Source organism: Bubalus kerabau, chromosome 11 (assembly GCF_029407905.1).
Source record: "Bubalus kerabau isolate K-KA32 ecotype Philippines breed swamp buffalo chromosome 11, PCC_UOA_SB_1v2, whole genome shotgun sequence".
NCBI lineage: Eukaryota > Metazoa > Chordata > Mammalia > Artiodactyla > Bovidae > Bubalus > Bubalus kerabau.
The window spans coordinates 6,003,661-6,146,758 of record NC_073634.1 but is presented as its reverse complement, the minus strand read 5'-3'; the positions used below and the strand labels follow the sequence as shown (position 1 = coordinate 6,146,758).

Here is a 143,098-nt window from a genome sequence, read left to right as displayed (position 1 = left end):
ATCATTCAAAAAGAGGCATGCACTTCAACACGCACTCCAGTAACATCCACAGGAGCCAGGATACAGAAACAGCAAAACCCTCACCAACACATTAATGCTTCAACAAGATGTGCTACATATACAGGATGGACTATTACTCAGCCACAGAAAACTGCCACTGAAAGATGGATATTACGCCCCTGGTGGCCACAGGGATGGAAGCAGAAGGATGCTATACCAAAAGGACTCAGCTAGACAGCGGAGACCATAAGACCACATGATGTCCCTTCTGGGCAAAAGAAAAATCAGAAACACAGGATCGAATTTACCCCCAAAGAGAGACCCTGAGAATTCTAACTCATAGCGAGGGTTCAGAAAAAAAATAACATAAGTGAAAGATGGGGAAGAATTAGGGGGTCGAGGCTAGCATAAACAGAGAAATCTGTATCTGGCATAGATGACCCACCAGGATGATCAGCTTTCTTATTTTCCTGTTTCATTTGCTTTTCTTTGTACACACAGAAACCTCTGTCTCTGACCCATCCACAGAAATGTTGATCTCTAAAGATAATCCACAGAGATTCTCTTTCCTTGCTCATATACACTGAAAACTGGGTCTGAGATAGATAATCACCAAGGACCTTGTGCTCAGCAGGTTGCCTGACCCTCTGCAATAAGCCCTATAACAACAACAACAAAAAAAAAAACTGAATAAACAAAAATATAGATACACCCCATGGTTACGTCATACCTGAATCAGACATCTGTACACTGACAAGAAGCACAGAGCGGCCAATTGACTCTACTGCGACATAACAAGAGCATGATGTTAAAGGAAAAGAAAGAAGAGCAATGCCTATTTTATTCCCTCGAACCTGCCTTATTTAGCATTCATCCTATACCTGGAATCTGCACAGGCTTGTGTCCTGCCTTTGGATGGAATACGATTGAGACAGCCTGGCAGGTTGCCCTTCACTGAGACCCTTTTGAAACCTCTAGTGTCTGCTTGGCTCTGGCTGGGACCAGAGTCCGGAACGGGATCAGGCCTGGAGGATCTTGGAGGCAATAGTCAACTAATCTCTGCCTCTCCTGGTGCTAAGGTTCCCAGCACAAGCCTCCTTCCTGAGAGTGCAGCCTCCTAGGCACCTTAGCATCTAGAGCTGGGTGCTTGGCCCTATTGGGATTTATTAAAATTCGGGGATGTAAAAGTTTGCTGCTGCTGCTGCTAAGTCACTTCAGTCGTGTCCGACTCTGTGCGACCCCATAGACGGCAGCCCACCAGGCTCCCCCGTCCCTGGGATTCTCCAGGCAAGAACACTGGAGTGGGTTGCCATTTCCTTCTCCAATGCGTGAAAGTGAAAAGTGAAAGTGAAGTCTCTCAGTTGTGTCCGACTCTGTGCGACCCCATAGTCGGCAGCCCACCAGGCTCCCCCGTCCCTGGGTTTCTTCAGGCACGAACACTGGAGTGGGTTGCCATTTCCTTCTCCAATGCGTGAAAGTGAAAAGTGAAAGTGAAGTTGCTCAGTCGTGCCCGACTCTTCGCGACCCATGGACTGCAGCCTACCAGGCTCCTCCGTCCATGGGATTTTCTAGGCAAAAGTACTGGAGTTGAGTGTGTAAAAGTTTAGGGAGAGTAAATAGTGGGACACAAGACATTTGGTGTTTGCTCACACACATTCCACTCCAGTGCACAACCGAGGAACCTGCAACCAGGTTGCAGGAGAAACCAAAGGAGGGTATGGAAAAGTGCTGCCGCCTTGTGGACATATCCTATAACTACGACTGGATAGCCAGGGCTTATGGCCCCTTGGAGTTCACAAGGCATAGGGGGCTGTCAATGATAAGAGCTGCGCTTAGGATATGTACTGGGGTGGTTATTGCAGGAATACATTTTAACCAGAATGGAATTTCAGGAAGCCAAGTGCCACGGTAAATTATCCTCTTACCTTTGAAGAAAAAAAAAAAAACTAACTAAATCTAACCCTCAACTACAAACCAAGATGCTCCTCATTCCTAATGAATGCAGGCATATCCATCAGAAGGACAAAGAGAAACAGATCCCACTAGTCAAGCTGTCATCCTCACGGAGCTACAAACAATAAGTGCACTACGCTGTTCGAGGCAATAGACACTCTTGACACTCAATATAAAGGATAGCTTCCAAAAAAACTCTGCAAAATAAACTACCAAGAGAGACTAAGCCAAGGATCTGACATTCCTACACCTGGCTCTAGATTCCAAGAGACCCATCGTTCATTGTGTCCTATATCCTTCTACTTCCCTGTATATTTATTCTATTAATTTTTGACAGTTTGATAGCCAACTAAAAATCCATTTATCTTCTTTAAAATAATTGTAATATATAGTGGAACTTTGTTCTGTATTTTCCAAGTCTCCTGTAAATGTATTAACATATGTTCGTAATTTAAAAGAGAAAAAAATTGTCTACCCAGAGAACACCACAGTGCTACAATAACAAAGCAGTGTGGTACTGCACACACACGGTCATGCGGATCAACAGGCAGAACAGTGTGCCAAGGAACAAACCCACACGCCCACAGCCAAGTACTCTTTTTCTCTAGTTTTTCTTTTCATTTTTAGTCAATTAATCTTTGACAAAGGAGGCAAGAATATACAACAGAGAAGACAGTCCACAAATAACAAATGCTGGAGAGAGTGTTAAAAAAGAAGACACGCGGTACGCTGTTGGTGGGAGCGTAGATCGACACGGCCACTGTGGGGAACATGTGAAAGTTCCCTGAAAACTAAAAGCAGAGTTACTGTTCAATCTAGCAACCCCATTATTGTGCACATATCCTGAAGAGACAAAAACTCGAATTAGAAAATATACATGCACCCCAGTGTCCATAGCAGCACCATTTACAACAGCCAGGGCATGGAATACACTATCATATATAAAATAGACAAGCAATATCTTATAATAACCTATAGTGGAAAACAATTTTTAAAAAGAGACTATATACATACCAAGGGAACATTTCATGCAAAGGTAGGCATAATAAAGGGTGGAAACGGTAAGGACTAACAGAAACAGAAAAGATTAAGAAGAGGTGGCAAGAATACACAGAACAACTGTACAAAAAAGGTCTTAATGACCCAGATAATAATGAAGGTGTGGTTGCAAACCTAGACCAGACATCCTGGAGTGAAGTCAACTGGGCCTTAGGAAGCATCACTATGAACAAAGCTAGTGGGGGTGTCAGAATTCCAGCTGAGCTATTCCAAATCCTGAAAGAGGATGTTGTTAAATTGCTGCACTTAATATGCCACCAAATCTGGAAAACTCAGCAGTGGTCACAGGAATGGGAAAAGTCAGTTTTCATTCCAATCCCAGACAAGCACAATGCCAAAGAACATTCAAACTGCCACACAATTGCACTCATCTCACATGCTAGCAAAGTAATGCTCAAAATCCTTCAAGCTAGGCTTCAATGGTATATGAACCAAGAACTTTCAGATGTCCAAGCTGGATTTAGAAAAGGCAGAGGAACCAGAGATCAAATCACCAACATCCGTTGGATCATAGAAAAAGCAAGGGAATTCCAGAAAAACGTCTACTTCTGCTTCATTGACTTCACTAAAGCCTTTGACTCTGTGGATCACAACAAATTGTGAAAAATTCTTAAAGAGATGGGAATACCTTACCTGCCTACTCAGAAATCTGTGCACAGGTCAAGAAGCAGCAGTTAGAACTGGACATGGAACAATAGACTGGTTCCAAATTGGGAAAGGAGTATGTCAAGGCTGTATATTGTCATCCTGCTTATTTAACTTCTACGAAGAGTACATCATGCGAAATGCTGATCTGGATGAAGCACAGGCTGGAATCAAGATTGCTGCGAGAAATATCAATAACCTCAGATATGCAGATGACACCAACCTTATGGCAGAAAGTGAAGAGGAACTGAAGAGCCTTTTGCTGAAAGTGAAAGAGGAGAGTGAAAAAGTTGGCTTAACACTCAACATTCAAAAAACTAAGATGAGGGCACCCGGTTCCATAACTTCATGGCAAATAGATGGGGAAACAATGGAAACCCTGACTGACTTTATTTTCTTATGTTCCAAAACCACTATGGATGGTGACTGCAGCCATGAAATTAAAAGATGCTTGCTCCTGAAAAGCAAGCTATAACAAACCTAGACAGCAAAGACATCACTTTGCCAACAAAGGTCTGTACAGTCAAAGCTATGGTTTTTCCAGTAGTCATATACAGATGTGAGAGGTAGACCAGGAAGAAGGCTGAGCGCTGAAGAATTGATGCTTTCAAATTGTGTTGTTGGAGAAGACTCTTGAGAGTCCCTTAGACAGCCAGAAGATAAAACCAGACAATCCTAAAGGAAATCAACCCTGAATATTGACTGGAAAGACTGATGCTGAAAGCTCCCATACTTTGGCCTCCTGATGTGAAGAGCCGACTCACTGTAAAAGACCCTCCTGGGAAAGATTGAAGGCAGGAGGAGAAGGTGACGACAGAGAACGATATGGTTGGATGGCATCAACCATATGGGTTGGGGCATAAGTATGAGCAAACTCGGGGAGATAGTGAAGGACAGGAAGCCTGGCAGGCTGCAGTCCATGGGGTTGCAAAGAGATGGACATGACTGAACAACAACAAATGCACATACACACACCTCTAAGTGAATCACTTTGCTATATGTCTGAAACTAACACAATATTATGAATCACCATCAGTTCAGTTCAGTTCAGTTGCTCAGTCATGTCCGACTCTTTGCGACCCCATGAATCGCAGCATGCCAGGCCTCCCTGTCCCTCACCAACTCCCGGAGTTCACTCAGACTCACGTCCATGGAGTCAGTGATGCCATCCAGCCATCTCATCCTCTGTCGTCCCCTTCTCCTCCTGCCCCCAATCCCTCCCAGCATCAGAGTCTTTTCCAATGAGTCAACTCTTCGCATGAGGTGGCCAAAGTACTGGAGTTTCAGCTTTAGCATCATTCCTTCCAAAGAAATCCCAGGGCTGATCTCCTTTAGAATGGACTGGTTGGGTCTCCTTGCAGTCCAAGGGACTCTCAAGAGTCTTCTCCAACACCACAGTTCAAAAGCATCAATTCTTCGGTGCTCAGCTTTCTTCACAGTCCAACTCTCACATCCATATATGACCACAGGAAAAACCATAGCCTTGACTGGACGAACCTTTGTTGGCAAAGTAATGTCTCTGCTTTTGAATATACTATCTAGGTTGGTCATAACTTTCCTTCCAAGGAGTAAGCGTCTTTTAATTTCATGGCTGCAATCACTATCTGCAGTGATTTTGGAGCCCCCCCAAAAATAAAGTCTGACACTGTTTCCACTGTTTCCCCATCTATTTGCCATGAAGTGATGGGACTGGATGCCATGATCTTCGTTTTCTGAATGTTGAGCTTTAAGCCAACTTTTTCACTCTCCTCTTTCACTTTCATCAAGAGGCTTTTTAGTTCCTCTTCACTTTCTGCCATAAGGGTGGTGTCATCTGCATATCTGAGGTTATTGATATTTCTCCCGGCAATCTTGATTCCAGCTTGTGTTTCTTCCAGCCCAGCATTTCTCATGATGTACTCTGCATAGAAGTTACATGCTCACAGTCCTCTCGGTCCCCAGGGGAGAGTCCCTGCAGCTGCCCAAAGTCTGTGGCTGAGATCCCTGACCCCATACACCCAAGGCCAGTCCAAGCACCCCCTGCACTCAGCCTTAAGGTTCAAAGGAAGGAGCTTGATCAAGGGTTTTCTGGCACACAGCATCCAGCTCTTTCACCCCATATAAACCTATGACTTCAGTCCAAGGACCAGGCTTCCCAGCAGGAGTCCCACCTCTTCCCCTATGAGCAGGGGCCAGAGCCCTGCTACAGCTGATCCACATATACAGTAAGTGCTCAACACGTGTGAGTGGAAAGGAGAAGTGCAGGTGGGGAGATGGAAACGGAAATGTGGGCACAACAGAGAGAGAAAAACATGGAGAAGGAAAGACGGAGGGATCTGATCTCCACTAACTACACCCCCAAGACAACACACGCACAACACCCAGACTGCAGCAGATAACAGCCAGAGGCCTATAAGTGTGACTGCCCACAACACACACTCAGCATCAGGGAGCTGTGAGCATCAGGGGAGAACCTAGCCATGTGATATCTGGGTGGGTAGGGTGGGAGAAGAGTGTTTCAGGGGGAAGGAAGAGCTCGTGCAAAGGCCCTGGGGCATGACAAGGAGGCCAGTGTGGCTAAGCAGAGTGGGTCAGGTGGAAGAGGGGGGCAGAGTGTGCGGAATTTTGCCTTCACTCCAAGTGAGGCGTGAAGCTCTGGGGTTGGGCACACACAAGGCTCCGAGCACAGACTGGCTCAGTCTGCAAACGTGGCTCCTGTGTGATGCCCGCTGTCGTGGCGGGCACTCAGCAGCTGGAACTCCCCAGGGCCCCCCTAGACCCACCACCAGCTATGGGGGGGAAAGGCCCAACAGCAGCCAGACTCCACAAACCAAAGACAAGGAATGAACACCCAACAGCCAAGGACAACCACTGGCCTCAAAAACCCAAGGACAGCTGACCTCCCAAAGCCAAGGACAGCCTTTGACCTCCCAAAGCAGAGCAAATGCTGACCTCCCCAAACCAAGGACAGACACTGACCTCCCAGAGCCAAGAACAAACACGGACCTACCAAAGCTGATGACAACCACTGACTCAACAGCCATGGAACCACCCCACACAACAACCAGAGCTTTGTACCAGCACAATTACCCTGGATCTTTACAACTGCTTCCCCAGGACAGTCAGACCTCCACAGCAATGCCAGGCTCCCCATTAAGAAGCCCCATATCCTCTACAGCCAAGCCCAAGAACAACTACCCCTAGAGCCATTCAACGGCCACACCCTCCCTGGCCGCCAAACCGCTGTCTTCTGAGTCCTCAAGCACAGCCCCAGCCAAGCCACACTGCACAGCCCACCCCCAGCCAGTGGTCGTGTAAGGACCTAAGATAACAGCGTTAGCAGAGGTGCACGTAGCCTAGGATTGGCCTTTGGTGAGTGTCAGGGCCATGGTCCTGAATGACAGGAAAGCGCAGAAGCTGCGGCCCACAGACAGCTGAGCCGTGGGTGGGGGTCGGGGGGTGGGGGTGACACCCACAGAAGAAGCAAAGAAACAGGACAGAGGTCAGAGCCTGGTGATGAGGAAGGGCAAGAAGAGGGGAGAGGCGGCCCGCGCTGATCAGGGGGTCACAGCTGAGGCCTTCCAAAGAGGAGCTCAGCATCAGGGCGTGCGACTCCACACAGCAGCTGTGCTCACCACCTGGCCCTGGCCCCCTGCCCCTTCCCTGGGCAGCCCCTTCCTTCTCCTCCCAGGGCACTGAGGTCAGAGGAAGGAGAACCCAAGAGGAGAGAGGAGGGACCCTGAGGGTTGAGAAGCCCAAAGATGGGAATCAACAGAGACAACAGTGGACAGAGAGATGGGGCAGAAAGAGTAAGGGGAAGGCTGCAAGGGATTTAAGACAGAGAAGCTGAGACAGAGCAGAGGGGATGGAGTACGGAGGACAGAGAGACAGACATAGGCAGACAATGCTGGATGCCACCCCAAGAGCATCCCACAGCCCCAGAATGCCGGCGGGCTCAGCCAGGCCTGTGCCTACACACGGGACTTCGCTCCCGGCTGTGTCCCACTGAATCCTGTGAGCCTCTTGTGGCCTCCGAGCGCCTCTGTATTGGAGGGCGTCACCAGCACTTCCAGAAAGGTGACACCCAGGTCCCACCTGCAGCTGGCAGCTTCCCCTCTGGGACCGACCCCCCACACACACCTGGTGTCTTCCCAGGGACCAGAGGCCAGCTCAGGCCCAGAGGAGGTCACCAGAGGGCAAACAGCCCCACCAGGGAAAGCAAAGAGTGAGGAAGGTCCTCTGGGCCAGACACTTGGGTGGACCCATAGAAGAGGCCTGGGTTAGCCAAAGCCAGAGCCCCCTATATCTGAAGGGCTGGAGGAAGGGGAGGCCTTTCTCTCTTTTTACTTCCCAGGACTCTCCCCTGCTCAAACACCCTCTGTGTCTCCCCACTCCCTTTCAGGGTTTCTAATTCTTCAACCTGGATTTACCTTCTCTTTCTGGCCAAACCAGAGAATTAAATTACTCATATTTTAAATACAGTACAAGTTTTGTGGACATTAGTAAAACACTGAAAACCATTCAGGCAGAAGGAACAGGAATTGCAAAGGCCCAGAGGTACGCATTAACATGAATATGTTTGGGGAACCCTCAAGAGGTCAGAGCTGCTCATAGGAAAGATTCTTCAAGTGGTTGTGGAGGGAATGGATTGCAGGGCACAGGACTAGGGCCTGTGAGACCAGGGGGGAGTCGTGGGTTCTGCTCCAGGCAAAAGATAACTCAAATAGCAGCAGTTGAGAGCCAGGTTTCACAAGCTGAGCCACCGTGGCTTGGGGAACACCGCCATCTCGTGGTATCTTTGTGAAACTGCACCCTCTGTCATTGGTTCCAACGGTCATTTAGAGCGAGCACAACGGCATTCTCCAGCATCACCCACTCAATGCGCATGAGTTTGAGCAATCTCTGGAAAATAGTGAAGGACAGGGGAGCCTGGCCTGCTGCAGTCCATGCGGCCACAAAGAGTCAGACACGACTCAGCAACTGAACGACAACAGCATTCTCCAGTGCATTTGACACCCAGAGCCATCACTTTCAACACCTCCTCCCCATAAAGTATTTTCAGCAACAATTACAACATGAAACAAGAATAATGACCATAAAAGAAATGCAGACAGCGAAAATGTTTTCCCTTGTGATATAATACTTTATGTAACAATGTAAATAATTATCCAGGAATAACAAGTAAACAAATAATAAAACTAAAATACCGGCAAACAGTGTACCTTGGGAAGCCACAAAACAGCGCTATTGATGTAACTTTTTTCATTTGCTCATTCATTTGAAAAATTAAACAATTTTTGTATTTTAATGATGTTAGTAATAGTTTATGAACTAATATATACATTTACCAAATAAAAGACTGTATCGCATGGTTTGCAAGCCTTCACAGCTTTAAAGACAAATAAAAATCTCCAAGTGGCTGCACAAAATGACAAAATGGAGGTAATTCAAGTTTGTGTCTTTATCTTTACAATTGCTGCGCTCTCCTTGTCTGCTGTCAATCCTTGCAGGAAGATACAGTCTGGCAGGGCTTGGGAGCCCTCAAACAATTCCAAACGATGACAGATTTACTCTCCAAACAAACACAGAGCTGAGAGTTTGTGTGTCTGGGGTTGACTGTAAAACTGGGAGTTCTCTCAACTACTTTGCAGGTAGAATGCAAAGCTCATGAAAGAGTATGCTAACATGAAGCTCACACGTAAATCATTACAACTCCATAAGCGGTAAAAATCACAGTGAGGTCTATACCTAAGTTAATAATCCCAACATCAATTTCCTGGTTTCGACAATGCACCCACATCACCAAGGTTCTGGGGCCGCCTCCTGGGTGCCCCCTGCCCACCTCCCCACCCAGGTCTTGTGCTCAGCCTCCACACAATCCTGAAGACCCCCACCCGCACCCTGTAGTTCTACAAAAAAACCTCTGACTTTCTAGAGCTCCACAAACAAAAAGAAAGAAAATCTATCTTCCCCGAAGCCGCAGAAAATCTCCTGGCCTCTCCCTGGTTTTGAGGGGGATACATGGCCGCCCTGGAGCCCTCCGCACTTTGAGGCCAGGGAACTGAGCCAGGGGCCAACTTCAGCTAAAGATGAGGGGGAGTGAGTCCAGAAAAGACAGACAGGGACCTGGCTCTGTTTCACGCACCCGGGCGGATTCTGAGCTCCAGCACCCCAAATCTCCGCGCGGGGAAGCTGAGGCAGCGAGGGCCTGGAGATGGGTCTTCTCTGGAGCGGGATTGAGCTGGGACTGAGTCCGCACACGGGGCATCAGGTTGATAAAGAGTCCCAGCTGCTACTGCCTGGACCCAGGGAAGAGGAGAGGCAGCTGAGTAGGCCGAACGGAATGCTGGAATCACCTGCTGCTGCTGCTGCTGCTGCCGCCGCCGCTAAGTCGCTTCAGTCTTGGGGCGTGGCCGGGGGAGGTGCCAGCAGGGTGTTTCAGTCTCTGCAGGTGATGGCTCACACGCAGCGAACACGGGCAGCGCCTGTTTCACGCCGAAGGTCGGGAAGCTGGGGTCAGCAATGCCCCTGGCCCCTCAGCCCCTAGGCTCACATGAACATGTTCCCAGGGCAGAGGGGTGGGAAAGCCAGCTCCCCAGACCCACACAAAAACAGCTGCTTCAGGCACTTCTCAAGGACCCCTTTCCTGGTCCTCCCAGCCCCACCCCAGAAAGATGAGGGATCACAAACAAGGGAGAAGCTGGAGTTTATTCCAATGATTCCAGGTCTCGCAGCCTGAGGACTCCCAGAGTCTGCCTTTCTGGACCCAGAGGAAGGAGGGTCCCGGCTGTAAGCAACCCCCCTCAGCTCAGGGCTCCCCCGTAGATTCCAGTCCAGGACCATCTTCCCCAGGTCTTGCTTCCTCCCCCAGCCAGAGGGGCCGGGTGACCGGGCTGGGAATACTAGACCAGCGTGGGCGAGAGAGAAACTGAGGCGGGCCCAGCCTGGAGGTCCCGGGAGAGAGCTGAGGGCACAGGAGGACAAGCTGGGGGCGTGGGGTCTCAGGCCCTGGGCCGGGTGGAGCTCAGGGACACGCAGCCTCAACCCCGTTTCCACAAGCGGCGGGCTCCTCTGCCTTGCTCGCCAAGCTGTAGTAGTAGGTGCGCATGCGCTGTTCAACCGTGGCGAAGTCCGGGCGGTCCTCCCACCTGTGAGGGTAGTGGAGATCCAGGCGGCTGGCTACACCCCCAGGACCCAACTTCAGCTTGTGCGTGGGCATGTAGGAGGCTCAGAAAGCAGTGGGGCAGGGGTTATTGGGTGATGGCGGGGGACGGGGGGGGTGAATCTCCTGCGTGTAGACAACTGCGATTCAGGGGTTGCCCTCTGGCATAAGAGAAGGACTGACATCTGACATACAGGGTGGACAGGAAGCGTATTCGTGTCCTGACTGCTGGAGACTTAGCAATGAGGACTCACTGAGTGTTGGGGTGACAACTTGACTCCAGGAAGCTGGGACACTGAGTGCTGAAATACTGAGCATGTGTATTTGGGCAGGTACTTGGGTGCTAGGTGCGGGCTCACAGGGATGCAAGTATGCTGCCCGGGATGGAAAGGAACACTGGAGTGTGGAGGGGGGTGGGTTCATCTAGTGGAGATTCCAGGTATTAATGTTACCATGTGTGAAATATCCATGAATTGTGTTGGAGTGTTAGACACTAGTCTCTTTGTATATTGAGGCGTTGGTGTAATGTAACGAGAGTTTCCTGATAGAGGCTGGCTTAATATATATTGGAATAGGAATGATCTGATCATTTCTTATTAATTTATCATAAATTTGTTGTTCAGTCGCACAGTCCTGTCCGACTCTTTGCAACCCTGTGGACTGCAGCACTCCAGGTTTCCCTGTCCTTTAGATCACCCAACATAAATAGGGCGTCTATTTATTAGATTGGCCGAGAGAAGCTACCCCCTGCCCAAGGCCAAGGGCGGCGGCCAAGAGGAGCTACCCCACGTCCAAGGAGTGGTGGCTGCACGGGTGCAGGAGGGCCGAGAGGAGCTACTCCACATTCAAGGTCAGGAGGGGCGGCTGTGAGGAGCTACCCCTCATCCAAGGTAAGGAGCAGCGGCTGCGTTTTGCTGGAGCAGCCGTGAAGAGATACCCCACGTCCAAGGTAAGAGAAACCCAAGTAAGATGGTGGGTGTTGTGAGAGGGCATCAGAGGGCAGACACACTGAAACCATAATCGCAGAAAATTAGCCAATCTGATCACACGGACCACAGCCTTGTCTAACTCAATGAAACTAAGCCATGCCGTGTGGGGCCACCCAAGACGGGCAGGTCATGGTGGAGAGGTCTGACAGAATGTGGTCCACTGGAGAAGGGAATGGCAAACCACTTCAGTACTCTTACCTTGACAACCCCATGAATAGTATGACAAGGTAAAATGATAAGATACTGAAAGAGGAACTCCCCAGGTCAGGAGGTGCCCAATATGCTACTGGAGATCAGTGGAGAAATAACTCCAGAAAGAAGGAAGGGATGGAGCCAAAGCAAAAACAACACCCAGCTGTGGATGTGACTGGTGATAGAAGCAAGGTCCGATGCTGTAAAGAGCAATATTGCACAGGAACCTGGAATGTTAGGTCCATGAATCAAGGCAAATTAGAAGTGGTCAAACAGGGGATGGCAAGAGTGAACGTCGACATTCTAGGAATCAGCAAACTAAGATGGACTGGAATGGGTGAATTTAACTCAGATTACCATTATATCTACTACTGCGGGCAGGAATCCCTTAGGAGAAATGGAGTAGCCATCATGGTCAACAAAAGAGTTCGAAATGCAGTATTTGGATGCAATCTCAAAAACGACAGAATGATCTCTGTTCGTTTCCAAGGTAAACCATTCAATATCACAGTAACCCAAGTCTATGCCCCAACCAGTAACGCTGAAGAAGCTGAAGTTGAACGGTTCTATGAAGACCTACAAGACCTTTTAGAACTAACACCCAAAAAAGATGTCCTTTTCATTATAGGGGACTGGAATGCAAAAGTAGGAAGTCAAGAAACACCTGGAGTAACAGGCAAATTTGGCCTTGGAATACGGAATGAAGCAGGGCAAAGGCTAAGAGTTTTGCCAAGAGAAAGCACTGGTCATAGCAAACACCCGCTTCCAACAACACAAGAGAGGACTCTACACATGGACATCACCAGATGGTCAACACCGAAATCAGACTGATTATATTCTTTGCAGCCAAAGATGGAGAAGCTCTATACAGTCAGCAAAAATAAGACCGGAAGCTGACTGTGGCTCAGATCATGAACTCCTTATTGCCAAATTCAGACTTAAATTGAAGAAAGTAGGGAAAACCACGAGACCATTCATGTATGACCTAAGTCAAATCCCTTATTATACAGTGGAAGTGAGAAATAGATTTAAGGGACTAGATCTGATAGACAGAGTAAAGAAATAGAGGAAAACAACAGAATGGGAAAGACTAGAGATCTCTTCAAGAAAATTAGAGATACCAAGGGAACATTTCATGCAAAGATGGGCTCGATAAAGGACAGAAATGGTATGGACCTAACAGAAGCAGAAGATATTAAGAAGAAGTGGCAAGAATACACAGAAGAACTGTACAAAAAAGATCTTCATGACCAAAATAATCCCGATGGTATGATCACTCACCTAGAGCCAGACATCCTAGAATGTGAAGTCAAGTGGGCCTTAGAAAGCATCACTACGAACAAAGCTAGTGGAGGTGATGGAATTCCAGTTGAGCTATTTCAAATCCTGAAAGATGATGCTGTGAAAGTGCTGCACTCAATATGCCAGCAAATTTGGAAAACTCAGCAGTGGCCACAGGCCTGGAAAAGGTCAGTTTTCATTCCAATCCCAAAGAAAGGCAATGCCAAAGAATGCTCAAACTACCGCACAATTGCACTCATCTCACACACTAGTAAAGTAATGCTCAAAATTCTCCAAGCCAGGCTTCAGCAATACGTGAACTGTGAACCTCTAGATGTTCAAGCTGGTTTTAGAAAAGGCAGAGGAACCAGAGATCAAATTGCCAACATCCGCTGGATCATCAAAAAAGCAAGAGAGTTCCAGAAAAACATCTGTTTTATTGACTATGCCAAAGCCTTTGACTGTGTGGATCACTATAAACTGTGGAAAATTCTTCAAGAGATGGGAATACCAGACCACCTGACCTGCCTCTTGAGAAACCTGTATGCAGGTCAGGAAGTGACAGTTAGAACTGGACATGGAACAACAGACTTGTTCCAAATAGGAAAAGGAGTACGTCAAGGCTGTATATTGTCACCCTGCTTATTTAACTTATATGCAGAGTACATCATGAGAAATGCTGGACTGGAAGAAACACAAGCTGGAATCAAGATTGCTGGGAGAATTATCAATAACCTCAGACATGCAGATGACACCACCCTTATGGCAGAAAGTGAAGAGGAACTAAAAAGCCTCTTAATGAAAGTGAAAGCGGAGAGTGAAAAAGTTGGCTTAGAGCTCAACATTCAGAAAACAAAGATCATGGCATCCGGTCCCATCACTTCATGGGAAATAGATGGGGAAACAGTGGAAACAGTGTCAGACTTTATTTTTTGGACTCCAAAATCACTGAAGATGGTGATTGCAGCCATGAAATTAAAAGACACTTACTCCTTGGAAGGAAAGTTATGACCAACTTACATAGCATATTCAAAAGCAGAGACATTACTTTGCCAACAAAGGTCCATCTAGTCAAGGCTATGGTTTTTCCAGTAGTCATGTATGGATGTGAGAGTTGGACTGTGAAGAAAGCTGACTGCCGAAGAATTGATGCTTTTGAACTGTGGTGTTGGAGAAGACTTGAGAGTCCCTTGGACTGCAAGGAGATCAGCCCTGGGATTTCTTTGGAAGGAATGATGCTAAAGCTGAAACTCCAGTACTTTGGCCACCTCATGTGAAGAGTTGACTCATTGGAAAAGACCCTGATGCTGGGAGGGATTGGGGGCAGGAGGAGAAGGGGACGACAGAGGACGAGATGGCTGGATGGCATCACTGACTCGATGGATGTGAGTCTGAGTGAACTCCGGGAGTTGGTGATGGACAGGGAGGCCTGGCATGCTGCGATTCATGGGGTCGCAAAGAGTCAGACACGACTGAGCGACTGAACTGAACTGATTTACTGGATTGCTTGGATGTCTGGGTGTCAGTGTGACAGGTGCTGTCCTGTGGGATAACTGACGTTGGGACAGTAAGGGGGTCAAATATTGGAATGCCTAAGCACTGCATGATTAGTGAAGGGTGACAGCTTGTTTGGGTGCACATTCCTTGTGCTTGGAAGTGGAGATACTGCTGATGTTGGGGGTTAGGGTGTTCAAGCACTGGACTTCAAGCAGATGGAGGTGGGGGATATTGAATATTTGGGGGCTTCAGTGTTGACCTGAATGGGCAAGTATGTGTTGGCTGATGGGGAAAAGGAATTATATCATACAATGGAATATTACCCCATGCCCTGAGTATTGGTGTCATATTTTGGGTAACAGTACTGACTTGTTTGAATCTTGCAGGATTGCATGAGTGCTGGATGAGACTGAGGTTTTAGATGCTGGAGCCCTGGTGTCCACAGGTAGGGTGATGGGGTGCTAGAGCATTGTAGGGTCAATGTGTTGAAGAGCTGAACACAGAGGCAGGGGAGTAAAGGTACTGTGGGTTGGAAAGGCCATGAACTGCGTGGGTCTTGGGGTGGGAAGAGTGATGCTTGACTGTCGGACACCACAACCTCCTGCCCCAGGCCCAGGTGTCAATTCAACCAGGTACCCTCCCACCCGCTGGCACTCACTTGTAGGTCCAGCAATCACTCATGAGCTTGTACATCTCAGGGGGACACTCTGGTGGGCACTCCATCCGCTTGCCCTGCTCAATGAAGGCCATGACCTCCGGGCCCTTCATCTTCTGCTCAAGCCAAAGTCAAGTGCACATGTGAGTAATCAGGGCTCCCTCCCCCAGTCCCCCTTCCCACCCAGCCAACCAGCCGCCTCTGCCCACGCCTGCCTTGTAGGGCTTCTGCCCGTAGGAGAAGGCCTCCCACATGGTGACTCCGTAGCTCCAGACGTCGCTGCGGCTGGAGAACTTGCGGAAGTTGATGCACTCGGGCGCATACCACTTGAGTGGCCACTTCCCGGCTGAGCGGGCCTGGGAGCCAGGAGATAATGCTGAGAGGGCTCGGGCACCCGCCACCCCCAAGCCCCCCACCTGGGCACCCGGGCGGGCTCACGGTGTAGTAGCTGTCGTCGGCGCCCAGGGCCTTGGAGAGCCCGAAGTCGCTGATCTTGGCGTAGTGCCGGTTAACCAGCAGGACATTGCGGGCTGCCAGGTCACGATGCACAAAGTTTTTCTCTTCCAGGTACTTCATCCCCATAGACACCTGGTGCAGCAGCTCCGCCACATTGCTGACGGGGATCTCCTCCCTAGGGTGAGGGGGAAGAAGGGAGCAGCTGGGAGAGGATGCCAAAGGCCCCAAGGGGGCAAAGTGCAAGTCTGATGCAGCTGAGCTTCTGTTGAACAGGAGCGAATTGTGCACCCGCTGTGTCCTAGGCATGGGGCGGGGACACACCCAGTGTGTGAACAAAACAGGCACAAACGTTTGCCCTCATTCAGGCTTTAAATTCTACCCACCGTGATCCCCAAACTTAACACATTTGCCTGTATCCCCTGTGTGCCCTCAGGGAGTCTCCTGGGCATCTCTAAAATAATAAAGTCAAGCTCCTGATTGTTCACAGGTATGTGTGCACACACACACACACACACACACACAACTTCCCTTTCATCTTTTCACGTACTCAAGCCTTGCCCTCAGCTCCTCTTCTTCACACACAGTAGTCAATCTATCAGCAAACCCTGGCAGCTCTGCCTTCAGAATTCCTCCAGTATTCCCCAACTTCTCTCCACGTCTGCTTCTGCCACCTGGACCAGCCCCCATCATCACCAGCCTAGACCTGAACAGCCCCCTCTGTCCTCACCCGCCACGGCCTGTCCTTCACACACCGGACGCAGGTCTCTCCTCCTCTGCTCACAGCCCCCACAGCTCCCGCCTCACTCAGGGTAAATGTCTGAGTCCTCCCCATAGCCAGCAAGGTCATGCGTCACCCACCTTGTCACACCCCTGCCCATATCACCTCCCCCGCCTCCTGCACTCCTCTGCGTCACCCTCATGGCCCGAACTCACGGCCCCTCCACCACTCCGGCACCTCAGGGCCTTTGCACCAGCCGCCCACTCTTCCCCCACAGCTGCACCTGGCTGCCTCCCTCGGTTTGCAGAAACCTCACATTCTCACTTCTCACCTCCCAACCTGACACTATACACTTTATTATAATTATTATTAAAACCTCTCTTCCTCAACCAGAGTAAGGGCAAAGAACTTTTGTCTCTCTCTTCAGTGATAATCTCAAGTGTTGGTAATAGTCCCCGACACAGAGAAATTGCCCAGAAACACCTGTGGAATAACTGAGTACCTGAGCTGGGACCCGTGAAGGCACGCGCTCCAGCGAGAGCTCGGGTTAAAGGTCACGTGCCTCCATGAATGTAAAAGATTCTGTCATAAGGGTAAGAGTTTGAGGCATGAGGAAACCAAATGGAACTGCAATTTCTTTGTATTAGAGGTCGGCCAAATTTTTTCTCTAAAGGGCCAGCGAGTAAGTATTTCAGCCTTTGCAGGACACATATGGTCTCTGTCACATGGTCCTTTTTTTTTTTTTTTTTTTTTTTGGAGACCTTTGAAAATGGAAAACCAGGCTATACAAAACAAACCTGGCTGCAGTTTTCTGACCCTGCTTTAGGTCAAAGACAATCAACTATCACAGTGGATCTTGATTTGGCGGAGAGAGCTGGGGTGGCAGAAGCAACAGAGCTAATACTTACAAAGCTCTACAAGGAGTGCTAGGCCCTGTTCTGAGCACTTTATAAACATCAACTCATTTGACTTCAAGGGCCCCTGGAGGGGGCATCGCAGTTTTTCAAATGAAGAAACAGACACAGAAGAATTAAGAGACCTGCCTGGAGTCACAAGAGTGAGTGACAGCGCTGAAACTCAAACCTGAGATCAGATCTGTCAGGGGTGTAAGTGTGGGAGGCAGGTGTAAATGTGTCTAACCTGGGGAAATGAGTGTGGAGCACACCTCTGGGTGGACAGGCTCAGCCCCCAGTCCCAAACGCCCCCCAGCCCAGGGGCTCACTTCTTCCCGACCAGGAACTTGTGCAGGGGCCCGCCGCCGGCCATCTCCATGACCAGCATAAGGGCCTCAGCCTGGCAGACTCCAATGAGCCGCACGATGTAAGGGTTGTCCAGCTGGTGCATGATCTGTGCCTCCCGCATCATGTCGTCCTTGTCCGCCTTCTCCGTGCTCTGTTTCAGCACCTTGATGGCCACGTCGATCTGCTTCCTGCCGTGACACAGGGAGGGGCACCGCCTGAGCCCGCACTGGCCTGGACCACTCACTCCCTCATCCCCACCGGACCCGCCTCTCTTCCCCCGACTTGTGTAGTGGCTGCTGTGGTCTGCCGCCTAGACCTCCCCGTCACTCAGAGCTCACAGCCAAGCCCCTCACCAAAAAGAACTGGTTCAGTTTCACCCTCCCCAGGGCCAGCCTGTATCCAATGACCTGCGTGTATCCAATGGCTAATCAATGGAGGAGACGAGGGTTGGCCCCTCTGCAGCTCCCCTGCGATCAGCCAAGGACTCCATTGCAACTGCAGCTAGCCCAAACTCTCCCTGCCCCTGGCCAGCTCCTCTCACTCCCTCTCGGGACTGTCCTGAACTCTCCCAGGTAAGCCCCCCTCACAGTCAATCTGAAGTCTTATCCTGGCTCCACCCCACAAGGCCTGGAGAGGCCACGCCCCCTCTGCCCCACCCACAGTAGTTCCCCAGCCAAGGCGGGAGCTTACTTGCGCATACGGTAGACGCCCTGGCGAACTGAACCGAAGTTGCCGCAGCCAAGTTCGATGTCAGCCATGAGGAGGTTCTCACGCTTCAGGAAGAGCTTCTTGTTTTTGAGCTCCTCGGGGTCGCTGTAGGGGCTCTCATAGACGCTGGTGTCCATGGGCATCGTTCGCGGCTTCTCTGAGGACACTAACCGCGCTGGGCACACACACAGGTGTGCACTCCCAGGTCAGGAGCAGGGAAAGGGACAGGGGTGGGAGGAGCACAGGAGAGCCTTGGCACCCACCAGGCACACGCGCCAAGGGCACAAGCCGCACCGTGCAGAGCATGTGTGGGCGTGCACGTGTGCACTTGTGGGTGCTCCTGGTCACACCAACTGTGAAGCCACATCTAATGTGCACATGTAACACGTGTGCAGTGGCTAATGTGTGCACGGACATGCACCCCTGCGTGTTCACACATGTGCACCCACAAACTCTCTCACCTATGTCTTGGTGTGTGATAGGGGTCCTAAAGTGTGTCTACACAAGCAACCATTAGTGTGCCAGCTGCAGTGTGCACATCTGTGTGTGTGTGTGTGCACTGACATGTGTGGACACGTGTCGTGCCCACCTTTGTCTACGTATGAACCACAGAGCCATGTGTACAAGGACTCCAGGTGAATCTCTGTGTGCACAGGCTTGCATCCATACATGAAACACTCGAGCATCTGTGGCAGGCATGTTAGGTATGTGGGCTGTGGAGTCTGTCTTCCTCGGTTCAAATCCCAGCTCCACCCCTGGCCCGCTGTGGGACTTGACAGTTCCTGCCCTCCTCTCCCTTCTGTAAAATGAGAATAATGACCATGACCGCCTCTTGTGGTTTGTTAGAGGATTCTGCAAAGCTCATACACTCAGTGTGCTAGAGCATGAATGGCACGCAGTAGGTGCTTAATGGATGTGTTTCTACACCCGAGGCTGCCTGGGCACGGCCAGGTGTACCCCCCTGTGTGTCAGCATGCCCCCAGGCACATGCGCACAGGCGGGCGTGATGCGTATGCCCACATGGACACCTGCAGGCACGCTCTGTGCCCAGGGCAACCCAGTCCACTGCCCGAGGTCAGGCCTGGCCTAGGCTCCTCCCCTGACACAGCCCAGGGCCTAGCCAGGATCCTGATCTCAGCCTGACACGAACCCCCACACACCCTCACCTCTGCCAGCTCACCTGGTTCAGGGGTGTATCCATCTGAGTTGAGAGTGTCGATCCGTCTCTGAGGCTAAAGGTCATGGGATCAGCAGGGCCTGAGCCGGGGGCACCCAGCTCCTCTCATAGGCCCTCATCCTCTCAGGACTCCCAGGGACAGTGCTGAGGGGGCCCTCTTCTGTTCCATGGCAGCCCCACTCTTCCCTGCCAAGCTCTACCCTGGGAACCGGACCCATCGCCCACTGTGCTCCATCCCCAAGACCCCAACTCTGGGAGGCCCCTGACTCACCTGGGTGAATGTGGACGGGTGGGCGGGGAGTGTAGGAGCAGCGGCCTCTGGGGGAGCCGAAGGGACAGTGAGGAGGTGGAGCCGTGGTCTCCCGGCCCCCCACCCCCGCCACTGCCGCCCCACTCACCTGAGCTGGCGCTGCTGTTGGGACAGGCCTCCTTCAGGCAGTAGATGAGTCCATCAGCCTTCAGCTTCAGGTACTCCACCAGCTATGGGGGGTGGGGTCAGGGCTGGGACTCCCCTCTTCCCCAGGAACCTAAGCACCCCCCAAACAGCCTCTCCCCTACAACAGGGCGGGTGGGCGGCTTACCTGCCAAAGTGTGTCAAATTTGGTCCCCTCGGGAATGCAGTATTTGCCCGCCTTGTCCTGGCTGATGAGGTAGTGGTACACAGTTTTCCCGTAGATCAGAGACAGCGCGTACGTGCCCGGCTCTTTCCGGGGTCTCAGCCTGGCAGGAGGAGGAGGGGGTGTCACCCTGACTACCACCCAGGCCCCTGGTGGTTCCCTCCTAATGGAACTCAGTTCCCACATATATACCCTACAGGCTCTGCACCCCAGAGCCTCATGGAGAAGTGGCAGGGGTTGTGGGAACCAAGGTCAGGCCCCACTTGACCTCCAGACCTACTGGTAACAGACTCTGGGTGGGGTTGGGGGAGGGGGCACCGGGGCGACCAGAGAAGAGGAGAACCATGTTCATAGTCATCCAAGCACAGGCAGGGGCCATCCACAGGGGAATACTGGACCGCCTGTGGTGGATTTTCAGCCCTACATAGCCTAATACTCAGCCACCCCCAGCTGGATACTTGGGCATTCAGGGGGCAACACTTGGCTATACACTGGGAACGCCTGGTTCTCCGTGGCTCAACATCTTGCCACCCGTGGCCACAAGTGGGTGGGGGGAGACAGCTGGCCACTCATGGTGGGATATTTTTCCATCTGTGGTGGACACAGAGCCTTAAGACCATTCTCCTGGGGAGGCAAAGCTATTTCTATACATTGAGCGATAAAGGTAAGCACAGGTCCATGGCTAGGTCATAGGGCTGCTGCTGCTGCTGCTAAGTCGCTTCAGTTGTGTCCGACTCTGTGCGACCCCATAGACGGCAGCCCACTAGGCTCCTCTGTCCCTGGGCTTCTCCAGGCAAGAATACTGGAGTGGGTTGCCATTTCCTTCTCCAATGCATGAAAGTGAAAAGTGAAAGTGAAGTCGCTCAGTCGCGCCCGACTCTCAGCGACCCCATGGACTGCAGCCTACCAGGCTCCTCCGCCCATGGGATTTTCCAGGCAAGAGTACTGGAGTGGGGTGCCATCACCTTCTCCAGATCATAGGGCACCTTCATACAAATCAGAACAAGTCACCTCATCATCACAATAGACTCATCAATTATCATAAGAGATGACCTTTAACAGAATGAGACCCTTGATTGTACTCTTCTGGAAATTTGCCAAAATAAATGTTAAACTCTTCCATGTCTCTGAATGGAAATGGAGCCCCTCAAAGACGGTGTCTTCATGCAGTAAGAACCTGTCCAACCACGCACATGTGCATGGATGCACACAGACACACAGGCCAGTTTAGGGCACCCTGCACCCTCCCATCCCGTCAGCATGGCACAAGTCAGCATCCTGGCACAAGGTTCTATTCCAAGGTTAAGTGTAGGTTTCCAGCAGAGGGGGGAGGGCAGCTGTTCCTGGGGCCTCTGGCACCGTGGAAGTTGCAGACAACTGACCAATAATCTAGAGGATTGAGCTGAGCTACACGAGAGTCGGCCAGCAGCACGCAGCAGGAAACAGTCACAGGATAACCCATGTGGGTGCCCTCAGACCACACACTCCCAGGGCTTGGGTCCTGCCCATGGATAGCCATTCAGTGGACAAGTATTTACTAAGTGTTGAGCACATGCCAGGCACCATTCTAAGGGCAGGAGTCCAGTGGTGAACAAGACAGATGCGAGTTCACCTTGCAACCCTTTCTTAGGCCAAAGGGACAGAGAAATATCCCTTAAATCTCCATGGCAAAACCTGAGTGAAGAATGGAGGGGTGACTGTGAATATCCCATCCATTCCCAGACAGCAAGTTCCCAAAAGAACAATTCAGTGAAGACACATGGTTCCCAGGCCAGCTCACAACATTCGGGGACACCTGGAGAGACAGGAAACAGGGTATGTTGGGGGGTAACAGGGGGGCACCAAAGTCAAGGAAGAGAATCCTACAACAAACTGAGAAATGCAAATGTCCCACAGAAAGAAAGGCACTTCCATAAGTAGACTGGTAGGCTGGGCTGGAGGTAATGGCCTCTAATTTCTAGTTCTCTCCTTTTGAGAAGTGAAAATACCTCATAAGTTCAAACTCTTAAGATTTTTGAACCAACAACAAACTCAATGCCCAGCCACTCACCCGCAAACATGTGCGGAATATTGGAAAAAAAAAAATACAGCCACAATATTAGGCATTTCTTCCCATCAACCGATGGACTCTGGTTCTGTATGTTTTGAATCAGGGCTTGACCACATGACTTGCTGCGGCCAATAAAGTATTAGCGAACAGGACACAGAAGAGGTTGAAAAGTGGCTGAGCACTGGGGCTTGCCTGACCCTTCTTGCTTTTCCTGGCAACCCTGCAACCACCACAGGAATGAGTCCGTGCTGGCCTGTTGGGGGGGCCACACAAAGGAGAGCCAAGGCACCCCAGCCTGCCAACTGCCAGACTGGTGAGTGAGGCCATCCCACGCCTTCCAGCCCCAGTCAACCCTCAAGCTGTGACCACACAAACAGGTGCAAAAGAAACCCGCTGGAGAACCACCCAGCTGAACCAAGCCCAAAGAGCCAACCCACTGAACCAAGAGTGAATAAACAACTCGTGTTTTAAGCTACAGCACGTTAGGTTGGCTTATTACACAGCAAAGGCTGACTGATACACTGTCTTTGGGACGAGACATGAGCGTTCACAAAAGAGCAGCCATCAGTCCCATTTAGGCAAAGACACTGGTGTGTTCACCAAATACATTTCAATACCACAAATTCTACTTTGTTTACTAAAAATCCAGCAGTTGGTGGCAGTTCTCTGTCCTTGAAGTTCAAACTTGAACTTAAAAACTAGAGGTACAGGCTAACACATCAACTTCTATCTCCACTTTTAAAATAAAATATAGAGGGCTGCCTGGGTGACTCAGTGGTAAAGAATCTGCCTGCCAATACAGGAGACACGGGTTTGATCCCTGAGTTGGGAAGATCCCACACGCCACAGAGCAACTAAGCCCGTGTGCCACAACTACTGAGCCTGTGCAAATACCGAGCCCACACACCGCAACGACTACAGCCCAGGCTCCCTAGAGCTTGTGCTCTGCAACAAGAGAAGCCACCACAATGAGAAGGCCGCGCACCACAGCGGAGAGTAGCCCCCACTCTTTGCAACTACAGAAAAGCCCGTGCAGCAACAAAGACCCAGCACAACCAAAAATAGATAAATATTTACAAAATAATACACGGAACCTGATGATGGTGATAAAAATAAGCTGCCATTTATGAATATACTTGCTCAATTCGTCAATATTTGACCTTTCATCTTCACCACGTTCTCCACAAGATACCCACCCTGTGCTATAATTACCCACATTTTGCACATGAGGAAGCTGAGCTTCAAGGAGATTACATCTCTTGCCTCAGCTCCACAGTGGATTTGGGATGGAGCCAGGATGTAAACCCATTTCTGACCCTACAATTGATTGCTACTCGGGACTGACAGCCAGCCCTGTGACAGATTCTCCGTGCACCTTCAGCAAGGTGCTTCTTCTCTGTGAACCTCAGTTTCCTCACATGTAAAATGAAAGAACAGAGCTAACTCAGACGTTCTTATCCTGTAAAGGGCTCCAAAAATGAGGCTCAGGATTAACCATGATCTCGTGTAAGTGTGAGCCACTCAGTTGTGTCTGACTCTTTGTGACCCCCATGGACTGTAGCCCACCAGGCTCCTCTGTCCACAGGATTCTTCAGGCTAGAATACTGGAGTGGGCTGCTATGCCCTTCTCCAGGGGATCTTCCCAACCCAGGGATCGAACCTGCGTCTCCTGCATTGCAGAGAGATTCTTCACTGTTTGAGCCACAAGGGAAGCCCATGATCTTATATAACTGTCTGCAAAATCTTTGGGGGTAAACATGTATTGGGGATTATGAGTAGTATTCAGCTTCAGTACAATTCCCAAAGGGGCCTGTGGTCCATTAAGAAACACTTAATGATATAGTCTTGAAGGCCCTTTCCAGGGTTCAGGTGTCTTTTTCAGTTGAATCAATCAGGACAACAAATGCTGCAAATAGGCAGAAAGGAAGTGAGCTTTGGCAGCAAAGAGCATTCGGTATAATTCCATCCATTTGCCAGCAGCTCTGAACAGTGGTTGGTGATAAGTATGGCCCTGGTCTTGATTCCTGGCCACAGGGGCCTGTGACTTTCCATCACACCTGCACCCTCATTGCAGAACTAGACCAGTCCTGGGCTTATCCCCAGCATCATAATGAACCGTGGGTGTTCCTTCTTGAGATTTTTGTGCCTACAGCTTTGACCTTCAGTCCCTAACTATCCACATATTGAGAAAGCAGTTATTGATGACAGGAACCACAAGAAGAGCCTATGACAGCTTCTGTCCAGAGCATGCCTTGCCTAATTGTCCAGGAGTCTGGCTCACTGTAGTGGCTCTTGGTCTCAGCATTTCCCTCCTGAGTCATGTCCCTCATAATGTCACTGTCCCAGCTGTTTCTGAACCCCAGCATCAGCCTCAGTCTATACTGTATCAGATCATAGCTCCCCCAGCCTCAGTCTTAGAAAATAGCCTTAAGTTGTTCAGAAGCCATCTTTGCAGCTGAGTATTATCTATAACATGCATTCAAGAATTCCCTCAGAAGTTTTAAAAACTCTACTTCAATTTACAGCCTAGCTTTGTTAGATCAGATCAGATCAGTCGCTCAGTCGTGTCCGACTCTTTGGGACCCCATGAATCGCAGCACGCCAGGCCTCCCTGTCCATCACCAACTCCCGGAGTTCACTCAGACTCATGTCCATCGAGTCAGTGATGCCATCCAGCCATCTCATCCTCTGTCACCCCTTAAGCAGGGTGAAAAAAAAATTGTATTATTTGACAATAATATTTTATTATTATTACAATCTTGTAGAGGGATTCCTGCAGATAATCTGGTGCACATGCTCAGGCCTCACAGGGGAGGGGAAATCAAGGGGAAAAGGTCAGTTCCTCCAAGTGGGATGGCCCTGGGAGAGGAACAGCCCTAGGGGAGGTAGGTGAGAGCAAGGATTCAGCCAGGCAGGATCTCAGGCCAAGAAGAGACCATGAAAAGGGAGGCCCTCAAGAATTCACATCTTAGGGGAGGATGCTGTGCTTCCTGAGGCCCCAGGAAAGAGACAGGCACCAACTTTCTCTATGTCTCGGGACCAGAGTGACCTCAGCTGACATCTGGATAACACCTGCTTGAGAGAGGAGCCCAGGTCCTGACCGGAAAGCAGCAGCCCCAGCACAGGGCTGTAAACAGCTTTAGACCGACTCTTTCATAATAACTAACTCACAGACAGCCACATGGTTCAGCCATGGCTCAGGCTCAGGCAGAGACACTGCATTTACCCACATATACTAACATTCAGTGCGCTTTTAGTATATGCCAGATACTTGACTTTTGCTTGTTGTTGTTCAGTCACCAAGTCACATCTGACTCTTCACAGCCCCATGGACTACGGCACACCAGGCTTCCCTGTTTCACCATCTCCCAGAGTTTGCCCAAGTTCATGTCCATTGCATCGGTTATGCCATCCTGCCATGTCGTCTTCTGTCACCCTCTTCTGTTTAAGACTGCTTAACACATATTAATTGGTGCATTCCCCTAACAGATCCTTGGGTTAGTACTATCGTCATCCACAGAGCAGTTTCAATGCTCCCTCAGGGCGCTGACCTCACTCAGGATCAAAGCCAAAGTCACCTCCCTGGCCTCACCCTCTCCCACTCCATGCATGCGTGGGTGCTAAGTCGCTTCAGTTGTGTCCAACTCTGTGTGACCCCATGGACTGTAGCCTGCCAGTCTCCTCTGTCCATGGGATTCTCCAGGCAAGAATACCAGAGTGGATTGCTATTTCCTTCTCCAGGGGATCTTCCCAACCGAGGGATCTCATGTCTCCTGCACTGGCAGGCAGGTTCTTCACCACTACTGCCACCGGGGAAGCCCTCCCACTCCACGTGTCACTAACTCAGCTCCAAGCATGCTGGCCTCACTGCTTCTGGAACATGCCAAGAACCTCCTCCCGGTCTGAGTACTTGCCAGAAACACCTCCCAGAGAGCTGACAGCCCACTTATCACCTCCTTCAGTTCTTTACGCAAAAGTCACCTTCTCTGGCCACCTAAGCTCAGCTTGCAACCCCCTGTCCAGCTCCCCCTGCCCAGCTCCACACACGGCACTTGCCACCATCTGACATACTCATGTTTTAGTGATCCCTCGCTTTTTGTCCGCCTGCTCCGTAAGGACACTGGATTTGGGTCTGTCTTGTGGTGACTGCAGCCATGAAATTAAAAGACGCTTACTCCTTGGAAGGAAAGTTATGACCAACCTAGATAGCATATTAAAAAGCAGACATTACTTTGCCAACAAAGGTCCATCTAGTCAAGGCTATGGTTTTTCCAGTGGTCATGTATGAATGTGAGAGTTGGACTGTGAAGAAGGCTGAGAGCAGAAGAATTGATGCTTTTGAACTGTGGTGTTGGAGAAGACTCTTGAGAGTCCCTTGGACTGCAAGGAGATCCAACCAGTCCTTTCTGAAGGAGATCAGCCCTGGGATTTCTTTGGAAGGAATGATGCTAAAGCTGAAACTCCAGTACTTTGGCCACCTCATGCGAAGAGTTGATTCATTGAAAAAGACCCTGATGCTGGGAGGGATTGGGGGCAGGAGGAGAAGGGGACGACAGAGGATGAGATGGCTGGATGGCATCACCGACTCGATGGACGTGAGTCTGAGTGAACTCGGGAGTTGGTGATGGACAGGGAGGCCTGGCGTGCTGCGATTCATGGGGTCGCAAAGAGTCAGACACGACTGAGCGACTGATCTAATCTAAACTGTGCACTGCCATGCCCTCAATGCCTGGAACAGTGCCTGGCACATAGTAGGTGCTCAGTAAATATTTGGTGAATGCAGAAGAGTTAATGCAAGCAAGCAGTTCTGATACTTGCCCAGCGAGCCCAGCTGCAAGTAGCAGACGCTGGCTTTCAACCCAGGCCGCCTAACTCTGGAGTCACTCGCACGTGTGACCACAGGCACACCCCCTCATTACCCACCTGCACACTGAGGTCCACCCCAGCCTCACCCCCCCAAAACCCCAGCCCCAAGCCCCACATACAGGAACTTGCCGTCGGTCTGGGAGCCCGAGTAGAGTTTGCGCTCAGCCTCCTCGCGCGTCAGGCTGCTGTGGTACCAGGGCATCCGTTCGTGAGCTGTCGTGGCAATGAGCTTCTCCACCTGGGGTGCCTGGCTGATGATGGCTTGCTCCAAGGCCTCGCCCTGGGGAAGAGAGGGTGAAGAAGACATGTAAGTGTCGTTAAGTGCGCGCCACGGGACCCCTCTTCCATCTCCTGGACACTCCCAACTCAGGCACGCCTAGGACGTAAGTCTTTTAGGCTGATGAGGACAGCCACCCCTCCTCTCATCTGTATGGTCCCGCTCCCATCCATCCAGGCCCCGCGCACGGGCCACGGCCCAGGCCCCGCCTTCTAATAGGCCCCACTCTCATCTCCCACTTGAAGACCTGACACGGGTAATCGGGCAGTGCAGGCTGTCGAAGACCACAAGCCACTTCCCCTGCCGGCCAACTTACCTCAGGGCACTGCTCCCACCATCCGTTCTTGGACCCCGCTCCCAGCCCAAGCCCAGCTCCCGACCTCGTCCGTTCCGGACTCAGAGCGGCCTCAACTTTCCCAGACTTACGCTTTGCCTCGGATAAGCACCATAGCGTCGCTCAGGCCCCTGCCTCCGAGGTCTCCTCCCAGGTCCTGCCCCCAACCAGGCCCCACCCCTCTAGCGTCTAAAATGGGCGCAGCAAAGCCCAGCGCAGGCTGGCGAAGACGGCCGCTCTCACCAACTCCCATTGCTCCCTCGACCCCAGGGCCCGCCCTCCTCGGTCCCACCTTCTCAAGGCCCGCCCATCTGGCTGCGCCCCAAGCCCCTCCCCAGCCCCGTCCACCAAAGACCTGCCCCCTCCTGAAACAGCTGCACTCTGGCCAAGCTCCCCCAGGGCTCGCTTCTCGCACCCCGCGCTCTCACCTCCAGCTTCCAAGTCTGGCGCACGTAGTCGCGCACCATGGCATCGCGAAGGTTGTCGAAGACCCCGGGCTGCGGCTCGAGCCCCGACGGCCGGTTGCACGGCTTGCGCAGGTTGCAGGGCAGCCCGTCGGGGTCGCGTGAGTAGAACTCGCAGAGCTCAGCCGGGCCGCAGTGCGCCTTTCCTCCCGCGATAGCGTAGGTGCCGTTGAGCTGGCGCTCGATGGGGAAGTGGTGGAAGCGCACTTCGTGCACAAGCGACAGCACGTAGCCGCCCAGCGAGCGCAGGCACTGCCGCAGCAGGAAGAGCCCGTCGGCCATGCCCGCCAGCTTCAGGTGCTCCTCGGCCTCGGCGCGCGAGATGCTGCCGTAGAAGAAGGGCAGGTGCGCCGCGGGGTCCGGCATCGCCGCCGCCGCCCTGTGCAGGGTGCGTGGCCTTGCGCCTCTCCAGACCCTGTGGGTTCAAAACGGGATTGAGGGCAAGTCAGGGCCTTGGTTTCCCTTCCTGAACCCATCCATTGGACCCAGAGATAGGAGGAGAGACCCCTCGTTAAAGGGCATCTGTGCAGCACAGCTGTGTGTACCAGTTATGCAGAGCCTGATTTGTGCTGAAGTCAAATTGGAAAGGCGCCTTACCCTGCTGGACTCAGACTGGGGAGTCCCAAACCAGCCTTTGACTTTTCAGACCTAGTCCGGAGCACCCAGGCACCCCTCACTGGCCTGTACACACACACGCACCGGGCACATCTATCTCCCAAACACGTGTTGGATTCTTACTGTGTTTCAGGCTGGAGATATGGGTGACTAAGACAGACATGGTCTCTGCCCTCCCCGAGATGACAGTCTGAGGGAGGGAGGATGCAATAAACAAAGAAGAGACAAAAATAATAATTACAGATTGAAGTCAGTGTTTTAAAGGAAATAGAGTGAGACCAAGAAAGAAGCCGCTGTAGTCGGGATGGTCACAATCTCTGAGGAGGTAGCATGTGAGCTGAGATCTGAAGGATAAAGAGGATCCCACTTCTCAAAAAGCATCAGGCAGAGGGAACAGTAAGTACAAAGGCCCTGCAGCTGGAACAACCTTTGCTCACCAAAGGAGCCTGACCATTTGCCGAGAGCCAGGGTGAGAAGCTCCACCCGTGGCAAAGGTCATGAGGAAGGAGGCCCGGCATACGCAAAGGCGGGATCGAGCCTCAGGAGTCCCCCTGGAAATTCTCGAGCATCTACCCCCAAAACCAGAGTCTGCCTACTTTCTGCTTTGTGCTTTCACCTACACCTCTGACTTGACGGGGGGCTGTCCCCCACTACCTCTCTCTGAAAAAAGCATTAACTTACAGTTCCAGTTAATAATTCCTGGGTGTGACAGTGTTTCAACATACAAACTCCTTTGGAAGTCCTCTAGCCAGCCTGAATAGGTTTTTCCGGCCACATGTGATTGTTCAGAGCCTCCCAACTGTGAGAGGCATAAGATGTTCTAAACTGTCTAAATACAGATTCCTTTGAGCAGTTAAAAGATTGATTAGAAATTGTATTGGTGAAGGGTTTTTCACTTGTTGGGCCAATGTTTGCTGCTAAGTCTTCATATCCCTTACCTGCTGTGTCCCTGGCAGTGTATTGATTAATGTAATTCGTGTAAGTAGTAGCTTTAATGTTTGTAACCTTGGACCCTTGAATTAATTCTTTTTCTTGTTATAGCCCACCACACCTTTGCCCTATAGGAATGCAACTTTATCTAATGCTTTTGGAGGGTGGCGCCTGACTAATCACCTTTAGAGAAAAATAAGTTTTCTGAAGAAAGGGTCTTAAAATGTTAACAGGCCTCCGGGCCAGAAGATGATGCAAATCATCTAAACTTTTGCATATGATAAGTTTGCAGGAAGAAAGCCTGGCTTACTGCATGACTCTACCCCTTCCCCCATTATCCTCTGTGCATAACTTAAGTTATAAAAACTACTTTGGAAAATAAAGCGCGGGCCTTGTTCACCGAAATTTGGTCTTCCCATGTCGTTCTTTCTCTTACCTTCTGGCTGAATTATTCAGCCTCTTTTCTCCACTGAATTTCCTCACTGAGCTATCCTTATTTCAGCCTCTTTTCTCCACTGAATTTCCTCACTGAGCTATCCTTATTTAACCACTCTTTATATCCTTAATTAACGTTTAATTAAGCAATTGTTTCCTGATCCTCGCCGACGCCGTCCCCACTTCGAATTCCCTGGATTCATCGGGGCTGGACCCCGGCAAGTGGAGCCCAGAACAGGCTAATTCGAAGGTAGCTACCTCAGAAAAAGTGTTGAGAAACTGTTGAATTTACGGGACTGATAGGCCCCCATCCAGGGTGCTGCGGACCCCACTGTAGAACAGACAGGGCGAGTAGTGGTGGGAAGTGTTAAAGGGGTTTGAGAGAAAACCCGGTTTTTATTGAAAGTGTCAAAGGGGTTTGAGAGAAAACATGGTTTCTAGAGTTAAAAGGTTGAAAGAAACCTGATCTTTGAAAACTAAACCTAAATCTTCTACTATACTTAATTTTCTGACATGGGTAACACTGAATCAAATGAAAGACAGCTCTTTATAGGAGTAATTTTGCAGTTATTAAGTAAGAGAGGAATCAAAGTTAAAAAATCTACCATTCAATCATTTTTTTCATTTGTACAAGAATAGTGTCCTTGGTTTCCAGAAGAGGGTACTGTTAATTTAGATACTTGGGTGAAGGTAAAAAAACAACTAAACACTTATCCTATAAATATGATTTAAAATGTTCTGGACCCCCGTCATGAGGCTGTTGGATAGCCTATGGGAGAGGCTATAGCGGTGGATGGTAGTGGGTCTCCACCTTCTGCACAGATCATATTTTCTGCCATTGACGAAGGAAAGGGAGACTGTGCTCTGCCTCCCGAGGAAGGAGAGGGCTTACAGGATGCTGCAGCCGGGCATCCTGGCGAGCCCCCTCCCCCTCTACACAAACCTTTAAAAATTTATCCAACAATTTCTGATTTAAGGCAACTACCCCACCTCCGCTTGCACCTCCCAGGGCCTAGGAATTCCCCAGTTTACATCCAAAGCTTCCCAGAGCATTGCCTAAGGCTGAAAAAGATTTAAAAAAATTTTTTTTTCTTTTAAACAAAGGAGCTTTTAAAGAATACACAATATACAGAGCCTGCTCCTTGCAGAAAAACCCCTCAGGGGGGCCTCACCCAAAGAGAGAGAGAAAAAGAAAAAAGTGAAAAAGATAAAGAAAAAAGGAAAGAAAAATAATCGTAATAGAAAAGGATTCTACAAATAAAAAGTGTTTCTCTTATGACCAAGCAGAACGGTAAGGGGATTTAGCAACAGTATTAACCCCTGACCTGCTGGTTGCTCGGATTCCAGTGGGAGTGGCTGGCCCCCTACCTGAGGGCATTGTAGGACTTGTGCTAGGGCGTGGCTTGCTTTCTTTTCAAGGAATTTCGGTGGTGCATAGTGTAGTAGATTCTGATTATATTGAGAAATTAAAATTTTTGACCTCGCCACCTACTAAAACTGTGCAAATTAATAAAGGCCTAAGAGTAACACAGCTTTTGCCTTTACCTTATCAGACAGGAAAAAACTTGACTTCTCAAGCTAAGAGCTACAGAGCATTTAGATCTAGTGATCTAGCTTTTTGGGTACAGGAAATTACAGCTTCTAGGCCTTTAAAAATTTTTTTTTAATTTAAGAAAATAAAATGTCAGGGCTATTAGACACAGGAACAGACGTCTCTTAACATTGCTGGGAAAGACTGGCCCAGCTCCTGGCCAACACATACTACTGAAAATGAGTTGGTGGGATAAGAGAAAGTGGTATGCGGGGTGGGAATGCTGTAGAGAAAAAGGTGAGGGAGAGTTTAAAACCTTGAAGAGTAGTGAGTTCCCCGTTGCTGGAAGTATTCAAGCAAAGATTAGATGGTTGCTTGTCATCTAAAAAGCTATAGACCAGATTTAGGTTACAAAACGATAACTGGAAAAGCTTATAAAGATGTTGTGCAACACCTCTTTACTTGCTTCTCATATTTAGGCCTGCCAAAAGTTTTGAAAACTGATAATGCCCCTTTGAAGCTACGGAGAGATTGTTTACTAACTTTAAATGATTTCCAAAAATTATTAGGGAACATTAATTGGATACGCCCACATTTAAAACTGACTACTGCAGATTTAAAGCCTTTGATTGCTTAAAAAGCGATCCTAATTCCAGTTCTAAGAGAAAGTTGACTAATGAGACAGAGTCGGCTCTTGTTAAAGTAGATGAGACTTTAAATGATCAGTTAATTAGGATTAATATTACCAAAAGATGAGATTAAATTATTCTTGCCACAAAACATACACCTACAAGGTGCTTGTGACAAAAAGGCCCATTGGTTCCATCTACCAATGACTCCAAGAAAAATAGTTTTATCTTATCCCAGCTTGGTGGCACAATTAATTATAAAAGGAGGAAAAAAGAAGTGTGGAACTTTTTAGAAAAGAAGTAGCAAATATAATAATTCCATTCAATAAGCATCAACTACAAGTCTTTTACAAAATAGTGATGATTGGCAAGTTGCCCTGATAGATTTCAGGGGTCAAATTTTGTTTCATTTGCCCTCAAGCCCCCACAGTAGTTAAAAGTTCAAAAATGTTAGATTGGCAGTTTGAGAATACCTGTGGAACTTTCCAACCCTATGTAGTTCCTATGCTCCCCTTTACCCTATGGGGGAGGGACGTGCTGTCTCAAATAAGAGATACTCAGAGAAGGGTTTTCTCAATTTCTTAGTTATCAACAGGTGGTACAATTAACAATACTTTATATATTGTTATAAATACATAATATAAATATATTTGCCTAATTACAGTTTGCCTAATTTAGGTATGGGTATAAATAAAATATAATAAAGTATACCTAATTCTATTTATAGATCTATACTTAATTAATTTGTATATAAATTAATATGTATACTGTATATGCATATTATATATACTGTATAATTAAATATATATTGTAGTAATATAATGTGTGTGTGGCTGATATTGGTATGGATTGATGTGCTGTGATGATATATGTTCTATATACTGTATAATTATATTATATATGTGTGACATGTATTATTGCAGTACATTGGTTTGTGTTGGTTGGTATTAGCCATGTACATGTTGTATTGCTGTAATATATATTAATTATAAAGATTAGTTCAAGTATATTGATTTATATATATGTCAATAAGTTTATACTTGTTGCCATATATAAATACATATATAAATACATTTTGCATTTAGGTATATCTGTATACCAAAATGAGATAAGGAGGTTATACATTTATTATTTAAATTTATACAGAGACCTAAACTAAACATTAGACCTAAATTAACATATCCCTAAATTTATGTTGTTAAAATGTAAATTAAATTGACAACTGCTTGACAATTCTTTGCCATAAAACCCCCATAGGTGTAATTGGGGTAGCCAGACAAAAAATTGGTTTTATGGCAAAACGGCCCCCTAGAGTGGATCCATCTTCCCGCTCAAACCAAAAAAAAAGTAGCGGCTTCTTATCCAGGATTGATAGCTACTTTGATATTAAAGGAAAAAAGCAGAGCATTGAATTATTTGGTAAAGAGCCATCAGAAATTGTAATTCCATATAATAAAGAACAACTTGATGCTCTTCTAATGTTCGAGGATTGGCAGATTGCCATAGGAAATTATTGTGGTCAGATTTTGCCTCATTTACCCTCGCATGTTTTGCTTAATTTTATGTCCAAACATCCAGTTATTTTTCCTGTCAGATGCAAACAGTCTCCTATTCCAAATGCTCAGGTAGCCTTTACTGATGGGTCAGCAAACGGTAAAGCCTCCATAGTTACTAAAAATCACCAAAAGGTTTTAGAAACACAGGAAACTTCAGCTCAAAGAGCTGAAATAACAGCAGTCATAGAGGATTTTGCTATGTTTGCAGATGAGGAATTTAACCTTTATTCTGATTCTCAATATGTAGTCAAGCTGTTTCCACACATTGAAACTGCGGTTTTGCCTGAAAATAAAACTACCATATTTCATTTGTTAACTAAATTACAGCAACAAATTTGGAAAAGAAATAAAATATTTTTCACTGGACACATTCGGGCTCATTCCGGATTGCCCAGCCCTTTAAATGCCTTTAATGATTTGGCTGACTTGTTAACCAGAAATACAGTGGCTACTGTGATTGAGGAGGCCAGAGCCTCTCACTCACTTCATCATCAATACGCTACTGCTTTAAGATAGCAATTCCAAATTCCCAGAGAGACTGCTCGAGAGATTGTGCGTTCTTGCTTACACTGCCCCACCTATGGGAGTTAATCCTCGCGGTCTCAAACCTAACGTACTCTGGCAAATGGGTGTAACTCATGTCTCTTCATTTGGAAAACTGTCCTTTGTTCATATAACTGTAGATACCTTTTCTCATGTTATTGCAACTGCTAGTACAGGGGAAGCAGTTAAAGATGTGATACAATATCTCATTACTTGTTTTTCATATTTGGGCCTGCCAAAAGCTCTGAAAACTGACAACGCTCCTGCTTACACTTCTAAGTCTTTTCAGGAATTTTGTATAAAGTTTCAAATTAAACATAATACTGTCATCCCTTATAATACCCAGGGACAGGCCATTGTTGAAAGAGCACATCAAACATTAAAAATCCAAATTCAAAAACTAAAAGAAGGGGAGTTTAAGTATAGCTCTCCCCATCAAATCTTGCAACATGCTCTTTTCGTAATAAATATTCTAAATACTGATCCAGTGGGAACTACTGCAATGCTTCGTCATTGGTGCCTGGAGCAATTAAATGCAAAGCCATTAGTCAAATGGAAGGACCTCCTCTCAGGACAATGGAAGGGTCCTGACCCATTATTAACTAGCGCTCGAGGATATGCTTGTATTTTTCCACAGGACGCAGATTCTCCAATTTAGATCCGGTACAGGCTGATTCGCCATGTTGCAGTCCCCCAGACATCCAGTTCCCCCATTGCTTGGATCACAAAAGAGGAGGGGCACTCCTCTGCACAGAACAACCGCGCGTCGGGAGCCGCGGGCTGGACCAGCCTGGCTGCCAGGGCCCAGCGCACAGCGCTCGCAGCCGATAGCCCCGCCAGCGTCTGTCTGCGTTCTCTTGGCCACCGCTGAGCCCAAGGCGGTTCAGCGAGGGAGCAGGGGCAGCGCCTGCGACAGGGGAGGCAAGATAAACATCGAGATCCCGGCGAGACTGACGAGGCTGCTGCAGCGCGAACTCCAGCCAAAAACTAATTCTACTTATTCTGTTTTGGCTTGTGTACCCTCTCCTTATGTTTTTCTCTTTACCAACGATTCTGGAAAACTTAATGTACATATGACTTTCACTGGTGGACCCAATGTAGTGACTTGTGAACAATGTATGCTCTCATCTTGTTTAAACCCTCGATATGTTTGCTTCTTTGTAGTGTTACAACGTCCACCTTATCTTATGATGTAACCATTTATTGATATGATAATTTTGGTCTTGCTGTATTACAACAACTACAGGATTTAATGCGATCGCGATGGTTTGTGGGCTTATTTATTTTAGGACTATCAGCTTTAATAGCAGCAATTAGTTCTGTTACTGCGGCAGCAATATCATTGACTCAACAAGTGCATACTGCCCAATTTGTTGATCCCATGTCTAAAAATGTTTCTCTAACTCTAGCAACCCAGGAAGCTATAGATAGGAAATTAGAGATGAGGGTAGATGCCTTGGAGGAGGCAATAATGCATACTGGGACTGAGTTACAGGCTTTAAAAGTGAAAATGGCTCTGTCTTGCCACGCTGATTACTGGTAGATATGCATGACATCTTTAAAGGTAAACGAGACAGATTATGAATGGGAAAAAATCAAAAATCATATCTCAGGTGTTTGGAACAACTCTGACATTGGCCTGGACTTAGGGAAACTTCATAATCAAATACAGACCCTGGAACACTCTCGACTGGATTTTACCGCTGCTGGAGCAGCTAATGACTTTTTTCCACACTTTCTCTAACTTCATTTCAGGAAAAAACATTCTGTCTAATATCCTTGGTTATGTCGCTGCTGGTGCTTTAATTTTGCTTCTCATAATCATTCTTCCTTGTATTGTCAGGATTCTTCGGCAGAACATTCAGAAGTTCGCGACTGAGCTGCATCTGGCTGTTTTAAGAAATAAAAAAGGGGGAGATGCCGGGAGCCAGCGTGAGGAGCTCCACCCATGGCAAAGGACATGAGGAAGGAGGCTCGGCATATGCAAAGGCGGGATCGAGCCTCAGGAGTCCCCCTGGAAATTCTCGAGCATCTACCCCCAAAACCAGAGTCTGCCTACTTTCTGCTTTGTGCTTTCACCTACACCTCTGACTTGACGGGGGGCTGTCCCCCACTACCTCTCTCTGAAAAAAGCATTAACTTACAGCTCCAGTTAATAATTCCTGGGTGTGACAGTGTTTCAACCTACAAACTCCTTTGGAAGTCCTCTAGCCTGCCTGAATAGGTTTTTCCGGCCACGTGTGATTGTTCAGAGCCCCCCAGCTGTGAGAGGCATAAGATGTTCTAAACTGTCTAAATACAGATTCCTTTGAGCAGTTAAAAGACTGATTAGAAATTGTATTGGTGAAGGGTTTTTCACTTGTTGGGCCAATGTTTGCTTCTAAGTCTCTGTATCCCTTACCTACTGTGTCCCTGGCAGTGTATTGATTAATGTAATTCGTGTAAGTAGTAGCTTTAATGTTTGTAACCTTGGACCCTTGAATTAATTCTTTTTCTTGTTATAGCCCACCACACCTCTGCCCTATAGGAATGCAATTTTATCTAATGCTTTTGGAGGGTGGTGCCTGACTAATCACCTTTAGAGAAAAATAAGTTTTCTGAAGAAAGGGTCTTAAAATGTTAATAGGCCTCCGGGCCAGAAGATGATGCAAATCACCTAAAATTTGCAAATGATAAGTTTGCAGGAAGAAAGCCTGGCTTAGTGCATGACTCTACCCCTTCCCCCATTATCCTCTACGCACAACTTAAGGTATAAAAACTACTTTAGAAAATAAAGTGCGGGCCTTGTTCACCGAAACTTGGTCTCCCCATGTCGTTCTTTCTCTCACCTTCTGGCTGAATTATTCAGCCTCTTTTCTCCACTGAATTTCCTCACTGAGCTTATTTAACCACTCTTTATATCCTTGCTGCTACTGCTAAGTCACTGCAGTTGTGTCCGACTCTGTGTGACCCCATAGACGGCAGCCCACCAGGCTCCCCCGTCCCTGGGATTCTCCAGGCAAGAACACCGGAGTGGGTTGCCATTGTATTGGTGAAGGGTTTTCACTTGTTGGGCCAATGTTTGCTACTAAGTTTCCATATCCCTTACCTACTGTGTCCCTGGGAGTGTATTGATTAATTGGTGTATAGGAATGTAAGTAGTAGCTTTAATTTTTGTAACCTTGGACCCTTGAGTTAATACTTTTCTTGTTATAGCCCACCACACCTTTGCCCTATAGGAATGCAACTTTAATGCTTTCGGAGGGTGGCGCCTGACTTTACAATAATCACCTTTAGAGAAAAATAAGTTTTCTGAAGAAAGGGTCATAAAATGTTAACAGGCCTCCTGGCCAGAAGATGATGTAAATCACCTAAACTTTTGCATATGATAAGTTTGCAGGAAGAAAGCCGGGCTTCGATAAGGATCAAGGACTGCTGACCTTGCATGACTCTACCCCTTCTCCCATTATCCTCTATGCATAACTTAAGGTATAAAAACTACTTTGGAAAATAAAGTGCGGGCCTTGCTCACTGAAGCTTGGTCTCCCCATGTCATTCTTTCTCTCACCTTCTGGCTGAATGGAGGCTCGTCATGCCTACTAATTTTGCCTGGGCTTCTAAGATCTGACAGGGGAGGCCTTAGTGTCTCCTCTCCTTTGGGAGAACAGGAGGATGCCTGCGGCCTATGTAGGTGATGCAAACTCCTTGTCTTGGAGTTTTATTGGCTTTCCACGTAAACCAAGTTATTCAGCCTCTTTTCTTCACTGAATTTCTTCGCTGAGCTATCCCTATCTAAGCACTCTTTATATCTTTAATTCTATTGTATCCTGATCGCCAAAGCTGTCTCCCCTTCGAATTCCCTGGATCCACTGGGGCAGGACCCCGGTAGGTAACTAAACTTTCACACGCCGTGGAGCAGCCTAGCCCCTGCGCCACAGCTCCTGGGCCCACACACTCTGGAGCCCAAGTGCCACAACTGGAGAGCATGCACCGCAGTGCAAGAGCCCTCATTTTACGATGAAGATGCTGAGTGCCTGTCACAGCTAGGACCGATGCAGCCAAATTTAAAATAAATTTTAAAATATATTTTTTAAAGGCACCATAAAATATTGAACCCCAGTCAATGATCTGTGTGCAGAAATATTTAGGTGTGATGGGTAGTGTAGTGATGACTGTCATTTATTTTGAAAGGAAGGCATCCAAAAGCAAAAGTTGATGTATGGATAAATAGATTGATTTAGTTGAGTCTTGCTGTCTGCAATATTTCTATAAGGTATTGAGTGAGGAAGCACTAAGCCATTGCTTCCAGAAGAAATTCGGGGTTAAGTTCCTTTAAGTCTCTGGTCACACAATTTTCATCAACAGATCAGTATATAACCTTGTTTTATTTACTTCTGTTTAAAGACACCTTACATAATCATATTGACGCACTAGCACTGAACTCTTGGCCAACAGCCCTATAAGCTTATTCAACACGTACTTTTTCTGGGAGGCGTAGCTCAGCCTTCCTGCACTTAGGAACACTAAACAGCACCTCAGCGCTGCCCTTGGGGACCATTTACACCATGAAATTATGGACAAATAGCACAAAAATGTGGTACCAAATAGACTGTGAGAAAGAGACTTGTTTACAATATGAGCTGAAACGAGAAGGCAAAGCATTGTCTTGTTCAGCCTCTGCAGGAACCAGCACGTGAGTTGATTCAAATTTCACACTGCTCTGCACATGCCCTCCAACGACCGTGAAAGTGCAACGAGCATGAGCTTGGAGGTTACAAATAAATTTTAGCAAGCAGGCGAGTTGGCAGATACAGAATCCAATAATAATGAGGATCAAGTGTATGTGATGAAGCAAATATAGCAAAATTCCACTGTAGAATCTAAGAGGTAGATAATTTGTACAACGAATTGTTCTCATTTTCTGTATGTTTTTAAGTTTTTATATAATGTCAAAAAAATTATGCCCATAACAGTTTCTGGTTGTTTCTCTACTAAGATGGGTCCAGTTAAGGCCACCCGGGCATAGTTTTGCATTCAAGGAAGGGTCCTTGGGCATCCTTCTTAGTTCAGCAATTATAAGCAGGGGGTGGAAAGAAAGCTTTTGTGGACTGAGAAAGGCTGCCTTTCCCTGGTGTTCAGGGACTTGCAAAGACAGGCACTGGGACTGAGTGAGAATTATTTAAGGCTTGAATCAAGGCAGCTGGATTCAGGAAGAGGGCCCAGAAGCAGCATTCTAACCAGAAGGCTTCTGACACTGGGGTTGGAAGGGCCAGATTTGGGGACGGTGGGGGCAGGCGCTGGATGTCCCAATAGTTACAGGCATGTGATTAACTGGGGACCAGGAAATGCAGTCACCATCCCATTTATTGTTTTTATTGAATTGCTAAGTCATGTCCAACTCTTTTTGACCCCATGCCCTGTAGCCTGCCAGGCTCCTCTGACCTTGGGATTCTCCAAGTAAGAGTACTGGAGTGGATAACCATTTCCTTCTCCAGGGGATCTTCCCGACCCAGGGATCAAACCTGTGTCTCCTGCAATGGCAGGAAGATTCTTTAGCACTGAGCCACCAGAAAAGCTCCCATCATCCCTTAAGAGTGTTTAAAGAATCGGAGGACTTCCCTGGTGGTCCAGTGGCTAAGACTCCGAGCTCCCAATGCAGGGTTGTGGGGAGAGGGTGGCGAGATTGATCCCTGGTCGAGGTATTATATCCCACATGCCTCAACTAAAGATCCTGCGGCAACTAAGACCTGGCACAGCCAAATAAATAATAAAATTTTTAAAATAAAAAGCGTCGGTTCAAAATTAATAACCAACAAGGACATGGAACTTTACAGCACAGGGAACTCTACCCAATACCATGTGGTAGCCTGGATGGGAGGGGCGTTTGGGGGAGAATGGATACATGTATATGTGCAGCTGAAACTGTTCACTGTTCACCTGAAACTACCACAACATTGTTAATCGGCTACACCACAATACAGAATAAAAAGTTTAACGTTTGAAAAAAAAAAATAGAAAGAGTCAGGATGGCTTCTAGGTATTCATCCTAGAAAAATGGAAACTTAGGTTCACACAAAGACCTGCACAGGAGTGTTTACAGCAGCTCTGCTCACGATTGCTAACATGTAGGAAGAACTCAAAGGCTTCCCCAGTGGCTCAGATGGTAAAGATTCTGCCTGCAGTAAGGGAGACCCAGGTTCGATCCCTGGGTTGGGAAGATCAACGTTTTCCAGCAGTTGAAGAAAGTGGGAGTATATCCCACGTGATCCTACTCTATCATGAAATGGAAGGACATGGTGCTGCACACACATGAATGAACCTGAAAGGCATCATGCTGAGAGCAAAGGGCCAGACTCAAAAGGCTACAAACCACCTGATTCCATTCGGAGCTGCAGAACAGGTGGAGGCTGCCGAGGCTGCAGACCGGCTGGGAAGTGGGGGTGTCGGGATATGGACTGATTACAGAGGGGTATGAGGGAATTCAGAAGAACAGCCTGTATCTTAAGATAGTTTCTCAGCTGTATGCCTTTGTCAAATCTTACAGAGTTCTTCACTAAAAGGGGTAAACTTTACTGTATGTAAATGATACTTTAAGTAAAGAGAGGACAGGCAGCAGGAAACTATACACATGATGTGCGTGTGTGCTCAGTCGCGTCCGACTCTTTGCCACCCCATGGATGGTAGTCTGCCAGGCTCCTCTGTCCATGGGGTTCTCCAGGCAAGAATACTGGAGTGGATTGCCCTTTCCTCCTCCAGGAGATCCTCTAGACCCAGGGACTGAACCTGCATCTACACGTCTCCTGCATTGGCAGGCGGATTCCTTACCCCTGCGCCACCTGGAAAGCCCACATATAGACATACCAGGCACTAAAAATATTAATTAAAAAGGGAAAAGAACGGGCTGTCTACACTCCTGTCATTATCTGCTCCCCCCACCTCCACCTGGCTGCCCTCCAGCTGCCAAGATATCACCACCTGATGGGCACCAGGCACCCTCTTGGAGGCTGGGTCCCCTGAGTGATGGACACTGTGACCACCCCCACTCCTGCTTGAGCATCACGGCTCTCTTGAGTCCTTCACCAACCCCCCAGCTTGCCTCCTTCCTCTCTGATGGTTCCTGTTCTCTCTCCTTCCCCATCCTCTGTTCCCAACTCAGGCCATTCTGTCTGTGCCTACCCACACAGCTGCTCCCACCTGTCTAGTCCAGAGCTCTTCCCCTGTGGTCTGTTTCTGCTGCTATCACCTCCTTTGATCTGCACCCGCTGTTTACTATTAATAAAACCTGAGATCCAGATCTAACTCACACAGTGCCTGTGGTTGACTAAACCCCACAGTCTGTTTCCCACACGAGCTGAAGCTCTGGGGTCTGCAAGTTGCTTTTAGGTAGTTCTCCCCCAGGGCCTCCCTGGCTCAAGAAGCTACTGTGTGGGACTTCACTGGTGGCCAAGTGGTTAGGACTTCACCTTCTGATGCAGGGGGTGTGGGTTCAGTCCCTAGTGGGGGGAGTTAAGATCCCACATCCCTCGGGGACCAAAAACCCAAAACATAAAACAGAAGCAATGTTGTAACAAATTCAGTAAAGACTTAAAAAACGACCCACATAAAAACAACAACAACAACTTTTAAAACATAAAAAAGGACCTTCAGTGGCTCCCTCCTGCCTACATCATCGAATCTATTAATAACTGAATTCCTCGGCCCTTCCTTTGCTCCAGCTAGGCTGCGCTATTTGAAGTGAATTTGTTCAAATTCACTTCCATGCTTGAATCCATGCAGTGCCCGCCACTGGGTACCTCCTCCCCACTCCTCTCTGCTCCCCAGGTCCAGCCAGCCCAGCCTGGCAGACTCACAGCCCTGCTCCTCAAGGGGATCAGAACCTGAGACAAGGCAGCAAAGTGGAGGTTTGTCCAGGAACAGCTGGGAGGGGTGGGGGTGGTGAAGCTGGCCTCTGGGGCCGGAAGCTGCGGCAGGAAACTGTCAACACACGGTTTGAGAAGCTCCGCCCCGCGGGGCCGCAGGTGCAGCCTGGGTAGCCAGAGGCAAGTCGGTGCGGAGGCGGGAGTGGGGAGAGGCCGGCCCTGGGGACCCGGTCCAGGGCCAGAAGTTGTGATGGCCCACCTTGGACTTGAGTCCAAGGTGTCCCAGACGCCGGAGCCTTCCCGTGCATCCTCAGTTTTATCCCCACTTCCCTGTCTCTTTGTCAATAACAAAGACAGCAGTAACCGCAGCAGCTTCCAGAAGGGCCTAGCCGGTCTGCAGCTTCCTGGAGGACCAGATGTTTCTGTCCTGAGCCAAGTACCCACAGACTGCATGACTCTCCCAGGAGACGCGCCCACCATACTCTCCCACCACACTCCTGCCCAGGCTGACTCCCTCCAGCCTCCCCTTGAGCTTGCGAGCTCCTCATGAGCTCAAAGATGCTCGTCTGGCTTTCCCAGAGTTTGCAGCTCCATCAGGAGACCACCAGGCTCATTCTCACAGCCCAGGCCCTGTGGGGAGGGGAGGAAACCGTGATCCTTGGCTAAACAGCTCTGTCTGAAATTCCACCCTTCAAGTCTCCTTTCTGGGGAAAGGTAGGGTTAAACTCTATCTGTTCTAGGCACTGCTGCTGCTGCTGCTGCTAAGTTGCTTCATTCATGTCCGACTCTGTGTGACCCCATAGACGGCAGCCCACCAGGCTCCGCCATCCCTGAGATTCTCCAGGCAAGAAGACTGGAGTGGGTTGCCATTTCCTTCTCCAATGCATGAAAGTGAAATGTGAAAGTGAAGTCGCTCAGTCGTGTCCGACTCTTTGAGACCCCATGGACTGCAGCCTACCAGGCTCCTCCATCCATGGGATTTTCCAGGCAAGAGTGCTGGAGTGGGGTGCCATTGCCTTCTCTGCACAGGATGCCCAAATATATTTCAAAGGAAAAAAGGTCAAGGGACCAACTGCATTTTGAAAAGTTGTGGGAAGCATATTAGCATATTAAGGGCCCTGAGAAGACCTGCCAGGAAGGACTCTTTTGTTTAATCCCCACACCTGATGAGAAGAGCCCACTCATTGGAAAAGACCTTGATGTTGAGAAGGAAATATTGAAGGCAAAAGGAGAAGAGGGCAGCAGAGGATGAGATGGTTGCACAGCATCAATGACCCAATGGACATGAATTTGAGCAAACTCCAGGAGATCGTGGAGGACAGGGAAGCCTGGTGTGTTGTAGTCCATGGGGTTGCAGAGAGTCAGACATGACTTAAAGGCTGAACAACAGCAACAACAAGCCCCACACCTAAGTGGCAGAGCCTGGAAGCGCTACTGCTGCCCAGAACAGGCTCCGAGCGTCCAAGTGAGTGAGTGAAGTCGCTCAGTCGCGTCCGACTCTTTGCGACCCCATGGACTGTAGCCTACCAGGCTCTTCTGTCCATGGGATTTTCCAGGCAAGAGTGCTAGAGTGGGTTGCCATTTCCTTCTCCAGGGAATCTTCCTGATTCAGGAATTGAACCCCGGTCTCCCGCACTGCAGGCAGACGCTTTACCCTCTGAGCCACCAGAGAAGCCCCAGTTAAATGTCTACCTTGAGACACCAGAGAGGAGACTGAGGGCATCAGGCTGCCGACAGAATGAGATGATCCAACTGGACTTGGCAGGGAGGCAGGGGGCAGTGGCAGCAGCCAGGTCTGGAGGCCCTGTGTGCCACCCACAGCCCGGCATCACAGCATTCCCACCCACGGTGCTGTTGGAATGGAGGCACAGCCCCAACTGCCCAGGCCTCCTCTCACAGACCCCAGTCCTCTGCCCAAGATGCCAAGTCCCCCCTGAAGCCACATTTCCTGCTCCCCAGTCCACAGGCCAACAACAGAGGCAGCACAGACATTTGTCAACTAACAGAACGCCGACTTTGTTCCATTCCGAGTCTCCATGACAGTGGTGAGCACTGTGCCGTGGATGGCGACGGGCCCCTTCTCTCTTTTTCTGACACCATGGCGTGCGATCTGATCATGGGATCACAGATCTATGGGTAGCAGCAATGTGGATCTGGGTGGGGAGGTACACTCGCCAAGAACCACCTGGAGGACAGGGCCAGCGACGGTGCCCAGTGCTGGGGGGCTGTGAGGACCCCATGAGGCAAGGCTTGCCCAGCGCTGAGCACGGGCCCAGCCCACTTGTCCCATCACCTCCTTTTCTGCTTGCAGCCCTCCAGGACTCCTGCCTCACTCAGGCTGAAAGCCCAGGTCCTTACAGCAGCCCCTGAGGCCGTGCACAATCTGCCCTACCACCTTCTTGTCCTCACTCACTCCCCACCAGCCACACCGGCTTCCTTATGTTACTTGTTGAGAAAACTGGAACAACCTGGGCCTGGTCCAACCTCAGGGCCTCTGCACTGGCTGTTTCCTCTGCCCGAACACCATTCCCTCAACATCTGTCACTTCATTCGGGTCTCAACCTCAAGAGGCCCTCCCTGACCTCTCTCTAAAAATCACCTCCCCTTCTCTATCACTGACCCAGTGTTACTGTTCTTCACCATGGAAATTGTGATGTTCTATCAACTTGTTGACACAAGACCTTTGTCCCCTGGTAGCATGTTAGCCTGAGGAAAGTGGAGACTGTCTTGTTCTCCTGCCTGTGCCAACCAGGCACAGAGTAGGTGCCCAGTAAACTTTGGTGGTGGGCAGAGGCTACCCTCTGATACCAGGTACCTGAGAGGGTAGGTAGCCTGCTGTGGTGGGCGGGGACGCCTTTGCAGGTTCTTGGAACTCAGCAGTCTGATGAGGGTGGAGAGGTGATGGGAGCTTCCCTAGGAGAGGAGAGGAGAGGGAGTGGCGGACCTAGAGGCTTCCTTCACTAACAGATGGTGGAAGAGGGGAGGACCCACTGGAGGAACTTTGCACAGGCTGTTCCCTCTGCCTGGAACAGCTTGCATGCTCAGCCGCTAAGTCGTGTCTGACTCTTTGTGACTCCATAGACTATAGCCTGCCAGGCTCCTCTGTCCATGGGATTCTCTAGGCAAGAATACCTTTCCTCCTTCAGGGGACCTTCCCAACCCTAGGGATCAAACTCACGTCTCTTGGGTCTCCTGCCCTGGCAAGTGAATTCTTTACCACTGCATCACCTGGGAAGCCACCCACATGTTTCTCCTAGCCACGTGCTTCAGGTCCCCTCAGCTGTCCTTTCCATGCAGAGATGTTCCATGATTCCCCCATCCTTCCCCCGCTGAGTCACCTACTCTGTTCTCCCAGGGCCCCATCCTCCCGCATCATAGCCCTGATGGCCATGTATGATCAGTGTCTCTGTTTGCCCCACAATCTCTGACCAGCCTGAGCTCCCCAAGGCAGAGCCTACACCTGTCTGGTTTTCACTGTAGCTCCCACTGCCTCCCAATGAATATTTGTCAAATCAGCAACAATAACAATAGCCTGTGTGCTGAAGACTTTATGACACCTCTTCTAAGCATGATCTGTTTAATCTAATCCTCACTTCTCCCCATTCCTCAGCTAAAACATCTGAGGCTTGGGGAGGGTAATGTCATGTTCAGAGTCATGTGGCCTAAGAGTGGCAGTCAGGATTTGAACCCAGGTCTCTCTGACCCAGCAGCCAGTACTAGCCACTCCAGTGCATGGCCATAAGGAAAGCGGCATCCGCTACTCTGAGCTGGGTCTCCAGGGCTTCCACGCATGCCTGGCCCAGGTGTTTCTGCACTCTGAGCTGCCTATGACTGTCAGGGTGTGGAGTGCTGGGCTGCTGTGGGGTCAGAGGCAGGTCCTCAGACCTCAAACAGACTCTGTCTGTTCACTGACTGAATCATGCCTCCAAGACCAGCTCCCCACCACCACCACTCCCCACCAACTCCAACCTCTGCTGCCAGGGTTCTAAGGGCTGTGTAACCAGAGCAAGGAGCTAGCCCTCTCTGGGTGTCAGGCTCTGTGACTGTAAAAGGGAGATGGGAAAAAGCTTAGGGGATGGAAAGGGTGGGATGAGTCGGGACAACAGAGCCTGACTGCGAGACCTCATGCTATCTGTGCATTGCAGCGTGTCTAGCAGTATCCCTGGCCTCTGTCTTACTAGATGCCAGTAACACCCACCGAGTCATGACCAAAAATGTCTCCAGATGGTATTGAATGTTCCCAGTGGGGATGGGGGAGGCAAAATTGGCTCCAGTTACGAAGCACTTCCTTGGGACTTCCCTGGTGGTCCGGTGGTTAAGAATCCACCTGCCAGTTCAGGAGACCCACGTGCAATCCCTGGTCCAGGAAAATCCCACATGCCGTGGAGCAACGAAGCCCATGGGCCACAACTACTAAGCCCGTGGGCCACATCTATGGAAGCCCTCGTGCCCTAAGCCATGCTCCATGACAAGAGATGCCTCCACGGCAAGAAACCCCCATAAGCCCCACACCACAGCTAGAGTGTAACCCCCAACTGACACAACTAAAGAAAGCCTGAGAACAGCAATGAAGATCTGGTGCAGCCAAATAGAGAAATGAATAAATTTTTAAAATAATAATGTTTTTTAAAAAAGAAGCACTTCCTTGACCCTATGTTCTGGGTGGGGTGGGGAGCAGCCAGCATGGAAAAGGCTGGTTGCTGCAGCCCCTTAGGAGACCCTCCAGGAGCCATGAGACCACCCTGAGCTATTGATAAGAATAAAGACTGTAACATTATGCATATACAGCACCTCCAGTATGCCAGGCACTCGAGAGCAATTCAGTCGCCTAATCCTGACAAGAACACTGCGTGTGGAGAATTCGTGGGTTTGGGACATGAAGGAGGGACAGAGAAGAAGGAACCAGCTGAAGGTCGCACGGCACACGCACAGTCCGGGTGGCAGAGTCGGGCCCTGAATCGGCCTCCTGGCTCCAGAGTGCACACAAAACACCATCTGCCTGCCCAGCACGCGTCCCCATCCCTGACAAGGCTGGAGGCCAGGTGGCGACAGGAAATAGCACTGGCAGGGGAAGAGCCCCCGCGGGTGACACCCAGAGACTCACTGTCATAGGACGCAGGCCCTAATCTCTCAGCAAAGCCTTATTAAGCACCTACGGGGTGCTGGCTGCCCTGGCTGAGACAACAGCAACAATGTTCAGGGACTTTCCTGGTGGTCAGTGGTTAAGAATTCGCCTTGCAATGCAGCAGACATAGGTTCAATCCCTGGTCTGGGAACAAAGCCCCCCACATGCTGAGTGGCAACTAAGTCCTCACGCTGCCACTACTGAGCCTGCTTGCTCTAGAGCCCGAGAGCCTCAACTAGAGCCTGTGCGCGGCAACGAGCGATCCCACATGAAGCAGCTCAATCTCCAGTGCCTGCTGCAACTAACACCTGAGGCAGCCAAGTAAATACAGAAATATTTAAAAAAGAAACTAACAAAGCTCATCTTTAGCTGTTCACTACACGAACCCGTTCCTTCCTGCCAAGACCCTTCCCTGCCTGGGACAGCTTTCCCAACCTCTCACCCAACAGTCAGGAGCCAAAGAGCCAAGCACATACTAGGCCCCAAAATTTGCTTCTGCATTTAAAAGATGGGCAAACTGAAGTTCAGAGAGGCCAGTCCTTTGCCAAGGACACACGTCAGTTGAGCAGGATTCAAGCTGTTTACTCCTTCACCTCTGTTCTCCCCTTTAACCTGAGCTGCCTACCAATGATTGGAGCCTGCCCTAGGCCCCCTCACGGAAACCATCCGGCATTTGGATGTTTGTTTACAGCCCCATTGATGCTCCCTCATATTCCTGAGCCTGGGGGACAGAGCACATGTTTTTCTCTGGACATTTCTCTGCTTCCTGGAACTAAGGTTGTCTCACTGATGGGGCCCTGCAGGAGGCTAGGGACTGAGCCGGCATCTGTGGGGCCCCTGGATACACACGTCCATGGCCACTCAGCTGGCGCTCTGGAGAGAGACCTCTTTCCCTCAGGATGGTCACAGGCCACGTCTGCTTCCTTCTCCTGTAGGATACCACCCATGAAAGCCCCAAAGCCCTTCTGGTACCCCAGTTCTTCCTGACTCTCTCCTCCTCCTTCCTCCACCAGACCCAGGCCACCCCTAGAGATGGCGGCTAGCTGCTGCTTCATCCAGAATGACTTACCTGGGGATGTGCTGATGGACAAGGCCCAGGCCACCTGCAAGGTGGCGGGTCCCAAAGGCACCAGACAACTGGTTCTAGATGAAGAACTGGGGTCCGAGAAACCACTTTGGGCTTCTCTGCAGCCCGAGCGCCCAGTCCGGGCCCCCACCAGCTAACCACCCCCTCATACAGCCCGGCCAGGTGTAAAGAGGTCATACCCCACTAGGGTTTCTCACTCAGATCGGGGGGTGCGGAATCTGAGTCCCCCTCTCCCAGCTGCCCCAGGAGGCCCTGCAGTCGGTGGCCGTGCTGGACGCAGGCGGCCACAGGACAGCCACTCACCTAGATGCCCCAGAAGATCAGCACACCCGAGCTGGGCAGGGACGGGCCCGGAAGGCCTGGTATGCTCTTGGAAGCCCCTTTCTGTGAAACTCGGCCTATTTCCTTGATGCGCAAATAGGAAATGGGGCCGTGTTTGAAGTTTACGTCAAAGTCACAAAGTGCTGCGTTCAAGGAAAATCGCGAGGCCACGTGCTCCGGGGAGGGCAGAGGGCACTTCCCGGGCCAAGCAGAGCCCCCCCCAGCAGTGGGAGGAATGGGGCGAGCCACAGGCGGGCTTACACTAGTAGGCTGCTTCCAACAGCATCCCCCAAACCTGGGGAGGGGAGAAGAGGGAGGCTGTGCGCTGGAGAAGCGCTGGGGTAGTGGCAATGGGAAAGGGATCCCCCAGACTCGCTAGAAACTAGAAAGCCCTACTTTCCCCTCCCAAGGAGGTATGGACCTGGGGCCTGACCATGGCTGAACTGCTCATGTGAGTTATTTATTCCATAAGCAGGTGAAAGCTGGAGAGAGGAGAAACCTAAGAAGTAGGTCCAGACTGCAAAGGTTCAGAGCACTTCCTGTGTGCCAGCCATCAGGCCAACAACGACGGCCCTGTCCCTGCCCTCAGATGGCTCACAGGCTCAAGGAGGGGGCAGCCGAGTCACCAGGGAGGCCAGAGCTGGGAGGGCAGAAACCTAGATGCTGTGTACGCAGGGGAGCCCGATGCAGCCCAGCGCTGGGGACAGACTCTAAGAGGGATCGGTTGTGCTGTCAAGTCTGGGAGATAGTGTCTCCCCCCAGCACCCCCCGGATCCCAGCCCGGCCCCACGCCCCGCGCCTGGCTGCTGACCACCTCCTGCGCTGCTCACAGCCTCTTCTCATCCTTTCTTCCCATGTTAGCCCGCCCTCTGACCACGTGACCACCCTCACATCTGCTCCCTCGGCCCACGGAGCTGTCGGGCAGCAAGGCCAAGTCCGTCCTCATATCCACTCTGCCCCATCTGCCTTTGGTGCCCCGAAACCTTAGGGCTTGCTCACCCACAGCTCCCTGCCTTCTTGCACGGTGGGGACCTCTTCTGTGGCCCGTCACCCTGGGGCCTCAGGGACCTGTGTGGGGCCATCCTAGGCCTGCTGTTGAGACCCCAGGAACCCTTCCTCTCCTGTGCCTGAGCCCTGCCAGAGTGGGGCTGGGCACAGCTCCCCAACAGGCCTGGTGCTTCCTCCACGCTTCACCCCAGGTCTCCTTTCCTGGGGCCCTCTCCACAAGCTCTACTACCTCCCAGTTCCCTGAGCCCCACTCTCCCCACTCAGGAAATCTTTTCTCTAAGCTCCAGCTTCCCCTACATACGTGTGTGCGCTCAGTACTCAGCCGTGTCAGACTCTTTGTAACCCCATGGACTGTACGTGCCAGGATCCTCTGTCCATGGGATTCTCCAGGCAAGAATACAGCTCTGGGTTGCCATTTCCTCCTCCAGGGGCTCTCCCCAACCCAGGGATCACACCCACGTCTCTTGCATCTTCTGCATTTACTGGCAGATTCTTTACCACTGAGCCACCTGGGAAGCACCCCCACCCATAGAGTTCCCCTAAAACTGTTTTTGTTAGAAGCCTCCCCTTTCCCCAGGGCCATGGTGAAATTCAGGATGCAGAAAGACTCTTTGTTTCCATCCTGCATGTTCTTTTCCCGGGTAGTGAGGAAAGAACACCCCAGAGAACTGGAGAGGAGTGAAATCACGGCATCAGAACCACATGATCTACAACAATAATAGTAACTCTTACTGAGCACTTACTATGTGCCACACCACTGAATGAATCCGTTTTCCAGATAAGGTAAGTGAAATCCAGAGAGGTTAAACCACCAACTCCAAGTGGCCAGACGTGATAGAGCAGGGTGATCTGGCCGCATAGCCTAGGCGATGGTGGACACGGGAGGAGGGGAGCTTGGCCGTAAAATGGCTCCTGTGCAGCCGGCCCCCCTGAGGGCTGGAAGCTGTGCAGCCCGCCTGTGGGGCACCCGAGGGGAGGCAGCATTTGGGACTTCCAGATTCCAGGCTCTTCAGGCCTGAGAAAGGGGCTCCCAGCCTCAGAAAGGCACTGGCTTAGCCACCCGCTCACCCCCTTCCGTCCCAGACACCACGTCCTGAGGGGCCCAGGCCAGCTGGGTGCTCAGACAGTTCTGAGATGGGCCTGCAGATAAGACCACATGTTTTGCCAAAGTGCAGGGCGGTGGATGCGTCTTTTGAACGCGCAGAGGAAAGAGTGAACGGATGGAAATGTGGGCTGGGAAAGTTGCGGTGCGTTTGCCGCGTGGGTTTGGGTAAACATGCACGTAAGGTGTGCGAGGAGCTCGGAAGAAGCTGATCACTCACTCTCACACTCCCCGGGGCCTTTGGCCAGCCGTGTCCCCACCTGAACTCCCTTTCCTGACCTCTTCTCCCGTACCTGACTCCTCCTCCAGGTCTCTGATTAAGTGCAGCTTCCTCCAGGAAGCCTTCCCTCCTCCTCAGACTGAGTGGTATGAGACTGTGCTGGTTTCACCTGCCCCTGAGCCCGCCAAATTTAGTTCCATGCCTAAAAGGACACCAGGCCACTGTGGGGGTGGAGGGGACATCCGGCAGGGAGGCTGTGGGTCGGAGGCTTCAGGCTGCCAGAGAAGCCTCACATCTCAGCACAGTGGTCCTCCCGGGGCCCCTCCTGAATGCCCTCCCTCCTGGGTGTCTTCGGCCGTGCAGCACCTTCTTTTCCTCTGGGTGGTCAGACAACGTGACTTTTATCTACTTGCTAGTGTCTGGTTCTTCCACTTACAGCTGAGGGACCTTAAGCAAGTTCTTTGACCCCTTGGTGCCTTCGTTTCCTCATTCAGGAATAGGGATGATAATGGCACCCACCCCATGAGCACTAAAACAAATGCTACATTATCACCGTCATCCTCATCCCCATCACCACCTGCATCTCTCTAGAGTGTGCTAGTGACTGCATGTCCAAGGGCAAGGACGGGATTTCCTTGCACCCTCCAGGGACTCTTGAGTATAGCATCTTTCCAAGAGAAATTTAGGATTCTAAGGGTGAAAGTGACACACCCGCCCAATAAAATCAATCCAGTCTGGCTTAAGTCAGAAAGTGTTAGTTGCTCAGTTGTGTCCAGCTCTTCACGATCCCATGGACTGTAGCCCACCAGGTTCCTCTGTCCTGGCTCCTCTGTCCTTGCCATGACCTTCTCCAGGGGATCTTCCTGATCCAGGGATCGAACCCAGGTCTCCAGCATTGCAGGCAGATTCTTTGCCATTTGAACCACCCAGAAACAGAAGAGAGTCAATTTGCTACAGCAGCCACATGCTCTGCCCTCCTCTGAGGGTCAGCAAATAGACGCCTCCTTCTTATTAAACAACCAAACCACAATGACAGCGTCATCTCTTTAGATCGGTCTTTGGGGGCTCCCTACTTATTCAACACTGAGCACCTACCCTCTGGCACACTCTGTTCGAGGCACCATGGAGCTGCTGTGAGCGACACAGGTAGAAATGCCCTTCCTTGGAGGGACAGTGAGGGAGTCTGGGATGGACATGTACACACTGCTGTATTTAAAACGAGTAACCAACAAGGCCCTGCTGTACAGCACAGGGAACTCTGCTCAGAGTTACGTGGCAGCCTGGATGGGAGGGGATTTGGAGGAGAAGACATGTATTTGTATGGTTGAGTACCTGCTCTGTTCACCTGAAGTTATCACATTAACTGATTATAACCAATACAAAATAAAGCTTTTAAAAATAAATTTAAAAATTAAAAAAAAAAAGAAAACCCCTTCCGTCATGAGGCTGACATTCTAGTGGAGGAGACAGAGAAGTTACAAAATAATCAAGTATTCTATAGAATAAAATAAATCAGAAAAAGAATAAAATCAGAAAAGGGTAGAAAAGGTGCACAAGTGTGTGATTTTGAACAGAGAAGCTAGGGCAGGCCTCGCCAAGGGGATAATCTCTGAGTCGAGACTTGAAGAAGGAGGTGCAGGCGGGAGCCATGGAGATAACGGGGGAACAGCATTCCAGGCAGAGGGAACAGCAGGCACAAGGGCCCTGGGGCACTGGCGACTGGACCTCTGTGAGGTGAAGAGTGTCTTGTTCCTGGTTACATCCCCAGCAACTGGAATGGCAGCTGGCACATAACAGAATTGAACAAATACAGCACGGTGGATGAAAAGCCCAGGTATGGACCTCAGGAACAACCTGCTCAAGGCTCATATGATGTTCTCAGGGTTATCACTTCCTCTACCTGTTGGCTCAGACAGCTTTCTCTCTGTGGTCCAAGATAGCAACTCAGCCTCAAATCCCACTCAGGAGCAAACATCTGTTTCTCAGTATTCCCAGCAAAAGCCCCTTTTGAGCAAAAGCTCAGTGACTGAATGGATCACATGTTCCTCCCATAGTCAACCCCTGAAACCAGTGGATTGAATGAGAACTGGTCACAAAGCCCATCCACACCTCACTGAGGTGGGGGGAAGAACCCAACGGGAAGTTGGAGGCTATGACTGGAAGGATGCTAGACAGGTGAAGAGTCAAAGTTTTGCAGAATAATAACAACTCGTGCTCTAAAGCCCACGAGCCACAACTAATGAAGCTTATGGCCTACAGCCTGCACTCCACAAGAGAAGCTACTGCGGAGAGCAGCCCCCACTGCCGCAACTAGAGACAAGCACTCTTGCACAATGAAGATCCAAGGCAGTCAAAAACAAACACGAATTTTACAAATCGTAACAGCTAAGATTTCTTTATTTCTTTGGACTGAGCACAGCCGTGTGTTGACCCAACGAAAGTGCATTTAATGCTCACAACAGCCCCACAAAGCAGGTTAGCCCCATTTTACGGGTAGAAAAACTAAGGCCAAGAGGAAACTGAAGCTTGAGATCTCACAGCTAGTAAAGTGGCAGAGCCTGAGGTGCTCCCGGAGCTTCTCCAAGGCTCTGCTCTGAAATCCCCGGTGCTGTCTGCTGACACCCCCTCATCACGCCAGGGCCAGGCTGGCTGGACCAACCACTGAGCTGGAGGTGGAAGCCCTGAGCAGACTGAGAACACAAAGGGAGCAGGCTCTCTGGCACAGAAAGACGAAGAGAGATGGCACAAGGCAGGCTCCAGCGGGCCCGCAGGCAGGGGGAGGCCGCTGGTGACGGCTAGAGGCATGCGACCCCAACTCATTTCTCAAACAGAAGTGCAGATGGGGGAAGAGGCCAGCAGGAGGGTGGGCTGCCTCTCCAGGCTGGGGTCCCGAGAGGTCAGGATGAGGGTGAGATGAGAGCGGGGGCACAGCCTGTCGGGAGCTCAGGAAGAATCTGATATTTACGGAGTGCCTGCTGTATACCCAAGACTGACAGCCACATCTCCTTCCAAGCTCAGGAGGGCACTGGGAGTCTGCTATCAGGAAGCCAATCCACCTGCTCTCCCCACATCCCCAGCACCCAGCCTCACACAGCAACCAGCACATGGAGGGAGGTAATAAATATGTGCTGCTGAACGAACTACCCAACAGCCCCGTAAAGGAGATAAATTCCTACCCCGTTGCCAAGATGAGGAAACCAAGGCTCAGAGAAGGTCAAAGTGGGGCCAGTACGGGGGTCCAGCTGGGCCCCACTTCCCAGGGGAGGATGTTTGGGAAATGCTGGAGCGGTGAGGTCTGAGGGCAGATGGACATCAGGTGGAAGTGGCTGGCCAGGCACCCAGAGACCTGTGGGGTAACCTGGGCCCCGCTCTCACTAAACTTTAGCTCTTCCCCTCCCTGGCCTCAGTTTCCTTGTCTGTGAAGCAGGAACAATCACACCCACCCGTGATGAAAGGGCTAGCTCACTGAGACAAAGACCAGGGCCACGCCATATCCAGCATGAGCTCTGGGAGCACGGGGGAGTCGGGGGTATTTGCGCCAGGGAACTGTGTCGGGCACAGGGAGGTGCCTGCTGTACGCTTGCTCGATGGGACAAGTGCTTAATAAATAATATTGCTGTTGATGGTGCTGCTGATGCCAACTATGGACAGTCCCTTCCCCACCCCTCTGCTGTGTTCACCCCCGATTCTTCCTGTCTCCCTTTCCTTATTACTTCTCCTCCTTACTCCCACACTCCTCCATTCAAACTACCCCTGATAATATACAAATTAAATAAATAAAAACTCCTCCATCACCCCATTTCTTTACTCTTCCCCTGCACCCCAATCTTCCTTTCTCCTCCCCCCATCCCCCTCTGTTTTTCTCCCCTCCCCCCATCACTCTTCCCTAACCCTCCTTTTCCCCAGCAGTGCCCCCGCGCCCCACCCTGTTCTGCCTTGTGCCCTTCCCCACCTTATTCTCCCATCCTGTTCGCACCCAGTTCTTCTGCCCATGCCCACCCCTCCCAACCCTCTGGGGCACCAGGCAGGGAGTCTTCATGGAAGGCCCTCAGGAAGCGCCTTCCCCTCGCCTCCTTCCCTGCTTCCTCCCTCCCTAGTGGTGACACTTTTGGGGGGCTGGGGTGACGCTGCCCAGGCCAGCAGAGGATGGGCCCAGGGCTCCCCTCCAGCCAAACCCAGGAAACATCAAACCTGCTGGCCACCACCGCAGGGTCTGTGCCACCACCGTGCACCTTCCTGGTTGCCCTGAACACAGCGCTGCACGCCCCTCACCGCCTCAATCCCCCGGGGCCCCCAAGGCCAGTCCTACGGGCCCTCAAGACTTAAGTATCAGAGACAGTGTGTATGGCCATGTATCTGTCACAGGAAGTCACCACCAACTGCGTGGTTTAAAACCTCACAAATTTATCATCACATTCTGGAGGCCACAAGTCTAAAACCAAGGTGTCATCAAGGGCTTCCCTGGTGGCCCAGTGGTAAAGGATCTGCCTGCCAATGCAGGAGACATGGGTTGGATCCCTGGTCTGGGAAGATCCCACATGTCTTGGGGCAAGTAAGTTCCTGTGGCACAACTACTCAAGTCCACTCTTAGAGCACGGGAGCTGTAACAAGAGAAGCCACGCAACAAGAAGCCTGCTCACCGCAACGAGAGAGCAGCCCCCACGCACCACAACTAGAAAAAAGCCTGAGCAGCAACGAAGACCCAGCACAACCAGTCAGGTTTTTTTTTAAGACAAAAGGGCCACAGTGAGTCAGGAGGCTTTAGGACATTGGTCCCCCAACCATTTTGGTACCAGGGACCAATGTCGTGGAAGACAATTTTTTCATGGACCAGTTTATGGGGATGGTTTGGGGATGATTCAAGTGCATTATATTAATGGTACACTTTATTTCTAATCTAAAGCTGCTGCTGATCTGACAGGAGGTACTGGTCCACGTCCGGAGGCTGGGGACCCCTGTTCTAGAGCAGACATACTGCCTTACCTCTTCCAGCTTCTGGTGGCTGTCAGCACTCCTTGGCTTCCCCAGCTGTGACCACATCACTCTGCCTCTGCCTCTGTCTTCTCTGTTTGTCTGTCTTTCCTCTTCTGTCTCTTATGACACTTGTCTTTGGATTTAGGACCCACCCAGGCAAACCATATTATCTCATTTTGAGATCCTTAATTACAAATATAAAAAAGAATGTATATACATGTATAACTGCGTCACTTTGGTGTACAGCAAAAATTAATACAACATTGTAAATCAATTATAGTTCAATAAAAAATAAATTAGTAAGGCCCTTAACTTAATTATATCTATAAATATCCATTTTTCAAAGAAAGGAATACTCATAGGGGTCTAGGCATTTGGATGCGGACATATCTTTTTAGGGATCACCATTCAAACATATTCAGGCTAATACAAGCTAGAATTATGTTAACTTGAAAGGGAGACAGAGCAGCTGTTGAAATCTCACTTCATTTCCTTTGTTCACAAATGTTGAGCGGCTGCCAGTGGGGTTGGCGCTGGGTGAGAGACAAACTCTGGAACAATTTATACTTAATTGTCATTCCATGCTTGCTGCTGACCCTAACTTGGTTGGTAACCACTGAGCCTTCTAATGAATTTCTAAAGAATTCTGAAGCTACCCCCAAGCATTTACTGTGCCTTGGTTACCCTAACACTGATGATAATACTAAGATACCCAGAAAAAGAGAGGGGCTTTCAAGGGGGCAAGAAGCCCAAGCACAGACAGCTTGGCACACGCAGTGGGTATTGCACCATACTGAATTCAGTCTTTCTTTTATCTTCTGAAGAAACACCTTCTGTCCCTAAGAGCAAAGGGGGAAATGATTTGCTATCTATAAACTGGCTAACAGATGTAAAGTGCCGGGCCTAGTGTCCGATCCACAGAGATGTGGTCATTATTACTCATTTTAGGCAATGTGGACTTTTATGTTGACTCTGACACTTGCCTGTCTCAGCTTTGCAGTGTAAACAAGGCAAACCTCAGGCTGTCCACTGTGTAGAGGAGGAGAGGCCTACAGAGGGGAGGTGAGCTGAGGTCTCCTAGAGTGGCCAAGGTTTGTCTAGTTACATCACAGTGACTCTCTGTGGGAAAGGGAAAGGGAAGTCGCTCAGTCGTGTCCGACTCTTAGCGACCCCATGGACTGCAGCCCACCAGGCTCCTCCGTCCATGGGATTTTCCAGGCAAGAGTACTGGAGTGGGGTGCCATTGCCTTCTCCGGCCTCTCTGTGGAGAGGGGGCCTAAGGCAGAGCTGGGATAAGTCAGGTCTTTGAATGAGGTGCCAAAAGCGGGATCTGAGGCCAGGTTAACATTTTTAGAAATGCTCGGGGGGACACCAGCCAAGTGAAGTCAGAAATCCAGACTGAGATTTTAGCCAAGAAATGCCTTGTGTGAGGGGGCAGAAATCAGGGACTCTTTGGAACAGGGGTGATGGAGCAGATCTGAAGAAAACCCAGCAAACCTACCACGAGCCGGTTTCACTCAGGGACTGTCTTTGGAAGGGTCCCCTCTTGCAGTCACTTGTCAAATTCCAAGTTCTCAAAGCTTGGGTGGATCAGATTCAAAGGGAGGGTTACATGAGTGGTGCTTCCTTGTAACCTTTTTTTAAAGAGGACAGAAGATCCCAGTTACCAAAGGGAAGTCCTGTGGAATTGGACTGAGATGTAGGTTAGAGAGTCTAAAGAGTTCTCCCATAGCTGAAGTCAGTGGAGTTTATCCAGAGATATTAACCTGGACCTAAAGGGTCACAATCACTCCTTGAGCCGGTCCATCCTCCAGGCCAAGGCCTGGGCAGCCCCAGTAGGCTTCAGACAGAAGAAAGTGGGCTGATATTTACTGGAGAGACACAGGTGCCAAGAATGTCCCACTCATACCCAATCTGGCCTTGAACCTCCCCCATTCCCCATGGCTAAAAGCTTCGGGGGCTTCCCCAGTTTTTGAGTGCAAATGAGGAAAACCACAGAGCTGGGAAAACCATCTACCAGGCCTGCTTTTTCAGAACCACCTCTGTTCCCCTGGGGTTGCTTCACCCACTCTGCCTCCCCCAAAAAAGGAGATCAGAATCCTTCCTATCCATTCCTCCTCAGCAGGTCCCAAGGGTCCTTCTGGAGACTCAGGAGATGACAGGGGCTGGGCTACTCAATGGTTACAGCACAAACTCTGGATCCAGATTAGAGGCCAGGATACCCCCTTAGCTATATGACCTCTAGCTAGTGAATTTATCTGTCTGGTTTTCCTTTTCTCTAAATAAGATGAGGGCTATCATGCTTAAAAGATAAACAAGATTGACAAACCTCTGGCCAGCTTACCAAGAAGAAAAGAGAAAACTCAAATAAACAAAATAAGAAACAAAAAAGGAGACATAACAGCTGATATTTCAGAAATACAAAAAACCATAAGGGAATACTGTGAACAAGTATATGCCAAAAATTCAACAGCTTAGAAAAAATGGACAAGGACAAGTTTCTAGAAACATATAGCCCACCAAAATTGAATCAAAGAAAGAAGAAACTGGTAATTTGAACAGACTGATCACTAGAAGTGAAGCAGAATCTGTAAGTAGGGAATTCCCTGGTGGTCCAGTGGCTAGGACTTGGCACTTTCACTGCTGTGGACTGGGTTCAATCTCTGACCAGGAAACTTATATCCTGCAAGCCATGCACTGCGGACAAAAAAAAAAGACTCTGTAATTTTAAAACTTCCTACAGACAAAAGTCCAGGGCCAGATGGTTTCATAGGCAAATTCTACCAAACATACAAAGATGAACTTATACTGATCCTTCTCAAACTCTTCCCAGAAAAATGAAGAGGGGGAAACATTCTCCAAAGACATCGTATGAAGCCACCATAACACTGATACCAAAATCAGATAAGGACACCACCAAAAAAAAAATTATACATCACTAAATTTGATGACTATAGATGCAAAAATTTTCAACAAAATATTAGCAAATACTGAATCCAACAGCACATAAAAAAGATCATACACCATGACCAAGTGTGATCTATCCCAAGTTCACAAGGATGGTTCAACATACGTGAATAAATGTGATACACTACATAAACAAAAGACAAAAACCACATGATCGTTTCAATAGATGCAGAAAAAGCATTTGACCAGATTCAACATCCATTCATAAAAACTCTTACCAAAGTGAGTACAGAGGGAACATATCAGTATAATAAAAGCTATTTATGACAAACTCATTACCAATAAAATACTGAATGGCTCACAGCTGAAAGCCCTCCCACTAAAATCTAGAATAAGACAAGGATGCCCTCATCTCTTCCATTCACACAGTATTGGAAGTCCTTCCTAGCCACAGCAATCAGACAAGAAAAAGAAATAAAAAGTATTCAAATTGGAAAAGAAAAGGTAAAACTGTCATTATATGCAGATGACATGATACTATATACAGAAAATCCTAAAGAAGCCACACAAAAACTAGTAAAACTGAACAATGAATTGAGCAAGGTAGCAGGGTTTAAGATTAACATACAGAAATCAGTCACATTTCTTTACACCAACAATGAAATATCAGAAAGGGAATACTAAAAAAAAAATACATTTTAAAATCATACCCCAACAAATAAAATATTTAGGAATAAACCTGACCAAGGAGGTGAAAGACTTATACATTGAGAACTATAAAACATTAATAAAGGAAACTAAAGATGACTCAACAAATTTGGAAAACTCAGCAGGGGCCGCAGGACAGGATAAGGTCAGTTTTCATTCCAATCCCAAAAAAGGCAATGCCAAAGGGTGTTCAAACTATCGCACAACTGCACTCATCTCACACGCTAGTAAAGTAATGCTCAAAATTCTCCAAGCCAGGCTTCAACAGTATGAACTTCAACCGTGAACTTCCAAATGTTCAAGCTGGATTTAGAAAAGGCAGAGCAACCAGAGATCAAATTGTCAACATCGGTTGGATCATCAAAAAAGAAAGAGAGTTCCAGAAAAACATCTACTTCTGCTTTATTGACTATGCCAAAGCCTTTGACTGTGTGGATCACAACAAACTATGGAAGATTCTTCAAGAGATGGGAATACCAGACCATCCGACCTGCCTCTTGAGAAATCTATATGCAGGTCAAGAAGCAACAGTTAGAACTGGACATGGAACAACAGATTGGTTCCAAATAGGGAAAGGAGTAGGTCAGGCTGTATATTATCACCCTGCTTATTTAACTTATATGCAGAGTACATCATGAGAAACTCTGGGCTAGATGAAGCACAAGCTGAAAAAAATTGCTGAGAGAAATATCAATAACCTCAGATATGCAGATGACACCACACTTATGGCAGAAAGTGAAGAAGAACTAAAGCGCCTCTTGATGAAAGAGGAGAGTGAAAAAGTTGGCTTAAAACTCAACATTCAGAAAACTAACATCATGGCATCTGGTCCCATCATCACTTCATGGCAAATAGATGGAGAAACAGTGGCAGACTTTATTACTTTGGGCTCCAGAATCACTGCAGATGGTGACTGCAGCCATGATATTAAAATATGCTTGCTCCTTGGAAGAAAAGTTATGACCAACCTAGACAACATATTAAAAAACAGAGACATTACTTTCCCAACAAAGGTCCATCTTGTCAAAGCTATGGCTTTTCCAGTAGTCACATATAGATATGAAAGTTGGACTATAAAGAAAGCTGAGCTCTGAAGAATTGATGCTTTTGAACTGTGGTGTTGGAGAAGACTCTTGAGAGTCCCTTGGACAGCAAGGAGATCCAACCAGACCATCCTAAAGGAAATCAGTCCTGAATATTCATTGGAAGAACTGATGCTGAAGCTGAAACTCCAGTACTTTGGCCACCTGATGCAAAGAACTGACTCATTTGAAAAGACCCTGATGCTAGGAAGGATTGAGGATGGGAGGAGAAGGGGACGACAGAGGATGAGATGGTTGGATGGCATCACCAACTCAATGGACATGAGTTTGAGTAAACTCTGGGAGTTGGTGATGGACAGGGAGGCCTGGTGTGCTGCAGTCCATGGGGTCGCAAAGAGTCAGACATGACTGAGCAACTGAACTGCACTGAACTGAACAGAGAAATGGAAAGAAATCTCATGCTCTTGGATTGGAAGAATTAATAATGATTGCTAAAATGGTCATACTACCCAAAGTAGCCTACAGATTTAATGCAATACTTAACAAATTATCCATGACATTTTTCAGAGAGCTAGAACAAGTTATCTTAAAATTCATATGGAATCATATAAGAGCCAGAATTGCCAAAGCAATCCTGAAGAAAAACAACAAAGCAGGAGGCATAACTCTCTCAGACTTCAGACAATACTACAAAGTTACAATAATCAAAACAACATAGTATTGGCACAACAGATATGAATCAATGCAACAGTCTAGAGAACCCAGAAATAAACCCATTCACCTATGGTCAATTAATCTTCAAAAAGGTGGTGAGAATATACAATGGGGGAAAAGTCTTTTCAGCAAGTAGTGTTGGGAAAGTTGGACAGCCACATATAAATCAAAGAAGTTACAACACTCCCACACACCATACACAAAAAGAAACTCAAAATGGCTTAAAGACTTAAATATAAGGTGAGTACAGAGTTGCTTCAGTTATGTCCAACTCTTTGCAACCCATCAGGCTCCTCTGTCCATGAGATTCTCTGGGCAAGAATACTGGAGTGAGTTGCCATGCCCTCCTCCAGGGGATCTTCCTGAAGTAAGGATTGAACCCGTGTCCTTTACATCTCCTGCGCTGGCAGGAGGATTCTTTACCACTAGCATCACCTAGGAATCCCAAAATATAAGATATGACCTCATAAAACTCCTAGAAGAGATCATAGGCAAAACATTCTCTGACATAAATCATACCAATGTTTTCTTAGGTCTCCCAAGACAATAGATATAAAAATAAAAATAAACAAATGGAACGTAATTAAAATTAAAAGCTTCTGCACAGCAAAGGAAACCATAAGTAAAATGAAAAGACAACCTACAGAATGGGAGAAAATATTTGCAAGCAATGTGACTGATAAAGGCTTAATTTCCAAAATATATAAGCAGCTCATATAACTCAGCAACAAAAAACCAAACAACCAAATTGAAAATTGGGCAGAAGATCTAAGTAGACATTTCTGCGAAAAAAGAAATACATGTGGCCAACAGGCAGTGGCAACCCATTCCAGTATTCTTGCCTGGAAAATTCCATGGACAGAGGAGCCTGGCAGGCTATAGTCCATGCGGTCGAAAAGAGTGGGACATGACTGAGTGACTAACACTTTCACTTTCAACAGGCACACAAAAAGATGCTCAACATGGCTAATTCGAGAACTGCAAGTCAAAACTATAATGAGGTACCACTTCATACCGGTCAGAATGGCCGTCATTAAAATGTCTACAAATAACATGCTCCTCATAGATGTCTTGGGCCAGGTCCCCCATCCCTTGATTGGGAACTTTGCTTAGGCCACAGCCCTTTCTTGAACCTCTGACCTCAGATCTTGCTCCTGTCCTTGTCCTTCCCAGAATGACTAAGACCCAACCCCAAGAGTGTGCTTGTGGCTGGGCTCCTCCATCGCCCCCTTCACATTCCCAGACATAAGAAGGTGTGCGTCCCCTTCAAGTGACATGGGAAGGCATGGACGGCACCTGAGGGACCCCTGTGGTCACACACGCAGCTGCAGGGCAACCTCCTCCAGCCTCAGGAACCCCCTTCCAGGAGACAGGAAGGTAGCATCCTTCTCTCCAGCCCCTGCCTTCCAATGTAGGGGCAAGAACTGCCTGAGCTATAATGGCCACTCTCTTGCTCTTGCAACACCAACATAAGTTTCCTCTTCCCTCCTTTCTCCTCTGGACCCCAAGCCTCAGACCCTTGGCCCCTTTAGCAGTGGAGACACAGAGGCATAAATTGACTACCAGAGAGCTTCAGCTGGCTGTTTGCATGTCTTCAGAAACCTGTGATAGCCATGCCTGATTCAAATACCTCTGACTGCCTCGTGTATTTTAATATCACCTGGATATTAGTTGTTTAAATCATATCTGTTCAATGAATGGCTGAAAAAAACGAACCAATGTTTTAATAAATAAATCAATCCATTATTTTGTCAGGTTAGTCTCTGGGGAAATGTGCTAAGCCTCCTGTATTAGCCATTAATGCTGTTACCATATGAGCAATCTGTGGTCAAAACTGTTTTCTTGGTCCATTCAAAATTGAGAGGAAAAGGTACATTTTTTAGGGTGCACCTCACAGCCAGAAATCCAAATGCCTTTCCACGTGTCTGGATGGAGAATCGCCTCACGTCACAGCTTTAGGTGCTGGTGGCTGGGCTCACCACCTGGCTTAGATACCAGAATTTAACTTCAACCGTTTCTGTTTTCCTGCATGTTTTTTGGTCTTCTTGTCTTGAGACTTTTGCCACCAAGTCTTTCCATTCATTATAAAAATATTGTATGTGATGTCTGCCGGAGAATGTCTGAAAGAAAACACAGAAGCTGTACTCCACAACTAAATGTGCGGCAATTCCTAAGGTCTATTCCCTGGGAGGCAACAGAGGCTGACATTTCTGAGCAGGGAGGAGTCTGAGTACTACCCATCAGGAAGGTGTGTCACGTGTGAAATTCATTTTGCCTCTGGGAATTATGGAGCCTCTGGAAATGTCCTCCCCGACCCTCAGCTTTCTCATAACCAACCCAGGCTCTTCACAGCTTTGCTTCTTGTCTTTGGAATGGAGCCGCAGCCTTCACTACTTCTTTTGATACTTCTGAAAGACCCAGGAGGGAAATGGTGAATCTGATGGATAGGCCCCCGTCCGAACCATGAAACGGGTCAAGTTTATTCCCATGAGCTCTTTAAATCTTCTCTCTCTAACATTTGCCATATTCTGGGCTCCTCTCTCACTTCAAGGGACCCACTGCTGGGTGTGAGGTGGTGGTGGTTGGCCTGAAAGGGTTATTGGTCCCGGGAGCCTTGGCATTTTAAAGGACACTTTTAGGGAAAGCCATGCCATTGTTGTAGGGAAATGTAAATACTGCAGTGATGGGGGTAGGTGGGGTCACCATGGCCCCCTTTCCCTGTGGACAGGCTGAGTATCCAACACAGTGGTGGGCAGGACCTGAGCAGCCCTAGGGAGCTGCTCTTCCCCGTGTGTGTCCCAAGGGATGCAGACTGAGGCAGATAATTTCGAGGTACCGTTACTGCAAATGCATAAGGTTGTAAACCCTTTGTCGTGCCTGCTCCTGGTCAGAGCCACTGTGCTTGAGCTCTCCCATCAGGGGGATAACCGAGGGATTTAACAGCTAGCACAGGAGGACACTGACTAGTCAAGACAGCCACAGTTGGAACAGAGTCCTGGAGGGTTCCCTGCTGTGCCAAACGTTAATCCTTCCTTTGCTGGGTCATGGGGAACTGGGAAGTCTGGGGAGGTCCCGGGGAAGGGGCTGTTTACCAACCAGCAGAGGCATCTTTCAATATTCTACCAACCAGCGCTGCTGCAGGAGCATGAGCAAGCTGAACATCAGCCGTCCTCTCCTCTCCTCCTGAGCCTCCCTCCCCACACTCCCGGAGCTGGGGCTTTCCATTCCTTTCTACCCCCACGTTCCTGTTTTCTGACCTTTCTGCCAGAGGCTATCCTGTCTCCTCTTTCAGTGGCCCTCAGTATAAGAAGCGGTGTGGCCTGATCTGTGGTGGCCTTCAGAGGCCAGGACGGCCCAGACCAGGAAACCCCAAACCCAGCTGTGCATCGGAACCGAAGGCAGGGTGTCCAGGAGGCACGCCAACCAGTGCAGACACACAGCCAGGCTCGGAGGCCCTGCCCTCCTCCAGATCCGGGGTCAGAGGACGCTCCGGGCCGACGCCGGCACAAACACCTGTGGGCTCCTGGGAGGAAGGCGGGCCCTGAGAGCCACTCACAGTGACTGTTTCTTCCTGATGTACGTGACCAGTGCCAGCAGCAGCAGCCCCGTGGCCGTGACGATTCCCACCACTGAGACGGCAGCGACGATGATGTTCTTCTGGAGGAACTGCAGAAGCTGTGAGCACGGCATGCCCCTGCTCGGAACATCTACATGAGAAGACACAGAGCCGAGTCAGCAGAGAGCGGCAGTCCCATACACACCCAGAGCACAGCCTGTTGGTTCTGCTTGGGGCCCAGATGAAAACCTCAGCTGCTGGCTCCAGGAGTCCTCTTGGGGAAGAAATGGGCTATGTTTAGGGAAAGACATTCATGACCTCTTTGGTGGTGAAGGTGAGATGCTGAGGCTATGAGTTAGCGAGGAGCCAAGTGGCCAGTTTGGAGGAGGTGAGGAGAGAAAAAGGTGAGAGTGACGACGGAGGGAGGAGGTAGGACCACCATAGGAGGTGAAAGTCCTGATGCGATGGCTTTTAAGAAAGACGGAGCCAAAACCATAAAAAAGGAGTGAAATAATGCTGGTCCCAGCAGCATGACTGGACCTAGAGATGATCATAGTGAGTGAAATAAGTCAGGCGGAGAAAGACAAATACCATATGCTACCACTTACATGTGGAATCTAAAAACAATGATACAAGTGGACTGATTTACAAAACAGAAACAGACTGAAGTAGAAAACAAACTTTTATGGTTACCAAGGAGGGGCAGGGATAAATCAGGAGTTTGGGATTAGCAGGTATACACTATTATATATGAACTATATAAACAACAAGGCCCTACTGTGTAGCACAGGGAGCTATATTCAATGTCCTATAGCAAACCGTAATGAAAAAGAATCTGAAAAAGAATATGTGTGCATGTGTGTGTATATATATATATATATATATATATGTTTATATCCTGAATCACGTTGCTGTACACCAGAAACTGATACAACATTGTAAATCAACTATACCTCAATAAACAAAAAAAGAAAAACAGAGTCAAGTCTTCAGTCTGAGGCTTTCACAGGGCAAAGATACAGTCTCTTCTCTGCTGCCCGCCACTCCCAGATTCAGGAAATTCTGCCATGCACACTATCTGCCTTGTGTGTGTGTGGGTTTGCGGGAATGTCATGACATAAGGCAAACATGATGCCAAGCTCTTTCGACTCTTGAGGACTAGCAGAATGCTTGAGGGCAGATTTGGAATGTCCCCGCATGTGGGCTGGGGACTACAAGGCAATCTTAGCTAGAGCTCAAAGGAAGGTTCCTCAGCTGACATTGGGGACTCAGAGCTTCGGTTACCCCATTTGTAACGTGACCTAAAACAGACACAGGAACCAGGGAAACGGGGCACAGAGGTAGAGTGATAGGAATCAGATGTGGAGAGCTGCTGAGGGGACCTTAGTGATGCAGGCAGGAGGATGCTGGCCAAAGGCCTTCTTGGGATATAGGGAGACAACTGGGGCACCACCAACTCCCCACCTTCATCAGCTATATGTCAAGAGGCAGGAGCAGCGAGCAGCTCTAAGGGCTCTGCTGGGATGATTCAGCATTTAATCCCTGAGAGTTAGGAAGTGACAACCAGCTATGATTTTGATAGTGGGCTATGTGGAGGGAGTGTCCTGGGCTTGGTACCAGCACACTGCCATGATGGGTAAGTTTCTATCCATTCTGAATAGGCCGAGCTCAGGCTATCCAAGGTGAAGATCAAGGACTAGGTTAACCTTTGGCATGTAATCCCTCCTGCTTGTTAGAAAGCATCAGTGCTCAGTAATGTCAAGGACTGTGAACATGATGCCTATGTTATGAGTGACCCTAGCTGTGTAGAAACAACATCAGAGTAGCATCTTTTTGAAAGTGAAAGTGAAAATGTTGCTCACTCAGTCATGACCAACTCATGCGACCCCACGGACTATAGACCACCAGCTCCTCTGTCCATGGGATTCTCAAGGCAAGAATACTGGAATGAGTTGCCATTCCCTTCTCCAGGGGACCTTCCCAAACCAGGGATGGAACCCAGGTCTCCTGCATTGCAGGATTCTTCGCCATCTGAGCCACCATGGAAGACCATCTTTTTGAAAGGGTAGGGGCAAATTCTTGCGGTTAGGGACTTTTGTACCAGTCTAGTGATTAAAACTCCGTGTTTCCACTGCAGGGGGCACTGATTCAATCCCTGGTCAAGGAACTAAGGTCTCGAATGACTCGTGGCATGGCCAAAAGACAGATTTTTTTAAAAAATTCCTGGAGTTAATTCAATTCATAATTTTAACTGCTGTCTGTATGCTTTTGTGAGTAAATTAAAGGTGTGCTGACATCTAGTCTGTTCCATTAAAATACCATGAAAGGCAAACAGACGCCTTCTGAAGACATCCATACTGAGGCATCTTTTTTAGCTCATGCTGTGCAGATTATTATTAATACCTGGACTGACTGCTTCTTGAAGCGTCCCCTTATTGATGGTCGTTGACTGCGTATCACTCACATCCCTGTTGAATAGAGAGGATTCTTAATCCCTCTGCTCCTCTGCAATGTGATCTGCAAAACACAAACACAAAACGTGTTCATCTAAAAACAACCAGCGGCCTGTGACTAGTTCTGTTTTCATGATGAAAGTAAATGCCTCCAGAGTCAAAGTGAGGAGTCAGGAGAAAGGTCCAAATGTACATCAGTGTTTTGGGATTTTTTAATTTATTTATTTTTGGTTGCACTTGGTTTTAGTTGCTGCATGTGGGCTTTCTCTAACTGAGGCACACAGGCTCCAGAGCGTGCGTTGTTTATTTTTTTAATCTAACACATTCCTGGATAGACCCAGGCCGTGGTTCTCACCCTGGGGTGTGCATTAGAATCACCAGGAGGCCTTGTTAGAACTGCTGGGCCCCACCCTAGAGTTTCTGATTCAGTAAGTTTGGGGTGTGGCACCCCAAGTGATGCTGGTGCTACTGGTCAGGGACCACACCTACAGGACCTAGCAAGAGCCTTTCGACTAGCTGCCGAGCCTCTCTGACCCCAGGGTCGACTGGTATAAAACAAGAGATAATAAGACCTATCTCCCTGATAGTATGATGTTCATGAAAACAATTCATAACCACAAAATACCATTAAAAAAATGTTTCTTGAGGTATGTGGCCAAGATGGCAGAATAGGAAGACCCTGAGCTCATCTCCTCTCACGAGCACGACAAAATTACAACTATGTGCAGAACGACCATCTATGAGAACGACCTGAAGACCAGTAGAAAAGATTTCCCACAACTAGAGATGTAAAGAAGGAGCCATGGTGAGACAGGGTATAATCAGGACCTACTCCGCAGGCAAGGTGACCTGCAAACAGGAGGATAATCACAACCGTGGATATTCTCCCCAAGGAGCAGGGGTTCAAACCCCACTTCAGGCTCCCTAGCCCAGGGCTCCTGCACCAGGAAGATGAGCTTCCTGGCTTTGAAGGCCAGCAGGGTTTGCAAACAGAAGAGATAAACAGTTGTAGAAAACCAGGAACTTCCCTGGCGGCCCAGTGGCCAAGACTCCACGCTCCCAGTGCAGGGAAGGCAAGGTCGATCCCTGGTCGGGGGCTGGATTCCACATGCCACAATTAAGAGCTCACCTGCCACAACTAAGACCTAGTGTGGCCAAATGAATAAATATTAAAAAACAAACAAAACAAATAAACAAAAACCAACAGAGACTCTGCTCTTATAGAATACACCCAAAATCTCAGTCCCAGCACAGAGGCAATAATTTGAAAGGACTCTGGTCAGAGCCCCTTGCTGATCTCAGAAGGCTCCGAGAGAGGGAGGAGGCAACAGGGACCCCCCTGAGAACAAGGATGCTGGCACAGCCATTTTGGGGGACTTGCTCTTCCACAAGGACTCTGGGACTGGCAAGCGCCATCGTGGAGTCTTTGAGTCCTCCCTCTAGTCTGTCAGTGCTGGGGGCTTACCTGCCCACCATTGAACTGGCACCAGTCCCAGGACTCCTGGGCTCTGCAGCCAGCCACCCCAGGACCCAGTGCCGCAACACCAGAGGGCCCGAGGCAGGGCCTGGCAGCCAACTAAGTCAAGGGCCAACCTCACCTGCCAGCACCCACAGTAGCCAGCCCTGTCACAACAAAAGAGCCCATCAAGCCTGCAGAGCGGGCACTGCTAGAGCACATAGCTTGGGTGACCCCTACGAAATCTCATACATAAGGCCACTTCTCTAAGAAAAGGAAACATGACTGATTTACTTAACACTTAGAAATAAACACAATTATGTAAAATGTGGAGACATATGAAGATATTTCAAATGAAGGAATAAAACAAAACCCCCAAAGAACTAAGCAAAGTATAGAGAAGCAACCTAGCAGATAAAAAAGGTCATGGTAGGATCATAAAGATGCTCAGTGAACTTAGGAGAATGATGAACACAGTGAGAAGTTTAACAAAGAGTCAGCAAATATAAAGAAGAAACAAACGGACTTGAAGAATAATAACTGAAATAAAAAATACACTAGAGGGAACCAACAGTACATTAGGTAATACAGAGGAACGGGTCCACAAACTGGAAGATGAAGGGGTGGAAATCACCCAAGCTGAGCATAGAAAGGAAAATAGAATTTTAACAAATGGGGATAGTAAATTAAAAAATATAATATGTTCATATGTTATGTTAAATAATGTTCATATGTTATGTTAAACTGAATATAATATGTTAATATATTAATGTTAATGGAGAAAAGACAATCTCTTTAACAAGTGGTGCTGGGAAAACTGGTCAACTGCCTATAAAAGAATGAAACTAGAACGCTTTCTAATACCATACACAAAAATAAACTCAAAATGGATTAAAGATATAAATGTAAGACTAGAAAATATAAAACTCCTAGAGGAAAATACAGGCAGAACACTCTCTGACATAAATCACAGCATGATCCTCTATGACCCACCTCCCAGAGAAATGGAAATAAAAGCAAAAATAAACAAATGGGACCTAATTAAACTTAAAAAGCTTTTGCACAACTAAGGAAACTATAAGCAAGGTGAAAAGACAGCCTTCAGAATGGGAGAAAATAATAGCAAATGAAGCAACTGACAAAGAATTAATCTCAAAAATATACAAGCAGCTCATACAACTCAATACCAGAAAAATAAATGACCCAATCAAAAAATGGGCCTAAGAACTAAACAGACATTTCTCCAAAGAAGACATATAAATGGCTAACAAACACATGAAAAGATGCTCAACATCACTCATTATCAGAGAAATGCAAGTCAAAACCACAATGAGGTACCATCTCACGCTGGTCAGAATGGCTGCTATCAAAAAGTCTATAACAATATATGCTAGAGAAGATGCGGAGAAAAGGAACTCTCTTACACTGTTGGTGGGAATGCAAACTAGTACAGCCACTATGGAGAACAGTGTGGAGATTCCTTAAAAAACTGGAAATAGAACTGCCATATGACCCAGCAATCCCACTGCTGGGCATACACACCGAGGAAACCAGAATTGAAAGAGAAATGTGTACCCCAATGTTCATCACAGCACTGTTTATAATAGCCAGGACATGGAAGCAACCTAGATTTTCATCAGCAGATGAATGGATAAGAAAGCTGTGGTACATATACACAATGGAATATTATTCAGCTATTAAAAAGAACACATTTGAGTCAGTTCTAGTGAGCTGGATGAAACTGGAGCCTATTACCCAGAGTGAAGTAAGTCAGAAAGAAAAACACCAATTCAGTATATTAATGCATATATATGGAATTTAGAAAGATGATAACAATGACCCTATATGTGAGACAGCAAAAAAGACACAGATCTAAAGAACAGACTTTTGGACTCTGTGGGAGAAGGCGAAGGTGGGATGATTTGAGAGAATAGCATTGAAACGCATATTACCATATGTGAAATAGATCACCAGTCCAAGTTCAATGCATGAGACAGGGCACTCAAAGCTGGTGCACTGGGACAACCTGAGGGATGGGAGGGGGAGGGAGGTGGGAGGGGGGTTCAGGATGGGGGGACACATGTGCACCCATGGCTGATTCATGTCAATGTATGGCAAAAACCACCACAATATTGTAAAGTAATTAGCCTCCAATTAAAATAATTTTTAAAAATAAAGTAAAATAAAAATATTTCCAAAAATGAGGATATGTTAATATATTAATATGTTAACACATATGTTAAAAAACATTTCAAAAAATGAGGATAGTAAATTTTAAAATATAACATGTTAATATATTGTGTTAAATTAAATATAATATGCTAATATATTAATGTGTGTATCCTTCTCCAGGGGATCTTCCCAACCGACTTTCCAATCAACTCAGGTCTCCCACATTGCAGGCAGATTCTTTACCAGCGGAGCCACAAGAGAAGCCCTTAATATATAATGTGTGTGTGTGTGCTCAGTCATGTCCAACTCTTTGCAAATCTATGGACTGTAGCCCACCAGACCCCACGTCCATGGGATTTCCCAGGCAAGAATACTGGAGTGGGTTGCCATTTTCTTCTCCAGGGGATCTTCCCAACCCAAGGATCAAACCCAGGTCTCCTGCATTGCAAGCACTGAGCCACCAGGGAAGCCTGGAATATATTAATATGTATATTAAATTAAAAAATGTTTCCAAAAAATGAGGATAGTTTAAGAAACCTCTGGAACAACATCAAGAAAACTAACATTCACACTGCAGAGAACAAGAAGGAGAAGAGTGAAGAAAGGGGCAGGGAACTCACTTGGAGAAATAATAGCTGAAACTTCCCCAATGGGGGAAAGGAAACAGACATCCAGGTCCAGAAAGCACAGTCTCAAACAGGATGAATCCAAAGAGGTCTGTGCCAAGATCTAAAGTGGAAAAAATTAAAGATAAAGAATATACTCCAATAAAAAGAATTTTAAAAGAAAAAAAGAGGAAACCCACAAAGCAGCAAGGGGAAAAGCAATTTGTCATGTATAAGGAAACTCCCACAAGGCTATGGGCTGACATTTCAGCAGAAACTTTGCAGACCAGAAGGGAGTGGCACGACGTTCAAAGTGGTGAAAGGAAAAAACCTGCAACCATGAATAGTCTACCCCGCAAAGCTATCACTCAGATTTGAGAGAGAGATAAAGAATTTTACAGACACGCGAAAGCTACACTGCAGCAGTTTTACAGGAAAACATAGAGGGACATCTCTAAGCGGGGAAAGAAAAAAAAAGACCACAACTGGAAATATGAAAATTACAAAAGGAAAAATCTCATTGGTAAAAGCAAACATATAGTAAGGTAGTGGAATAACCACTTATAAAGCTAGTAGGAAGGTTAAAAGACAGAAGTAGTAAAATCATCTACAGCCACAATAAGTAAGGATACACAGAACAAAAAGGTGTAAAATCTGACATCAAAAACGTTAAATATGGTGAGGGTGCAGGAGTGGAAAAGCAGGACTATCAGAATGCATTCAAACTTAAGAGATCATACTCAATGGTGAAAAGCTGAAAGAATTTCCTCTAAGATCAGAAAAAGACAAGTATGCCTACTCTGTCCACTTTTATTCAGCATGGTATTAGTCCTAGCCAGAGAACCAGACAAGAAAAAGAAATGAGGAATTCAAATAAACAGTTGGAATCTACAGATTCAATGTAATTCCTATCAAAATACCAATGGCGTTTTTCAAGGAATTAGGACAAGTAATTCTAAAATTTGTGTGAAAAAAAAAAAATGAAATATTGCCACCTGTGGCAAATGGATGGACCTAGAGATTATAATACTAAGTGAAGTAAATCAGACAGACAAACACAAATATTATACAATCTCACTTATATGTGGAATGTAAAAAATAATACAAACACACACACACACACACACAAACAGAGGAGTGAAACAGATGAGGGAGATTAAGAGGAACAAACTTCCAGTTATAAACATGTCATGAGGATGTAATGTACTGCACAGGGAATACAGTCAGTAATATTGTAGTAATTTTGTGTGGTGCCAGATAGCAACTAAACTTGAAAAGTGTGAGTTGCTCAGTCGTGTCTGACTCTTTGCGATGTCATGGACTATAATCTGCTAGGCTCCTCTGTCCATGGAATTCCCCAGGCAAGAATACCTGAGTTGGTAGCCATTCCCTTCTCCGGGGTATCTTCTCAACCTAGGGATCAACCTGGTTCTCCTGCATTGCAGGCAGATTCTTTACCGCTTGAGTCACCTGGGAAGCCCAATAACTAAATTTATGGTGATCATTTTGTAATGTACAAAAATATTGAAATACTATATTTTATACCTGAAGCTAATATGATATTTTAAGTCAATTATACTTCAATTTTAAAAAGAATGTTTCTTGAATTGCAAGGGCAATGCAGAAGATTAAATACACCCAAATATTCATTTGTTGGTAGAGGGACCACAGAATGGTTTAATAGAAACAGACAGGGTTGAAAATCTGCAGCTAACTCTGCAGATGAAATCTGTCCAGGAAGTATGTGATAACAGCCTCACGTGGTTAAATTATTTCTGGAGAAAGAAAGAAACTTGTTCTTTATTCAATTTGGCTTAGAAAAAGAGAGAAAATGTGCAGATTGATATGACTGGTAATCACTTGACTTTGGAAATGCCAGCTTGTCCAATCAGAGTTGAGAAATTAACCACTACAGACAGAAAACTCTGGATAACATAGATTTAACCTACTAAGGGGTTGTGTTTGTCTTGCTCTTCCATAGCGTTGTTTACAAAAAAAAAAAAGATGGACTTGCCACTTAAACACAAATTTTGACATTCCTTGTCTCTGTAACACAAAAACAAAAAGCAGAATCAGGAGGCACAATCTACACTTATCACCAACATGGTCATTAATTCTCATTTACCTGACGATCTTCGGAGAGTTTGGGAGATGTTTTCCACGTGTGGTGGATTGTGATTTTGATCATCTGCTGGATTGTTTTCTGTGAGACAAAAAATAAGCACGATTACCAAGGTTCGCCAAATACAGTCAATTTTCAAGCTCTATTTCAACTTTAGAAAGCCATTAACTGTGAGAAAAGCAGCAATTCATTACAAGAGCAAGTACAAGGAACAACCCCGCCTCCCCCTGCCCCACCGGCTGCATTTCCACGGTGGAGACTTGATCCAAGCTGTCCATCAGTAACATCCTAGACCTGGTAAAAATCGTCTTGAACGAGCCCAGAACCAAGAAATTTTGGCTTTGTTCTTACGGAAAAGCTGAAGTTTTACATCTTTAGAATTTCTATGGGTTTCGTTTGTTTTACTCTCAGGAGGCTCTTGCATAGAAATGAGCCTTTGCTTGTGTTAACAATGTATTGCTACACTGTTATTGAAGACTAAACTCACTTCAGTGGAGCTACTACTAATCATTAAAGACGTGAACTCTCCACAAACCTGGGCACACTCTTTCTAAGACACTTCACTTCTCAAAAGGATAATTTCTTCACCCCTCTTCCTAGCCAGCTGTCTTACTTTTTACCATTAATTCTGGTTTTTTGAAAGGTCTGCTAAGGAAGAGATGCGGACAGAGTGGTCTGGGATTTCCTGGTCCCCACAGAGTAGCCCAGAGTGGCTCCTGGCCTCTCACGAGGGGTCCAGTCAGCCTCCTTTTCTTGTGGGGTGTCACCTTCTCCATTGTCCGCAGGGTCTGCTCAGACCCCTTCTTTCTTCACACCCTCCTACTCAAAACACCTTAGGAAGCAGACCTGCTTCTCGTTTGACCTTCCAAAGTCCCATGCAAGTACAACCGAAAACACTTGTTTTGGTGGCAGGGAGTGTGTGGTGCTAGGTCTCTGCTGTGGCACAAGGGCCTCTCTCTAATTGTGGCAAGCAGGCTTAGTTGCCCCTTGGGCATGAGGGATCCCTGCCCCAACCAGGGACAGAACCTGAGTCCTCTACATTGGAAGGCGGATTCTTCACCATTGGACCACAACAGTTCAGTTCAGTTCAGTCGCTCAGTGGTGTCCGACTCTTTGCGACCCCATGAACCGCAGCACGCCAGGCCTCCCTGTCCATCACCAACTCCCGGAGTTCACTCAGACTCACGTCCATCGAGTCGGTGATGCCATCCAGCCATCTCATCCTCTGTCGTCCCCTTCTCCTCCTGCCTCCAATCCCTCCCAGCATCAGAGTCTTTTCCAATGAGTCAACTCTTCCCATGAGGTAGCCAAAGTACTGGAGTTTCAGCTTCAGCATCATTCCTTCCAAAGAAATCCCAGGGCTGATCTCCTTCAGAATGGACTGGTTGGATTTCCTTGCAGTCCAAGGGACTCTCAAGAGTCTTCTCCAACACCACAGTTCAAAAGCATCAATTCTTCGGCGTTCAGCCTTCTTCACAGCCCAACTCTCACATCCATACATGACCATAGGAAAAACCATAGCCTTGACTAGACAGACCTTTGTTGGCAAAGTAATGTCTCTGCTTTTTAATATGCTATCTAGGTTGGTCATAACTTTCCTTCCAAGGAGTAAGCGTCTTAATTTCATGGCTGCAGTCACCATCTGCAGTGATTTTGGAGCCCAAAAAAGAAAGTCTGACACTGTTTCCACTGTTTCCCCATCTATTTCTCATGAGGTGATGGGACTGGATGCCATGATCTTCATTTTCTGAATGTTGAGCTTTAAGCCAACTTTTTCACTCTCCACTTTCACTTTCATCAAGAGGCTCTTTCACTTTTCTGCCATAAGGGTGCTGTCATCTGCATATCTGATGTTATTGATATTTCTCCTGGCAATCTTGATTCCAGCTTGTGTTTCTTCCAGTCCAGCGTTTCTCATGATGTACTCTGCATAAAAGTTAAATAAGTTAAATAAGCAGGGTGACAATATACAGCCTTGACATACTCTTTTTCCTATTTGGAACCAGTCTGTTGTTCCATGTCCAGTTCTAGCTGTTGCTTCCTGACCTGCATACACATTTCTCAAGAGGCAGATCAGGTGGTCTGGTATTCCCATCTCTTTCAGAATTTCCCACAGTTTATTGTGATCCACACAGTCAAAGGCTTTGGCATAGTCAATAAAGCAGAAATAGATGTTTTTCTGGAACTCTCTTGCTTTTTCCATGATCCAGTGGATGTTGGCAATTTGATCTCTGGTTCCTCTGCCTTTTCTAAAACCAGTTTGAACATCAGGAAGTTCACGGTTCACATATTGCTGAAGCCTGGCTTGGAGAATTTTGAGCATTACTTTATTAGCATGTGAGATGAGTGCAGTTGTGCGGTAGTTTGAGCATTCTTTGGCATTGCCTTTCTTTGGGATCGGAATGAAAACTGACCTTTTCCAGTCCTGTGGCCACTGCTGAGTTTTCCACATTTGCTGTCATATTGAGTGCAGCACTTTCACACCACAGAAGTCCCTAAAACATTTTTTAAATACCTTCAATTATAGCAGGTTTCTGTCCAGGAATTATTAATGATGCTGATTCTCTTACTAGCTGTGAGCTTTTGGAAGACAAGAATGCCCCCTCTAGTTCCCCAATTCCTGGCACAATGCTGACCACTGAGAAGGAGAGCAATGCTGCTGCTGCTGCTGCTAAGTCGCTTCAGTCGTGTCCGACTCTGTAAGACCCCATAGACGGCAGCTCACCAGGCTCCCCCATCCCTGGGATTCTCCAGGCAAGAACACTGGAGTGGGTTGCCATTTCCTTCTCCACTGTATGAAAGTGAAAAGTGAAAGGGAAGTCGCTCAGTCGTGTCCGACTCTTAGCAACCCCACGGACTGCAGCCCACCAGGCCCCTCTGTCCATGGGATTCTCCAGGCAAGAGTACTGGAGTGGGGTGCCATTGCCTTCTCCCAAGGAGAGCAATAGGTAGGTCTTACCTGAGATTGCGACTGCAAGCAACCTCATGAAAGACACTGAACCAGAGCCAGCAGTTATACCTGTCTTGCTGGCCAAGACTGTAGTTATTTGAAGGCTGAAAAGCACTGGAGGCTCTGCTTCCAAGATGGCTCACACAGCTGTTGGCAGAAGGTCTCACCTCTGCACCAGCTGTAGGCAAGAGGACTCAGCTCCCCGTCACAGGGGACCCCTTAGAACTGCTGGAGTGTCCTTACAACATGACAGCCAACTTCCCCCGGGCGAGCAGTCAATCCCAGACACAGCCAGGCGGAAACCCCAATGTCTTCTATGGCCTAATCTCAAGAGTGGCACATCACTTCTGCCATATTCAGTCATCAGAGGCAAGTCACTACGTTTAGCCCACAAGCAAGGGAATGGAGATGAAGCTCCATCTTTTGAAGGGAGGGGTATCAAAAAATTTATGGATATATTTTAAAACTACGGTTTTTGTGACCCTTTGTGACCCCATGATGGAGAAGGCAATGGCACTCCACTCCAGTACTCTTGCCTGGAAAATCCCATGGACGGAGGAGCCTGGTAGGCTGCAGTCCATGGGGTCGCTAAGAGTTGGACACAACTGAGCGACTTCACTTTCACTTTTCACTTTCATGCATTGGAGAAGGAAATGGCAACCCACTCCAGTGTTCTTGCCTGGAGAATCCCAGGGACGGGGGAGCCTGGTGGGCTGTCATCTCTGGGGTCGCACAGAGTCGGACATGACTGAAGCGACTTAGCAGCAGCAGTGACCCCATGAACTATAGCCCGTCAGGCTCCCCTGTCCATGGGAGACAGTATTCTTCAGGCAAGAATACTGGAGTGGGTTGCCATCCCCTTCTCCAGGGGATCTTCCCTACCCAGGGATTGAAACTGCATCTCTTGTGTCTCCTATCACTGCTCTACCTAAAATCACAGTAAGAATGAAATTCCAAGGAAACTGTTAAACAAAAAAGGAACATTCACTTGTGTCTATATAAACGAGGATTTTAATCAGCTGCCTCTGGTTTGGTGCAAGAATTGTGGATGGAGAGAAGTAACATCCTTACAGAGGCGTCTATACTCTGCAGGAAGCCAGGATCTAGGTATACAACCTGTACCATTAAGCAGAGACCCCTGAAGGATTCCCAAGATATTAGATTGAACCGCATGAAACTGGAGATCTTTGACAATTTTTGACCTACGAAAACAGTAAGTTCAAATGATTCAACCTAACATTAGAGTCCCAAGGGAGGTTTTCTAGTCTACATATTTCTTCTAATTTTGAGACTCCTAGAAACCCAACATTAAGGATTACCAAGATAAATGTGATGATCAATTTGTAATGTGATCCTTTGTTTACAAAGAAAATACAGAATTGGCTTCACACCAAGTTTAGATCGATCACTGCACACCTTGGGGATCTGGGAAAAGAGGGGAAAATAAGTCCATTTTGTACTTAGAAAGTGCAGTCATCCAGTCAAGCTCTTCTCAAGGAGAAAAAGCAATAAAGCTGATGATCGATTGACAGTTTTAGAGGTGATGTCATTTTTGGTAATACACAAAAGTTGAAATCTACCAACAGGACCAGTAGGGATATGCCACAAAGGTCTGAGGGGGGTGGCACATTTTTCCCTGGGGACCAAGCTTAACTGGGCACCAGGGACTCCTGTGTCATAACAGGGAGGCAGCAAGTGCTCACTGTCAGGTCTGTATTTGACAGTTCTTTCATATGGCAATCAGTTGAAAGGAAAACGCTGCCCTCACTGTTCTCCACTGGTAATGTTTCCAGCAGGGGAAGCCCACTCAGCAGAAGACAGAAGGAGGTCCTGGCCTGGGGATACTGGGCAGCTAGTCTAGTGAGAAAATGTAAGGACTCGAGCAATGGCAAACTACTGCTCAGTGTCGTGTCTGTGAAACTCTTTTGCCTAAAAGTTCTTCCAGGTGTCCTTAAAAGGGACCCTGCGTAGTCATTTCACAGAAAAACAGGATGACGTGGACTGTGTTGATAAGGCCACTCTCGCCCAAGTGTGGTCCTCAGCACAAAGACATCCTCTCGCTCCTTTCAGTGGAGACCCAGGTACCAAAGAGATACCTGACCGTATCTAATTTATGACTATCATGCAATTTACAGAAGGAAATGTGTAGGGCAAATTCAGGGATATTAGAACTATTTATTTTAAAGAGAATTCTGTGGTAAATCGATCTTCGAAAACCATCTAAGCCAATGGTTCCAAATGCCAGGGGCTGGCATCTGACCGACTATAGCCAAGTCACTCAGAGAATATGAAAAGATGTGCAGAACCAGGACTCCACTTCTAGAGATTCCTGGTCACTTCTGGAAATAAGATCCCCTGGAGAAGGAAATGGAAACCCACTCCAGTATTCTTGCCTGGGGAAATCCCGTGGACAGAGGAGCTTGGCAGGCTACAGGTCAGGGGATCACAAAGAGTCAGACATAACTGAGCCATTAACACTTTCTACTTTCTGGAAATAAGGAATTTTTTTTTTTTTTTTTTGGCTGGGGGAGGCGGGGGCAGCATGTGGGATCTCAGTTCCCTGACCAGGGATCAAACCTTCCTCCCCTGCATTGGAAGTGCGGAGTCTTAACCACTGGACCACCAGGAAAGTCCCAGAAGAAGGATATTGAACAAGCTCTTTCCATTCCACAGCCTCTTCCTGTGGCTGATGCATAGTTGGGATTGGGAACCACTAGAGTCCCTTGGACTGCAAGGAGCCAACCAGTCCATTCTGAAGGAGATCAGCCCTGGGATTTCTTTGGAAGGAATGATGCTGAAGCTGAAACTCCAGTACTTTGGCCACCTCATGGGAAGAGTTGACTCATTGGAAAAGACTCTGATGCTGGGAGGGATTGGAGGCAGGAGAAGAAGGGGACGACAGAGGATGAGATGGCTGGATGGCATCACCGACTCGATGGACGTTGAGTCTGAGTGAACTCCGGGAGTTGGTGATGGACAGGGAGGCCTGGCGTGCTGTGATTCATGGGGTCGCAAAGAGTCGGACACGACTGAGCGACTGATCTGATCTGATCTGATCTGACCTAGTTTCTATTTCTGAGCCCAGGAAAGACTACAGAGTTGCCAGCTCAGACAGTGACATATTTGGCCTTTTTTGTCTTTGTTTCCTTCTTGGCTGCACCACACAGCTTTTGGGATCTTAGTTCGCTGGCCAGGAATTAAATCTGTGCCCCCTGCAATGGAAGTGCTGAGCCTAACCACTGGACTGCCAGGGGAAGTCCTTATTTTTCCTTTTAAATCTTTACATCTGTCAAGGGAAGAAATGCTGCATGGGATTCTAGTTCCTTATCCTGTCTTCATCCCGTTTGCTTTCATCCTAATTGGATCTGAGATGAGTCTGCTCATCCTCTGAAGGGATGGAGAGAGCCCTCCGGGTACCCCTTCCAGGAAGTGCACAGCCCTCACTAGCCCTGCCCCCGGGTAGGGGAGGGACTTCACTAGTAAGTTTGGGAGGATTCAGGTGCTTGTAACTGGCTCCTTTCTCCTTCCCTCTCTCTCTAGCTCTCTGCCTCTGTCTCTCTGCAGAGAGCAAATATTTTGATCTGCTCCTCTATGCTATGAATTTTACAGAAGCCACATCTCTCGCGGAGGGGAACTGGAGAAGGCAAGGGTATCCTAAACCTCAGCAGTGGTCACAGCACTCCTCCTAGTTCCAGGTGAAGCACCCCATCAGCCAGCCAAGTATTCCTGGAGAAGATGGTCTGAGCTCCATCTGCTGGAGCTTCAGCTTAGTGTCACACTCTGTTCTGAACTTGGGCAACGAAGAAGAGGTATCACTTATTGACCCCTAACTTCAATTTTATCCATCTGCATTTACCGTTATTGGACATTCTGCCTGTGCTGTCAAAGAAAAATTCTGGTTCATGAGAATTCCCATCAACAGTTGCTCCTGTGATGATGAAACACATGAAAAAAATAGAAAAAATGTATCAGTACATCCTTAAAAGCACCTTAGGCCCCTATTTTCAGTGTTTTTTTTAAATGATTTTTCATATTATTTTCCATTATGGCTTATCACTGGATATTGAATATAGTTCCCTGTGCCATACCGTAGGACCTTGATTTTATTCATCCTATATACACTAGTTTGCATCTACTAATCCCAAGCAGCTTCCAATCCGGGGCTGAAATGCTAATGGAGAAAGCAAATTGTACTTGGAAATGTGTGTTTGGAAGTTTGTATGTTATTGTGGAGAGAAGCACCAGCTAGTTGCTGATTGCAGAGGCCATAGCAATGGAACCTCAGACATCGAAGTTCACATCTTTATGCAAAAATTTCAACACAGCACTCACTCCTCTGCTACCAGGCCCCGCTGGCAATTTCTGACACACAATTCCGTCCTTGTGACCTGTGATCTGCCTTAATCCTCAAAGTGTTCCTTCAAAAATAATAATGTTATGAAGCTGCTTTACACTTATGTTATTTCTACAGATGTCCCTAGGGCAAGTGATTTTTGTCCTTGATCTTATCCATGGAATGAGGCTCTAAAGACTGCACCAGCTCTCACCCAGGCCTGGGATTACCCTCAAGCCATGTCACGCACGTGGAAGTATAAAGCGTGTTCAGCAAAAAGTTAGAAACAGTAAACCCCATTTGCAATTCCAGTCTCTGTCCTCTCAACAGCCTCCAGAAAGTAAGAACTGGTCTGGCCCATGAACTTGAGGGATTTGCCCCAAATAGGGGGATAGTCAGGCTTTCATCTCGGAGGTTTATAGAGAGAATTTCAGACAGTTCTTTCCTTCACATCTCAATTTGTCTTTGCCACACAAGTAGCTATTCTAAAGAACGGTAAGATGATAGCACAGTGCCTCCAACACAGAATATAAGCCAACAGAAAAACACACACTTAAAGAGTTTTAAGCATGTATACTTGCTTTCTTTTGTGTCTCTCTTTGTAATTGATCTGCCAGCTGCTGCTCTTGTTTCTTCTAATGGAACTTTGGAAAATACTTGCAGTAGAATTTCATCTCAAGAGAAGTAAATAAAGGCGTATTAATATCAGCAGTGGTGTTATAATTTTTTGTAAAAATTTTGTAAAAAATTTTTACAATTTTTCTCTCGTAATAGTGAATAAATAATACAAACTCAACAAATATATGAAACTACACTCTCAAAGTCTTTCTGTTAGGAAGGGAACTTCTAATGATATAAATCATTTCTGAAAAATTGTGATTCCACTAGATGTCCTGGGCAGTAAAAATTGTCCACTAAAGATATGTGGCTAGAAACTTTCTCCCAAATCTCATAATATGGAGTGTCATAATTTTCCTTCTTATTCTTGTTGTCATTTTGACCCACCTCTGACACTTTTCCTAGGACAGCCCATAAAAATGGGTGAAGTCTGGAGGGTAAAAATAAAGCAGAATAGATCTTTAAGCCAGAAAAACCTCTCTGTGTATAAAAAGTTTTTTAAAAGAAATCTGTTTATAAACTGCTCCTAACTTTTCATGTTACAGTTTTTTTAATATATGCACTTCCTCTTCTGTTTTTAGGGCTTCCCTGGTGGCTCAGATGGTAAACAATCTGCCTGCAATGCAGGAGACCTGGGTTCAATCCCTGGGTCGGGATGATTCCTTGGAGAAGGGAATGGCAATCTACTCTAGTATTTCTGCCTGGAGAATCCCATGGAAGGAGGAGCCTGGCGAGCTACAGTCCACGGGGGTCACAGAGTTTGACATGACTGAGTGACTAACACATTTCACTTCCTAAATTTTTTATGTATGTATTTTTGACCGTGCTGGGTCTTTGTTGCTGCTCAAGAGGTTTCTCTAGCTGCAGTGAGCAGGGGCTGCTCTTTGGTGTGGTGCACAGGCTTCTCACTGCAGTGACCTCTCTTATTGTGGAGCACAGGCTCTAGGGCATGCAGGCTTCAGTAGTTACAACACAGGTTTAGTAGTTGGGGTGATGGGCTTAGTTGCTCCATGGCATATGGAATCTTCCCAGAGCAGGGATCAAACCCACGCCCCCTGCGTTGGCAGGTGGATTCTTATCTACTGCGCCACCAGGGAAGTCCCCTTATTTTTTAAACAATATTTATGTATTTGGCTGCATTGGGTCTTAGTTGCTGTAGGTGGATTCTCTAGTTGTGGAGCATGGGTTTAGTTGCTCCTCAGCATGTGGGACGTTAGTTCCCCCACCAGCGACCAACCCATGTCCCATGCATAGCAAGGCAGATTCTTAACCACTAGATCACCAGGGAAGTCCCTCTCCTTCCCTTTTAAAAGTTTCCCATCTTCTACTTTTCCCTGGGGACAGCAGCTTTGTCTGTCCTTCTAGGTTGACTTTGCAAAGCCACAGAAAATAGTAATCACAAATTCAGTTTATTTTGTGTCTATTCTGAATCCTTTTTCAAGAGCTGTTGGTACATTGGTGAGGGGTCTACTCACTTGATGGGCTAAATGCTTACAATAAGGATGCCAAGTTTAGCCATCACATTCACTCATTCAAGATGATGAGTTCTCACAGCCCCTTCCTTGATGAATGCAATGACCTACCGGCTCCTGAACGATTGCTCAGAGAGACTGGCAAGTTTATTGGTGGCCCACCAATGCCAAAATCAACACTGGCCTGGCAGTGGGCATGTCAGTCGACCCAAGGGGGTGATGGGACCCCTCCAAACTCTGCACCAGACACCACCTTCAGATGCACCCACTCCCTTTTCACACATGCAGGGCTGGATTCAGAGACACAGGGGAGCTGCTAAGAAGAGAAATGTGCTTTCATTCCTAGATGGGAATTTCTGAAAGCCTGGATACAGGGACTCCAAGAGCTATCTGCATCAACTCAATCCTTCAATCATGGTCACTTACCAACGATCAATTAGCCAGACTTATTGATCCTTATCTCACACATGGAATAAGGGCAAACCCGGAATTCCTGAAATGCTTTATCTGCATCAGTTGAGATGATCATGTGGTTTTTTATTTCATTCTGTTAATGTATAATAGTATGTTACATTGATTGATTGATTTTCCTATGTTGAACTGTCTTGGTGGTGGTTTAGTTACTAAGTCACGTGGGACACTTGCGACCCTGTGGACTGTAGCCGGCCAGGCTCCTCTGTCCCTAGGATTTCCCAGGCAAGAATACTGGAGTAGGTTGCTATTTCCTTCTCCAGGGGACATTCCCAACCCAGGAATCAAACCCAAGTCTCTTGCATTGCAGGCGGATTCTTTACCTCTGCACCAGGGAGCCACCAGGGAAGCCCGAACTGTTTTAACTTCCAGGAATAAATCCCACTTGGTCTAGTGTATAATCCTTTTAATAGGATTATATTCGGTTTCCTAGCATTTTGTTGAGGAATTTTGCATTTATTTTTTTGCATTTATATGGACAAGTGATATTGCTCGTAGTTTTCTTACAGTGTCTCTATCTGGCTTTGGTATCAGGGTAATACTGGCCTTTTAAAATGAGTTAGGAAGTTTTCCCTCTTCTTCAATTTTTCATTGTTTCATTTTCATATATTTGTGCATTTTCCAATTTTCTGTTATAAATTTCTAGTTTCATTCCAATGTGATCAGGAAAGATACTTTATATGATTCTAATCTTTTTCAATGTATTCAGGAGTTGTTTTGTGGCCAACATATGGTCTATCCTGGAGAATATTACATATGAAATTGATAAGAATGTATTTTCTGCTGTTGTTGGGTGGCATGTTCTGTATAAGTTTGTTAGGTCTAATTAGCTTATAGCAGGGAAGTATTCTATTTTTTATTGATTATCTAGTCTTATCTATTATTTAAACTTGGATATTAAAGTTTCCAAGTATTGTTGTAGAACTATGTCTTCATTTAGTTCTGTCCATTATTGGTTCATATATTTGGGGGCTCTGTTGCTGTGTACATATGTGTTTATAACCGTTATGTCCTCTTTCTGTACTGAAATTCTTATCAATATATGTGCTTCCTTGTCTCTTTTAAACATTTTTACTTGAAATCTATTTTTTTAGCCATTCCAGCTATATTATTTTGGTGAATATTTGCATGGAATACCTTCTTCCATTGTTTTACTTTCAACCTCTTTGTATCCTTTTATCCTGAGTCTCTTGTAGACAGCAAAGAGATCCTTTCTTTCTATCCAGTTTGCTACTTTCCGCCTTTTAATAAGCATCTAATTCATTTATATTTAATGTGATTACTGATCAGGAAGAATTTACTAATGCCATCTAGCTATTTGTTTCCACTTATATATTTTTTATTCCTCAGTTCCTCCATTACTATTTTTCTTTGGGAGTTCTTTGGTTTTCTGCAATGTTACATTTTGATTGCATCCTTCATACCTTTTTCTGTATTTTTAAATTTTCTTCATATTTACCTCGAGGCTCACAATTAAGATGTTAAACTTATAACAACCTAGTTTAAAGTACCAACTTAGCTTCAATAGCATACAAACACACTGCTCATATATTAATACATCTCCATCCCTCCCCTTTTATGTTGTTATTATCCTAGATTACATCTATGGACATTGCATGCCTATTAACATAGATTGTTATAAATCTATGTCACAAACATTTGTTATAAATCTATTACATAGATTGTTTTACCCACTTGTTTTCTAAATCATACTAGAAAAAGAGGAAAGTCACAAACCAAACCAAAATGACAATAATATTGGCTTCTATATTTACCTATATAGTCACCTTTACCAGTGTTCTTTATTTTTTCCTTATGGCTTTGAGTTACTGTCCAGTATTCCTTCATTTCACTCTGAAGCACTCTCTTTAGTATTTCTATCAGGGCAGATCTCTTAGCTTATGTTTACCCAGAAATGTCTTGATTTCTCCTCCATGATCAAAGAATAGTTTTGTTAGATACAGAATTCTTGGGGGACAGTACTTTTCTTTTAGGACTTCAATTATGTCATATCTCTGCTTCTGGCTTCCAAGATTTTTGTGTTGAAGTCAGCCATTAATCTTATTGAGGATCCCTTGTACATAATGAGTCACTTCTCTCTTTGATGCTCACAAGATTCTCTTTGTCTTTTGGTTTCAACAATTTGACTATAAGGTGCTTTAGCGTGGCTCTCTTCCATTTACCCAGCCCGGAGTTTGTAGAGCATCTTGGATGTGAATAATCATCAGATTTGGGAAGTTTTATTAGAGCATTGCTTCCTGACATTTTTTGTCTCTTGCTCACTTCTCCTTCTGGGACTTCTAAGGTGTATTAATGTCTGCTAGTATTCTTGATGGTGTCTCATGGTCTCTTGTGCTCCATTTATTCATTTCATCTTTTCCTCTCTCCTTCTCAGACTGGATTATTTCAAGTGTCCCAGGTCAAAGTTAAGGATCCTTAATTCTGCCTGCTCAAATCTGCTGTCAAATCCCTCCAGTGAGTTTTTCATTTCAGTTACTGTACTTTTCAACTTCAGATTTCTGTTTGGCTCTTTTTTATAATTTTATTTGCTTATTGATATTCCTACTTTGTTCAAACATTGTTTTCCTGGTTTCTGCAAGTTATTTGTCTATTATTCCCTTTACTCATTAAACATATGGAAGACAGTTAATTTAATATCTTTGATGAATAATTCCAATTTTTAGGCTTCCTCAGGGATGAGTTCTATCCATTTCTTTTTTTTTTTCACCCTGTGAAGGGGCCATTCTGTCCTGTTTATTTGTATGTTCTGTAAAATTTTTTGTTGAGAGCTAAACACGCTGAGTATTATATTTTGGTAAATTTGGAAATCTACTTCTCCCAGTCCTCAGGGATGGCCAGTTTCTGCTTTCAAGGGCTACAGCCTTAGTTGGGCTAAGGCTTAGTTTGGCCTCTCTGAACTGTTCTGGCAAAGTGTGTATTCCTTACTGTGTCTGGGTTCTGAGTTTCCAGTTCCCTATGTCTGCTGTCACTCAGTGACCTGACAAAGCTGGCCTAAAGTGTCTGTATTTCCAAAGGAGAAAAACAAAAAACACCATCTCTTTCATCCCTGACAGAGTTTTTTGGAAGCCTCTTCAGGTCATGAAAGTGAAACAATGATGAGCCTCGGTGCCACCCGGCAGTGATCAACATACACTCAAGTTTTTGAAGGACAAGGTTCCCAATTGCCCATTCCGGCACCAGCAAGCACACTGAGAATGTGGGCTGCCAACCACCTGGCTACCTGCCATGGGGTTGGAGGGTGGAGAATGGTAGATTCTACATGGAACAATGAAATTCACTAAAATGTATTAGGCTCTTCAGGACAATGCAAGTGTTCAATTGATATCTTATGACTTTCATACATTGGAGAAGGCAATGGCACCCCACTCCAGTACTCTTGCCTGGAGAATCCCATGGATGGAGGAGCCTGGTAGGCTGCAGTCCATGGGGTTGCTGGGGGTCGGACACGACTGGAGCAACTTCACTTTCACTTTTCACTTTCCTGCATTGGAGAAGGAAATGGCAACCCACTCCAGTGTTCTTACCTGGAGAATCCCAGGGACGGGGGAGCCTATTGGGCTGCTGTCTATGGGGTCGCACAGAGTTGGACACGACTGAAGCGACTTAGCAGCAGCAGCAACTCCAAATTAGTTGCTTAAGATAGTTCTTCCCAGCTCAGGTGTAGCTTTGGTTAAGAGATGTATTCCTAGAACTTCCTACTCCCAACATCTTCTATCTGCTGCTGCTGCTGCTGCTGCTAAGTCGCTTCAGTCGTGTCCAACTCTGTGCGACCCCATAGACAGCAGCCCAATAGGCTCCCCCGTCCCTGGGATTCTCCAGGTAAGAACACTGGAGTGGGTTGCCATTTCCTTCTCCAATGCAGGAAAGTGAAAAGTGAAAGTGAAGTCCCTCAGTTGTGTCCAACTCTTCATGACCCCAGGGACTGCAGCCCACCAGGCTCCTCTGTCCATGGAATTTTCCAGGCAAGAATACTGGAGTGGGTTGCCATTGCCTTCTCCAATCTTCTATCTAGGCCTTGGTTTTTCTCAAATGTTACAGGGGAGCTTGGAAGAGATCAATAAGTACCAGACTAGAATCACCTGGAGAGCTATAATAATTACTGATGCAAACATCTCATCCCACCCCAAGTAACCTGATCACTTGTCTTTTTTTTTAATGATCTCCCAGGAGATTCTCATGCTCAGTTAGGGCTAAAGACCTGGGAGAAAGTCTGTCTCAGCCTCAAGGCCTTGCCATCTCTAACATGTGCAGAAATCACCCGGGGACCTCATCCAGATTGGTATGACGCAGCTGGTCCAAGCTGGGGTCTGACACTGCACTTCCAATAGCTCCCAGATGGTGGCCCTGCACGGCTACACGGGGCCTTCTTTAGGGAGCAGAATCCTTTCAGCTGTTTATTTTCTATGTTTTGCTTAATTTCTTGAGATTCTGGCATCCAGGGAACCTGTTTTAGCCTCAAGGCAAAGCACTTTCTTTCTCATCAAAGCAGCAGGGACAGGTTATCTGGGACACCACCAGGAATAAGCATGAGATTCTACAAACACAGCCTGACCATTTCACATGGGAGGGATACCTACCAAACAATTTAGCCAAATGTTCATCTCGCTTATTTGAACTCAGTGCAAAGTTGGTTTCTCTTGAGCTCTTTCGTGAAGGATAATCTATGGGAAAATAAAGCTTAGCTGTGAGTCCATCTTTTGCTGGATCTGTGTGTGATTCTTTTGAAATCGATACTCTCTTGGATGGTATTCTGAGAGGAGCATCCTGCACTGGACTTGGGTTCTGGTATGACATTTGAACACTGTTTGACCTTGGACAGTGAAGTTCTGTGGCATTTGACTTTCTCATCTGAGGCTGGAGGGAAAGACGTGGACCACAGGAGGGCTATGGGAAGGAGGAGGAAATACACTGATGTGACCGTCAGACTCAGGGTGCTCGCCCCTCATCCCAACTCAGTGCTATTATCTGTGATGGACGACAGTAAACAGAGCTGGTTCCAAGCAAGGGTTCCAAGCTCAGTGCTCAGCTGTAGGAGGAATGGAGGCAGATGGACACACGTCTCAGTGGCTCTTCAACCAAAACTCTCCCCTCCACAGGCAATGAGGCCAACAGTCAGTGTCTGACCATTCTGGAAATGTGATGCTTTCTTGCTTTGGAAGAAGGAGAACAATCCTGCTGCATACTCTGTACTAATCCTCACTGTAGGTTCACACTTAGGAGGGGCCTGGGGGCCCGAGGTCATCCAGACTTCACTTGTTTGATAAACACAAGGAACTCCTGAAGTTGTCATTCAGGATTGAAAAAAATGAAGTTGCAAACAGAGATGGACTGGGTCAGCCATCTCCCCTAAGACAGCATGGATGGGTGTTAAGACTTCTACTGACCCACATGTGGCTACATCAAGGACATGAGCTAATTGTGGCAAAAGACTATAGCAACCTGTGGAGATTTTGAGCTATATTATCAAGCTTTTTTTAATGAAGGTTGTGATGTCTCAGGGTCTGAACACATTTTCTTGATTCAAGGTCAAGGTCAATCCTTTTCTCTGGCCCCTGGGAAGAGGGCAAACCTATCAGGGAGGCTATATTTGTGCCCTAATGAAGGTGCTTCAGGCCACAGAAGCCATCTATTCTGAATGCCACAGAGCATTTATGAAGTGTCTGTGAGAATATGAACTTTTAACTCAAAACCAGCGATAACACCAGTTTTCTCATAGTCTCCTCATAATCTGCATAGCCATTGAGTAATCTGTGCATATGGCAACTTTCAACTCTACAAAGAAACAACTGATAGGAAGGCCTACCTCATGCATGCCAAATGATTAAAGTATTACTACTATGATCCAGTAAATGACAAACGCCCATATCTCTGTTCATGAGACACTGGTGAATTACTAGGAATAGACACACTCAAGCACTTTAGAAAGCAAGCACTTTCTAAAATGTGTTTAACACACAGTGTCAGTCAATGGCGTAATAAGATATTGTGCGGGACACACCATCACTATTACACAGTACAAAATTCACTGATTTAATCATGTGGTTTATAAAATGCACCAGGAGGGGTGTTCGTTATAAAACAGGTTTGCCAACAGCTTTGCAATTTCAACATGGCATGTATGCCCAGCTTATTCCAATAAATATTACCTAAGTTTAATATTATCCTAATGCACATAGTGTCACCTTAAAGGATTTCTCAGTCCCTTGTCTGATTTGGGCTAATGTCCATGTTCTGGGCATTTGTGACCAGCTTCTTTCCCTCAGCTTTCGCATTTGAGCATCAGTGTGAACACAGAAATCAGCTCGGCTTCTCAGTGCAAATGTTTTCCAGTGGCTACAATGGGGGCAGTGATGGGAAGGGATGTGGGAGGGCTTCCTTCTCAGAAGCCAGTGAGCGGAGCACATGCGCCCTAAACTATGAAGGGCTGCTGAATAAAGAGTCATTACAAATTCTACCAGAAATAAAGGACACCACTACAAAGTCTAGTTCCTGTCCCCTGAACAGCCTCCAGAGTGAAAGAACCTGTCTGACTTTTAAACTTCAGGGATCACCCCTAAATATAAGGTGATTCATACTTAAGACCATAAATTCCATAGGCAGCGATTCTTTCTTCCATATCTCAATTTGTTTTTGTCCCATACCTACCTGGTTTAAGGAATGCTAAAATGATAGAGTAGTAAAAATAATACAATACTGGCACATCTTGAGACATTGCAGGTTGAATTATTCCAGACCACTTCAATAAAGCTAATGTAATAATAAAGCGAGTCACCAGGATTTTTTTCCAGTGTGTGTAAAAGTTATGTCTTCACTGTAATCCATTAAGTGTGCAGTAGCATTGTCTAAGAAAATCATGCACTTAATTTTAGAAAACTTCATTGCTAAAAAATACTAACCATCATCTGAGCCTTCAATGAGTTGTAGTAATAATATAAAAGACCACTGATTACAGACCACCATAACAGATACAATCATAATGAAAAAGTTTGAGATATCATGACAATTACCAAAATGTGATGCAGAGACACTAAATGGGCTCGTGCTGTTGGGGAAAATGGCACCAAGAGACATGATCAATGAAGAGTTGCCACAAGCCTTCAGTCTGTAAAAACACAATATCTGCCAAAAGCAGTAAAGCACAGCACAATAATAAGAGGTCTGGCCTGTACATCAGCCTTTAGAAATATGTGTACTTAGAGTTTTAAAGACATATACTTGCTTTCTTGCATGTCTCTCTTTGTAATTGATCTGTCTGCTGTTCTTCTTGTTTCTTCTAATGGAACTTTGGAAAACACTTGCAGTAGAATTTCATCTCAAGTGAAGCAAAGAAAGGTATGTTAATACCAGTAATCTGGGATTAGCATATTCTGTTCTGTAACTACCTCAAGTACTCTACAAATATGGTGAATAAATGATGCAAATGCAATACAATGCCTTGTCTTAAAAAGGGGAACTTGGTCTATCTAAAGCATTTCTAAATCATTGTGATTACACTAGATGGTTGATTCAGGAAACATTATCCTCTGTAAATATGCAACTACAAATTTTGCCCTGGATCTCATTATATTTAACGTCATAATTTTTCTTCTTGCTCCTGCTGCTGCCATTCTCCCCTCCTCCAAGACTGTCCCCAAGCTGTCCCTTTATAAGAACAAACTCTTCCCTGTTTCCACAAGATACACATCATTTTCTGCCACTGAAACCTAATGCCTCTCCCAGAAAGCTTCTCACAGTGAGATCCTTTTTGGCACAGACCTAGAAGCAAATCCTGATTTTATTGTTTACCAAGATGTGATCTTGGGCAAATAACTCCCCCTCTTTGAGCTTCTATTCTCTCACTGGAAGGATGGGCACATGATCATTTAATACATATAATGTTTGTGAAAAGTAAATAAAACGATGTTTGTAAAAGCACTTAACACACAGTGCTAGAGTGAGGACCATGCAACAAAGGCCGAGTATTTGGAAACTACTGATCATCATCTTACTTATAAGAACCCCCAGGGCTTCCCTGGTGGCTAAGTGGTAAAGAACCCACCTGCTAATGCAGGAGACACAGGTTCGATCCTTGATCTGGGAAGATCCCACATGCCGCAGAGCAACTAAGCCCATATACCACAACTACCGAGCCCGTGCTCTAGAGCCCAGGAGCCGCAGCTACTGAGCCTAGGTGCCACAACCAACGAAGCCCGTGCACCCTAGAGTCTGTGCTCCGCAACTAGAGAAGCCACTGCAAAGAGAAGCCTGCATGTCACAGCTAGAGAGTAATCCCCACTCTCCACAACTAAAGAAAAGCCCGCACAGCAACGAAGACCTAGCACAGGCAAAAATCAATCAATCAATAAAACTTAAAAAAAAAAAAAACAAAGACTCCCCACTAGATCAGCTAGTATTAATTGCTTGCTTTCTGCTCGGAACCCTGTGCAAGTGGAATGATATGCAGGAAGAAGAAAGACATAAAACACAAAGAAAACAAAGATGTTAGTATGTGACAGAAAAAAGAGATATCCGCCACAGATTCCACAGCATTCCATCACCAGCCACTTTCACCTCCTTTCATGCCTAATTATGATTAGAGCCAAAGGAACCAGACCTCAGAAAAACACTTCCTTTCCACCCTCCCTGGCAGGAGGGAGGGCAGTGGGACATGCACATCTCCTCCAAAGACCCCTGGGACCCTGGAAGACTCTTAGACCTTCAGATGGATGCAAAGGTAATGCTGGGGCTGCACTTCCACACCCCCTTTACCTCCTGTCCTGAGAGCAGATATGGGCAGAGTACCTGACTGGATTTTTTTCCCAAGGAAGGCACACAGATGATCAACAGACATGTGAAATGATGCTCAACATCACTACGCATCAGTGAAATGCAAATCAAAACCACAATGAGATATCGCTTCAACCTGTCAGGACAGCTATTGTCAAAAAGACAACAAGGGCTTCCCTGGTGGTTCAGTGGTAAAGAATCTGCCTGCCAATGCAGGAGACACGAGTTTGACCCCTGGTCCGGGAAGATTTCACATACCATGGAGCAACTAAGCCCGTGTGCCACAACTACTGAGCATGTGCTCTAGAGCCTGGGAGCTGCAACTACCGAGCCCATGTAGGCAACTGCTGAAGCCTGAAAGCTCTGGAGCCCATGCTATGCCACAGTGAGAAGTCCCTGCTCACAACTAGAGAGTAGCCCCTGCTTGCCATAACTAGAGAAACGTCTGCACGCAGCAACAAAGGTCCAACACAGCCAAATAAATAGATAGACAACAAACAGCAAGTGTTGGCAAGGATGTGGAGAAAAGGACCCTCATACACTGTTGATGGGAAAGTAAATTTGTGTAGTCACTACATAAAAAAGTATGGGAAAAAAATTAAAAATAGAACCACCATACAATCCAGCAACTCCACACTTGGGTATTGACCCAAAGGAAACAAAAGCACTAATGAGAAAAGATAAATGCACCCCTATGTTCATTGTCAAGACATGGAGACAACCTAAGTGCCGATCAGTAGATAAATGGATAAAGAAGGTGTAGTGTGTGTGCATACATATATACAGATTGTGCTCAGTCACTCAGTCATGGCCAGCTCTTCAAGACTCCATGGACTGTAGCCCGCCAGGTTCCTCTGTCCATGGAATTTCCCAGGCAAGAATATTGGAGTGGGTTGCCGTTCCCTTCTCCAGGGATCTTCTCGACACAGGGATGGAAACTGTGTCTCCTGAATCTCTTGCATTGGCAGGCAGATTCTTTACCACAGAGCCACCTGGGAAGTCCAAGAGTTCTCATGAAGAGAAAAAAAAATTTTTTTCTATCTCTTTAATTTTCTATCTATGAGATGATGGATGTTCACTAAACTTATGATAATCACTTCATGATGCATGTAAATCAAATAATTATGTTCTATACCTTAAACTTACACAGCGCTATATGTCAATTATATCTCCATAAAAGTGGAAATGACATAAAGTGAAATGAAATACAATCTAACTTTACATATCAAGAAACTAGAAAAGGGGAATCCCCTGGCAGTCAACTGGTTAGGATTTGGCCCTTCACTGCCAGGGGCCCAGGTTCAATCCCTGGTCAGGGAACTAAGATCTGCAAGCCACATGGCACAGCCAAAATATTTTTAAATAATAATTTTAAAAAATGTTTTAAGTTACTAGAAAAAGAAAAACAAGGTAAGCCCAAAGTTAGAAGAAGAAAGGAAATAACAAAGATTAGAGCAGAAGTAAATGAAATAGATGCCAGAAAAATAACAGAAAATTTTACCAGAAATAGGAGTCAGTTTGGTGAAAAGATAAACACAACTGACAAACCTCTGGCTAACCCAACCAAGAAAAACATAGAGAAGACTCAAGATCAAAAAAGAGGAGACATTACTACTAATACAACAGAAATGCAAAGAATAATAGGAAATCTCTATGAACAATATATATCAACTAACTGGAACATAGAAGAAATGGATAAATTCCTAGCAATAAACTTACTAAGACTGAATTATGAAAAAAATAGAAAATCTGGATAGACCAAATAATGAATAAGGAGACTGAATCAGTAATCAAAACCTTTCCAACAAAGGAAAGCCCAGGACTAGATGGCTTCACTGTTGAATTTTACCAAACAAGGAAGAAATAATGCCAATCCTCCTCAAAATATTCCAAAAAATTTAAGAGGCAGGAACCCTCCCAAACTTATGTTATGAGGCTAGCATTATTCTGATACCAAAGCCAGATAAGAATACTACAAAACAAAAACAAAACTATAGACCAGTATCACTGATGAATGAAAACAAATGTCAAATTCTCAGCAAAATATTAAACTGAATTCAATGGCAAATGAAAAGGATCAAGCAAGGGGATTAAATGGGATTTATCCCTGAGATGCAAGGATAGTTCAACATATGCAAATCAATAAACATGATATATTATGCTAATAGAATCAAAGGCAAAAATTGCATGATCATCTCAACAGATACAGAAAAACCACTTGAAAAAACACATCATCATTCCACAATAAAAACACTCACCAAATTGTATATGGAAGGAACATATCTCAACATTATAAAAGCTCTATGTGGCAAACACATAGCTAATACCATATTCAACCATGAAACATTGAAAACATTTCCTCTAAGATTAAGAACAAGACAAAGGTGGCCACTCTTATCGTGCCTACTCAACATAGTACTGGAAGTCTAACCAGAGCAACCAGGCGAGAAATAGAAACAAAAGGCATCCAAATCATAGAAGAAAAAGTAAAATTATCTCCTTTTTCACAGTTGATAGGTGGCGCTAGTGATAACCTGCCTGTCAATGCATCTGTGAGAGACACAGATTGGATCCCTGGGTTAGAAAGATCCCCTGGAGGAGGGCATGGCAATCCACTCCAGTATGTTTCCCTGGAGAATCCCATGGACAGAGGAGACAGGCAGGCTACAGTCCACAGGGTCGCAAAGAACTGGACATGACTGAAGCATTTTAGCATGCATGATCAGATATAGAAAAATTCTAAAGACTCCACGTACACACACACAACTGTTAGAACTAATCAACAAATTCAATACAGTTGCAGGATATAAAATCAACATAATGTTGCATTTCAGTACACTGACAATGAAATATCTGAAAAAGAAATATAGAAAAAAATCTCATTCACAACAGCATCACAGACAATAAAACATTTAGGAATAAATGAACCAAGAAGGTAAAAGATCTATCTATACAGTGAATAGTATAAGATTTGATGAAATAAATTTAAAGACACAAACAAATTGACATATATCCTGTGTTGATGGATGAGAAGTATTAACATTGTTAAATTGTCCACACAACCCTAAGCCATTTATAGGTTCAATGCAAGCCCTATCAAAATTCCAGTGGCATTTTTTCACAATCCTAAAATTCATTTGGAACCATAGAAGCTCTCAAATAGCGAAAACAATCCTGAGAAGTAAGAACAAAGCTAGAGGTGTCACACTTTCTGATTTCAAACTACACTATAAAGCTCTAGCAATCAAAACAGTATGGTACTATTATACATATTGACACAGAGACCAATGGAACAGAATCAAGAGCCAAAATAAACCCTAGCATATACAGTCATCTCATATTTGACAAGGGAGCCAAGGAAAAGACAGTCCTTTAATAAATGGTGTTGAGAAAACTGGATAATCACACGCAGAAGAATGAAACTTGATCACTAACACCACTCACAAAATTTGACTCAAAATGGATTAAAGACTTAAACATAAGGAACTAAAACTATATAGCTGCTAAAGAACCACGGGGCAACTAAGCACCCATGCCACAACTAAAGAGAAGCCTGAGTGCCACAATGAAGTGCTACAGCAAACGATACTGCATGCCACAACTAAGATCTGATGCAGGCAAAAATTCATTCATTCATTCATTAATTTTTTAAAATCTAGAAGAAATCAGAGAATAAAAGTTTCTTGACATTGGTCTTGGCAACAACTTTTTGGATATATCCAAAGCATAGGCAACAAAAAAGAAAAATTAGTAAATGAGACATCATCAAACTAAAAAGCTTCTGCACGGCAAAAGAAACCATCAACAAAATGAAAAGGCAACCTACAGAATGGGAGAAAATATGTGAAAATCACAGAGCTGTTAAGAGGCTAATATCCAAAATATATAAAGGATTTATACAACTCAACAGCAAAAAAAATTATCAATCTGGCTTTTAAATGGGCTGAGGAATGGGACAGGCATTTTTCTGAAGAAGACATACAAATGATGAACAGATACATGAAACAGTGCTGGACACCACTAATCATCAGGGAAATGCAAATCAAAACCACAATGAGATGCCACCTCACACCTGTTAGAATGGCTCTCATCAAAAAGACAAGACATAACAAGTGCTGACAAGGACGTGTAGAAAGGGGAATTCTTGCGCACTGTTGGTGGGAATGTAAATTGGTACAGCTGCTGTGGGAAACAATGTGGATGTTTCTCAAAAATTAAAAATAGAACTACCTTAATTCAGTAATCCCACTTCTGGGTATACATCCAAAGAAAATGAGAACAGTATCTCAAGGAGATAGCTGCACTCCCATGTTCAGTTCAGTCCAGTTCAGTCACTCAGTCGTGTCCGACTCTGTGACCCCATGAATCGCAGCACGCCAGGCCTCCCTGTCCATCACCAACTCCCGGAGTTCACTCAGACTCACGTCCATCGAGTCAGTGATGCCATCCAGCCATCTCATCCTCTGTCGTCCCCTTCTCCTCCTGCCCCCAATCCCTCCCAGCATCAGAGTCTTTTCCAATGAGTCAACTCTGCATGAGGTGGCCAAAGTACTGGAGTTTCAGCTTTAGCATCATTCCTTCCAAAGAAATCCCAGGGCTGATCTCCTTCCGAATGGACTGGTTGGATCTCCTTGCAGTCCAAGGGACTCTCAAGAGTCTTCTCCAACACCACAGTTCAAAAGCATCAATTCTTTGGTGCTCAGCCTTCTTCACAGTCCAACTCTCACATCCATACATGACCACAGGAAAAACCATAGCCTTGACTAGATGGACCTTTGTTGCCAAAGTAATGTCTCTGCTTTTGAATATGCTATCTAGGTTGGTCATAACTTTCCTTCCAAGGAGCAAGCATCTTTTAATTTCATGGCTGCAGTCACCATCTGCAGTGATTTTGGAGCCCAAAAAAGGAAAGTCTGACACTGTTTCCACTGTTTCTCCATCTATTTCCCATGAAGCGATGGGACCAGATGCCATGATCTTCGTTTTCTGAATGTTGAGCTTTAAGCCAACTTTTTCACTCTCATTACAGCATTATTCACAATAGCCAAGATATGGAAACAATCTAAGTGTCTATCAGTGGATGAATGGATAAAGAAGAGGTAATATGTTTTATACACACAACACAATAGAATATTGTTCGGCTATGAGAAAGAAGGAAATCCTGCCTTTTGCAACAGCCTGAATGGATTTTTGAGGGTATTATGCTAAGTGAAATAAGTTAGATAGAAAAACAAATGCTATGTGATCTCGTTTATAGGTGGAATTTAAAAGTCGAACTCACAGAAACAGAAAGAATGGTGGTTGCCAGGAGTCAGGGGTGGGGGAAATGGCAAGATATAGGTCAGAGTCCAAACTTCCAGTGATAAGATGAGTATGTTTGGGGGATCTAATATACAGTGTGGTCATTACAGTTAATAATACTGTATCAGATACTTGAAAGTTGCCAATACAGTAGATCTTAAATGTTCTCACCACAAACAAAGAAATAGTTATTATGTGACATGATGGAAGAATTAGCTAACACTATGGTGTTACTGAATTTGCAATGTATAATGTATCAAATCATCACATTTACACCTTAAACTTACATGATATTATGTATCAGTTATAGCTCATAAAGCTGGAAGTGCATAAGGTGACTGTCTGTTTATGAACCTATGTGGGAAATGGCTTACTATTAGTAGCACTGTTTGGGGGTAAAATGTAGTGTAACTTCAAACTAACAAGGTCAAAATAAACATTTGAAATCTAAATTGTACAAATAGGACTTCTCCGGTGGTCCAGTGCTTAAGACTCCGTACTCCCAATGCAGGGAGCCCAGGTTCAACCCCTGGTCAGGGAACTAAATCCGTGTGCTGCAGCTGAGAGTTCACCTGCTGTAACGCAGATGGAAGACTCCACATGCCACAGCTAAGACCCCATGCAGCCAAATAAATAGTAAATAAATAAAATATATATATATATAAAATGGCTGTTTTTAAAAAGAATAAGAAAATAAATTGGACAAGTAAACTCTGTATAACATACATAGTAGGCACTGAATGAGTGATCAAATATTTTAAAGCAAACAAAACAAAGAGGACAGATCTGCCTCCTGGTCTGTGTCCCTGAGCCACTCAGACACGAAGGAGAGGCATAAATACACACAGACAGGACCAGACACACCAACACAGCCGCCCAAGAGCACGAGACAAGGGTCAGCAGCATGTGGGAGCGAAAGTCAGCTCAGCCAAGGCAGCAGGGGACACATGCGAGGTTGAGTGGCCTGCAGGAGAAAGCAGTGGGCCCTGTCGGGCAGGCTGAGCTCTGAATCCAGCTGACAACAATATTTCATAAGGTCCCCCTCAAGGCCTATCCTGTTCATAGACATAAGGTATCAGTCAGATACGGCAGCCCCTACGTAGTCCCCACAGTTATAAAATGTTAGTACTCTTTCATAGCTACATGTTGGAAATACATTAATTTCTCCTTCCCTTTTAAAAAAACTTAATTGCAGTATAGCCGATTTATTATATTGTGTTAGTTTCAGGTGCATAGCAAAGTGATTCAGTTATACATATTTCTTTCAGGTTCTTTTCCATATAGGTTATTACAAAATATTGAATATAGTTCCCTGTGTGTGTGCTCAGTCGCTCAGTCATGTCCAACTCTTTGTGACCCCATGGACTGTAGTCCGCCAGGGCCCTTTGTCCATGGAATCCTCCAGGCAAGAATACTAGAGTGTGTTGCCATTTCCTAGTCCAATACTTCCCTGTGCTATACAGTAAATCCTTGTTATTTATTTTAATATATAATAGTGTGCATCTGTTAATTCCACATTCCTAACTTAGGGTGTGTATATGTACATATATGTTGTTGTCTAGTTGCTAAGTCACGTCCGACTATTTTGCAACCCCATGGACTGTAGCCCGCCAGGCTCCTCTGTCCATAAGATTTTCCAGGCCAGAATACTGGAGATGGAGAGGGTTGCCATTTCCTCCTCCAGGGTATCTTCCCAACCCAGGGATTGAACCTCCCTCTCCTGTATTGGCAGGGGAATTCTTTACCACTGAGCCATGGGGAAAGGCCCTCAATCATGGTCACAGACCATCAATCAATCAACCAGACAGTTAGTGAAGATTTAATGAAGCTTCTTTAATAGCACACATGGAAAAAGGCTAAATTCAGAATTCCTGACATGAGACAGGAAAAACAATCCACATTTCGTGTAGACAGAAGTCCCCCTTCCAAGCAGGGCTGGAAGGCATTGCTCTGTGCTAAGAACATCTAACAGCTCCTAACCCAGAGGAAGCATCAACACTTACACACCTGGGAGCTCTTTCTCAGACCAAAGACGACTCTCAGTGTCCACTCATGACGACACAGCCGCCAGAAAGGAAAGATTTCTCTAGAATCTAGATGGCTTTTTTCAGCAGAGGACTGTGATTTTTAGTGTTTTTCGTCAGTCTCAGCTCTCTGCTAAAGATGACTTCCCTGGACCTCAGATCTTCTCAAACATTAAGTGAGAGGCTCAGAGTAGACCAGTAAGTCCCAGCACAGAATCCCTTGAAGAGCTTAGAAAACTACTCATGAAAGGGTCTCACCCCACACCAAGGAATCTGATCACTGGAGGTGGGCCTGGGTGTCCCTTTCTACCAACCTCCCCAGAGGATTCTCATGTGCAGTAAGGGCTGAGTACCTAGAAGGAGGATTATCTTAGCCGTGGGGCCTTGCCCATCCCTGTGTGCTGTGCTCAGTTGCATTCGACTCTCTGTGACCCCATGGACTGTAGCCTACCAGGCTCCTCTGTCCGTGGGATTTTTCCAGGCAAGAATACTGGAGTGGGTTGCCATTTCCTTCTCCAGGGGATCTTCCCAACCCAGGGATTGAACTTATGTCTCCTGCTTGGCAGATGGATTCTTTACCACTGTGCCACCTAGGGAGCCCTGCCCATCCCTAACACAAGCAAAAATCCTCTGAACAGATGGATGCAGCTGGTCTCATCTGGGGTCTGACACTGCATTTCCAGTAAAGTTCCCCGATGGGGGCCCTGCTACTGCTACATAGACCCTTCTTTAAGGAGCACAATCCTTTCCAACTATTTATCAATGATTTATTTAATTTGAGATTAAATAAATCTTGAGATTCTGACATCTAGAAAATCTGTTCTAGCCTCAAGGCAAAGCACTTTCCTTCCCATTAGAGCAGCAGCAGGGGCAGGTTATCTAGGAGACCACCACGGACGAGCATGAGACTCTTCAAATACAGCCTGACCATTTCACATGAGAGAGGTACTTACCAAAGAGTTTAGCCAGTCCTTTGTCCAAAATTTTTGAATTTGATGAAGATTCAGCATTTGAACCTGTGGGGAAAATAAGCCTCAGCTGTGAGTCAGTATTTCACTTAGGAGCTGCATGTGATTCTTTTGAAATGGTCACTCTCTTGGATGGTATTCTGAGAGGAGCATCCTGCACTTGGCCTGCTCTAGGGGACGAGCACTGGACTTGGGTTCTGGTATGACATTTGAACACTGCATGACCTTGGGCAGTGAGGTCCTGTGGGATGTGGTTTTCTCCTCTGAGGCTGGAGGGAAAGATACGGACCACAGGAGGGCTGTGCGGAGGGGGAGGAAATTCACCAATGTGACCTTCAGACTGAGAGTGCTCGCCCCTCACCCCAACTCAGTGCTATTATCTATGATGGACGACAGTAAACAGAGCTGGTTGGTTCCAAGAAAGGGTATGCTCAGTACTCAGTTGTGGGAGGAACGGAGACAGATGGACACATGTCTCGGGAGATATTCAACAAAAACTCTCCCCTCCACAGGTAATGAGGTCAATGGGCAGTGCCTGACCATTCTGGAAATGTGATGCTTTCTTGTTTTGGAATAAAGGGAACAATCCTGCTGCATACTCTGCACTGATCCTCACTGAGGATTTTGTATTTAGGAGGGGCTTAAGGGCCTAAGGTTATCCTCATTTGACTTGATAAATACAAGGAATTCCTGATGTTGTCATTCAGGATTGAAAAAATGAAGATGCAACCAGAGATGGACCAGGTCAGCCATCTCCCCTAGGACAGCATGGATGGGTGTTAAGACTCCTGTTGACCCACATGTGGGTACGTCAAGGACATGAATTAATGGTGCAAAAAGACAGCAGCGACCTGGGTAGATTTTGAGCTACGTGTGCGTGTGCTCAGTCCCTCAGTCATGTTCCGCTCTCTGTGACCCTACAGACGGGAGCCCTCCAGGCTCCTCTGTGCATGGGATTTCTATGGCAAGCATACTGGAGTAGGTTGCCATTTTCTCCTCCAGAAAATTTTCCAAAGTCAGGGATCAAACCCACGTCTCCTGCATTGCACGCAGATTCTTTACCACTGAGCCACTGTGGAAGCCCTCTGAGCACAATATCAGGCTTTTCTTTTTGGAGGTCATGATGTCTGTGACATATTTTCCTGATTCAAGGTCAGCCCTTTTTTCTGGCCCCTGCTGCTAAGTCACTTCAGTCGCATCCGACTCTGTGCGACCCCACAGACGGCAGCCCACTAAGCTTCTCTGTCCCTGGGATTCTTCAGGCAAGAACACTGGAGTGGGTTGTCATTTCCTTCTCCAATGCATGAAAGTGAAAAGGGAAAGTGAAGTTGCTCAGTCGTGCCCAACTCTTAGTGACCCCATGGACTGCAGCCTACCAGGCTCCTCTGTCCATGGGATTTTCCAGGCAAGAGTACTGGAGTGGGGTGCCATCACCTTCTCCGTCTGGCCCCTAAGGAGTGGGCAAACCCATCAGGAAGGAGAAACTTGTGCTTTAATGAAAGCGTTTTAGGGCACAGTGCCCAACCCCCTGACCCCGTTCTGAGTTCCACACCGTATTTATGAAGTTTCCTCAAGAATCTGAACTTCTACCTCATGGTTTCCTCACAGTCTTCAGAGACATTAAGTAGTATGTGCACATGACTGGGATTCTTCAGGCAAGAACACTGGAGTGGGTTGCCATTTCCTTCTCCAATGCATGAAAGTGAAAAGGGAAAGTGAAGTCGCTCAGTCGTGCCCAACTCTTAGTGACCCCACTCTACAGGGAAATTGCTGACTAGTGGTTGACAGTGCATGGATATGATGGCTTTTTGGTGAATGAAGGGAACAAAATTTTTTCTCTTGCTGAGACAGCTGTGAATCACTAAGAATCAATAAAGTGGAAGTGTAAGTAAGCCCACGCAGTAAAATATTTGTTCACAAAAACCCTTGGTTTTTAAAGTGACTGTAGCCACAAAGTTAAAAGATGATTGCTTCTTGGAAGGAAAGCCATGACAAACCTAGACAGTGTATTAAAAAGCAGGGACATTAAAAAATAAAAGCAGAGACATCACTTTGCCAACAAAGATCCCTATAGTCAAAGTTATGGTTTTTCCAGTAATCATGTATGCATGTGAGAGTTGGACAGTAAAGAAGGCTGAGCGCTGAAGAACTGTTGCTTTCAAATTGTGGTGCTGGAGAAGACTCTTGAGAGTCCCTGGGACTGCAAGGAGATCAAACTAGTCAATCCTAAAGGAAATCAACCCTGAATATTCATTGGAAGGACAGATGCTGAAGCTGAAGCTCCAATACTCTGGCCATCTGATGTGAAGAGCTGGCTCATTAGAAAAGACCCTGATGCTGGGAAAGACTGAAGGCAAAAGAAGGAGCTGACAGAGATTGAGATGGTTAGACAGTATGCGCGACTCAATGGATATAAATCTGAACAAACTAGGGGAGATGGTGGAGGACAGAGCAGCCTGGTGTGCTGCAGTCCATGGGGTCACAAAGAGTCAGATATGACTTAGTGACTGAACAACAACAAGAACAAGAGGAGTTACTATCTTCCCTTTCCTTGAAGTCACCCCTGATTGCTGTATAATGTACTTCTGTCCTTCATGACAGATGACACTGCTTTGTACTCTTGGTCTACTGAATTTTTGGAAAATAGTACTGTAGTTTCCTGCATCATAAGGATTGTGTCTACTGCTTTTCTCCACAGACCCAGTTTCTTTACATTGAGAGAATGTCCCAGAATGTGGTCAGCCAATCAGTTTAGTAAATAGCACAAGTGCTTCCAATTGCAGTAAGATCCTAAAAGTAGAGCATGGAAATCTAATGTTCACTTTGAAAAAGCCACTCATAAGATGTTCATAACAGCACTATTCAGATAGTCAAAAGGTGGAAACAACCCAAACGTCCATCAACTGATAAATGGATCAACCAAATGGGTTAAGTCCATGCGATGGAATATCATTCAACCATAAAAAGGAATGAATTCCTGAGGCATGCTACCATGTGGATGAACCCTGAAAACGTGTTAAATGAAACAAACCGGTCACAAAAGACCATATAGTGTGTGATTCCATATACAAATACCCAGAATAGACAAATCCGTAGGACAGACAGTGGGTTAGTGGTTACCAGGGGCTGTGGAAAACGGGGGATGGGGATTGGTAGCAAGTGGGTTTGATATTACTTTGGGGAGTGCTGAAAATGTTCTAAAATTAGATAGTGGTGGCTCACAACCCCATGAATATACACTGTAAAGGGTGTATTTATGTTATGTGACCAATATATCAAGCTGTTGTTTAAAGTACAGTGTGTGAATAGCCAGTGGGAATTTGCTATAAAACTCAGGGAACTCAAACCCAGGCTCCAGGACAACCTAGAAAGGTGGGATGGGATGAGAAGTGGTAGGCAGGCGCAAGAGGGAGAGGACAAATGTAGACTTATGGCTGATCCATGTTGCTATATGGCAGAAACCAACATAATGTTGCAATTATCCTTCAATCAAAGGTAAGTAAATTAAGAAAAAAAAATAGTGTGAAAATAATAAAAATTTAAAAAATAAAACATAGTGTGTGTGTGTATGAGGGGATAGACAAAACAAGATGTGACTGATTAGCACATATAGGTTCACTATATTAATACTAATCTCTCTCCTTTTGTATATGTTTGAAATTTTTCTCAAGGAAAAGTTAAAATGTGCAAGTATGCTACTCTCGCACGGAGCTCTGGATTTTGAGTAGTGTGCAGTTAGGAATACTGTTAACGTTTCTCCTTTCTCCTTTGCAAAGAATCCCTAAGGTAAATCCGGGGAGGTCAAGCAGGTAGAGCGAGGAGAAACCCTGCGTTCACTCCAGCATCCATGGGAGGCGAGCGCCGTCTCCTGCCTGACTCAGGCTCACGGTGAGTCTTCACGCATCTCCACCTGCCACAATACACCTCGGGTGGCGCCTCTGGTCAGATGGAAAGGGGGTGGGGGAGCCTCTGCACCTTGCCAGTAATCCAGGAAGAGAACAAAGAAGAGGGCCTCTGCTTCTCTCTTCTTTGCCATAGTCTGTGTACCATTACAGAGGAGCAATCTCCCAAAACACTTCAGACACAACAGCCTTTAACTCCAGGATACTTCAGAACCGACAGTCTGTGACGTCACGCCCGGAAACGGAAGCGAGGGGCTGGGCAAGTCCACTGTGGGAAGGAGGGGGCGCTGTCTATGGGCCAGGACAGGAAAGGGAGAGGCCAGCGTAAGGCAACAGCCTCTCCACTCACTTCTTTGGGTTCTGCACTGCCTTCCTTCGTCCCCAGGCACCGCCTCCTGGAGGCAACCAGAACTCTTCAGTTGCAGGTGACAAAAACTCAATTAAATCAACTTAAATGAACTGCAAGTAGCTAGAATAGCCAGAAAAATCTTAGGACAAATCAACATATCACATTACAAAAGTATCGTTATTTATTGCATCACATAATAGAATTGTTGTTGTTGTTCAGTCCCTAAGTCGTGTCCAATTCATTGCGACCCCACCAGGCTTCCTTGTCCTCCACTATCTCCTGGAGTTTGTTCAGGCTCATGTCCATTGAGTCCGTGATGCTACCTAAATCTCATCCTCTGCTGCCCTCTTCTTTAACTGAAGTATAGCACCAAAAATGTTATAAGTAAAAATATAAGTTGATGCTGTCACTCATATGTCACTATTTCCCCTATTACATTTCATAAGATTAAAGTATTTCCAAAGGGGGAAAATGTCTTTATATTTTAGCACCTTTAACTGTACTTTTCTTCCTGCATTTTCATTATACACTGTCATACAAGCCAGTCCTGCTTTGTATGCAGTGATAGGGTGGAAGAAATCTGAGGAGGAGATGGGATGGAGGGAGAGGTTATAGAAAAAGTTACAGAGTTGAATTCTGAGTAGCTCAGATGTACTGGATTGTCGGGGCTGCCCTAACAAAGTTACACAAAATGGTGAGGTTAAACAACATCAGTCTATTATCTAACAGTTTTGGGGACCAGAAGTCTGAGACAGAGTTGGTTCTTTCTGAGGAAAGAACCTGGCTTGTAGGCAGCTGTCTTCTCCTTGTGACTTCCCTCCACAATCATCTGTGTCCAAAGTTTCTCTTCTTATAAGGACACCAGTCATATTGAATTATTGTCTACCCTAATGTACCTCATTTCTGAACTACTGGTGGTTAGGACATCAACATATACATCTGGGGTGGGGACACAAGTCAACCCATAACAGGAGGTAATTGAAGCAGCAAAAATGTTTATTTCCCTAAAATATCTTCAAGAAAACAAAAACAACAAAAAGAACATATACCGCAACACAAAACTCACATCCTCAGCATAACTGGAAGACAGAAAATGTCCAACTTCAAATTCCGGTAAATGTAAAAAGAAGTCCTAAGCCCAGGCACTGATTCTCTGGCTTCTGCCACTTGTCTTGGTGGAGAGGAAACACAGCGGCCCCCAAATGACCTAAAATCTCCTGTAGAAAGAGAACACTCAAATGCTGCAAGTGTGTCCTGCTTCAGTTCAGTCGCTCAGTCATGTCCGACTCTGTGACCCATGGACCCCATGGTGCACCATGCTAGGTCTCCCTCTCCATCGCGAACTCCTGGAGTTTACTCAAACTCTTGTCCATTGAGTCAGTGAAGCCACCCAGTCATCTCATTCTCTGAAGTCCCCTTCTCCTCCTGCCCTCAATCTTTTCCAGAATCAGGGTCTTTTCCAATGAGTCAGTTCTTTGCATCAGGTGGCCAAAGTATTGGACTTTCAGCTTTAACATCAGTCCTTACAGTGAATATTCAGGACTGATTTCCTTTAGGATGGACTGGTTGGATCTCCTTGCAGTCCAAGGGACTTTCAAGAGGTTTCTCCAACACCACAGTTCAAAAGCATCAATTCTTCTGCACTCAGCTTTCTTTATAGTCCAACTCTCACATCCATACATGACTACTGGAAAAAAACATAGCTTTGACTAGACAGACCTTTGTTGGCCAAGTAATGTCTGTGCTTTTTAATATGCTGTCTAGGTTGGTCATAACTTTTCTTCCAAGGAGCATGAGTCTTTTAATTTCATGGCTGCAGTCACCATCTGCAGTGATTTTGGAACCCCAAAAAATGAAGTCTGTCACTGTCTCCACTGTTTCCCCATCTATTTGCCAAGAAGTGATGGGACTGGATGCCATGATCTTAGTTTTCTGGATGTTGAGTTTTAAGCCAACTTTTTCACTCTCCTCTTTCACTTTCATCAAGAGGCTCTTTAGTTCTTCTTTGCTTTCTGCATAAGAGTGGTATCATCTGCATATCTAACATTATTGATATTTCTCCTGTCAATCTTGATTCCAGCTCGTGCTTCATCCAGCCCAGCATTTCTCATGATGTACTCTGCATAGAAGTTAAATAAGCAGGGTGACAATATACAGCCTTGACATACTCCTTTTCCTATTTGGAACCAGTCTGTTGTTCCATGTCCAGTTCTAACTGTTGCTTCTTGACCTGCATACAGATTTCTCAAGAGGCAGGTCAGGTGGTCTGGTATTCCCATCTCTTGAAGAATTTTCCATAGTTTGTTGTGATCCACACAGTCAAAGCGTTTGGCATAGTCAAGAAAGCAGAAGTAGATGTTTTTCTGGAACTCTCTTGCTTTTTCCATGATCCAATGGATGTTAACAATATGATCTCTGGTTCCTCTGCCTTTTCTAAATCTAGCTTGAACATCTGGAAGTTCATAGTTCACATACTGTTAAAATCTGGTTTGGAGAATTTTGAGCATTACTTTACTAGCATGTGAGATGAGTACAACTGTGCGGTAGTTTGAACACTCTTTGGCATTGCCTTTCTTTGGGATTAGAATGAAAACTGACCTTTTCCAGTCCTGTGGCCACTGCTGAGTTTTCCAAATTTGCTGGCATATTGAGTGCAGTGTTTTCAAAGCGTCATCTTTTAGGATTTGAAATAGCTCAGCTGGAATTCCATCACCTCCACTAGCTTTATTCATAGTGATGTTTCCTAAGGCCCACTTGACTTAGCATTCCAGGATGTCTAGCTATAGGTGAGTGATCACACCATCGTGATTATCTGGGTTGTGAAGATCTTTTTTCTATAGTTCTTCTGTGTATTCTTGCCACTGCTTCTTAAAATCTTCTGCTTTTGTTAGGGCCAAACTATTTCTGTCCTTTATTGTGCCCATCTTTGCTTGAAATGTTCCCTTGGTATCTCTAATTTTCTTGAAGAGACCTCTAGACTTTCCCATTCTATTGTTTTCCTTTATTACTTTGCATTGATCGCTGAGGAAGGCTTTCTTATCTCTACTTGCTATTCTTTGGGACTCTGCATTCAAATGGGTGCATCTTTCTTTTTCTCTTTGGCTTCTCTTCTAGTCACAGCTATTTGTAAGGCCTCCTCAGACAACCATTTTGCCTTTCTTTTCCTTGGGGATGATCTTGATCCCTGCCTCCTGTACAATGTCATGAACCTCCATCCATAGTTCTTCAGGCACTCTATCAGATCTAATCCCTTGAATCTAGTTGTCACTTCCACTGTATAATTGTAACAGATTTGATTTAGGTCATAGATGTTGGAGAAGACTCTTGAGAGTCCCTTGGACTGCAAGGAGATCCAACCAGTCCATCCTAAAGGAAATCAGTCCTGGGTGTTCATAGGAAGGACTGATGTTGAAGCTGAAACTCCAATACTTTGGCTACCTGATGCGAAGAGCTGAGTCATTTGAAAAGACCCTGATGCTGGGAAAGATTGAGGGCAGGAGGATAAGGGGACAACAGAGGATGAGATGGCTGGATGGCATCACCGACTCAATGGACATGGGTTTGGGTAGACTCTGGGAGTTGGTGATGGACAGGGAGGCCTGGCGTGCTGCGGTTCATGAGGTCGCAAAGAGTCAGACACAACTGAGTGACTGAACCGACTGACTGAATCGTCTAGTGGTTTTCCCTACTTTCTTCAATTTAAGTCTGAATTTGGCAATAAGGAGTTCATGGTCTGTGCCACAGTCAGCTCCCGGTCTTGTTTTTGCTGACTGTATAGAACTTCTCCATCTTTTGGCTGCAAAGAATATAATCAATCTGATTTCAGTATTGACCAGCTGGTGATGTCCATGTGTAGAGTCTTCTCTTGTGTTGTTGGAAGAGGGTGTTTGCTATGACCAGTGCATTCTCTTGGTAAAACTCTATTAGCCTTTGCCCTGCTTCATTTTGTACTCCAAATCCAAATTTTCCCATTTTTCCAGGTATTTCTTGACTTCCTACTTTTGCATTCCAGTGCCCTATAGTGAAAAGGACATCTTTTTGGGGTGTTAGTTCTAGAAGGTATTGTAGGTCTTCATAGAACCGTTCAACTTCAGCTTCTTCAGCATTACTGGTCAGGGCATAGACTTGGATTACAAACCATATTGAATGGTTTGCCTTGGAAATGAACAGAGATCATTCTGTTGTTTTTGAGATTACACCCAAGTATTGCAGTTCAGACTCTTTGGTTGACTATGATGGCTACTCCATTTCTTCTAAAGGATTCTTGCCTATAGTAGTAGATATAATGGTCATTGAGTTAAATTCACCCATTCCAGTCCATTTTAGTTCACTGATTCCTAAAATGTTGATCTTCACTCTTGCCATCTCCTGTTTGACCACTTCCAATTTGCCTTTATTCATGAACTTAACATTCCAGATTTCTATGCAATATTGCTCTTTACAGAATTGGACTTTACTTAAATTCCCAGAGGTGGAAAAGACCTGGGCAAGAGATTGGGGAGGCTTCAATCAAGCAAGACCCTGGAAGGGCCTGGGTGTGGGCTGGATGTGGGTTGGAGATGGAGTCCTCTGGGGGACTGTAACCAAGGAGATTTCACACAATGCTGAGGGTCAATAAAACCAAAGCAATGGCTAGCTTCAAATTCAAGATGCACAAGCATCCGTCTTTCAAGTCCTATGGCCCACTCCTGCCACTTTCCCCCATCTCAGCAACAAATCAATCCTTCTACTTGTTCAGGCCAAAATTCAGAGTACACCCCAGACTCTTCTCTTTCTCTTTCACCACGCATCACATGAGCAAATCCTCCATTTGACTGTCAAATACATCCCCAAACCTGGCCAGCTGGTCCACCTCTACTGCCACAGCAGACACCAGCCAGCAGCATCCCATCCTCACTTCAGTGCTGGTGAAATGAGAGGCCACTGTTGATCCCAACAAGTCATTACCAAAGTCTTCACCACCTCCTCTCCCACTTACCCCTCCTTTCCCTTCTATCTGCTCACATCACCGGAGGAAGAGAAAATGGGTTGCTTTGCAACCTGAGGACACAACGTGTGCTCTACCAGGTGCCTTTACATGATCAACAGACTTTCTCCTCCCTGACTCTCTTATTTCCAGGCAGAATTGTTAAGTACCAAGGTATGACAGAAAAATATTGTAAGAAATTAATGAACACAAACCTCAGCTCCATTTAGAGTTGAGAGACCACAAGGGGGAGCTCTTACTCTCAGGGCCCAACAGGAAGAAGAAACAGTTCCTCTTCATTTCCGGCAAGGGCTCTGCCAGTGAAAAGCCATCGATTCTTTGTTTGCTATAGCCGCCCCCAACTTGCTTTTCTCCTTTATAAAAGAGTTCTCCCTCTCTTTCCGTGCAGGGACTTAACCGTAGCACACCATGATTGAAGACCCCAGATTGGAATTCTCTGTGGATCCCAAAATAAGTCCCTTTTCTTTTTTTTCTTTTTTCCTGGGGAAATTACCGGCAGTCTACTTTCAGTTCAACAACATCTATATTTACATACTCATCCAAGTATGGAGTAAGAATCAATAAATCTTTTCTGTAAAGAGCCAGATAGAAAATATTTCAAGTTTTGCAGACTACGTATGTTTCTTTTTTCTTTGCTGTTGTTTTTTTATAATCTTTTTAAAAGATAAAAACCACTGGGGGGGGAATCAATGAAACAAAAAGCTAGTTCTTTGAGAAAATCAATAAAATATAAAACTGTAGCCAGACTGATCAGAGAAAAAGACAGAAAACATATTAACAATATCAGGAATGAGAAAGTAGACATTACTAGAGATACTACAGATTTAAAGGAAGATAAGTGTACAATCATTTAAAAAAACTTTCTGCCAATAGATTCAACAACTAGATAAAATGTACAGATTCCTTAACACAAACTAATAGAGCCTCCTCAAGAAGAAATAAATAACCTTAATAGTAATGTAAGACAGAAAGCACTTTTCTTTTTTAAAAAAGAAAAAAGCTCCATATTAAAGAAAAGGCACTTGATGAAAGCTAAATGGCAACCCACTCTAGTACTCTTGCCTGGAGAATCCCATGGACAGAGGAGCCTGGCAGGCTCCAGTCCATGGGGCTGCAATAGTCTTAGCAACTAAACACTACTTAGTGACTAAATCAACCAACCAAACCAACCAACATCCATTTAGGATAAAACTCCCATTAACTAGAAAACAAAGAAAATTTTCTCAGTTTGATAAAGAGAATCTATGAAAGACCTAAAGTAACATCATCACAAACAAAATGGTAAAAGATTGAATGTTTTCTCCCTAATCTCAGGATCAAACCAAGGATGTCCACTCTTACCACTTCCATTCAACTTTGTCCTAAAGGGTCTACTCATGCAGTAAGGCAATAAAAAGAAATAAAAGGCATACAGATTAGAAAGGAAGAAGTAAAACTGTCTTTATTCTCAGTTGACTTGATTATCTAGGTAAAAAAAATCTAAGAATTCCTAAGAAAAAATAAATGGGTTTAGCAGGGCAGCAGGACATGTTTTTAAAACCAATTGTACTAAGAGAATGAAAAGACAAGCTACAAACCAGGAGAAAATATTTGCAAATACACATACGATAAAGGACTTGCATCTAAAATTTACAAAGAGTTCTTAAAACTCAACAAGAAAACAACTCAATTAAAAAATGGGCAAAACCTGAACAGACACCTCACCATATTTCCTACACTATATAGGTAGCAAATATTCATATGAAAGATGTGCAACATCATATGTCATTATGAAATTACAAATTAAAACAACAATGAGATGCCACTACACACCCATTAGAATGGCTACAGTCCAAAACACTGACAACATCAAATGCTGTAGAGGATGTGGAGAAACAGGAACTCTCATTCATTACTGATGGGAATGAAACACTGGTACAACCACTTTGCAACAAAGTTTAGCAGTTTCTTACAAAGATAAACATAGGTTTACCATCCATCAGTTATATTCTGAGGTACTTAAACAAATGAGTTGAAATTGTATGCCCACGTAAAAATCTGCACATGGATGTTTACCACAGCTTTACTCATAATTGCCAAAAATTGGAAGCAACTTAGATGTTTATCCATAGATGAATGGATAAACAAACTGCAAGGGACTTCCCTGGTGGTCCAGGGGTTAAGACTCTCTGCTCCCAACACAAAGGGCACAAGTTCGATCCTGGGTTAGGGAAGTTTTGAGTGCTGAGGGGTGCAGCGAAGAAAAAAAAATGCAATACATCCAGACAATGGAATACTATTCAGCAACAGAAGAAATGAGTCTATCGGGTTACAAAAAGGTATGGAGGAGCCTTAAATGCATAATTCTAAGTGACAGAAGCCAACCTGAAAAGACTATACACTGCATGATTCCAACTGTATGACATTATGTATAAAGGCAAAATCATACAGACAGTAAAAAAAAAAAAAGGAGTGGGGAGGAAGGGAACAATGACTATGTGGAAACAGGGAATTTGTTTAAGGCCATAAACTATTCTGAATGATACTGTAATGGTGGATACATTATGCATTTGTCAAAAACCCACAGAAAGTAAAACACAAAACGTGAACCCTAATGTAACCCATGTGCTACACTGTGCTCAGTCACTACTCTCAGTCGTGTTTGACTGTCTGTGACCCCATGGACTGTAGCCCACCAGGCTGCTCAGTCCATGGAATTTTCCAGGCAAGAATACTGGAGTGGGTTGTCATACCCTCCTCCAGGATCTTCCCAATCCAGGGATCCTATCCCCGTCTCCTGCATGTACTGCATTGGCAGGTGGATTCTTTACCGCTGAGCCACAGGGGAAGCAATGTAAGCTATGCTGCTGCTGCTACTGCTAAGTCGCTTCAGTCGTGTCCGACTCCGTGCAACCCCATAGATGGCAGCCCATCAGGCTCCCCTGTCCCTGGGATTCTCCAGGCAAGAACACTGGAGCGGGTTGCCATTTCCTTCTCCAATGCATGAAAGTGAAAAGTGAAAGTGAAGTCGCTCAGTCGTGTCCGACTCCTAGCGACCCCATGGACTGCAGCCCACCAGGATCCTCTGCCCATGGGATTTTCCAGGCAAGAGTACTGGAGTGGGGTGCCATTGCCTTCTCCGAATGTAAGCTATAGGCCTTAGTTAATAATAAAGTATCAATATTGGTTCATCAGTTGTAACATATGCATACAGTAATGCAAAATGTTAAGAACTGAGGAAATTGCAGCAAGGAAGGGTGGGCATTTATGGAGGTATAGGGGAACTTTGTATTTTCTGCACAATTTTTCTGTAAACCTAAATCTGCTTTAACTATAAAATCTATTGTTTTTAAATCAATTTTATTTCTACCTATTGACAATTAATAATTAAAGTTTAAATTAGAGAAACAATACTATTGATACTTGCATAAAAAATAGGAATTATTTAGGGATAAACCTGATGGAAGACTCTAAAATCTATACACCAAAAACTTTCAAAAGTAATAAAATGTATCTCACTGCTGGGCATACATTCAGAGAAAACTCTAATTTGAAAAGATATATACATCACAGGGACGTCCCTGGTGACCCAGTGGTTAAGACTTCACCTCCCAAGGCGGGGGTATGGGTTCGATCCCTAGTCAGAGAGCTAAAATCGCAAGTGCCTCATGGGCAAAACACCAAAAAACATAAAACAGAAATAATGTTGTAACATGCATCCCAATCTTCACAGCAACACTACTTAACAATAGGCAAGACACAGAAGCAACCTAAATATCCATCAAGATTTGGTCCTATACATATAGATTTCCCAGGTGGCATTAGTGGTAAAGAATCTGTCTGCAAGGTGGGAGACCTGGGTTCAATCCCTAGGTTGGGAAGATCCCCTGCAGAAGGGAAAGGCTACCCACTCCAGTATTCTGGCCTGGAGAATTCCATGGACTGTATAGTCCATGGGGTTGCAAAGAGTCAGACACAACTGAATGACTTTCACTTTTGCTTCATATTGGCTTCCCAGGTGGCATTAGTGGTAAAGAATCCACCTGCAAGGCAGAAGACACAGGAGATGCAGGTTGGATTCCTGGATCAGGAAGATCCCCTGGAGCCGGAAATGGCAACCCACTCCAGTATCCTTGTCTGGGAAATCCCATGGACAGAGGAGCTGGAGGGCTACAGTCCATGGAGTTGCAAAGAGTCAGTCATGTCTGAGCACATGCACACACATATACACACACACACACACACAATGGAATACTACCCAGCCATAAAAATGAATGAAATAATGCAGCAACACAGATGAACCTAGAGACTATCATATTAAGTGAAGTAATTCAGACAAAAGACAAATATCATATGATATCACTTATATGTAGAATCTAAGATATAATACAAAGTAACTTATTTACAAAACAGAAAGACAAAACAAACCTATGGTTACCAAAGGGGGAAAGGGGGGAATAAATTAGGAGTTTGGGACTGGCAAATATAAACTACTATTATAAAGTAATAACAAGGTCATACTGTATAGCACGGGAAACTATATTCAATATCATGTGATAAACTGCAATGAAAAAGAATCTGGAAAAGAATATATACTTCTTTATGCATACATATATGTATATATAACTGAATAATTTTGCTGTACACCAGAAACTAACACAACACTGTAAACCAATTATATTTCAATAACAATAATAATAATAAAATTTAAAAGACCTAATATGAGAAGAGACACACTTATGGATCAGAAGACATTATGTTAAGATGTTAACTCTCCTCAAACTGACCTATAGATTCAATGCAAAACCAATCAAAATTCCAAGAGGCTTCCTTGAAGATATGGAGAAGCTGATCCCCAAATTGTATGGAAGTCAAAGGATCCAGATTTTCCAAAACAATTCGAAAAAGAACAAAAGAGGACTTAACATTATCTGATTTCAAGATAGAGAAAACTACAATGAATAAGACCATGTGGTACTGACATATAGATCAATGGGACAGAGGGTCCAGAAATAAATTCATACGCACGAGGTCAACTGATAACTAACAAAGGTGCCAAATGACCTTTAACAGAATGTACCTTGGGGGCCCTGCCTCAGGCACTCTTTATCCAGCACCGTTGTCCTGCTGACAAGAGTCCTGAGGACTCTTCACAAGCCGGATCCTGGCACTTCTAAAGCTCAGGGGTTTGCTAAGCAAATACTTTTTCATTTCCATTTCATATTTCATTTTAAAAAGTAACATATCAAAAGCACTTCCCTGGTGGCACAGTGGCTAGGAATCTCCACCAGCGCAGGGGACACAGGTTCAATCCCCTGTCCAGGAAGATCCCACATGCATAGAGCAACTAAGCCGGTGTGCCACAACTACTGAGCCTGCGCTCTAGGGCCTGCGAGCCACAACTAGTGAGCCCCTGTGTCGCAGCTACTGAAGCCCGAACACCTAGAGCCCGTGCTCCACAAGAGAAGACACCACAATGGGAAGCCTGCACACTGCAACGAGAGAGTAGCCCCCACCTGCCGCAAAGAAAGAAAGCCTGCGCACAGCAACAGAGACCCAGCACAGCCAAAAATAATAAACAAACAAGGAAACAATTTTTAAAAAGAAACTTGAAAAAATGGGTAAAGGAACTGAATAGACATTTACCCAGAGAAGATATACAAGTGGCCAATAAGCAAATTAAAAGCTATGCAACATCATGAATCACTGCTGCTGCTGCTAAGTCACTTCAGTTGTGTCTGACTCTCTGTGACCCCATAGACAGCAGCCCACCAGGCTCCCCCGTCCCTGGGATTCTCCAGGCAAGAACACTGGAGTGGGTTGCCATTTCCTTCTCCAATGCATGAAAGTGAAAAGCGAAAGTGAAGTCGCTCAGTCGTGTCCGACCCTCAGCGACCCCATGGACTGCAGCCTTCCAGGCTCCTCCGTCCATGGGATTTTCTAGGCAAGAGTACTGGAGTGGGGTGCCATTGCCTTCTCCGCATGAATCAGTGCAGAAATGCAAATCAAACCAATGATGAGCTACAATCTCATACTCATTAGGATGGCTATAATACAAAACAAAAACCGAATATAACCACCATGATGAGGCTGTGGAGAAAGTGGAATCCTTGTGCACCGTTGTTGCGAATGAAAAATAACACATCCACTATGGAAGAGAGTATGGCAGTTCTTAAAGCAATCAAAAGCAGAATTTTAATATAAATCAGCAATCCCATCAGTCTGTTCAGTTCAGTCGCTCAGTCGTGTCCGACTCTTTGCGACTCCATGGACTGCAGCACGCCAGGCTTCCCTGTCTATCACCAATTCCTGGAGCTTGCTCAAACTTATGTCTATCCGGTCGGTAATGTCATCCAACCATTTCATCCTCTGACATCCCCTTCTCCTCCTGCCTTCAATCTTTCCCAGCATCATGGTCTTGGTCTTTTTTGATTGGTCAGTTCTTCACAAACTGACCAAAGCATGGGTGGCATGAGTCCTTCCAATGAATATTCTGAACTGATTTCCTTTCATATTGACTGGCTTGATCTCCTTGCAGTCCAGGGGACTCTCAAGAGTCTTCTCCAACACCACAGTTCAAAAGCATCAATTCTATGGCACTGAGCTTTCTTTATGGTCCAACTCTCATATCTATCCATGACTACCGGAAAAACCACAGCTTTGATTAGATGGACCTTTGTTGGTAAAGTAATGTCTTTGCTTTTTAATATGTTGTCTAGGTTTGTCATAGCTATTCTTTCGAGGAGCAAGCATCCTTTAATTTCATGGCTGCAGTCACCATCTGCAGTGATTTTGGAACCCAAGAATATAGTCTGTCACTGTTTCCACTGTTTTCCCATCTATTGCCATGAAGTGATGGGACTGGATGCCATGATCTTAGTTTTCTGAATGTTGAGTTTTAAGTCATCTTTTAACTCTCCTCTTTCACTTTCTTCAAGAGGCTATTTAGTTCCTCTTCCCTTTCTGCCATAAGAGTGGTGTCATCTGCATATCTGAGGTTATTGATGTTTCTCCCTGCAATCCTGACTCCAGCTTGTGCTTCATCCAGTCCAGCATTCCACATTTATATGTACTCTGCATATAAATTAAATAATCAGGGTGACAATATACAGCTTTGATGTAGTCCTTTCCCTGTTTGAAACCAGTCTGTTGTTCCATGTCCAGTTCTAACTGTTGCTTCTTGACCTGCACACAGATTTCTCAGGAGGCAGGTAAGGTGGTCTGGTATTCCCATCTCTTCAAGAATTTTCCACAGTTTGTTGTGATCCACACAGTCAAAGGCTTTGCTATAGTCAACTAAGTAGAAGTAGATGTTTTTCTGAAATTCTCTTGTTTTTTCTATGATCCAACAACGGATGTTGGCAATTTGATCTCTGGTTCCTCTGCCTTTTCTAAATCCAGCTTAAACATCTGGAACTTCTCGGTTCACATACTGTTGAAGCCTAGCTTGGAGAATTTTGAGCTTTAGTTTACCAGCGTGTGAGATGAGTGCAATTGTCCAGTAGTTTGAGCATTCTCTGGCATTGCCTTTCTTTGGGATTGGAATGAAAACTGACCTTTTCCAGTCCTGTGGCCACTGCTGAGTTTTCCAAATTTGCTGGCATACTGAGTGCAGCACTTTCACAGCATCATCTTTCAGGATTTGAAATAGCTCAGCTGGAATTCCATCACCTCCACTAGCTTTGTTCGTAGTGATGCTTCCTAAGACCCACTTGACTGCACAGTCCAGGATGTCTGGCTGTAGGTGAGTGATAACACCATCATGGTTAACTGGGTCATGAAGATCTTTTTTGTACAGTTCTTCTGTGTATTCTTGCCACCTCTTCTTAATATCTTCTACTTCTGTTAGGTCCATACCATTTCTATCCTTTATTGTGCCCATCTTTGCATGAAATATTCCCTTGGTATCTCTAATTTCCTTGAAGAGATCTCTAGTCTTTCCCAATCTATTGTTTTCCTCTATTTCTTTGCACTGATTACTTAGGAAGGCTTTCTTATCTCTCCTTGATATTCTTGGAACTCTGCATTCAGATGGATATATCCTTCCTTTTCTCCTTTGCTTTTTGCTTCTGCTCTTTTCTCAGCAACTTGTAAGGCCTCCTCAGCCAACCATTTTGCCTTTTTGCATTTCTTCTTCTTGGGGATGGTTTTGATCTTCGTCTTCTGTACAATGTTACCAACCTCTGTCCAAAGTTCTTCAGGCATTCTATCTATCAGATATAATCCCTTGGATCTATCTGAAACTTCCACTGTATAATCATAAGGGATTTGATTTAGGTCATACCTGAATGGTCTAGTGGTTTTCCCTACTTTCTTCAACTTAAATCTGAATTTGGCAATAAGTTCATGATCTGAGCCATAGTCAGTTCCCAGTCTTGTTTTTGCTGAGTGTATAGAGTTTCTCCATCTTCGGCTGCAAAGAATATAGTCAATCTGATTTCTGTATTGACCATCTGGTGATGTCCATGTGTAGTCTTCTCTTGTGTTGTTGGAAGAGGGTGTTTGCTATGACCAGTGCGTTCTTTTGCAAAACCCTGTTAGCCTCTGCTCTGCTTCATTCTGTACTCCAAGGCCAAATTTACCTGTTACTCCAAGTATCTCTTGACTTCCTACTTTTGCATTCCAGTCCCCTGTGACGAAAAGGACATATGTTGGGGTGTTAGTTTAGAAGGTCTTGTAGGTCTTCATAGAACCATTCAACTTCAGCTTCTTCAGCATTACTGGTTGGGGCATAGTCTTGGATTACCGTGATACTGAATTGTTTGCCTTGGAAACAAACAGAGATCATTCTGTCATTTTTGAGATTGCATCCAAGTACTACATTTTGGACTCTTTTGCTGACTATGAGGGCTACTCCACTTCTTCTAAGAGATTCTTGGTCACACTTGTAGATATAAAGGTCATCTGAATTAAATTCACCCATTACAGTCCATTTTAGTTCACTAATTCCTAAAATGTCTACATTCACTCTTACCATCTCCTGTTTAACCACTTTCAACTTACCTTGATTCATGGACCTAACATTCCAGGTTCCTATGCAATGCTGTTCTTTATAGCATCAGACTTTACTTCCATCACCAGTCACATCCACAAATGGGTGTTCTTTTTGCTTTGGCTCAGCCTCTTCATTCTTCCTGGAGCTATTTCTCCACTCTTCTCCAGTAGCATACTGGGCACCTACCAACCTGGGGAGTTCATCTTTCAGTATCATCTTTTTGCCTCTTCATACAGTTCATGGGGTTCTCAAGGCAAGAATACTGAAGTGGCTTGCCATTCTCTTCTTCAGTGTACCACGTTTTGTCAAAACTCTTCACCATGACCCATCCATCTTGGGTGGCCCTATCCAGCATGGCTCATAGTTTCATTGAGTTAGACAAGGCTGTGATCCAAGTGATCAGTTTGGTTAGTTTTCTGTAACTGTGGTTTCCATTCTATCTTCCCTCTGATGGATAAAGGTAAGAGGCTCGTGGGAGCCTCCTGATGGGAAGGACTAGTTGTGGGGAATCTGAGTCTTGCTCTGACGGGTGGGGCCATGCTCAATAAATCTTTAATCCAGTCCAATCCCATATCGTGTTATATATCCCAGAGAATTGAAGGCAGAGTCTTGAAGAAGTATTTATACACCAATGTTCACAACAGTATTGCTTACAATAGCTAAAATGTGGAAGAGACCCAAGAATTCATCAACAGATGAATGGATAAGCAATATGTAGTATGTACATATAATGGGATATACTTCAGCCATAAAAAGGAAGGAAATTCTGTCACATGGGAAATGGGAAGTTACTGTTTAATGAGTACAGCATTTCAGTGTTATAAGGTGAAAAATGTTATGGAGATGGATGGTGATAACTGTTGCACAATATTACAAATGTATTTAATACTGCTGAACCATATACTTTAAAATGAGTTAAGAAGAATATTAAAAACAGTGGGTATATGTATATGTATAACAGATTCGCTTTGCTGTACACCTGAAACTGCACATTACAAACCAACTATACCCGAAATTAAGAGAATTTAATGGGTTATGATGGTAAATTGTATGTTGCATGGATTTTACCACAACTTAAAAATAAGGAAAAAGTAATATATACATGAACAGGGGCTTCCCAGGTAGCTCAGTGGTAAAGAATCTGAATGGCAATGTGGAAGACGCAGGAGATGCGGGTTCAATCCCTGAGTCAGGAAGATCCCCTGGAGAAGAGAATGGCAATCCACTCCAGTACTCTTGCCTGGGAAATTCCATGGACAGAGGGGCCTGGCTGGCTACAGTCCGTGGGGCCACAGAATAGCTGGACACAACTGAACAACTCAGCTGCTGCTGCTGCTGCTGCTGTTGCTGCTGCTAAGTCGCTTCAGTCGTGTCCGACTCTGTGTGACCCCATAGATGGCAGCCCACCAGGCTTCCCAGCACCCATGCACAAATACATGAACAAATTAAAAAATTAAAATAAAAGTTCACATTGTACAAAGAATTTGCTCTTCATTCCCCCACCTTTGCCAGTGGTCCCCCTTCCCCATATTAAAAAGTCTTGAAGGTTCCTCAGACATTCTTCACAGCCATTCACACATAAAACATTCTGGACACTGTGACTGCCTTTCTTTGCTTTGACTTAGCCATATGTTGCCGGGAGCCGGCATATTACATATTGAGTGCATATTGCATATTGAGTGCAGCACTTTCCACAGCATCATCTTTCAGGATCTGGAATAGCTTAACTAGAATTCTATCACTGCCGGGAGCCAGTGTGAGGCACTCCACCCATGACAAAGATCATGAGGAAGGAGGCTCGGCATACGCAAAGGCGGGATCGAGCCTCAGGAGTCCCCCCTGGAAATTCTCGAGCATCTACACCCAAAACCAGAGTCTGCCTACTTTCTGCTTTGTGCTTTCACCTACACCTCTGACTTTATGGGGGGCTGTCCCCCACTACCTCTCTCTGAAAAAAGAGTTAGCTTACAGCTCCAGTTAATAATTCCTGGGTGTGACAGTGTTTCAACCTACAAACTCCTTTGGAAATCCTTTAGCCTGCCTGAATAGGTTTTTCCGGCCACATGTGATTGTTCAGAGCCTCCCAGCTGTGAGAGGCAGGAGATGTTCTAAACTGTCTAAACACAGATTCCTTTGAGTAGTTAAAAGATTGATTAGAAATTGTATTGGTGAAGGGTTTTTCACTTATTGGGCCAATGTTTGCTGCTAAGTCTCCATATTCCTTACCTACTGTGTCCTTGGCAGTGTATTGATTGATATAATGGGTGTATAGAAATGTAAGTAGTAGCCTCAATGTTTGTAACCTTGGACCCTTGAGTTAATTCTTTTCTTGATTGAGCCCACCTCACCTTTGCCCTATAGGAATGCAGCTTTGTCCAATGCTTTTTTGGAGGCTGGTGCCTGACTTTGGAATAATCACCTTTAGAGAAAAATAAGTTTCTTAAAATGTTAACAGGCCTCCTGGCCAGAAGATGATGTCAATCACCTGAACTTTTGCATATGATAAGTTTGAAAGCCTGGCTTCGATTCGAACCAGGAACTGCTGTCCTTGCATGACTCCACCCCTTCCCCCATTATCCTCTATGCATAACTTAAGGTATAAGAACTACTTTGGAAAATAAAGTGCGGGCCTTGTTCACTGAAACTTGGTCTCCCCATGTCGCGCTCTCTCTCAAATTCTGGTGAGTCTCCATCTGGAGCGCGGAACCCGCCATGCTTGCTAATTATGCCTGGGCTTCTAAGATCCGACCAGGGAGGCCTCAGTGTCTCCTCTCCTTCGGGAGAACGGAAGGATGCCTGCGGCCTACGTAAGTGGTGCAAACTTCTTCTCTTGAAGTTTTATTGGTCTCCCGCGTAAACTAAGCTACTCAGCCTCTTTTCTCCACTGAATTTTCCTACTGAGCTATCCTCATTCTATTACTCTTTATATCCTTAATTAACGTTTAATTAAGCAGTTGTTTCCTGATCCTCGCCTACGCCGTCTCTCCTTTGAATACCCTGGATCAGCCGGGGCTGGACCCCGGCAATATGTCCTGATGTATTTCATACCAGACTATATAGAACTCTTTCATTATTTTAAACAGTTGCACGCTGACCCATTTTATGAACGCATAGACACCAGATACAAATGAACACATAACTGATTCTACTTGCATAAAACTCCAAAATAGGCAAACTAACCTGTGGTGACCTGTAGACTGGAGGACAGCAGTCCCTTTAGAGGAAGAAGAGGGCAGTGAGCAAGAGGAGTGGGAGGCTTCTGGAGTGCTGCTCATGCTGTTTTTTAAGCTCAGTGTTCACAAGTTAATAATTTATTGAAATGTACGCTTAACGATTTCTGCACTTTCCTGTATGATGCTGTGCTTCAACTTGGCCAAATTTAATCTCAGTCTAGTGGGAAAATTCTATAGAGCGGCAAATAACTATGGCTCAGTCTGGTCAATGAATTCAGGACAAGGGTATCTTCTTGCCCTGTGGACCCCTGAGCGGTTGGAGGCTCCCCGCGTGCTCTTCCCAGCTGCTGCCAACAGGATAACTGTTGGGCAAGGTACACACGCGTTGAGGCTCCTCGGTTCCCGTATCTGTAAAATCGGGAAATAACACCTAAGTAATTGCAAGGGTGTAATAAAATCATCTATGTAAAATGAGCAGAAGTGCTGCGCAAGCACTAAGCTGGTGCTGCATTCACTTCAGCTACCGTTATCACGAAATTATCATTTTTATAAGGAAAAGGATCTTCCTCGGTGCTTAATAAAGAAATGCTTTGTGTGAAAAATCCACCGCCGGCCTCCTTGGGGACTGCTCGCTGAAGAAAACACGAGTCCTGGACGAGTAAACTACCAGCCCGCCGGCTCCGACCGCGCCTTCTTTAAGCGCGGAGCGATGACGTCACCCGCACGCGCTGCAGCCTACCTTGGAGGCGCCCGGGCAGTTCTTCCCGGCGCCTCCATTGGCTGGCCAGCACCCGACGGCCCCGCCCCTTTGCCCTCGCGGGCCCCCGGCGTCCGGTGTCAATCTGCCTAGGTGGGAGCGGTGACTGGCCGCGGGGCCCGCCCTCTTGAAATTCTCCGCCGGGCTCGCGTAGGCTGCGTGCTTGGGGTGGGAGGGGCGCAGCAGCGCGTCAGGAGCCGCGGTGGTCCCGGTCCGCCCGCCTGCCTGCCTGCCAGCCGTTGGTTACTACTTCAGCCCGCCTGCTGGGCAGGGCCGGCCCGGCCCGGCCATGGAGTCCTACGATATCATCGCCAACCAGCCCGTGGTCATCGACAACGTGAGGCTTGGCAACCGGGGGGGAGGGCGGGGTGGACGAGTCGAGGTCCGCAGGGACCCCCGCCCGTCTTGCCTGGTCCTCGGCTCGTTGCCGGTCCGCCACTCCTGCGGGCTGTCCCCACTTGGCCCTGTATCCCGGGCCGCGGGACCAGCCCCCCGCAAGCGTGGCAGAACCCCAGCCCCAGCGCTCCCTGAGCAGGCGGGGAGGTCGGGAGAGGAAGGGGTCCCATGTGTCTGGCAGCGCTTGATCAGCATCTAGAGAGCCGGGGTACTGTCGGGCGACCGACCGAGGAACCGATATGCCAGGCCCGGGGACTCATCCCGGACCCTTCTCGGTGGAGAGTAGGCTCACTGGATGGGTTTCGACCCCAGCCCCTTTACCTCTCCTCAGGCTTTGGCTGCCCTCCTACTGGAGGAAAGACAGTGTTTGCCCCTTTGCACACTGCTGGCCCCATCTTTTGGGGACGCTTAACCTGCGGGCCTCTACAATAGCTCTTCCCAAGTGCTGTACCCCCAGGCAGCACTTCCAGGGTAGGCAGGCCCCACTGCGCCCTTTTCCTGGGACTGCGGAAATGCACGTTAAGTTTTGCCAACCACATACCCGCCGCTGCCTGACTGGGCACTCACCTGCTTTGACCCTTTCCTTAAGTGCTCCCTGAGCCAAGCGGATGTTCCACAGCTGGAAGGGCAGTGGAGAGAATTCAGGACCACGCTTCCCAGGACCTGTAAGCAGTTTGGGGGTCTGGCTTGGAAACCTCAGAGGAAAGTTGCCTGGCTCCATCGTGGTCTTGTCCTTCAGCACCGAAGCTCAGCTCAGCATGCTTTCTGGTCTATAGGAAGAAGATAAAGGGCAGGAATCAGTGGATCTGCCCCTAGCTGAGTGTCTACCTCTGAACAGTGGGCATTGGAGTTTTTAATAATGACTCACTGCTCTTTCTGGGATCTGTCTCCCTTGCACATGACCCCCATGTAATCTCTGAATGGCTGTCTGTTTTGGAGTAACCATGTGAGGGCCCTGAGTCACAGCAGGGGTATTTAATAAGATGGCTGAAGCTGGGCTTGGGGATGCTCTCCATCAGGCTTCAGGAAGGATCAGCCACTTCCTTTCTTGGCAGGCTACTCAACAAGTTTATGAGTTTTGAGAACAACCTGCTTGGTCCCACTGGGCTGTTTCTTTCTCTTTTTAAAAAACTTTATTTTGTATTGCCTGCATGCTCAGTCACTCAGTCATTTCTGACTCTTTGCGACCCTATGGGCTATAGCCCACCAGGCTCCTCTGTCCATGGGATTCTCCAGGCAAGAATACTGGAGTGGGTTGCCATGCCCTCCTCCAGGGGCTCTTCCTGACCCAGGGATCAAACCCGCATCTCTTCTGTCTCCTTCTTTGGCAGGCAGGTTCTTTACCATGAACACCACACAAGAAGCCCATTTTGTATTGGAGAATAGCCAATTAAAAAACAATGTTCTGATAGTTTCAGGTGAACAGCAAAGGGCCTCTGCCATATGTACACATGTATCCATTCTCCCCCAAACTCTAGGGGATGTTTATTTCTGCTCTCCAGGCCCCAAGGGTGGTGATGGGTGGTGGGGAGAGAGGTTGAGATGCTGATTCCTGCTGTGGGTGGGAGGTTTCTAGATACCAGGATCCCTTTAAAAGTCTCCATCCAGCTTCCATGCTGGAGCAGTGACAGGACCAAGCTCTCCTCCTGTTGTCTCTGGGGAAGCCACTTGAAGAGAAGTGCTAGTTGGTCCCCATGCACCCAGTAATCTTCCCCAGTCGGTCCTATATGTGGTCCATAGCTACTGAGGGGAGTGGGCCGTGCTTTTTCAAACATCTTGAAAAAAACCATAAGCAACCTGCCTTAAGGGTTGCTTCTTGCTAAGGAGTCCTCCAGCCTGGAGCCGACCCACAAGTGTGCCTAGGAGGGTGTACTCCATCTCCACACTGGTGATGTTCTGGCTTGGATAATTCTTGGTGATGACGGGCTGCCCTGTGCTCTGTAGGATGTTTAGCAGCATCCCTAGCCTCTATCCACTTAGATGGCAATAACAGCCTCTGCCCCAGTCTTCAGACATTGTCAGATTTGGGGCTGCATGCATGCTCCATTGCTAAGTTGTGTCTGAATCTTAATGGCCCCATGGACTGCAGCCCACCAGGCTGCTCTGTCCATGGGATTTCCCAGGCAAGAATACTGGAGTGGGTTGCCATCTCCTTCTCCAGGGGATCTTCCCAACGCAGGGATTGACCTCACATCTCCTGCATTGGCAGGCAGATTCTTTACCACTGAGCCACCTGGGAAGCCCTCAAATTAGGGGGACGAGATGCAAAGTTGCCCCTAGTTTTGAACCATTGGTGTACGTGTAAATGGCCTTGCCCTCTTGGCAGGATCTCAGGCTTCCTTCCCAGGCTACTGTTGGGGGCAGCCCTCTCCACAGCAGGGCACCACCTTCATCTGGAGATGAATATTGGAATCTAGCTGCTGTTTTTCTTTGCAGGGTTCCGGGGTGATCAAGGCTGGCTTTGCAGGAGACCAGATTCCCAAATACTGTTTTCCAAACTAGTAAGTGTTGCTCAGGCAGTATTCCTAACCCTTTGGTTTGCTTCTGGGGAGAACATGGGTCTTGTGTCACAACTCTCTTTGAGGCTAACTCTTGCCCCTGCCTGTAGGGGAAAGCACCAGATTTGTGAAGCTAGTGCTGTGAAGGGCTATGGAAGGAGAAGACAGGTGCTCTGGGCCTCCCCCACCCCTCTGGAGTCTGGTTTTGGTCCCTCCTGGAGCTGGAAAGGAGGAGCTACCACCAGCATCGCCCTGGGAACAGGGCATGGTAGCAGCAGCAAGAACACGAGAGAGACCTAAACCCAGAGGAGAAAGAATGGGGAGTTACTGCTGCTCCTTCCCCCCAGGAAATGCTCTCTTCAGGGCTCATTTATTTTCAGACTCTAGAAGATACATTGTGCGGTCAGGGGGAATCCTTTCCTGCATGATGCCAGTAATGGCAGAGGAGAGAGGGGAGTGAAACCCAGGGAAATTTGGGGGCACTCCACCGGCCGCTGAAGCCCATTGGGAAGTTTTCCCTTGATGGTGTTTTGTCTCAAATCCTGGAGGCCTTAGAGCTTAGTGGCCAAAGCCAGGGTAGGGGAGTCCTCAGGCCCCTGAAGTAACTGGCCATATCAAGACAAAGCCTGCATGGGGTATCCAGGCCTCAGCTGTCCTTTCTGAACTCATCTGGAGTGTAATTAAAGGTTCCTCTTGACGTGCAGGGAAGTTAGGTCAGATTTTGGAATGGTAGCTCGTCCACTCTGCCAAGAGCTGCATCTGTGTTTCAGAAGCCCTGGCAGGGAGGAGGACGGGATTGACTGAGTGAGAGAGGGGTGTACGAAGGAGCCATGGCCCTGCTTCCTGGGGCCACCCCACCTTGTTCTACCCCCATAAAATCCACAGTGAGGGCCGAGTCATTATGGCTGCAGAAGCAGACCCTCTGCCAGGGCTGACATTCCAGACCTCTTGGCCCTCTCTGGGAGGGCTGGTGGGAAATGGTGGGAACCCCTTCTGACCCTGAGTCTTCTGTCCTTCCAAGGCCTGCTCTGTGGTCCCATGGCCCATAGGCCTAGGTTCTGACCATTGGAGTCGGACTTTGGTTTTCCTGGACTAGGCTCGGCTATGTCCCCTGCCCATCTCCCTGACTTTTCTGTCCCTGCAGTGTCGGGCGCCCCAAGCACATGCGGGTGATGGCTGGAGCCCTGGAAGGAGACCTCTTTATCGGACCAAAAGCAGAGGTAACATCTGTGGTGCCTGTCTGTGCCTGGGTTGAGGTCTTCTGTCCTAGGAGCCTTGACTGGTGGTCAGAGGGCCCTGGGCCCTCTCTGGGACCATCTACTGGCTGTCATAAGCACTGTGGTCCATTTGCTCTGTGAGATGGTCCAGGGTTCCTGTGTAAGGTGACACAGTAAGACCACTTCCTGCCCCTTCCTTTAGAAGCCACAGAGGAAAGAACTGGTTAAATGAGTCACTTGGACTGATGACTGATCGAGAAGGCCAGCTCTGTGCTCCAGCTGGGGGGTTGGGGGAGTGGGGAAGGGACTGCACAGCCAGGTGAGGCCCTTGGGAGGAGGAGCGAGTGGGGGCGGGCGTGGCAGGGACTGACCAACAAGTGCAGTTTAGGCACTGGGGAAGACAGGAAGGGGTGCTGAGGACCCAGAAAATGCGGTCAGCAGGAGCCGCAGCCGTGGGTGAGAGGCCAAATGGTACTGGACAGAAGGACCGCGTTGTGGGGGGAAGGTGAAGGGCAGGTCTCTGCGAGACACACCTGTACTGGCTGAAGAGCTGGGAGGAGAGGTGGCAGCACGTGGCCGCAGGAGGGGGCCACATAGGATGGCTGTCGTAGGATTGGCCGTCACAGAGGCTCCTGGCACTGATGGGGACGGGAACTAAAGTGGCGGTGGAGCTGGAGGTCAGGCCGTGTGTGAGGCTGGAAGGGAAGGATGTGCTAGTAGTGAGCGTAGAGGACACGGGCCGTGGGGGAAGGAATGGGGGCACTCTGGGGTTCAGGGAAGCATGCCACCAACCCCCTGTGGTCCTGGACTGGGCTCTCAGAGCCAGGGAAACAACTGGACAGATGAACCCATGCTGGGTTAAGGATCTAAGGGGCACAGGGACCCCCGGGGAGCGGATGAAGGGGTGGCCCCCCGGAGGGCAGAGAACAGCTGCTGGGTGAGTGTCTGCTGCTACCTCCAGCCTCTCGGTCTGCAGGAGCACCGGGGGCTGCTGGCCATCCGCTACCCCATGGAGCATGGCGTGGTGAGGGACTGGAACGACATGGAGCGGATCTGGCAGTACGTCTACTCTAAGGACCAGCTGCAGACCTTCTCCGAGGAGGTGGGGCCGCGGCGCCCTCTCCCTGCCCCGCCTGCAGCGTCTGCGTCAGGCTTCCACACTTTCTCTGGCTCTTGTCTGGCATGAAGCCCCTGCCGCCCTGCATTGTGTGGGTGTGGGTCCCTGCCGCCCCTCTGCCCCGCATTGTGTGGGTGGGGGTCCTTGCCTCCCCTCTGCCCCGCATTGTGTGGGTGGGGGTCCCTGCCGCCCCTCTGCCCCGTATTGTGTGGGTATGGGTCCCTGCCGCCCCTCCGCCCCGCATTGTGTGGGTCCGTGCCACCCCTCTGCCCCGCATTGTGTGGGTGTGGGTCCGCACAGCTAGTGGCTGCCAGGTAGAATATTCCAGGGGGCGCTGGGTCTTTGTTAGACTCACTGCTGGCAGATGACGTGCCGGTGCCCTCGGGAGGGATGGGAGACGGTAGGTTCGTGTGCTCCCGGGCAGGTGGCTCTCTGGAAAGATCCCGGCGGGGCCTGCACATTGCCTTTGCACCTGCCCGCAACCCTGCCGTCTCCTGCAGCATCCTGTTCTTCTTACGGAAGCGCCGCTCAACCCGAGTAAGAACCGGGAGAAGGCGGCGGAGGTGTTCTTCGAGACCTTCAACGTGCCGGCCCTGTTCATCTCCATGCAGGCCGTGCTCAGCCTGTGAGTGCTCCCTTGGCCCTGGTCCTCGCATCTCTGGCCTCCTGATCGGGATGCCCTGGCGCCTGACTTCCCTGTACAAACAGCCTCCCGATGACGATCCCTACTGGGGGGCCCGTGGGTCCCTTTCTCAGACCAGATAATGCACACGCCCCAGGGTCCCTTCCAGGGGTGCGGAGGTCCCAGTGCCTCAGTGACTGAGGTGAATGGATGCTGACCTGGTGACAGGTACGCCACAGGACGCACGACTGGAGTGGTTTTGGACTCTGGGGACGGGGTCACACACGCCGTCCCCGTCTACGAGGGCTTCGCCATGCCGCACTCCATCATGCGGGTGGACATTGCCGGCCGCGACGTCTCCCGCTACCTCCGGCTGCTGCTGCGCAAGGAGGGGGCGGACTTTCACACCTCGGCTGAGTTTGAGGTCGTACGGACCATCAAAGAGGTGACGCGGGGCAGGGAGTGGGGAAGCGGGGGTGGTCGGACCCAGCATGAGGTTGAGCCCTGGGTGTGCGGGTCCCTGTGGCCACCTCCTGAGAGCCCTGCCTCTGCCCACCGCAGCGGGCCTGCTACCTGTCCATCAACCCACAGAAGGATGAGGCTCTGGAGACAGAGAAGGTGCAGTACACCCTGCCAGACGGCAGCACGCTCAACGTAAGTTCCGGCTGCACGCAGGCGGGTGATGATGCCGGGACTGGAGGAGGCGGGACTAACTTCATCTTGTGTTCCGAAGGTGGGACCAGCGCGGTTCCGGGCCCCTGAACTGCTGTTCCAGCCAGACCTGATAGGGGATGAGAGTGAGGGACTCCATGAGGTGCTGGTCTTCGCCATCCACAAGTCTGACATGGATCTGCGCCGCACGCTGTTCGCCAACATCATGCTTTCCGGTGGCTCCACGCTTTTCAAAGGTACCTAGTTGGGATGGTATGGCTTGGAGGCCACAGGTAGTGTGGCCCTCAGATTGCACCCCAATTCCTGAAATCCTGGGACATGGCCCGTTTTCTCTGGGTTTTTTGGATGTTCAGTGAGTTTTTTTTTTTTTTTTTTTTTTAAGGGATAGATTTGAAATTAAATTTTGTTTACAAATAGATGGTAAGTTTAATGAGGTCTAAAATGTATTTGATGAAGTCTGCCTTCTATTGTCCTGGTCACCCAGTTCCCTCCCACAGTTATTGTTAGTTTCTCAGGTAACATCTGTGCCTAGATAAAGCATCCTTTTTACTCAGCCCTGGACTTTACTCTCTGGACTTTCCAGGTGGCTCAGTAGTAAAGAATCAGCTTGCCAATGCGGGAGATATGGGTTCAATCCATGGCTCAGGAAGATCCCTTGGAGAAGGAAATGGCAACCCACTCCAGTATTCTAGCCTGGAGAATTCCATGAACAGAGGAGCCTGGCGAGCTACAGTCCATGGGGTTGCAAAGAGTCAGACCTGACTTAGCGACAGAGCAGGAACACAGAGAGCAGGAACACGAGCATACACTCCAGCTCCTGTGTTGTTGATTTTGCTCCACAGATGGCAGATGTTTGTGTAGGTTCTCTTTATCTGGCCCTGAGGGCTGGATGTGCCATTGAACCATTAACCTGCTGATGGCCTTGGAGGTGGTGAAAAAAACCTGCCGATGGCCTTGGAGGTGGTGAAATTCTTACTCATCACAAAAATGTTCCACTGGGTGATTTTGCACTATCATTTCATGTAATGGGAAGATACCTGAAAGATAAATCCTAGGGATGGAATTGCTGAGTCAGAGGGTACACATGTGTGCACTTGACACCTGGTAGATATCACAAGTTTCCCTCCTGAGAGGCTCACCCAGTTATGGCAGTCCCCCAGCCCCGTCCCAGCACTGTGCGAGACGTTTGCCTGTCTACTGGATGGAAGTGACTGCTTGTTCTCCTGACTCATCATTTGCCTTTGACTGCTTCTGGTGGTTTTGGCTCTGGAGTGTCAAGGGGGAGAGGGTAGGGGTCAGGCAGTGGTGGGTGACTTGGGGTTCCACCTCCTGCTACCTTCCTTCCTTCCTGAAGAGGGAAGTGGGCCCACCTGCAGGCACACTGCTGGATCTTTTCTGCCTTTGGTGTGGTTCTCTCCACCCTTACTCCTGGCAAGAATGACTAAAACAAGGACTTCCCTGGCAGTCCAGTGGTTAAGACTGCACACTTCCACTACAGGGGGCATGGGTCTGATCCCTGGTGAGAGAACTAAGATCCCACATGCTGCATGGCATGGCCAAAAAATAAAATAGTAGCTTAAAAAAAAAAAAAAAAAAAGTGGCTGGGGCTGAGGCACCAGAAGTTGGATGTGAGGGAGCTAGTGATGAGGGGTCAGATGTGGACCCTGGGTTCAGCCAGCCTTGTGTTCACAGGCTTTGGCGATCGATTACTAAGTGAAGTAAAGAAGCTTGCCCCAAAGGACGTCAAAATCAAGGTGAGGTTGTGGGGAGTCCCTGTAGGGCACGGGGGTGCTGGGCAACCTTGACCTGGGGAGGGAAGGGCAAGAAGCACCTTTAGATGTCCTCTGACTTCACACCCAGCCCGGCCCTGCTGCCCTTCTGGCTCCCGGCTGAGGCCGGGCCGCAGGCACTGGGGGAAATGCCCCCAAGGCTGGGATGGGGGTGCTGGGAGGGCAGGGCAGTTACACTGTGCTGTTCCCTCCAGATCTCAGCCCCTCAGGAACGGCTGTACTCCACGTGGATCGGGTAAGGCGGGGCCCAGAGCCAAGGCCCTAGGAGGAGGCCGCTGTGCTCTGGACACTTTTTCCTGGGCTGGTCCAGGCCAGGTGGAGGCGGGGGGATGTCCCCCGAAGGTTAGAGAAGTGGAGTCCTGGGCACCCAGGGCAGGCGGCTGGCTCGGCCCTCAGGTCCCCAAGAATGCTGTCCCTCCCTCCTCACAGGGGCTCTATCCTGGCCTCACTGGACACTTTTAAGAAGATGTGGGTATCCAAAAAGGAGTATGAAGAGGACGGCTCCCGGGCTATTCATCGAAAAACCTTCTAGTGGCCAAGGAGGAAGGCGTAGCTCTGGGAGGAAGGGGGAACCAGAGTCCTTAACCCTCTGTGGTTGGGTTCACAGACGAGGCCTGGACCCCCTGCACGCCCTGAACCCTGGGCAACTGGTGCCACAGCGCTTCCCTAAGCCTCCCCTACACACGTGTGCACACGCGCACACACGTAACACACACACACACACTGTCACAGTTAGCTGCATGGATGGGAGGCTGGAGCTGGAAGACAGGAATTGAGGGGCCCAGCTTTGGACGGTTCTGGGTGTCCCCTTGGCAGAGCCAGTTAGGCCCGTGGTTCTCTGCTTCCCCAAGCTCCAAGGCCAGGCACCGGAACGCCCCCATTGCCTCTGACAGAACCCCTCCGAGAGTGCCTGGATGCCTGGGTGACTAGCCCTGGGGAGTTGGGGGTGGCGGGGGAGAGCACCAGCAGTTCCCTCTGCTGTGTGACCGCTCCTTGTGCCACATCGTTATCCTGACCCAACTGGGCAGCCCAGAAGGCCACACCTTGGCGTCCCTGACCCCCTCACACTCTGTCCTCTTGTCTTCCCAGGTGGGTGCTTTGGTGTAGACTGAGTTCTGGGCAGTCTTCTGACCCCAGTGAGGGGGTGTGGGCCAGGGTCCAGCCCTGTGGAACCAGGACAGGATGCACAGGGTTTGGGCAGCCACAGTGGGTTGTGCTTTCTCCCTGTCAAAGCACTTCATGGACTTGCTGCTCCCTCTCCTTTAACCCAGTACCTGGGACAGGAAGGGTTAATGGTCTTCATTTGTTGAGGGGAAGCCACTTAATCAGGAGTCAGACCTAGTGGGAGAGAGGGGAGGCACATTTCCTCCTCTCACTTCTCCCACGAAAGAGGTCTTCATTTACCCTATGGCCAGGACCCCCATCTCCCTCTCCCACATACATACAATAACTCAACACAGTTGCCTGAAAAAACTTTTTGTAAGTCATTATAGTAATAATTATGGAAAAGGCCCAGTGCACGGCTCTGTTTTCATGTGTTTCTTTGCACTGTTTGCTCACACACCCCTGGGGACCAAAGCAGTGGGGCTCTGGTGGCGGCTCAGAAGCCTGTGGCCTCAGCGGTTGATGGAGCGACGCGGCACAGGAGGCCCCGGAGGTTGGGCTCTCAGCCTGGTGGCACAATTCCCCAGGCTCTTTACACACCTGCTGCGGTGCACCAGGAGAAGCAGGTGGCACGCTGCCCTCCTCCCCCTTATTCCCAGATGGGGCCTTGTGGCAGGTGGGGCTCGGTGGGCCCGTGTTCTCACCTGTTGTGTTTGCAGCACCTCTGCTGCCTGGCTGCGATGAAGCTGAGACCGACACACCAACACTGATACAAGTTCCCAGTTCAGAGAAGAAGGGCGGGTGATGGGAGAGATGTAGACGGCTGTGCCGATGAGCTGGGTTCTGAAGGGAGAAGCTGAGCGGCATGGAGAGGAAGGGCGGTAGAGGAGGAGGGAGCCGTGAGAAGTGAGTTTGGAGTGACTACCCTCTTCCACCTCTATCAGACACTTGAACACATACAGTAGGTCCAGGAAGTGTTATGTGTTTGGAGCCAATGGTAAACAAGACATATCTTTGCTCCCCAAAACATACATATCAGGGGAGAAAGGTAAACAGCCTGTTTCAGTATTGAATTGCTATGTCTAAGCCAGGAGGTGGGGCAGGCTGACTTGCTTTTATCCAGGGGGGGTTAGCCAGGTAAACAGGGCATGTTCCTGGGAGAGGTAAGAGTTCAAAGAGATGCCTGGGACCCATGGGGCTAGAAAAAAAGACATGGACCAGAGTGATGCCAGAGCAGCAGGGCAGGGTGAGTGGTCTTTGGCCATGATGTGAGGTAAACCAAAGGCGTAAGTTGGAGCAAGCATGTCGGGGCTCTTGAGAGGGCTTTTAGAGTGTCTTGGGTGATGGGCAGTCAGCTGGGGGTGCATGGGTACCATAGCTGTATGTTGAAGGCAGTGACACCCCAGTAGGAGTAAGCACATAAAATACCCAGATCTTGGTTTCTAAATACAATTCTTCAAAGGAAGGAGTCAGAGCTCCTTGGACAAATTGCAGATCTGGGGCAGAGATCTGAACCTGGGATATCTTGTGGAAGCAAAGTGCTCAGAAAAGGGGGTTTGTCTAAAGGACTCAGGAACCAACTTGAAGGAGCAACCAGTAGTCAGGTCTGTAATGGACTGTAAGTCATTAATCATGAGTCTAGTCTGAGAAAGATAATTGAATAAATATGTACATAGGGGAGCAGGGGCAGTTCTTTCTTGCTGAATTACAGTTAATGAATGTAGAAGGAACAGTAGGAAAAGAAAATCACCCTTAGGCAAACATCCCAGTCACCACTGCTGCAGGCAGAAATGGATCCAAAAACTAGTAAGCAAAAGTAAGGGCATTTGCATTATCTTAAAGTGTATACCCGTGAGGTACTTACTAGTTTAAAAAGGAAAAAGTAGTAACTATACAGGGGAGGAACCTAGTAAATATCACCTTAATCAAATTATCCAAGTTTACATCCCAGGTAATGAGTCACTCTCTTGATGTGATACATTAAGAGGCTGCAATGTCACTTGTGTGTTCTTGGATACCCTCAGTCTAACGAGGAACAAACAGCAGGCAAACCCAAACTGAGGGCATTCTACAAATGAATGGACCAGGTGTCTTGTTCAAAAGTGACAAGATATAAAGACAGACTAAGGAATTGTCACAGGTTGGAGGAGACAAAAGAGGCTGTGATGATGAAATGCAGTGGATCAGAAAGGACCTTACTGAGAAAGCTGGCAAAATGTGATGCATCAATGTGATGCAGTAATGCATCAATGTGAATTTCCTGGTTTCCATTAACAGTGCTGTGTGTTAATATCACAGGTTAATGTCAGTGGAAATTGGGTGAAAGGTAATCAGGAACTCTGTACTATTTTTGCAACTTTTCTGTAAGCCTAAAATTATTTCAGAATAAAAAGTTAGGGAGAAAAACTCAGGCCTGAGATAAATGGTCTGGATTCACAATTCTGCTACCATAACTCACTAGCTGCATAATCCTGAGCTGCTCCTAGGTTTCTGTATCTCTAACGTGGGGATGATAATAATAGCACCTACCTCATGGGTTTATTAACAGCCTGGGACATTTTGTGTCAGAGAACAGAAGTGCTACAAGACTGATAGGGACCTGTCAAAAGACCATGAGCCAGCCTGAAGAAGTTCCACTAGTCAAATCTGGAGCAAATTAAACTTCAAAAAATAATGACAGTTATGAATTATGATTTATTGAATACAATATAAAAGCATGAGTCTATACTGACAGGTTAATAAATTGAAAGTTTGATGAGGAACAGGATATTGACATCTCAAAGTATTACCCCATTCAGTTCAGTCGCTCAGCCGTGTCCGACTCTTTGCGACCCCATGAATTGCAGCACGCCAGGCCTCCCTGTCCATCACCAACTCCCGGAGTTCACCCAGACTCATGTCCATTGAGTTGGTGATGCCATCCAGCCATCTCATCCTTTGTTGTCCCCTTCTCCTCCTGCCCCCAATCCCTCCCAGCATCAGAGTCTTTTCCAATTAGATATTTATTAATAATTAAAGGGCAGGGAAAACCATAAATAAAAAAGATACCTGTACTCCAGTGTTCATTGCAGCACTATTTACAATAGCCAGAACATGGAAGCAACCTAAATGGCCATCAACAGAGGAACGGATAAAGAAGATGTGGTATGTATATATAATGGAATATTACTCAGCCATAAGAAGGAACAAAATAATGCCATTTGCAGCAACATGGATGGTCCCAGAGATTATCATACTGAGTGAAGTAAGTCAGACACAGAAAGACAAAATGAGATATTGCTTATATGTGGAATCTTAAAAAAGGCTACAGTGAACTTAATTATAACACAGAAGTAGAGTCAGATGTAGAAAACCAACATGTTTGTTGGGATGGGGGAGGGTAAGTTGGAAGATCAGGATTGACATATACACACTATATAAAACATAGCACAGGGAACTCTACTTAATACTCTGTAATGGGATATGTGGGGAAAGAATCTAAAAAGTGGATATGCTGTTGCTGCTAAGTCGCTTCAGTCGTGTCTGACTCTGCGCAACCCCATAGACGGCAGCCCACCAGGCTCCCCCGTCCATGGGATTTTCCAGGCAAGAGTACTGGAGTGGGGTGCCATTGCCGTCTCCGAAAAAGTGGATATATGTATATGTAAATAAATAACTATTTATAGATAATAGATAAGCATTTTTTAAGTTCTGACAATAATTAAAAGGCAACTTCACAGTGGAGAAACCTGGCAGACATTACTTTAATCAAGTGACCAAAGGGGACACCTCATCAGCAAAATGCTGTGCTTAGTCGCTCAGTTATGTTTGACTCTCTGTGACCCCCTGGACGGTAGCCTGCCAGCCTCCTCTGTCCATGGAATTCTCCAGGCAAGAATACTGGAGTGGGTTTCCATGCCCTCCTCCAGGGGATCTGCCCAACCCAGGGATCAAACTCGGGGACAGAACCCAGGTCTCCCTCATTGCAGGCAGATTCTTTACCATCTGAGCCATCAGGGAAGCCCAAGAATACTGGAGTGGGTAGCCTATCCCTTCCCCAGGGGATCTTCCCGACCCAGGAATTGAACAGGGGTTTCCTGCATTGCAGGCAGATTCTTTACCAGCTGAGCTACCAGGAAAGCCCCGTTCATCAGCAGTGGGACAAACCAACATTGCATGCCCACTGAGACAGGTCCAGTATCGCCTCTTGTTACCCCTGCCCAAGATACATAACCTGAATCCAATCATGAGGGAACAGTAGACAAATCCAAGTTGTAATTTTTTAAGTGTCAAAAGTGAAAGTTGCTCAGTCATGTCCAACTCTCTGCGATCCCATGGACTATCAGTTCAGCTCAGTCACTCAGTCATGTCTGACTCTTGGTGACCCCGAGGACCACAGCACGCCAGGCCTCCCTGTCCATCACCAACTGCCGGAGTTTACCCAAACTCATGTCCATTGAGTTGGTGATGCCATTCAACCATCACATGCTCTGAAGTCCCCTTCTCCTCCTGCCCTCAATCAGGGTCTTTTCAAATGAGTCAGCTCTTCACATCAAGTGGCCAAAGTATTGGAGTTTCAGCTTCAACATCAGTCCTTCCAATGAACACTCAGGACTGATCTCCTTTAGGACGGACTGGTTGGACCTCCTTGCAGTCTAAGGGACTCTCAAGAGTCTTCTCCAACACCACAGTTCAAAAGCATCAATTCTTCAGCACTCAGCTTTCTTTAGAGTCCAACTCTCACATCCATACATGACTACTGGAAAAACCACAGCCTTGACTAGACGGACCTTTGTTGACAAAGTAATGTCTCTGCTTTTTAATATGCTATCTAGGTTGGTCATAACTTTTCTTCCAAGGAGTATGCATCTTAATTTCACAGCTGCAGTCACTATCTGTAGTGATTTTGGAGCCCAACAAATAAAGTCTGACACTGTTTCCACTATTTCCCCATCTATTTGCCATGAAGTGATGGGACTGGATGCCATGATCTTAGTTTTCTGAATGTTGAGCTTTAAGCCAACTTTTTCACTCTCCACTTTCATCAAGAGGCTCTTTAGTTCTTTACTTTCTACCATAAGGGTGGTGTCATCTGCATATCTGAGGTTATTAATATTTCTGCCAGCAATCTTGATTACAGCTTGTGCTCCATCTAGACCAGCGTTTCTCATGATGTACTCTGCATATAAGATAAATAAGCAGGGTGACAATATACAGCCTTGATGTACTCCTTTCCCTATTTGGAACCAGTCTGTTGTTCCATGTCCAGTTCTAACTGTTGCTTCTTGACCTGCACACAGATTTCTCAAGAGGCAGGTCAGGTGGTCTGGTATTCCCATCTCTTGAAGAATTATCCACAGTTTGTGGTGATCCACACAGTCAAAGGCTTTGGCATAGTCAATAAAGCAGAAATAGATGTTTTTCTGGAACTCTCTTGCTTTTTCCATGATCCAGTGGATGTTGGCAATTTGATCTCTGGTTCCTCTGCCTTTTCTAAAACCAGCTTGAACGTCTGGAAGTTCATGTATTGCTGAAGCCTGGCTTGGAGAATTTTGAGCTTACTTTACCAGCATGTGAGATGAGTGCAATTGTGCGGTCATTTGAGCATTCTTTGGCATTGCCTTTCTTTGGGATTAGAATGAAACTGACCTTTTCCAGTCCTGTGGCCACTGCTGAGTTTTCCAAATTTGCTGGCATATTGAATGCAGCACTTTCACAGCATCATCTTTTAGGATTTGAAATAGCTCAACTGGGAATTCCATCACCTCCACTAGCTTTGTTCATAGTGATGCTTCCTAAGGCCCACTTGACTTCACATTCCAGGATGTCTGGCTCTAGGTGAGTTATCACACCATCGCGATTATCTGGGTCATGAAGATCTTTTTTGTACAGTTCTTCTGTGTATTTTTGCCACCTCTTCTTAATATCTTCTGCATCCTTTAAGTCCATACCAGTTCTGTCCTTCATTGTTCCCCTCTTTGCATGAAGTGTTCCCTTGGTATCTCTAATCATCTAGAAGAGATCTCTAGTCTTTCCCATTCTATTATTTTCCTCTATTTCTTTGCACTGATCACTGAGGAAGGCTTTCTTATCTCCCCTTGATATTCTTTGGAACTCTGCATTCAAATGGGTATATTTTTCCTTCTCTCTTTTGCTTCTCTTCTAGTTACAGCTATTTGTAAGGCCTCCTCAGACAGCCATTTTGCTTTTTTGCATTTCTTTTTCTTGGGGATGGTCTTGATCCCTGCCTCCTGTACAATGTCACGAACCTCCATCCATAGTGCATCAGACACTCTGTCTATCAGATCTAGTTCCTTAAATCTATTTGTCACTTCCACTGTATAATCATAAGGGATTTGATTTAGGTCATACCTGAATGGTCTAGTGGTTTTTCCCACTTTCTTCAATTTAAGTCTGAATTTGGCAATAAGGAGTTCACGATCTGAGCCACAGTCAGCTCCCAGTTGTTTTTGCTGACTGTATAGAGCTTCTCCATCTTTGGCTGCAAAGAATATAATCAATCTGATTTCGGTGTTGGCCATCTGGTGATGTCCATGTGTAGAGTCTTCTCTTGTGTTGTTGGAAGAGGGTATTTGCTATGATCAGTGCATTATCTTGGCAAAACTCTATTAGCCTTTGCCCTCCTTCATTCTGTATTCCAAGGCCAAATTTGCTTGTTACTCCAGGTGTCTCTTGACTTCCTACTTTTGCATTCCAGTCCCGTATAATGAAAAGGACATCTTTTTTGGTGTTAGTTCTAAAAGGTCGTTAGGTCTTCATAGAACTGTTCAACTTCAGCTTCTTCAGCATTATTGGTCAGGGCATAGACTTGGATTACAAACCATATTGAATAGCTTGCCTTGGAAACAGAGATCAGTCTTTCATTTTTGAGATTGCTTCCAAGTACTGCATTTCAGACTCTTGTTGACTATGATGGCTACTCCATTTCTTCTAAGGGATTCCTGCCTGCAGTAGTAGATATAATGGTCATCTGAGTTAAATTCACCCATTCCAGTCCATTTTAGTTTGCTGATTCCCAGAATGTCGACGTTCTTTCTTGCCATCTCCTGTTTGACCACTTCCAATTTGCTTTGATTCATGGACCTAACATTCCAGGTTCCTATGTGATATTGCTCTTTACAGCATCGGACCTTGCTTCTATCACCAGTCACATCTACAACTGGGTGTTGTTTTTGCTTTGCCTCCGTACTTTCATTCTCTCTGGAGTTATTTCTCCACTGATTTCCAGTAGCATATAGAGCACATACTGACCTGGGGAGTTCATCTTTCAGTGTCCTATCTTTTTGCCTTTTCATACTGTTCATAGGGTTCTCAAGGCAAGAATACTGAAGTGGTTTGCCATTCCCATCTCCAGTGGACCACATTTTGTCAGAACTCTCCACCATGACCTGACCTTCTTGGGTGGCCCTATACGGCATGGCTTAGTTTCATTGAGTTAGACAAGGCTGTGGTCCATGTGATCAGATTGGCTAGTTTTCTGTGATTGTGGTTTCAGTCTGTCTACCCTCTGATGCCCTCTCAGCACCTACCATCTTAGAGGGGTTTCTCTTACATTGGACATGGGTATCTCCTCACCACCGCCACTCCTGACCTTGGACGTGGGATATCTCCTATACAGTCCATGAAATTCTCCAGGCCAGAATACTGGAATGGGTAGCTTTCCCCTTCTCCAGGGGATCTTCCCAGGGATTGAATCCAGGTCTCCTGCATTGCAGGCGAATTCTTTACCAACTGAGCCACAAGGGAAGCCCTTAAAAGTGTCAAGGTCATAAGAATCAAGGAAAGGCTGAAGAAATGTTCCAGTGTGAAGGAGGTTAAAGGGACATGACAACTAAAGGCACCACAAACTGGATTCTTTGCTATAAAAGACATTCTTGGAACATTTAGCACAACCTGAATAGGGTCTGAGGATTAAATGGTAAAAAAGTACAAGTTTTAATATCCTGATTTTGATAGTCATACTGGAGTTACACAAGAGAATGTCTGTAGGAAACACCCATTCTCCTGTGATGGGGCATCCAATCAGTAACTTGCTCAAATGGTTCCAGGGGAAAAAAAAAAAAAAACTTTGTTCTGTCTTTGCAGATTGTTTAATAAATACCATCAGACAGCTGCCTGTGGACTTCTCTGGAGGTCCAGTGGTTAAGAATCTGCCTTCCAATGTGGATTGGAAGACACGGGTTCAATCCTTGGTCCAGGAAGATTCCACGTGGCACGGAGAAACTAAGCCAGTGTGCTGCGACTGCTGAGCCCACATGCTGCAACTATTGAAGCCCGTGTGCCTAGAGCCCATGCTCCACAAAAGAAGCCACTGTAATGAGAAGCCCTCACACTGCAACTAGAAAAAGCCGTGCGCAGCCATGATGACCCAGAGCAACCAAAAATGAATAATAAATATGAAAAGAGAGAGCTATCTGCATTCTTGCCTAGTGAGGAGAGACGGGATCCAATTTCTAAGCTACTAAATGGCCAAGGGTTCAAATGGAGCCCACTTCTATCCAAAAGCATAGGTTTGGTGTTCTTAGTTGGGGTTGGGGGTGGGGGGAGGTAGTTTTACATTTCCTCTCTGACCCCAGGGTCCCAGTTACCAAGAGGGAAGAAAAAGAGCTTCTCCATGCTTTTTTGGTTAGCCTGAGGTGGAGGTTCTCTACCTTGGCTGCATGTTGAAAATACCTGGGGAACTTTAAAGTAATAATGCCTGGATCTCACCCCTGGAAATTCTGCTTGGATGGTCTGGATATGATCTGGGTATTGGGAACAGAAAGAGCTCCAGTTCAGTTCAGTTGCTCAGTTGTGTCCGACTCTTTGCGACCCCGTGAATCGCAGCATGCCAGGCCTCCCTGTCCATCACCATCTCCCGGAGTTCACTCAAACTCACATCCATCGAGTCGGTGATGCCATCCAGCCATCTCATCCTCTGTCGTCCCCCTTTCCTCCTGCCCCCAATCCCTTCCAGCATCAGTCTTTTCCAATGAGCCAACTCTTCACATGAGGTGGCCAAAGTACTGGCTCCAGGTGATTCTAATTAATGTGCAGCTAAATTTGAGGCCTGCTAACCCAGGATACAGGAGTTAACTGATCTACTGATGCCATGGAAGCATTACAGTTCTATAGAAGTCTGACCTGGGTCTCATGGGCTGAAATCACTATGACAACCAGGTTTGTATTCCTTTCTGGAGACTGGGGGAGAATCTTTTCCTTACTTTTCCCTGCTTCTAGAGGTTAATTGCATTCCTTGACCTGTGATCCCCTTCCTCCATCTTTAAACCAGTAACATTGCATCTCTCTGAACATTCCTCCACAGTCACATCTCCTTCTGACCCTCTTCTGCCTCCCTTGTGATTGCTGAGCCCACCTAGATAATCCAGGACACTCTCCCTATTTTCAGGTCAGTTGATTAGCAACCTTAACTGGAATTAAGGATCTGCAACCTTAATAACCTTTTACTGTTCAACTTAACATATTCACAGATTCTGGAATTAGAACATGGACATCTTTGTCGTTTTTGTTGTTGTTGTTCAGTTGCTAAGTCGCATCTGACTCTTTGCAACCCCATGGTCTGCAGCACACCAGGCTTCCCTTTTTGCCGGGGTCCAGCCCCGGCTGATCCAGGGTATTCGAAGCGGGGACGGCGTCGGCGACCTATTTAATTATTTATTCATCAAAGATATAAAGAGTAATAGAATGAGGATAGCTCAGTAGGAAAATTCAGTGGAGAAAAGAGGCTGAGTAGCTTGGTTTACGCGGGAGACCATTAAAACTTCAAGACAAGAAGTTTGCACCACTTACGTAGGCCGCAGGCGTCCTTCCGTTCTCCCGAAGGAGAGGAGACACTGAGGCCTCCCCGGTCGGATCTTAGAAGCCCAGGCATAATTAGCAAGCATGGTGGGTTCCGCGCTCCAGATGGAGACTCAGCTAGAATTTGGGAGAGAGAGTGACATGGGGAGACCAAGTTTCAGTGAACAAGGCCCGCAGTTTATTTTCCAAAGTAGTTTTTATACCTTAAGTTATGCATAGAGGATAATGGGGGAAGGGGTAGAGTCATGCAGCAAGCCAGGCTTTCTTCCTGCAAACTTATCATATGCAAAAGTTCAGGTGATTGACATCATCTTCTGGCCCGGAGGCCTGTTAACATTTTAAGAAACTTATTTTTCTCTAAAGGTGATTATTCCAAAGTCAGGCACCAGCCTCCCAAAAAGCATTGGACAAAGCTGCATTTTACATTTCTATACACCCATTATATCAATCAATACACTGCCAAGGACACAGTAGGTAAGGAGTATGGAGACTTAGCAGCAAACATTGGCCCAATAAGTGAAAAACCCTTCACCAATACAATTTCTAATCAATCTTTTAACTACTCAAAGGAATCTGTGTTTAGGCAGTTTAGAACATCTCCTGCCTCTCACAGTTGGGAGGCTCTGAACAATCACATGTGGCCGGAAAAACCTATTCAGGCAGGCTAGAGGATTTCCAAAGGAGTTTGTAGGTTGAAACACTGTCACACCCAGGAATTATTAACTGGAGCTGTAAGCTAACTCTCTTTTCAGAGAGAGGTAGTGGGGGACAGCCCCCTGTAAAGTCAGAGGTGTAGGTGAAAGCACAAAGCAGAAAGTAGGCAGACTCTGGTTTTGGGGGTAGATGCT

At 46.7% G+C, this 143,098-nt stretch overlaps 3 protein-coding genes and 2 long non-coding RNA genes across 10 annotated transcripts; 3 read left to right on the top strand and 2 right to left on the bottom strand.

Annotated features, from left to right (window-relative positions):
- Nucleotides 1-8,753: 8,753 nt before the first annotated feature.
- Nucleotides 8,754-49,033, bottom strand: LOC129622765 (tyrosine-protein kinase ZAP-70). 4 transcript variants are annotated; one of them, XM_055539382.1, is made up of 13 exons: nucleotides 48,913-49,033; nucleotides 28,285-28,735; nucleotides 27,365-27,525; nucleotides 20,294-20,432; nucleotides 20,111-20,192; nucleotides 19,984-20,030; nucleotides 19,716-19,767; nucleotides 18,518-18,710; nucleotides 17,809-18,015; nucleotides 15,851-16,043; nucleotides 15,628-15,768; nucleotides 15,416-15,528; nucleotides 8,754-10,784 (listed from the first exon to the last, which is right to left on the bottom strand). In XM_055539382.1, the coding sequence occupies exons 2-13, from the start codon at nucleotides 28,684-28,686 to the stop codon at nucleotides 10,661-10,663; spliced, it is 1,854 nt and encodes a 617-aa protein (XP_055395357.1). In that variant the 5' UTR covers nucleotides 28,687-28,735; nucleotides 48,913-49,033; the 3' UTR covers nucleotides 8,754-10,660. The 4 variants fall into 4 exon arrangements, with proteins under 4 accessions (XP_055395357.1, XP_055395356.1, XP_055395358.1 ...); XM_055539381.1 differs by lacking the exon at nucleotides 48,913-49,033 and adding an exon at nucleotides 28,918-29,038; XM_055539383.1 differs by lacking the exons at nucleotides 28,285-28,735; nucleotides 48,913-49,033 and adding an exon at nucleotides 27,949-28,068.
- On the top strand, nucleotides 11,165-18,375 carry LOC129622766 (uncharacterized). Of its 2 annotated transcripts, none has more exons than XR_008700125.1 (6): nucleotides 11,165-11,747; nucleotides 15,144-15,202; nucleotides 15,456-15,555; nucleotides 15,980-16,048; nucleotides 17,563-17,692; nucleotides 17,988-18,375. It is a non-coding gene; the product is annotated as an uncharacterized LOC129622766 (long non-coding RNA). The 2 variants fall into 2 exon arrangements; XR_008700126.1 differs by lacking the exon at nucleotides 17,988-18,375 and adding an exon at nucleotides 16,302-16,355 and having other exon boundaries at nucleotides 17,014-17,802.
- LOC129622767 (uncharacterized) lies at nucleotides 28,483-37,356 on the top strand. The gene is made up of 2 exons (XR_008700127.1): nucleotides 28,483-29,331; nucleotides 36,403-37,356. It is a non-coding gene; the product is annotated as an uncharacterized LOC129622767 (long non-coding RNA).
- A 13,741-nt stretch (nucleotides 49,034-62,774) lies between the features above and the next one.
- On the bottom strand, nucleotides 62,775-124,274 carry C11H2orf92 (chromosome 11 C2orf92 homolog). The gene is made up of 10 exons (XM_055539380.1): nucleotides 124,000-124,274; nucleotides 100,880-100,942; nucleotides 91,055-91,147; nucleotides 88,413-88,496; nucleotides 81,835-81,927; nucleotides 80,777-80,848; nucleotides 73,974-74,051; nucleotides 67,566-67,679; nucleotides 65,163-65,313; nucleotides 62,775-63,726 (listed from the first exon to the last, which is right to left on the bottom strand). The coding sequence occupies exons 1-8, from the start codon at nucleotides 124,151-124,153 to the stop codon at nucleotides 67,651-67,653; spliced, it is 666 nt and encodes a 221-aa protein (XP_055395355.1). The 5' UTR covers nucleotides 124,154-124,274; the 3' UTR covers nucleotides 62,775-63,726; nucleotides 65,163-65,313; nucleotides 67,566-67,650.
- ACTR1B (actin related protein 1B) lies at nucleotides 123,065-140,844 on the top strand. Of its 2 annotated transcripts, none has more exons than XM_055539379.1 (11): nucleotides 123,065-123,373; nucleotides 125,869-125,933; nucleotides 127,075-127,150; nucleotides 128,124-128,249; nucleotides 128,765-128,889; nucleotides 129,115-129,331; nucleotides 129,448-129,540; nucleotides 129,620-129,794; nucleotides 131,251-131,312; nucleotides 131,543-131,583; nucleotides 140,538-140,844. In XM_055539379.1, the coding sequence occupies exons 1-11, from the start codon at nucleotides 123,326-123,328 to the stop codon at nucleotides 140,596-140,598; spliced, it is 1,089 nt and encodes a 362-aa protein (XP_055395354.1). In that variant the 5' UTR covers nucleotides 123,065-123,325; the 3' UTR covers nucleotides 140,599-140,844. The 2 variants fall into 2 exon arrangements, with proteins under 2 accessions (XP_055395354.1, XP_055395353.1); XM_055539378.1 differs by lacking the exon at nucleotides 140,538-140,844 and adding an exon at nucleotides 131,778-132,864 and having other exon boundaries at nucleotides 123,070-123,373.
- The last annotated feature ends 2,254 nt before the right edge of the window (nucleotides 140,845-143,098 follow it).

Coding starts and splice junctions, on each gene's coding strand:
- LOC129622765 (XM_055539382.1), bottom strand. CDS start 28,686: ATGCCGGACCCCGCGGCGCACCTGCCCTTCTTCTACGGCAGCATCTCG. Junction 20,193..20,293: donor AATTTGACACACTTTGGCAG/GTAAGCCGCCCA, acceptor CACCCCCCATAG/CTGGTGGAGTACCTGAAGCT. Junction 20,031..20,110: donor CAACAGCAGCGCCAGCTCAG/GTGAGTGGGGCG, acceptor CGGCTCCCCCAG/AGGCCGCTGCTCCTACACTC.
- ACTR1B (XM_055539378.1), top strand. CDS start 123,326: ATGGAGTCCTACGATATCATCGCCAACCAGCCCGTGGTCATCGACAAC. Junction 127,151..128,123: donor TTATCGGACCAAAAGCAGAG/GTAACATCTGTG, acceptor CTCGGTCTGCAG/GAGCACCGGGGGCTGCTGGC. Junction 129,795..131,250: donor TGGCTCCACGCTTTTCAAAG/GTACCTAGTTGG, acceptor TTGTGTTCACAG/GCTTTGGCGATCGATTACTA.
- C11H2orf92 (XM_055539380.1), bottom strand. CDS start 124,153: ATGGAGCCAGGCAACTTTCCTCTGAGGTTTCCAAGCCAGACCCCCAAA. Junction 100,943..123,999: donor TAAGGAAAGGGTCAAAGCAG/GTGAGTGCCCAG, acceptor TTTTCCCCACAG/GTTCAAATGCTGAATCTTCA. Junction 74,052..80,776: donor AGGCAGAATGTCCAATAACG/GTAAATGCAGAT, acceptor TTTGTCTCACAG/AAAACAATCCAGCAGATGAT.